The sequence below is a fragment of the Cucurbita pepo genome, chromosome 14 (assembly GCF_057944985.1).
Source record: "Cucurbita pepo subsp. pepo isolate OVF chromosome 14, ASM5794498v1, whole genome shotgun sequence".
Lineage (NCBI taxonomy): Eukaryota > Viridiplantae > Streptophyta > Magnoliopsida > Cucurbitales > Cucurbitaceae > Cucurbita > Cucurbita pepo.
Genome location: NC_141811.1, coordinates 1,949,445 through 2,072,017, shown reverse-complemented (window position 1 = coordinate 2,072,017; position 122,573 = coordinate 1,949,445). Strand labels below are relative to the sequence as shown.

Sequence of the window (122,573 nt, the reverse complement as noted above, 5' to 3'; positions counted from 1 at the left end):
GTTTTTCTAAAATAAATGGGAAACCATAAAATTGAAAGCTGTGGTAGAGGAAAGATAGTGTATGAGAAATAAAATTGAGTATGTGGGGTTTAATAAAACTTGGGGACAACACAATGATGAGTTAGGAGTGCACATGTTTGTTATTGGGATTTGTTTATTACCAAACTGCCAAACATTATCATTTCCTCTTCACATATTCTACTCATTTCCAATGTTTTAACACAAATTATTCAATTTTATAATACATTACTAAACTAAATATATATATATATATATATATATATATAAAAAATACATTAAAGTAGGAAGATAAGTTTAAAAAAATGAATGAAAATTGCATATAATCTGTAAAAGTATTGTGTATTTGGGAGTGGAGATATAGTAACTGGGTGTATTGTTCAAAACAAATTTAGTGTGGAAGTCTAAATCTGTTGTTAATGAATATTAGTAGGTAATTTAAGCAAAGGTGGGGATGATTAATTTAATTAACAAAAGAAGGGGTAAGGAGTTTTTGGAGAGGAAGAAGTTCCAATGGGAATGCAAAGGTAAAAGCGCAAAAGGGTTGGGGTGAGTGAGTGTCAGGCAATAGGCATAGGCTTCAGTCGAGTCCAGTGGAGTCCAGTCCAGTGTTGCTGAAAATGGTTAAGCAGAAAAAGAAAGAGGGGTTGGTTCTCATCTGCAGTTGCCGGTGGTAGACTCACATTCTGTGGACCACTCCCATTATATCACAATTTCCAGTCCTGGAAAAAGATTCCACCTTCCCCCACTTCATTATTATTTCTCTTCATATTTAATATCAACGATCCCAACCAAGCAAGGACAATGGGAGGTTTGAATCCAGACCACAAACCACAAACCACAAACCTCCTGCTTCTCTTTTATATTCTCCTCTTTACTTTCTTTTCTTTTCTTTTCTTTTCTTTTCTTTTCCAACATAATCTTTACATATTCCCCGTTTTTGTACCCCAAATCAACGTCTTCCTTTTGGGCCCAACACATTTGCGTTGGTCCAGTGAAGCCCAAGTGAGATGAAGCCGGTTCGGTAACCCTAATTCCCCGTTCCATAATATATGGCCATACTTCCAGCTATGGTGATCGATCACTCTACACGCATTTCCCTCCAAATGCTATCCTGGTATGCTCTGTTCTACTCTGCTCCTCCAACTTCTGCGTTTCACAATCTTCAATTCTCTCTCTTCTCCATCGTTTTCTGCCCCGTCTGACTTTTCATTCTTTAAAATTCCTAGGTCCTCATTGCATGCCAGACGCTACTCTAACCATGTCTAGTAGTGAGCTTGCCTGCGCCTACGCCGCCCTAGCTCTTTACGACGATGGGATTGCAATCACTGTACGAATGATTCTCTTTCTGTGTTTTTTTTTTTTTTTTTTCCTTTTTTGTATTGGTTGATGCGTGATTAATCTGAGTGTTGGGTCTAGGCGGATAAGATTGCTGCTGTAGTAGCAGCTGCGGGGCTCTGTGTGGAATCATACTGGCCCAGCCTGTTTGCAAAATTGGCAGAGAAGAGGGATATTGGGGACCTTCTTCTGAATGTTGGCTGTGGAGGTGGCGCTGCGGCTCCCGTGTCTGTTGCTGCTTCTGCCGGTGGTGCTTCCGCCTCTGCTGCTGCTCCTGCTGTTGAGGAAAAGAAGGTATGTTGGTGATTTTTTTTAATGTCTGGGCTTTATCATAGTTTAGCGGTGGTTTTGATAGAATTGTTTCATCATGGTGCTCTGCCTCTGCTAGCTCTCATCATCTGTTTACTGTCGATATTCATTTAAGGGTCACCTTCATAATTCACATATACCCACATAACCCACATTTAATATTGATGAGCGTAGTTTGTACTTAGAATCGATCATATTGTTCCCATTTAGTTTCCTTAGCCTATCTTCCCCCCTTTTATTGTTCATTTAATCAATCCCAATGTGCAGGAGGAGCCGAAGGAAGAGAGCGATGACGACATGGGTTTCAGTTTATTCGATTAGGAAGCTCTTTTATCCTACTATTCAATTGCATTAGAGAATGTTTGGGTTCATCTTCATTTTTCTCCGCTCAATTGTCTCTAGTGTTTTTCTTTTTTCTTTTACTAGTAGGGTATTTATAGTTGTTTATTTGCCCTTCATGTACGATGGAAAATTTATTTGATGTACTTAACATTGCAGTAAGATTAAACCGTATGAGAGGAAATCTTTGAGGGTTAAACCCTGGAACAGCGTATTCTTTCTTTTTGATTTTAGATCATTTGATAGCAAAAGGAGAGGACACGTCTTTTCACTTCGGTTTGATTTTGAGATTTTCACTAACTCAATTTTGGTATTCTTATAAAGTTAAGTGGAGCTTGAACAAAGCAAGGAAGCCCAGAAGGGGAAAATGATGGAATCATGTTAACAATATTGCCATATAATTTGTGGAAAATGTAAAAGCCCAATGCCCGACACCGTGGGCTTAAGCGTGGTGCGGCCTAGTTGCACCTTGTGGCTCATCCAACCAACTACTTTTAAGGTAATCAAATTCAATTTCAGAACTGAAAAAGAAAAAAAGTGAAATAAAAGAATGATCCGAAATTTGTGATAAATTCAGTAATTTACTCTCTAAGCGATAGGGGAGAAGCTTCGATAGGCGTAAGCGATAGGGGAGAAGCTTCGATAGGCGTAAGCGATAGGGGAGAAGCTTCGATAGGCGTGTACGACTCTATCATGGAGAATCGAGAGGACTCGAGAATTGGGCAGCACGACACGTAAATCCAATGTATTCCGACACCTAATCCACGTAACTCCAACCATAGTTGTTCTTATCCAGTCCACCCTGGAGGCTAAATCCGGGCCGTGTGTCCAGAATCGATTGAGTGATTGAACGTTTGATGCAGTGGAGTCAAAGTGAAGGGGTCGTCCAAGTCCAAGCTTCTAGACGTCGCCCTCCCTAGAAGCTTCTACCTCCTCCTCTACTTATAAGAGCTTCTCCTCTTCCCCGGTCCTCCATCAAGTGTTAAACATCGTACAGCTTTCTTGTGCCTCTGTTTCTGATCATTGTTTTATTTTATTGTCTGATTCATAAAGGAGTAAGGATGAGGAAGATCATCTCTTTCTTCGGCTCCGGCAGTGGATCCTATGGACAGCCCACGAAGCTGGCGGAGGGCGCCGCTGAGACCGTGAGCTCCAATAAAGATAACCAAATACGCACAATTAAGGAGCAGCCCCATAGGAAAAGGAGTGCCCAACCCAGGTTCGCGCCGGAGTTGGATGGAGTCCACTGCTTTGAGACCATTCTCCCTTCCTGATGCCGATGGCGATGGCGATGGCGATGGCGATGCTTGGAGTGTTTCCCTCTTTTCCATTTTCTTCCTTTGTTACTACCCTTCCCTGGATGCCTGCGTGTCTTCACTGTACATTTCAAATTTCATTCATCAATATATATCACACCTCTGCCGGATTAAATTTTTATTAAGGACGCGTTGAAAAATGTAATTTTTATAATGTCAAAGCCCCATTAATAAATATGACCATTGTCTTGGCAATCAGAACTTTAGAAGCAATCAGATAAAGCCGCGTGGCATCTTTCTCTCTCTATCTCATCTCTCGCTGTGTCTTCCTCCTTCCACTGTGTCCTGGTCTCGTATCCATTATACTGTACAGATAATTAATTGCTTTTGGTTTTCTCCAGCAATCTGAAACCCTCGGTTGCTTTCCCCTCTCCCCCTTCTTCTACTTTTCACCTGTAATTCCCGATGCTTTGTTCGGTACGGGCCGGGAAGGCTGCTCCCAATTGGCTGGACCGCCTGCGTTCCAACAAGGGTTTCCCGATCGCCGACAATCTTGACCTCGATCACTTCCTCACTAACCAAAACCTGGACAATCCCTCCCCCTCTTCGCTTCCTCATTCTAGCCCCCATTCCGCTCTGCCCGACCCCCACTCTGACTCTCATCCCAATTCCCACCGCCGGGACAATTCCTCCTCCTCCAACTCTCCCATTGAAAATGGGAACCCATCCTCATACGGTATCATTACCGGCATCCTCTCTGACCTCTTCAACATGACGGGTGCCTCTCGGAGTTCCAAATGTTCCGGCAAAAAGCTCCCCAGGAAACAGTCGAACCCCAAGATTTGTTCCGTTCCCTCTCTTACTAATGCTGACTACGCGGATGACAAGAATCTGTGTTGCGCCCAGAAAGAAGACAACATCCTCTCATCAAATTCTGATAATAGCTCGAAAGGCGGCGCCAATGCTGGTTCGGATAAAGCTCAGAATGCGCGCAGTATGGTTGAAGAGGAAGAGGTGGAGGATGAGAAGGGAGAGAAGGAACTTCAAGGATACTCGAAGAGCGAGGTTACGGTCATAGATACTAGCAGCGACGTGTGGAAGTCCGACAAACTGATTTTCAGAAGGAAGAATGTATGGAAGGTCAAGGACAAGAAGGGTAAGTTGAGGAGCTATGGGAGGAAGAAGAGGAAGCAGTGTTCTGAAATGAATGGCCTTTCCGATATGACTGCTTCCGCAAGTAAGAAAACCAAATTCTGGGGGTCAGAAGAACGCTTCCATTTCAATGCACCACAAATCCGTGGAAAGGAAGCTCTAAAACAATTGAACAAAGTAAGATGAATTATTTTCATACTTGTTGATTGGAGTTGTGCAGTTTCCATGTACAGACATAGCTAGTTTTTTGTTTTTAATCATGAAATGATGGCTGTTGGTTCTTACATAGATGTAATCCATTCTGTTTCTATTTTGTGCTTATAGTCAGCTTGTTTATTTAGATTTAAATGTCGAGATGAAGACTTTGAAGTTTCAGTTTCATACATAGACGGTGATAGACTATCATGTCGAAAGATGGAAAAATCAAGAAACTCCTAGTGATTGCTCGTAGGAGTTAAAAGTATTCCATGTTTGTTGTAGAAGTTGCAAGTTATTATTAGTATTCCTTTTTTCATATTGGTAATGTATTTGTTGTCATTTTTATTGTGCATGTGGTTCCCTTCTATCAATGTTGATTGATATTTTATGTCTTAACCATAGTATGAAAAAGAACTTTGGTATGTAATGTGCCGCTTCCGTTGGGAATGAAGCAATGAGTCCCTAATCGTCATTTTATCTTCGCGCAGTTGTTGTGGTCTTACTTAGTCTTATGATTGTTATCTATGTATACGACGAGTATCAGGGTGACGCTTAATCAACAGCATAATCGTGTATCTCTTAGTCTTGGAGCTGAATATCTTCGTACTCATCATTGATATCATCTTTTAACTGAGTTGTCTCCATGATGATATGATGTTCCTAAGTCCCATATTTTAAATGCTAGCCTACTTGTCTGAACACATAATGGGAATGAATCTAATTCTATACCCACTGCTTTTGCCAGTTTTGATGAGCAGAACTTCTGGAATACACACACACACACACTAAGGTCTGGGAATGACCAATTTCTGACATTTATCACAAAGGTGTAAAATGTGTGAACTAGTTGAGGTATGCCCATCTTGGATGTTTGAAGAAAACGCTTTGTGCTGTGTTTTGCTTTCTGTTTAATTCTCTATAGTCCTTTTTAAAAATTTTATTAAAAGAGAATCCAATTAAGAAACAAATGGTTTTCCAGTAAACACACGTATTTCTTTCTTTTATTTTTATTTTTCAAACATGAAAATTATTTTCCTTAGCGTTCTAGATTTTGCATTTCTTGCAGGGATATAATTCTCAGCATTGTTCTGGCCCAGAAATTAGTGTTAGTGCACCGGATAGCAGTAATGACAAAAAGGAGAATGTTTACTCCCTCTCCCAGGAAAATGGCAGCTATGATCACTAAAGGAAGTGGTAAGTTTAGTTGGGATTTGGTGTTTTTCAGTTATACAGACTTCGATGTCTCTAGCAAAGCTAACTTATATGGATTTTCTCTTCCAATTTTCCCATTCAGATCCATCCAAGGGCTTAGTTAGAGAAGGATTTTAATGAAAACGCACAGAACACTTGACCATGGTTCTGGAAAGCTGGGACATTCGGTGGATGGATTGGCTGCTTAAGACTCTTCCTACTATTCTAATTTCTTAATTATTGGGACGACCCATTTTACAGTTACTGCAATTGCATGAGTGGACTCTTGTCCGACTCGCGAACTAAACTTGATGATGGTAGATGAAAATTGGGTGTAACTAGTCTATACAAGACGTGGTATTTGTTTCAAATGATTTCAAGTGTAATTCCGTCCTTGTGCTGAATGCGCTCTATTCTTTTTGGATCAGATTTTCCTTTGATTAATGCAATCTATTACAAAGTGAGATGAAAGATCGATTCTTGTTCATGAAGGTGTTGTGAAACTTAGAGACTCTTAAAAATCCATTTTCCAAGACTCTGCTTGTAATTCATTATGTCTGAGGACTGGATGATGAAGGTATGAATAATGATCTGTCTCAAGTCCGGTGCCCAAAAAGCTGTCTAATTTATGTGTCGTCCATTGACAAAGAAGTACAGCAGTGTTCTCTTTTATCTCCCATTCATATTCATGTTTTGCTGCTTCGGTCTCCCAAACGAGAGCATTGCCCATAAACAGATTATAAAAATGGCGACCAAAGGAGAAGAGAATGAATAGAAAAACCAGAGGCCAAAAAGCAAGTGGGGGAAAATGTCATTATTATGAAGGAGAATTGTTAGAAAGTGGGGGTATAGGTCATAGACCTGGGTGTGCAAGTGTAATAGGGTGGGTAAAGGGGAATGAGTCTCATTTATTTGACAGTGCAATCGATAACGGAGTTGAACAGAGAAACATCCATTACAATTGATTCCGAGGCTTCCTTGAAGGACACAGTCTTTGTGTCAAAACGTTGAGAAAGGAGGAGTACGCAGGCACAGAGGCAGTACTACAGCGGCTTGCCATTCTCCCCACTAAACAAGTGTGGTTGCTATTTTATTTGTTTATTTCACCAATGGGATAAAAAGTGATTTGACTAAGCTGAGAGGCAACTGTTCATTCTCCAATCCCTTTTGCTTTGGGATATAAAATGGGTAATGCGGCAACGCCAGGTTTATCTGCAAGCAGCAGCTCTCCAAAATGGGTTCGTTTGCACATGGAAAGAGCAGCAGCACTACTATCTTCTTGGTTTGTATTTCCGTTTTCACAGCTCTCGATCATCTGTGTACATTACACATTCGTGTGGCTGCCAAAAGCAACGTTAGTTTTCGATTCTCATCATCCGATCACTTTTTGTTTCTCTCTCGTCGGATCTTTTAGCTTAATTGTTCTCTGCTCAACAGGTGTACATCGTTTATATGGGCCAAAAACCACATGATAATGAAGAACTGCTGGTAAAGGCCCATCATGGAGTTCTTGCCTCTGTCCTTGGGAGGTAGAACATGAATATAACCTATGAACAATATATTTACTTAGTAAATATCAAGATTATATTTTAGAACATACTCCAGCAGAACTAATCTTTGCCTACTTCCGTAGCCAAGAAGGATCTGTAGATTCCCTGGTATATAGCTACAAATATGGATTTTCTGGTTTTGCAGCAAAGCTTACCATGGCTCAAGCACAAATGATCTCAGGTATTTTCTGTTGCTGATGCATTAAATATTTGTTGTGCATAGTTTTTCATCCGCGACCTACGTACAATTGGGTGAGAAACATTCCATAATCGTAACATAATAGAGAACTGAGACTAGAATTCCTGGCAACATATGTTGCTCATCACGCGACTACCTCATACTTGCCCTGCACTCAACTGTTTGGTTGTCTCTTGTTAACGAGACCCTTCACTGACTTCGGAGTTACGGATGAATGACAGAAGGGAGGAAATTGAACTGCATATTGTGAATTGAGTACAACATAACATCCCAGTCGAGAGGCTTTTAGATCTCCACTCTTATCCTTGTATGGTACACCTTAAGTTGAAAGTGTTCCATAGCAAAGCAATTCTTACATTTTTTTTTTTTTTTTTTTTGAATTGCAGAGTTGCCTACAGTGGTTGAAGTCATACCCAATCGTCTTCACAAGATGCAAACAACTAGGAGCTGGGACTACCTTCAACTGTCTCCACGATTTCCAAACTCTCTTCTACGGAAATCAAGAATGGGGAGTGGGGCCATCATTGGTGTCCTTGATACAGGTTAGACTTCTGTTTTTCCTCTGATTCAATCCTTCTTCCTTTTATAGTCTGAGGTCCCGAGCTAACTCTCAGATACCACGGGCAGGAATCTGGCCCGAGTCTGAAGTTTTCTGTGATGAGGGTCTGGGGCCTGTGCCCTCTAGGTGGAAGGGTATATGCGAGTCAGGAGAGCTCTTCAGTCCAGCCAAGGCTTGTAGCAGAAAGCTAATTGGAGCCCGATATTTCGTCAAGGGGCTGGAAGCTGCATATGGACATCCCTTAAATAATAGTAAGTTCCAAGATTACTGGTCTCCAAGAGATAGATCAGGACATGGCACACATGTCTCTTCCGTCGCTAGTGGCTTCTTTGTGCCCAATGTTAGTTACCATGGGCTAGCTGTTGGAACGGTAAGGGGTGGCGCGCCCCACTCTCGGATTGCTATGTATAAAGTCTGTTGGAAAGTGAATGGAGGAGTCTGCGCAGACATAGACATTCTCAAGGCCATCGATCAAGCGATATATGATGGTGTAGATGTACTATCTCTGTCCCTCGGTCCTTCTTTTCCTTCATACTCTGATGTTGACATGCGCAATGGGATTGCAATTGGCGCATTTCATGCTGTGGCGAAGGGAATAGTTGTTGTTGGTGCAGCAGGAAATTCTGGTCCAGCAGCTTACTCTGTCTCTAATATAGAACCATGGTTATTGACAGTCGCTGCAAGTTCTGTCGATCGTTCATTCTTAGTAGCGATTACATTAGGAAACAACTGGACTACCATGGTAATTCTTATCAAACCTCATTATGATAACAGCAATTAGTTCTGGTTAGCTATTTTTATTGACCATCAATGTTGTAGGGACAAGGGATGTTCAGCGGAAAATTGACGAAGTTCCACAATTTAGTGTATCCTGAGGTCTCTGATCTGGATGACGAACGGTTAGTGTATCATTTCCTGGTATCCTATGCTTCGTCATTACTTTCTACTAAATTGTTGTTAACGAGATGGTGAGACCATAACAGTGCTTGCGAATCTCTATCCTTGAATGATACATGGGCAGCTGGAAATGTGGTTCTGTGTTTTGCATCAGATGATTTTAATGACGACACACACAATACTTCCTCGTCCGTCAAAAAAGTTGGTGGGTTGGGGCTCATTGTTGCCAAGAATCCTACCAAGGCGGTCGAACCGTTCATAAACAACTTCCCATGCGTTCAAATAAGCCTTGATATTGGAATGCAGATACTCAACTATATCCGCTCCACCAGGTAATTCGCCTTTCACTATATCCTGATTGCTCATGCCGCCTACAATCTCACTGTTATTTGCTACTTACCCCATAGAAATCCCCAAGTCAAGATTGGTGCTTCAACGACACGTGTTGGTCAGCCATTGTCCACCACTGTGGCCTACTTCTCATCTCGAGGACCTAATTCAGTTGCTCCAGCAATACTGAAGGTAACAATTCCATTTCAGTCTCCTGGTATTAGAAAGACAATTTGTTGAATGAGCCTGCAATTAGTACAGCCAGATATTGCGGCTCCAGGCGTTGCTATTTTAGCTGCTGTTCCTCCGTCTGATCCAAAGGACAGAAATTCTTATGCTTTCATTTCTGGTACATCCATGGCAACTCCTCATGTATCAGCCATTGTTGCCCTTCTCAAAACATTGCACCCTCATTGGTCCCCTGCCGCAATCAAGTCAGCCATTGTTACAACAGGTAGCTGAACTTCACCATTTAGCGCCTCTACTTTTAAATGTTATGACGTATTTAACATATCACGCCTTCAACTGACGTTATAAACTATAATATGCAGCCTGGAGTTCGGATCCATATGGCGCAGTAATATTCGCGGAGGGACAACCAATGATGTCTGCCCGTCCTTTCGATTTTGGAGGTGGAATAGTGAACCCCAATAAAGCAGTGGACCCTGGTCTTGTATACGACATGGGAATGGCAGATTATATTCAGTATTTCTGTGCGAAGGGCTATAACAACTCCGCCATCTCGGGGATTACCAAGAGGTCCATATCTTGCCCCAAAAGACGACCATCTATTTTGGATATAAACGTGCCATCCATAACAATTCCCAGCCTTACTCACCCGGTAAGTCTCACCAGAACCGTCACAAATGTGGGTGCGATCAATTCCTCATACAAGGCTGCCATTGAGGCCCCGCCCGGCATCACCATAGCCGTAAAGCCTCGTATACTAAAATTCAACCACAAGATGAAGAGCATCCCCTTCACCGTTACTATCTCTTCTAATCACAGAGTAACAACCGGATACTGTTTTGGAAGCTTGACTTGGCTGGATGGAGTTCATTCCGTTAGGATCCCAGTTTCTGTAAGAACTAACATTTGACGTTCACTTGATAATCAGTAATCAGTGGCCAGTCAAAAGACGTGTTTGTACGACCAATATCATGTAGTATATGAATAAAGTATAAATGTGGTGACTGAGACAGACTTTTAAGAAAGGAAGAGAGATGTATCAAGATTCAAGTACAAACAGTACAACCTAACCAGAACTGGCCATGCCAGGAGAAAAGAGATTCTGATTGAATCTTTCATTTATTATAATATTGTGCATCTCATTGTACCCAACACTTCAATAGATCTCATTTCTTGTCCAAAATTGTCTTCATCATCAAGTAGCCTCAAATTTAAATGTACATACTCCCTGCAAGCAAGGCCTTCAGATGCTCCAGTCAAAGTTGTGCAGTTTTAAGCAAATGTAATCTTGAACATGAAACTTCCTCCGTGAAGTCCAATCATTCCGCCAAGGAGGCTTCTCTGGCTACTTCAACCGTCACAGTTTCTATTTTCTCAGCATTGCCATCTTCTTTTGGGATGATAAGTCCATATCCTCCATCCTTTCTTTTATATAAGATGTTAATCTCACCTGAGCCAAAGATGAAACAAGCCACGATATAAACAGCACAGAATCCCAACAAAGCAAGTTTTTCTTTAATAATCAAATCAACGCACCAGTTTCTTCATTCCGGAAACCATAGAAATCATGGTCAATATTCTTTAGCTGTTCGATTGCTTCTTCAACTGTCAAAGGCGGCATATCGAAGTATTTTGTCCGAACAATCTGAAATCAAGATAAACATGAAAAAGGAAAAACAACATTTTAACCATTTCGATATATTATTCACAAGCTTCCAATATATGATGCATGATTTAGTCATCTAAAAATGATACATGCAACTGCTTCTTCCAGGCAGACTTGAATGTCAACAAAATAGGCAAATGAATCAAAAGCTATAACGATCAAGTACGTTGGAAGGGGCCATAAAACACTCGTTAAGAGCAAAGGATCTATACAAGCTTTGAAGGATGTCTCAATTGCTGTGATGAACCAACTTGGTAACTCTAAGCAGGTTAAAGGGATAAAGTTGAAAGGAAATTCTAATGTAACAGTCCCTTGTAGACAATGAAGGACTGTCCGACAGTTAGAAGCTAATCAATAACAGTTTAGCACAATGTTGGCTCCGCAAGAAATAACAAATATTAGGCTTCTACAACTATGGAGGCCCTCTATCTTAGATCTACAAGATCCAACTTCCGATGCTTTCATGTTCACCAAAAATAGCATGTTGCGAAAGAAAAGACCCGACTGATTAACCTTATAATGTAAATGTAACAGGCCAAGCTCACTGCGCAGATATTGTTATTCTTGGACTTTTTCTTTTGGGTTTTCCCTCAAGGTTATTAAAACATGTTTGCTAGGATATTGTTCTTTTTGGACTTTTTCTTTTGGGGTTTCCCTCAAGGTTATTAAAACATGTTTGCTAGGATATTGTTCTTTGTTTCCTTCCCAATCAAGAATGAGAATGCACTGCTTTCCATTCTTCCCCCCTACACAAGGAGTAACTTATTGCACATGGTTCAACTGATGCTGAGTTCTGCATCTAGCATTTCCTCAGACCAACCACTAGATAGGAAAAAGAAAATCAACTACGAAATCGATGATTGTTTTTCCCTATAAGAAACTAGAGAAAAACAACAATTTCTAACTAAGCAATAACAGTTGTGGTTTAGTAACTCTGGCACTCATATTAGCTTCAACATGTGGAAAATAGTAAATATGGAATCCATGAGTTTGTACAAGCTAATATCACCTTAGATGATTAATATATGCAGCAAAATGAACTCAAGGTAAAAAAAAAAACCCAAGGTTGAAGGAATAACCTCATCAATAGCTTCTCCACCATCTTCCTGAGAAACTTCCTCTTCCTCATCTTCAACTACTATTGGCGCAGGTTCTCTTATTTTCGATCTGTCAAATCCTTTCATGTGTCGGCCATGATCGGAATCTTTCTCTTTAATCTTTCTCAGCTTTCTCTGCATGATGGAAGATACCAAATCAATGCTTGCATACACGGTCTCGGCATCTTCCTCTGCTCGTACAACTCCATGCTTCTTCGTGAATAAAGTAACCTACACAAACACAAATGTTTTTAGAAAAGAAAAAGAATCAATTCATATGGATAAATTTAAAATAAAGGAACAATACAATACCTCGCATCTTCTAATTCTTGGGCCCTTCCCAAACTCACCACCTCTAACTGATAGTCTGACATCTACTTCTCTCACTAAGTGACTGTGCTTCTGGACTGCCTTGCCAACCTTCTCTTCCACGTGCTTCTTAACTGCCTCAGTCAACTAGTATTTTGCACAGTAAAAAAAATAAATCCACTCAAGGTCCGACATTTGAAACATTGAGATATGATAAATTGGGTAATTGAAATTCCGATAGCTAGTTGGTGGTCTTGTCATTTTCATTGGAGTTTCTACCAACAAGGTAATTTTTTTACACGTGTTAGTAGTGCTGTAAAGGGCTGAATAATAATTTGCCGATCAGAGTAGTGCTATTGTAACACCGGGATTTTAAGAAAACAAATAAAAAAAGAAGCAGAATGGCACGAACGCAAGTTGGAGAAGATGACCTACAGTCAATGGTTAGTTTCTAAACCTTCTCTTCAAAGAATTTGAAGCCAGCCCTTTTGATTTGACTCTACAGATATTATCTTTAAACTACTTTCATATCGATTTTGAATGCAAATTTTAAATTCTTTGTCTCCTATTTTAGGAAAGAAAGTGCAAGGTATTTCCATCTTGGAAGAGTCCAATAATGGCGGTGAATAAGTTCATGCTCAAAGTTATACCTTAACCTATAGTATCTACGGGTGAAGATATTGTGCAGCTTTAGCATTGAAGACATGGATAGCTGAGTTGAAGGGCTTAATGAAACTTCAACATAGCTAGAGCTTAGCTTAAGTCTCTTCCAAATTTATGCAATGTTTACTTCGTGATGGACAACGGAAATCAATGGCGTGAAAGGAGCTAGAGAGTTTCACATATGCTTCAAAGAGTACACTCTAAAGTGTGGACTTGTCAAACTTGTTTTGATCAGTAGGAAAGGCCATATGCCCCTATGTACTGATTGAAAAGAGTTTCACATGCGTTCAACAATTTTTGAGTTCAAATAGCATTCAACAACTGACGGTTGCATAAACACGACAACTAAATGTAGTTGTATAAAAGAATGATATGACCACCAATTTGGAGATTCGCATGCTTTAAAAACATAATCTTAATGACTACTACTATGCTTAAAGAACGCCCAAATTTCTTCTGGCCAGAACCAGCAAATTAGGCTGTTCACAGTGGTGCTGTTCTTAATAGATAGAGAAGAATTGGGAAGTGAACAGTTTTATTCAATCACTTGTCACTATAAATACAAATTCCAAATGTTAAAAATAGCCTAGTTAACTCCATAAAATCAGCAACAAACTACACTTACCCAACTCTAGCCGGTATCTCCAAGTATAGCAACTTAAGCTAACTGACTAAAAATATCATTAACAACTTTCCTAGAAACCAGTACTAATTCAAAGAAATAGACTTGCAGACTTGCAGACTTGCAGGATGAATTAACCAACGAGCGGAAACCTACCTTTTGACAAGGCTAACATTGGGGAAGAGAAAGCAGTAGTGCAAATGGCTTGATTTTTGCATGATATACCAATCAGAATGGAGGGATGACACGTACATAATTGATATAATCACTACATAGTGAGGAGTGGGTCAACTTGATGCAAGAGAAAAAGAAAAATGATTTGAGGTGGCATTGTCCATGGAGAACCACCCCAAAGCCAAGTCACTATGGGATCTCGCGGGTATGGCTTTAGCTAAGCTTTACCAGCATGGGAGGTTTACTAAGCATGGGAGGTTTACTAATCAATGAACCAGTGTAACCTACTTTCTTTTCTGACAAAATCAACTAAGCTTAACCAGTTCTTTCACCTCAACAAAATCAACCAAGCTTAAGCTTAACCAGTTCTTCACCTTGACAAAATCAACCAAGCTTAAGCTTAATCAGTTCTTCACCTTGGCCTCGCAAGCATTAAGTTTAAGCCTGGAAATAAAGATCATTATTCAATCCAGTCGAAGGAAAAGCTTTTGCATGTAGTCAAGCTATTACTTTCACATCTCTCTCCATCTCTAGATATCTAGAGAGATAGAGATCCGGGTTGGCATGTAGTCAAGCTATTACTTTCACATCTCTCTCCATCTCTAGATATCTAGAGAGAGATAGAGATCCGATCAACCCGCGTGATCAACCCGACTGTGCCTTTTTTTTCTTTTGTTTCTTTTGATTTGGAAGAAGTTTTCAGTATGTCTCCAGATAGGACCCACTAAAATAAGAACTCCAAATGGGAGTGGAGTTGGCCTGTTGAGTACTTAACTGCTTTTGGATGTGTGAATCATGCTGAAGAACTAAGCAGGATGATAAAGCTCGAGTTGTGCGGCTTGGTTTAGTGAAAAGCCAAGGGCCTATAGATTTCGTGATCCAATTTTACAAAGGAATCCCTCAAGCAGATATGTTGTATCTGAAGAAGAAAACAATTGAAATTGGGAAATACGAAGCTGCCATTGCGTGTTACCCCAAATGAAATAATCATGAAAGGGAAATGGTTGTGTTTGATGAGAAGAAAATTTGGTTTAGATGCTGATATAGAAGAAAATGAATGCACCCTGATTCTTTGACCAAAAAAACCATCTCCTAGCGGCAATAAACGAAGATATAAAAGACTAGCAATTTGGATGAAGGTTAGGAAATAGGGTGAGGACCCTTTTTAGAAAAAAAAAAAAAAAAAAAATTGTAGTGGATTCCTGATGCCATGCTTACTATTGTTGATACTGATCATTTCAGAGAGGCTGTGTAGAGTAAAAAATGGAGAAGGGACATGAGTTTTGATATGGAAAACGCATGAGAAATGACGCATAGAAATAGCAGTTTTAGCTGGAGCAAATAAAAGTAATGGAGAAGGCTTTGAGTAAAGGGAGAAACTCTGTGGAATAGGTTTCTAATTAGTGTTTGAAATGTTCAGTTGGAGGGGAGAAATTATTAGGTTTGTAATTAGTGGATAGTTTTGGCATCACGCTTCAATTATTAAGGGTAGTGAGTTAGCAGGTCGATTAAGGAACACGAATAAGGAGCACGAGATTTCTCTCTAGATCTTACTCCCAACAAGGAGCACGATCCGATTAAGGAACCAAATCATTAGAAAACGACTAGTCGAGACACTCACTAGTACAGAAGTCCTGGACAGAGCTAAGACTCGAACAATTCAGCGCAGTAGGAAACACATGAAAAAATGAAAATGAAAACAAGAATTCGAATAGAAGCTTGCATTGCCTGAGAAACAACAGCGAAGATGAAGCTAAAATACCTCCAAATTTTTGCCTTGAACAATTAATTTGACGGAAGAGAGAGGGCCGTCCCAGGACATCCGAATAGTGAAAGATCTTGTGGCATGACGTTTGCGAGGTGCTATCACAATGGTCCGAAAGCAGTGGTTGCAGGAGTTGAAGAAAGCAGAAGCATGGGAAGAGAGAGCGTGAATTTTGAGAACAGCGGAGTTGGTAGAGGTGGGAAGAGAGAAGGAGGTGGGAAAAGTAGAAACTGTAGAAGAAGAAGAAGAAGAAGGCGTTAAGGAATGGGCGGAGAGGAGATTCGTTTGCATAGAAGAGGTGAGAACGGCCATGGGAATGGGAACAGGAATTTGAAAACTGAAGAAACAAGGAGAGAGATGGGGAGAGAAGGGAAACAGATGGATAAAGAAAGCGAGGCCTTTTTGTGGACGCAGGACGAATCCCGTGCCACTGCAGCAGCATCAATCTTCTTAAATAGATGTAATTTAACTTCAATTTTGTAGAGGTTAGAAGAGCAGGCTTAACAAAATGGGATCTGGTGGGTTGTGTGCGTTATCCGAAATCCTAAGGAAACTGTCTCCCAATGCAACATTTGGATAATTTGAAGGTCTCCATCTCAGCTGATGGACCACTTGGATATTACTCCATTAGGTGTCCCATTTTCTTTCATTACTCTCACTCTGCCATGCAACAGGACAGTCTGGATAGATATTCAGTACCAACTTTTACCCATATCAGACGAGCTTGAGCTCATAAAGACGTATTGGTGCATCAAGCGAGTGCGTTAAAGATGGATGCAACCAGGGATGAAGGGTTCTCTGTTGGACTCCACAACTTTTGTTCATGATGAAGGGTTCTCAATTTAAAAAAAAAATGATCCCAAGTCCGCATCATGAACATTAAAAGAAAAAAACATATTTTTGTTGTGAATTTCAGCCCCACATCATGAACGATTTTTTTGTATAAGCTGTGGCTGCCATTGAATCTTCAGAATCTGAATGAATAACTACATTATTATTGCAACTTGGGTTATGTATCAACTCTAGCCAATCCAATCATATCTCACCTCATAAGCTGAGATTATAAACTAGAAGTGCCTTCTGTCTTCATCTTCTTAACACTCAATAGAAGTCATGACATGCATTTGGCAAGCCCAAGAACCCAGAACCTAGGCAAATGACACCCTTCCACTTGTCAACTTATAGTAGAACGAACCATCGGAAATTCAAATCAACATTCAAACTGAAACACAGCTTCCACCATCGGAAATTCAAATCAACATTTCAAGAGAACAAGTAGATTCTCCCATTGTCAACAACCCTTGATCCAAACTGGCGTATATGTTGGAAGCAAGGATCAGCAGTGTGTGAAGGTAGCTGTTCTTCCTTGGTTTCCAACAGAGTTGAGGGATACATAGCATTAGAACTCAAAACAACAAAGCCTCCTCCTATTGCCTAATGTAATGCAAATAAAATAAACAGATAAAACTTTGAAGGGATAAGAAAGTGGGTAGCTTAGGTTTGATTAAATATAAGGAATTCAAGCGAGGTAACTTAAATTGCGCATCAACATTTATACCATCCGAGTAGCAATAACATCTTGGCACTGAAACTAAAACTACGCCTATAGCAATATATGTGGCTTATAGAACAGGGGAAAACGAAGGGGATAATATATATAGCAGTAGTAGATACACAATAGATACACAGTGGAAAACGTTCTCAGACCTCAAACTTTCAAAAGCTGCATCTTGTTAGAAAATGCCAGAGCAATCCAATCAGGCTGGGCGGCGGACCACTGCAACTGGTTAATTTCATGTGCAGCAGAATACATGGACATTGGATCAATGCCATTCGGGCCTGCAACCATTGGCAACTCCCAAATAAGCGCCTGTTTGTCATCCCCAGCGGAGCAAATATGTCTGCAGCTCCGTGGAGCCCAGGCAATGGCATTGACACTGGAATGATGCCTCTCCAGCTCAGCAACCGGCACACTTGGCGAGCGAATGTCCAAAATAACAACTTTGTTGCTATCCATCAAAATTGTGGCCATGTACCGCAGGTCCTGCTTGTTCCAAGCCAGTCTAAGCAAAGGGGTATCGGGCTGGGGGCTTTCGTATATAATGGTGGAGTGCTCTTTATCTCTCAAGTCGAAAATCCTGACCGACCCATCAGCGGAAACGGAGGCAAAAACCCGGGCTTCCCCCCACGCAATGTCATAAACCTCTTTGTCGTGAGCTATGAACTGGGTTTCAACCACGCTCTTCTCAATATCCCAAATAGTACAAGTGGTATCAATGCTGGAGGTTCCAATTCTCTTGGGCTCGACTTCATTCCAGTCGAAGGAAGTTAAGGGGGCGCAGAATTCACTGGTTTTGCTGTTGTTGAGGACAGAGAGGGGTTCGATAGAAGAATCTCCAACTTGCCAGAGGCGGAGATAGTCGCCGGAGGAGGCCAGGATGTCGGAGGAGTTGCGGAGAGAGGAGAGGGCATTGGGATTGAACATGAGCTTGGTGGGTGGGTAGGGGTGGTCGAAGGAGAGAGAAGGATGCGTTTGAATGGAGAGGGAATCTGGATCAAAAGACACAATGTCGACACGGTTGGTGCACTGTTCGATGAAGCTACCAAGGGCTATGCGATTGGGGAAATTGCGAGAGTGGGTGTGGGCGGAAGAGATGGCCATGGCATAGAGAGGGTGCGGGGAATCGTAGGTGGCCATGAATTCGGATCTTGGGGCGGCGTTTTCCATGATTGAGTTCAGAGGAGGAGGAGGAGGCGGACGCAGACAGAAAGGCAAAGGAGTGGTTGGGTTAAAAGAAGAGAGAAAAGTCATATTTGGGCTGCTGCTCAAGAAACCGGTCAAGCATTGCGTATGGATCGCTTGGGTGGGTGTTGGTGTTGATTCCTTCCAACTTCCAGGGTCCACGCGCTATCTATCATCTCATCTCATCTGCTACACAATGGGCTAAGCCTCAAATTCAAAAAAAAAAACATTCCGGTCCGCCTCAGCCCAACTACTGCAGGTCCATGGGCCTTGCCAAAAAGTGGGTTCTCCACCAACTGCAGATTGGCGGCTTGGTTGGGAATACCGACTCGTTTACAGTGTAGGAACACAAGTGGGAATTCAATTTTGAGACTTTATATGGTGGGAATTCAATTTTTTTTTTATCTTTTTTCTTTTCTTTTTGTCAACAACAACTGAAAACTATGGGCAAAACAAAAGAGAGAGTGTGTGTGTGTGTGTGTGTAATATCCCAAATTATAGAGATGCTGCTACTGCCTCATTTTTCATGCATTCTTTTTCTTTGTTCTTCCTTCTGAAAACCATAATAAAACAAAATGAAGCTATATTCTTTCTTATCAAAACAACTAAATAAATAAATAAATAAATAAATAAAAGAAAAAGAAGGTTATTGAACTCAATTTGGAAACGACTTCTACGGGTGACTTCTTGAGGTTGGAAGGGTTCAATTAATTTAACATTTAGTACCAAATGACGACAAAGTGTCATACACCCACGTCACTTGAACGACGTCATCTTCATTCCATATTATTTAATTCTTCCACCTCCCTAAATCTTACAGTTTTATACCAAAAAAGTATGTGCATATAGACACAAATGCCCTCTCCCTCATAACCTTTCAAACCTCAAAAATCCATGGAGTGTGTTGAAATGGTCAACAAATTATTTAAACAACCTGTGGCTCCTAATAATTATTAAAATATAAATTCTTATATTATTTTCACATCAACGTAGTAAAATTGAGACATGATTGGTGACGAGATTGGTGGGGAAGCTGCATTTTTTTCCACGCGTATTTGTTAAGTGTGTGGGTTCCTTGTGTTCGATAAGGGAACATCAGCGTATGGTTTGGATACTTCAAAAATGACTTTTCAAATACCCTTCTTTTTTCCTTTTTTTTTTTTTTTTTTTTTTCTCCATTAAAAGTCTCCCATTCAAGTCTTCGTTTCATCCTATTGTCCAATTTACACGTTTCGAATATTTAGTGAACATGTAACACAATAAGATATTGATATGTCAATATGGACATAATTAAAGGTTTAAATTCTTATCTTCAAATTTATTGAGTTTATTAAAAATACACTGATAAATGAGTTATGCGATCCAAGTCATGAAAGATTAGGCATGTTTTGAGTATATCATATTATATGGTTGTATAGATAAATTAAAGTATGGATCAAATTTTATCATATCCCTTAAATTTGTCTTTTTTCAAAAATTATGTGTCATCATGAATGTGACAAAATTTTTTGGGACTTGACTCAATCCACTAAAAACTAAAGGATATTTTATGACCGTATAAATATATGCCGTGCTTCAATGGTCGGATTACACGTAGATGAGGACTAGTTTAGGCCACGTCAGCTAGTATAATTATTCAATTTTAAAAATTTTATATCTAAATGAAAACTAGAGTAGATTTTGTAAATTTGAATTCTCAATATTCTATCTACCGCTGCATTCTTAAAACAGAACAATAATAAATAAATGAATATGAATTTGAATGTTATCATATATATATATTATCAATATCAATAATTCTTTAAAAGGTTGGCTTTTTAAAAAGGCCTCCCTTTAATAATGAAATTAACCTTTTCCCCTCTAACATTTTTTAAAAGTTGAAAGCATTTTTAAGGTTTGTATATAGTGATGAATGCGTATATTTAATATGAAGAAGCACTTTTCACTCTTTTCAAATAAATAATGTATTAATAAGCAAGTTTTCACATTTTTGAAAATACAATAATGTAATAAAATAAATATAGTAATTTATTTTGATGCATTGGTTGAATTTGTGTGTAGCTATCTTGAAGTTGGCATAGAGATGGTAATTGAATATTAATGGAAAGTTTGGACACAGCCACATATTTTGACTCGTTCATCAAAATAATCAAATTGCTATTTAATGTCAAGAACAATGGAGTGAATTAATTGGACCGTCTTTGAAAACTTTCTTTCTTTCTTTTTTTCTTTTTTTTTTTTTCTTTTTTTTTCTTTTTTTCATTTTAGCGATTAAGTTAAATGAATTGATTTTTGTATTTTGAGTGTAGAAACAAAATAATTTAATGATTGAACTTGATATTTAAAATGTTAAAATGAAAATAGAACAAATTATGTAAGTTATTAATGTATAAAGCGCGGAATTGGAGAAGAATTAACGGTGGCAAACATGGTGGGGCATGTGATAGAGAGTGGGTAGGTCATGGGGTTTCCTCAACTCCCTCTCTAAAATAGGGATTTTGTGGGCTGTTAAGGTGTGATATCCTCAACAACAAAATGGAGATCCAACTTTTGTCTTCGGGGACGCGCCACGAGAGCTTGCCGGAAAAGTATGAAAGGCCGGAGTCGGACAGGCCGAGGTTGTCGGAAGTGTGCTGTTTGGAGAACGTCCCAGTCATCGACTTGGGATGCGAGGACAGGGCCTGGATGGTGGAACAAGTGGGGGAGGCCTGCAAGTGTTACGGCTTTTTCCAGGTATATTTGTTTAAATGGGGGTTTAGATTTTGTTGTTGAAATTGAAAAGACTAAAATTTGAAGTTGAAACGCAGGTGAGGAACCATGGAGTGAGTAAGGAATTGGTGGAGAGAACGATAGGAGTTGGGAATGCCTTCTTTGGGCTGCCGCTGGAGGAGAAGCTCAAACTTTACTCCGACGACCCTTCCAAGACCGTCAGGCTGTCCACAAGTTTCAACGTCCGGAAGGAGGAATTTCACAACTGGAGGGATTATCTCAGACTCCATTGCTATCCTCTCTCCAAATACTTGCCCCATTGGCCCACCAACCCTCCTCTCTTCAGGTTCCTCCCTCTCTCCCTTTTACTTCCTTCATATCCTTTTCTTCCCATTACTCTCTAATTTCCATTTTTATAAATTCTTTTATCACTAAAATATTCTCAATTTCTAATTTTTTTTTCTTTTCTACTTTTAAATATAAATCCACCCCACCCACCAGTGTCTTTTATTTTAAGTTGTATTAAATCCTTTATTCCTGGTCAAGTCTGTCTCAACATGTCATGTTTTTTTATTGAAATAATACAAACATATGATATATTTTTATTCAAATAAAATTCGTGCGGAATAGATTTGTAACGGAAAAAACTACCATGATATTTAAAAGATGGAATCCAAGATTTTCCTTTTTCCTTTTCCCTTTTATCTTTATCTTTTTCTTTTTTATAAAAAAAGAAAAAAAAAAAAGAAAAAAAGGAAAAGTAAATGGATATTCGGTGAGAATATGTATTGCTCTATGGGAAAGACATTGCAAAGAATGAAATAAATGAAAGAGCCGAGTACCAATTTGTTTCCATGAAAAACAATGAAATGGGGATTTGATTTTAAGAGGAATTAATGGTTTCATCTGACGTGGATATCACTCATTGGTTCTTTTGGTTTTATTTATGAAGAAAAAAAAAAAAACAAAATTATAAGTGAAAATGGAAGGAAATTAAAAAGAAAAGAAAAGAAAAGAAAAGAAAAGAAAAATCTTAGATATTTGGATGGGGGTTGAAAATGGAAAAGGCAAAGAGAAATTGTGATGAGGAAGAAAGGGGAGAGAGGAAGTGGGGTCCACTTGGATGAAAGTAGAATGAAAGTAGAAGGTGTAGTAGTAGTAGTAGTAGTGTGGCTCCTTCCATGTGCACCCATGTTCAGAATTTCTAATCTCTAAACCAAACGTGAACCTGGGGCACCCCTCTGGGTTTTCTCCTCTCTCTCTAAACCAAACATGTTTTTGTCTTATTTTAACACCTCATCCTTCACGTCATCCTCCCAACCGCGTTGACGTCACCACCCCTCTTATCCAACGCCCAACAACGCAACACGCAACACGCCTTTCTATTTTAAATAATCTTTTCTTGCTTCCCTCAACATATTGATGATTCTCGAATGTTACGTCAACTGTATTTTAATGCACCGTACCTTTCACTTTACCCCATTACACTAGAATATGAATATCAATCTTTTATTTATTTAAAAAAAAAATAATATCAATCAGAGATCTCAATAATATTTTAATCTTCCATTCAATTAAAACACCTAACATAAAGAAATGGATGGGCGGAGATTTGGGGTTTCTGTATTAATGGTGGGTGCCTAAAAATACAAATTCACTGTGCTTCTGATTTATTTGTAGCTATACACTTTTTACTGATACATTAAATAGTATGGACCAAAACTAAATAAAGTATGGACCTGGAATGTTGAACCTGACAGGGAAGTTGTGAGTGAGTATTGCGTGCAAGTACGGGAACTTGGGTATACAATTCAGGAGCTCATATCGGAGAGCTTGGGCCTTCACAAGGACTACATTAGGGAGGTGCTGGGGGAACAGGGGCAGCACATGGCTGTCAATTATTACCCGCCCTGTCCCCAGCCAGAGCTCACCTACGGACTCCCTGCCCATACCGATCCCAACGCTCTCACGATCCTCCTTCAAGACCAGCACGTCGCAGGCCTCCAAGTCCTCAAAGACGGTAAGTGGCTCGCTGTCAGCCCCGAGCCCGATGCCTTTGTCGTCAACATTGGCGACCAGTTGCAGGTGCGTACATAATCTCTCACCCTCCACCTTTCGTGAACTATTATCTCAACATGAACTTTTTATAGTTTTAACTTCGAAATTCATAAATGGTGGTGGCGTTGCTTTTGGTTGCCACAGGCATTGAGCAATGGGGTTTACAAGAGCGTCTGGCACCGTGCGGTTGTGAATGTGGACAAGCCCAGGCTGTCCGTTGCCTCTTTCCTCTGCCCATGCGATGACGCCCTCATTAGCCCTGCACCGCCCCTCACCCGAAATGGGCCTCCCGCCATTTACCGAGGCTTCACCTACGCAGAGTACTACAGTAAGTTTTGGAGCAGAAACTTGGATGAACGACACTGCTTGGAACTATTTAAAAACCACTCCCCTCCTTAACGACTTCCTCTCTCTGGTTTTTTACAAATTTTAATTACGTCCCTAAATTTTTTATTTTGATTTTAATAAACCCTTACCACCCTTGCTTCCACATGTTACACTAATTTGATCCACAAAGGATGATTTGACACCCTCTCACATAATAATAAGAAGAAGAATAAGAAAAAATAGTAAGGTAGAGCCAATTTTTAAAACAAAGGCGGGTGTGCCCGAGCTTTTTTGTGAGACTAAGAATAATGTTTAAAACTTTTTTGTGGCCTTATGCGTGTCAAATCATCCTTATCGATCTAATTAGCTTGTCACATTAATATTAATATTTGAATAAATAGGGTGTTAATGGGTTGTTTGCAAAATCAAAATTAAAAGTTTAGAGGCGTACTTAAAATATCATAAAAGATAAGAGAGCAAGTGGGGGAAGAAATAAAGCATTATATTTATGTATCTTACAATATTTCTGAGTTTAGATGGCAACTAGAAATCCCCTGTTTTATTGTGCTTTTGGTTCCTTTATATTTTATATTATATGTTAGAAGAAGAGAATCTGAGTCTTTATATTTTATTCCAAGTATTCAATTTGCAATAGCAAATGTTCCTTTATTTAGCTAATTTCTCATTAGCGTTCAAGATTTTGATGTAACGACTTACCAAATTCTTGCTCACTTTGAAGCCACACTTGGAATCTTGGGATATCATTTGTTACTAATGTTGATTGGGAAAGAAGTAAAGCAAATTGAAAGTTCACCTGTAAAACCAAGAAACAAAACGCAGTGAGCAGTAAGTAATGTGTGAAACTGGAATTAATTTTATTAAGGTATGGGGATAAAATAATGTGGTTGAAGAATTAAAGGTATTTATTTCAGAAGACACCCCTATATAGGAAGTTTAGGATGAGGGGATGTATGGTTGGAGGGAATTGAGCGTTGGAATAAAGAGAAGGTCTGGAATAAAAGAGCACCAAAAAGATGCGAAAATGGTAGGGCCCCATCGCTAGGGACGCCGGCCTTTGTGTCTTATTTTACATAGCTTACTCTTTCCATCGGTGGTTGGGTGTGGGGTTGGTTTGGTATATGGGATTTGGGGTAAGGCTTTGTTAAGTTAAGAGGCCCATATGGAAATTTGGGCTAACGCTTTGGATGGAACAGGCGGCGGAGTCCAGACAGGATCAGCCAGAATTTAAATTTAAAATTGACCCACACGACCTGCCTACAAATGTAATACGACCAGGTTGAGATGGAAGGAGAAAGATGAAGGGAGCGAAGAAGCGAAGACGTTTGAATTCAAAGAGCAAGAGAAAGCAAAAAGAAGAAGACGATGAGCCCCTCCGACCCATTTTGTGCGTCAAAAGCATAAACAAATTGGATTTGAAGCGTTTCGACGCGATGGAGGAGTGTTACCTCTTGGACTTCAACCCATTCCATCCCCTCAATCAAACGCTCCCTCACACTGACTCTGACTCTGACTCTGACGTCTCGCTGGTGGCTGAAAAGGGTCAGGTAAGCCCACCAAAACCCCTCCTCCCATGTCCGATCACCACCATTGCTCTCATAACACATATCCTATCCTTCATTTGGACTGTGATGGCAGGTGGCCTGTAGAGACTATCCGCACGCCAGGTATTTGTGTCTCAAATTTCCCTTCCCCACAACGCCCCATCAGACTTACTGTGAGATGGTAATTTCCATTCCTTCTGTTAAACTGGGATTGGAATGGGCGCTTTTGTAAATTTGAAATTGATAAGGTAGCTGCATGATTCTGTGCAGTGCTACTGTTACGTCTGCGATGCCATAGCTCCATGCGACCACTGGACGTCACACTGTCATGCCGATCAATTTTGGAAACGGGAAAGGCGATCCAACTCAAACAACAACCACACGCCTCCTCCGCTTCTGTAGCTTTAGCGTTTCTTCTTCTACATTTTCATCAACAATATTTTGTCGTACCACCAATCCCTCATTTCGAGGGGGTTTTTTTCTAACTTATTTTTATCATTATCACTGATCCCCTTCACAACTTCTATGACACCAAATGTACAAATTTCCTATATTTATTCATGAATCAGTTTTCCAATGCACTATCTCAACTTTGTAATCTACAAACTGGCACATGATTTCCATGCTAATTGATCCAACCTTTCATTCCATAATGATCTCAATTCCAGCTCCCAATATTGTCTTTGTGGAATCATCTCTCTAGTAAGATCAGAATGAACCCCCAATTTATATTTCTAAAAAGATATAACGTAGTGATAGCCGGTTGTTGCTCCAAATATTTACAAAAATATATCTATTATGATCAACTGTGGTTGACAATCTCCGAGAATCTCGGTTAAACAGTTTCACCTGAACTTCATTCGACAAAAATCAAACGTATGATAGCATCGACAGAGAGTTGATTACAACAAGTCTATTCACCAGAGAACATGTTCCCATTCAGATGAGGACCCATCAGAACAACCAGCAGGAAGCTTGCCTTCACCATAGTTTCTACCTTCCTTCCCACCTTCAAACCGCAAGAAAGGTTCCATTTCAACTCCCAAACCTCCTTTTTTTACAGTTACTCTCTCCTGTAACTGTTCTCTCGCAGGGGTCAAGGTCAAGCTTATGTGGTTTCCACGACTCCTCGGGGCATCTAGTCTGCCCGGTGCTGAAGCATCTAAATCATCAACTTCACTTTTATTATCTGCAAAGCGATGATGTATAGTTGAGATACCCACGCTATGCACAGTATTACCTTTAGGTGCCAACATGTCGACCTCACTGCAACAGGAGCTTCTAATTTTCTGCACCTTTCCCACATTCAAAGAACTTATGCGCTCATCTCGAGATTTTAGAATTTGAAATCTAGACATGACATCTTCTGTATGGCTGTTCCTTGTCAAGGTAGGGGAAATTGATGGAAGAGCAGGCCTAGTGTCATCCCCATCGACCTTCGAGGTGGTGAAGGAAGAATCCATGTCATTGATACAAGGGACTGCAGTTTGTTCCTGGTCGAGTGCTGATTTTTCAACCATGTCTTGTCCGGAATATCCAGCATGCCTATCCTTTGCTTCATCCTCTCGGCATTTGAGAATATGGAATCTAGTAATCACATCATCTACAGCATGACTACTGACACTCACGGCAGGGGAAGTCTGGACGGGAACAAATGAAGTTGAACCAACTTTAGTCTTAGGTGCCAATTTCCCAACGGTGCTTGAACCAGGAGATACACCAGAAACGAGTAGTTCGTCCCAATTTTCGGCACGTTCTAAGGCATAAAAATTATCCCATAAATAAATATATCTGAGTAACGAGAACAGACCATTGACACTACATGCCGAAGTGAATACAATATGGGGGGAAAGTTCTAACATCAAAACTTACCTCTCACTATTGGTAGTTCATGTTTCTCCATTTCTGACTTTGCTATACTAAAACGAGCTATTAATTTGGAAGCACATAATGCAGCTTCTGCTTCAAGCCATAGATTCTTGTACAAAAGAGATTGAGGATGTTCTTTGTCATCATGAAAATTCTCTCTCAGAACCTTCTTAAGAGCCTAAAAATATGATAACGATATAAGCTGATATCATCCTTTATATATAGCCAGTACACAATATACCTTAGCATGCCTTCCACACAACAGATGAAAAAATATCACTTCCTATCCTTAATAGATACCTTGGTCATGCTGTCTTCTTTCATCGAGTCAATCCCATTCCTAAGATAAAGAGAGTCCGCAGCTTCTTTGTCTTTCTTGATAGACAATATGTATTGATTCGTTTCCTCAACACCATTGCCATCATTTGATAAACACTCCAAATTTTTTCCTTCAATCTTTGTCATCTGGGATTGGGACTTGAGCACTCTCACATCCTGGAAATCCTGATGAACAAGTACATTACACAATCACAGCAATTATAATTTGATTCCCACACAATGCAGAGAAAAATTTTAAGCATTGTCAAATGTGACATACAAACTCAAACAGAGTAGCTCTCTGAATAAATAAGAGATGAAACTAGGAGGGAAGGGTAGATCCCTGGATTGAAGTCTGTTTCATATTTAGTTTTCGACGTCCACTTTTATGGGTCTATTTCTATGCCTACCCTTAAAATATTCATTCATTTTTCTCAGTGAAAGATTGGTTTCTCATAGAAAAATAATAACTATAACATATACGCGGATGTTAAATTGTACAAGTGTTCTGCAAAATATCTTCATTTTTCTTCAACAGAAAAAGGGAAAATTTGCTCCAGAGAAAATCTTCATCTATGTGTGCGTGTGTACAATGATCGTATGGTACTTAAACTTTCATCAGGGGTTTTCAAAATATCACTTTCTGAACTTAACGAAGAAGAAACTAGACAGTAGACATAACATACCGAATGAAGTTGATGAAACGGCTCAAGATTTTGTGAAGTTCGTCGCTCAGGTGAGAGAGAATCTTGTGATCCAAAGCTATTTATACAAACATCAAGGTTATTCATCACAGTCTTGAGAGACTTGACGTCTTTCCGGTGTAATGCAGCTGAACCATTTGAACAATATGCAAGGAGCAATTCTGATAGACCGTGCAAGTTATCAACCAGAATCTGGATATCCATTTTTGAGACTGATTCTTTGTGAAATGCCTTCACAAGCTCAGAAGGAAAATTCTGGATATGTTTTGCAGCATCATATGACAAATGATTCATACCATTTTCAGAAGAGTTGTCACTATTTAATCTTGCATCCGCATGCATCTTCATGTAACTTGTAGTTGCAATACTTTTTCCAGTCATTAAATTATGCTTATATTTACTTAGTGGTATGGAACAGGAAGAATAGGAGACACCACTATCTTCTACAGGGTCATGGATGCTACCGGTAGCTGGATGGAAGCAGCCCATTTTAGAACAAAATTCTCCTGCTTTCACAGAAGTGCTAGTTTTCTGTGCTGCAGGCAAGGAGGGACCAGCAACTGAAGGCATCTTTGGAGAAGATGTTGCACCCTTCTCCAGAATGCCGCCTATGGAGCTTTCATTTGGTTCATGAACAGTATCCTTGGCAGTAGAAGGGGGTACTTGAGACAATGAGAGATTCACACTGTTGCAAACTTCTTCGGTCTTCATACGAGTCGGAGTGACAATTTCAAAAGCTTGAAATGGAGATGTACGACAAATTCGAGCTCCTTTCCAGCAAGGAGAGTCTACCGCTGCAAGGTTGTACTGATCAAAACTTTCAGAGGAACTCTCAATTGTTGTGGCGGTTTCAATTGGGTTAAGGTGCGAACTAAAGTTGGGACTGGCATCAGGAATATAAAGTCCCATTCCGGCCTTCAATGTACAGTCTGGTGAATCCTTATCAGAATGTATATTGCTTCGTAAGTCATGAATTTTGGTTGAGGAGAACTCAGTAACTATAGGATCATTTTTATCTATACATGTGCCATGGTTCTCTGTGCCGAAGAATTCCTTGCTATCAGAATGAACTGGAAGAAACTCCTTTAGATTTGAAAGGTCGTTGCCACCCTGTTTTCCTTCAAAGGAATCATGGTCATAATCTGAAATATGACATGGACTGATATTCCTGAGAAAAGAATCAGTAGTGACAACAGGTGGTCTGAGGGAAAAAGTAGCCACACTCAGTCTAGCATCTTGCTCTCTTAAGATTTCTTGATATGGAGCCTTTTTCAGAAATTGATAGTTCTGAGAACTTGACGCTGGATTTGAAGGCGGTGTCCTAGCCTTGGGGTGGCATCCAGGAAATGCAGAATGAGCATCCATGTGAAGGTTCTGCTCCAATAACAATTCCTCGTCTGGATATTCTCTCACAAACTCGTTGCATTTATTCAGATCAGGTATATCAATAGAATGTGAAGCCTCTTCAACTGATCTCTCAGAGCCTGCAGATCCCCAAGAGAGGTCCGCGCACGGGGGCACATCGAATGTAGCAACATGCGAGTGCAATGGCCAATTATAACTTGGTTGATCAACAAGGACCATAGGGCCACCTTTGTTACATGAAGTTGAGGCGTAGGAAGGATAGTAGGGTTTTGCTTTACCAATACTAGTTGTTAGTCCGTCAGAGGAATGACCGTATAAGGAGCGGTCAGTTGTAGACATTGTAAGACGGCCCAAAAGAGGTCCATGGTTATCAGAAGGCTCCATCATAGGCTGCGACCTGGGGTATGTTGACCCAGAAGAGAAGGGGAACCAATCAAATTCAGAGGTGGAACTGGAGACGAAGTCGAGGCCTGAGGTTTTGGAGGTGGAAGGGAGCCAATTGTGCAGGGAAGAGTTGAGGGGAACCCCAGCCCCAGCCCCAGCCCCAGCCGCAGCCCCAACCCCAGCCCCAGCCCCAGCCCCAACCCCAGCCCCAACCCCAACCCCAACCCCAAATGAAGGTTCGGTCATATCAAGTGGCGGGCTCGGAAAAGGTTTAGTAACGGAACGATCAAGAGTGAAGGGCGGCGCCAAAGGTGACAAATTGGAAAAAGACGACGGAGATCCCCCATTTCCAACACCAAGAGAGGCAAAACCCATGCTCATATTGTAGGAGAGGACCGAGGTAATGGATGAATTGGAGGAGTTTTAGGAGGAAATCAATGGAAAGGGGATAGAATAACAGCATAAATCCATAAGGGAGACATTCAAGATTCGTGCATATGCAGAATTAGAGAGGACGATGAAGATCGCAAACGTAGAGGATTTTTACAGAAAAAAAGAAAGAAAGAAAGAAAGAAAGAAAGAAAGAAAGGAAATACATGAAGAAGAACGTAAATGGAGAGAAGGAAAGAAGAAGAAGAAGAAGAAGAAGAAGAAGAAGAAGAAAACCAGAATAGTGAAGCGGAGCGGAGAGGAGCAGGAGATGGTGGCACAGTCGTCTCCTCTTCCACCATATGAGTGAGTTGTTATGGAAGGAAACTAGAAAAGCATTTCCAGTTTGATGATCGTCATCACTCTCTTCTCCCATTTCCCATCTAAAGTCTCCGCTCATGGTTTTTCACTTTTTTCATTATTTCGTTTTTACCCTCCCTTTTAAAATATTCCTATTTACTTTTCTACATAATTTGGGCCTAATTTTCCAATTTTACCCTAAATCTTATGTCTTACTCTTCTCTAATTTAAAGTTTGGGTTTGGGTATAAATAAATAAATAGATAAATAAATAAATAGATAAATAAATAAATAAAGAAGAAGAAGAAGAAGAAGAAGAACAGAGGATAGTTGGAATATAATTCATTTACAAAAGAAGAGCAGAGCAGAGGAATAAGTGAAGAGCAAAGAAAGGAGAGATGGAGGGGAGCTAGAAATAGAGGATTAGAAGGGTAGAAGAAGGAGAATGGGAGCCGGTGAGGCCATGCACTGCCAGATTCCATCGTGGTAGCCCCAAGCGGTGCGTGAGTCTGGTAAGAGTAGACACGTACACTCCCAAAATCTCCGCCATTATCGCCACCTTTATCATCCTATATCTATTTTCTCAACAACAATACCCAAATGCACACTTTGGTTTCCCTCTTATTATATTGCTTACCTTGCTTTGGTCGCCTCAATGTGATGCCAAATTTCTAACCCCAATCACTACCTCTCTCATTGCAGACTTTGGATATTGGATATCAAACCAGAGCTGCACATATAATGAGTATGAACTCAGGTGGGCTTCTAATTCTTATGATTACAGGGTGGGGGCGGGTGTTGTGGTGTCAAGTCATCGAGTGACGTCGTTTTAAGCAGATGCTGATTCTGTTGATCCACCCCCTTACCCTTAATTACTGGTTTTTTGGTTTTTGTACCCTTAATTACTGGTTTTTGAATGGTGGAATGGTTTGTGGCCACAAACCTCAGCCCCTCCACCCCTCCAATCCACCCCTCTTCTCTTCCTTTGTTGGCTATCTTTTCTTTTCCTCTTAATCATGTAGCCTCTAGCCTTTCTTTCCTTTAAGAAATTCATCTTTCAAGCTTGGAAACCGAGCATGTGCTGCTTGGACACAACTAATAATTAAGTAACAGTGGGATGATGCCCCATACTGGGATGTGTGTGGATGAGATTAACCCAAAATGAAAGCTTCACTTTCAAATTTCAAACCAAACCTTATACATATATCATATAACAGCAATAGAAAGGGGAGATGAAGATGATCCAAGTCCTTCCCTCGCTTCTGCTTGTGGTTCTGGATTGTAATCCACATTAACTGAATACATCCCTGCCACAACCACTCATATCAATCCAAAGTATTACTCCTTCCTTCCTTCCTGCCCTGCCCTGCCCTGCCCTGCCCTGCCCACCGCTTAGGGGACACCCCCCTCCCAAACCCATCACATTATATTATTCACAAAAGAATCCCAAGTAATTAAATAATACTGCCAAACTCAAAATTTAATGGGAAGGGAATGGTATCAGAGGGATAGGACCGCACCTTTGAGATGCTTGCTTTTTATGTATAGCCCATATTGGGTGGGAAAGACCACTGCCAGGCTTCTGCTTATGGATATGAACCAGCAAAACCCCTTCGTCTGCACTGCATGCCTTACATATCTCTCTTCAAACAATCTGGGAAGATCATACGATTGATGTATTTGCATTACATATATAGTATTCATAAAAACACCATCACCATCGTGGACTGAAATGACTGGTGCTTCAGAAAAGGGACCCATCCACGTGAACACCAAGGCCATCGCCCCAATCAATGGAATAATCTCCCAATCTCCTTTTTAGTTTTCTTTTCTCGATAAAAGAATGCAAAGATAAAACTGTTGAGGAAGCGGTCAGAAGAGAGGAGAGGGTGGATTAGATTGGATGAACACATGTGGCCGCCATTTACTTTCCCGCCCTCTGCCTCAGTTCTGGGTGTTCCTCTTTTACGCCCACAATCTCCACCCTTTTGATCAAATTCTTCAATTGTTATATTGCATGTAAATAAAATTAATTTCATCAATTTTGTACTATACTGTTATATAACATATTTGAGTTTATATTAGTATAAAGTGAGTGCTGAAACGTTGGCAGCAACAAAAAGGGACCGAGTCAGATCCTTCTTAGCTAAGTCTAATATTGGTTTAGTACCTAACTTCAGGATTTGTATTTTGAATGGAATATTCAAAGTTCAATTTCCCAGAAAAAAAGAAAAAATCATAATCTCGAGGCAGCATAATGGGGCGTCACATGCTACGCCTGTTAAATTATGTAATGTAAAAGGAGAAGTAATTAAATATGAAGGAGAGAATTATTGATATAAAGATGGAATTGATTATAATACAGAAGAGATACAGGAGGATAGGAATATGGATGAAGTATAGGAACCGATGCATGCAATAATTTGATCGGATGAGTGGGAATTTGAAGGTTTCTTTTCTGTGGGACTCTACTAATTGGTGAGAAGCAGAGCAGTAAAGTAATGGATTTGAAAAGGGTTTAAATTTATAGAACGCAACACGCATTGGGATTCTCATCGCTGAACAGCTGAGGCGGTGGAATTCGTTCCATAACGTAAAGTGGCTGATATTGATAATATTGGTACATCATCCTCTTCATGCTTTCATGATCATCCTCACCCATCATCTCATCTCCAGCCTCCGCCGCCTTCGCTTCCTCCACCTCCACATTTGGTTTTGTCTCGGCCGTCGCTTCCTCCACCGGCCCCCCACCCTCTTCCGCCGCTTTTGGTTGTACCTCTTCCTTGTTATTGTTGTTCGTGTCTGTTCCTTGGGCTTGGGGTGCAGCAGCGTCTTCTGTCTTAATCTCCTCTGGTGGTGGTGGTGGTGGTGGTGCCGCCTGCTCTTCTTTGCTTTGTTCGGGTTTTAATGGCTCTTGTTCTGGTGGCGTGGCTGTGGGTTGGGGCTGTGGAACTATTCTGGCTTGTTTTTTGGTGCGTCTGTACACGTAGTCCACGAGCTTATCCCCATCCATGGTTCCTGTTACCACTACCTTGCCTGTGCTCAATTCTGTGGATGCTGTTTGGACTCCTGAAACTTAAACAAACCCCACTTTAATTGATTTCCATCATCATTATTAATAATTCATTTATAATGTCTGAGGTAGAGTTTAATGGAAGCCCACCTCTCATTTTGAGTATCTTCTTCTTGAGCTGGTGAGCACAGGCGTCGCAGTGCATGTTGACGTTCAATTCCACCACCTTCAACTTCACCTCCCAACTTGAGTTAATTCATTTTCAAAGAAATTGGAGAATAACATTTTGGTAGCGGATAGAGTTGATTTGGATACCTGGGAGTTAACAATTAGGTGGGGGCTGGGTTCACCCTCAGGCAGCGGCGGCGATGGGGACAACACTTTGGCTACCCTCTTGGTCTTGGTGGTGATTTTGGCGCTAACCGCATCTGGGTCTACTATTCCTTTTATGGTTACTTCATTTTTCGCCATGTCAATGCTCACCCCTTCCACTCCTGCATCAACCGTTCATTCACTGGGGATCAGCTTCTGAACATCAAACTACCTACTTTATTCAAATAGTTACATAAAAGAGCACCTCTGATTCTCATAATACACTTTTCTATTTTCTTTGCACACCCACTGCAATGAAGATCCACCAACAATACGATCGGAGGACAAGGACAGGGCTTGGCTTCCTCCAATTTCATCTCCTCTACCTTTGCTTCTTCCTGCTGCTGCTGCTGCAGAGCTCATAGCATTAGGTACAATCAAACAAAAGAAAACAAAATTCTTATGAGAGATGATACTCACCATCTGAACAGCTTCTTCGCCCATCTTGGAAATGTGGGATCAGCGGTGAGTAATTAGTTGAGCGTTGAGGAATTTATAAAAACAAAGAAGTGAAGAGAAGTAATGCAAATTGTAAAGGAGAAGTGGGGGAAGGGCAGAGAAGAAGGGGCGTTGGATTTATAGGACACAGCCCACAAAGGAGCGACTGAAAACAGGGGAGATGAAGCAGTCCATCACATTTTGAAGCAGCCCATCCAACTTCCAATACCTTAATCACCATGCTTGCCACGTATTCCAACGCTAATATACATAACCCAATTCCTGCTTTTGAAAACCTTTTGCCCTTTACTTCCATGAAAAGATTTTTAGTTAAGTGGGATTCCATAGTTTTCACAACTTTACTTTACATCAGTTGGGGATGCTGGATCCGACTCTGTTTTCTTTTCTAAACATCTTTTTTTTCTTTTTTTTTTTTCTTTTTTTTTTTTTAATCTCAAAAGTGGATCTCACATGCCTTGCTGGCTCGCCTCTCTCTCTCTCTCTCTCTCTCTCTCTCTCTCTCTCTGGAGCAGAGCCCTGGCCTCTTCGCTCACCCAGAGTTTAATGATGGATTAGTTAGTGTTACGTATATACTTCACCATTAACTGCACACTGTGACTCAACATAACATTCTGCACTCAAAGCTAACAAGTGCTCTTCAATGCCATCCTACCATTATTCAATCAAAATCAAGACTAACGAAAAATAAAAGTGTAATCTTTAACCGGAAAAGGTGAGCGCAACCCTTTACTTATTAAGGAGGGTAACACGTGGAAGTGAGTCAGCGTGGGGCATTTTTCATAAAGCCGCTCTGCACCACCATGGATTTCAGCCGTCCCATCTCTTACTCCAACCACTGGCGGTGAGCTTACTTGCCAACCATCCAACTAAGGAATGGGAATCAAAAGTGTAACTCTCTTCCTTCTTCATTTTTCAAACGTATAGAATCATTTTCTTTACTTTATAGTTTCTAATTGTTCAAACTTTGATTAGGCAGCTATCTATCTTCTTGTTTCACCTCTCTCTCACTACTTATGTTAGCTTGGAAGGAAGAATATTGCTGCACACACTCTGTTTGTTTGTTTGGCCCAGCCCATGAACAAATCTCCTTCTCTCCCTTCATTATATAAAGTTTCTTTCTACTCGATTATTGCTTCACAGATGCTACTACACACTATCCTACTGGGGAATATACATGTTTAGAGTTGCAGAAGGCCTTGCTCCTGTTCCTTTTCTTAAACAACCATTTTTTTAAAAGCAATTATCGTCTGCAGGTTAAAGGTACATTTAAAGTTTTGAACATGTGTACAAAATACCTTCAGAAAAAAGGTGGTGAACAGTGGAATCGTTTCGTACGGAAACATGGGACTCCCGAGTCTAAGGGACGTACATACATAAGGCTCAAACCAAGTATCGTACACACATGCCTCACAATCCTACGCTGTTATTTCTACAATCCTATTTCTATATCCCCCATGAAGGGCATAAAAAAACCTAACGGAGGCTAACAGAAGGGAGAGACAAGGTACCCACGCTGCTCACGGTTACGGCACTTCCAAATGCTAATAAAAATTATGGACAATGCTACAACTACAAGCCTAACTACAGAAACGTATGAAAGGATTGAAGGTAGCAGTGCCGTCACCAATCTTCTTTTGCCCGTTAAGAAGTCAATCGTTGGGCTATCGCTTGCCACCAACTTTGCACTCACTTCCTGGGAAGCTTTACTACTGCCCACACCTGAATCTGCATCGGGCATCGCCTGGGGTTGTTTCACAACATCAACCGTGGCAGCCACAGAACCACCATCGCCTCCAGTAGTCTTGTTTTCTGAAGCCTTTTTAACCTGCGAGTCATGTTGATGGCCATTTATAGTATCGCAGCAGTCTGATATAGTTAGTATAGGTTCCATAATTACATTTCACTTCATCAACTACTTTACCTTGCTTGATATTGATGGGGGGTCATCATCCTGCCATCGACTACTCTCACTACACGTATTGCTAGAGCATGAAGATGGTGCTACAAGTTTTCTTTGCAGTCGTAGCCTTCTTGGCGCAATCCCCTGAAATGTAGAAAATTCATTTGGTTGCTGCACACTTCTTGGACGGCGACTCATTCTCTGAATTCCAGTTGAAGCATCCGTGTTTCCTACTACAGACAAGTGATTGTATGATTCCTGAAGGCTACCTGATGGATTATAAAGTAGACCTGCCAAAGACATTTAATTTGCATGATAATTTTAACAAGATATGCCATGGACTCGTCGACATTATTGTGAGAAGAGAGAGGCAGCAGCACCTTGTTCTGGCGCTGCAGTTCCCAGATGATCAATAATAGGAGTCTTCCTGTCAATATCCTCCAGACAAATTGAGCTTTCAAAGTCTGGCATAGCCTGCTTTGAGACAAGAAATTCGCAAGTACAACGAAACTAATTCAAAGCAGAAACAGAAACCATAATGTAAAAAAAGTAAGATTATCCTTTAAAAAGAAAAGGCCGCAAGAAAGGTCTCACTAACCAATGCTTTGCCATTGTCAGCCTCCACTTTGCCGAAAGCTCTGTTGTCCAAGCTAGCCATTGAATTGTTAGGAAACTCACTTAGGGACATGGATTCTTGCTGGTCTTCAAGTGCATAATCATCCGAATTATAGACAAACGAGTCTAGCATCTGATGGATAAAATCGAAATCCTCTGCCCCAATCTGTAATTGCTCTGCATTAGGATTAGCTCCATAGTTCAAGTAATTGCTATCAGAATAGTATATGCCAGATGATCCTAGCTCAGCTTGCAGCTGCGAATGCAATGGGGAATATAGTTTACTATCAAGTGGTTGGTTCTCGGGACCAGAGAACTTCCTCTCTTCGTCTGGATGAGGATCCATCTGCAACGAGAACTAGACTTAGATCCAATTGATTATGTACAATTTCTTAATATAAAAAAGGAAAGTAAAAGAAAAGAAAGCCTCTCACTTCTACATTATATGAATCAAAACCATGAATGTCAACTGAACCATCAGTATGTTCTACAGTTTCAGATAGCACTCCATCAGAAATTTCAGCCTGCCTTTGCAATGAAGGAGAATCTAAAGGAAGTATTGGTTCTGAATGGAAATCTCCAGGTCCCGGAGATGATTCAGTTGTAGTAGGGGATGAAATAGCAGCTTCAGCTTCATCGCCATTTGACCCCTCGATACTCTCATCCTGTTTCTTAAATAGGCGACAGAGAACGAAGGCATTCTGAAACCAACAACCAAAATAGTATCTTAATTATGAAACAAGGACAATAAAAAATTCGAGAAATAGATTCTACCTCAAAACTGAACACTTAGAATTATAAGGTGTAAAGAAAAAAAACTTGGTTTTGCAGAACAAGTATCTCCCACTTGGGATTTTCAACATAAATACAGGATGAAGCAGAGAGTGAGGTGGAAGAAAATCATAATGTTGCGGTAGAGGGAAGTTAACATACTATTAACTAGCATTTCAGAAGCCCTTTAACTAAAAGAAACCATCCATCACAGTTCTGAATGCAGAAAATAGAAAGAGAAATCATTGCCAAGCAACTGTGTTGGATCCTAAACATCGGCATAAAGGAGTGGTCAAATAAGAAAGAACGGTAGTAATGAATTCATCCTGCTAGCCAAATGGAGAAATTAGAAGAAAATCAAACCTGCCCAGGGTTGGTGCCATCAAGTTCTTTAAGAGTGGTACGATACTCATGGACTACCCAATTGGTTCTCTTTCCCTTAGGAGCACGACCTTTGTAGAATACCAATGTCTTCTTCATTCCAATCAATTTCGTGCCAGACTTGATTTTGCGATCCTTACCCGTTGCCTTCCAGAAGCCAGCAACAGTAGCTCTCTTCAAGCGATGCCCGTTAGGATACTTCCTGTCCTGGGGACAAAAGAAGAACCACTCCCGATCCTTCGTCTTTAATATCGATAGATCTGCACCCGACAAAATAGGATGATAAAAGGTGATTGGGTAGAGTAAATCATGGGGTCAACTGAAGGGATAAGCAGATGAAATTGGATTCAATAAACTAAGAATAAGTAGAAAATAAAAAGGGAAGATGCAGCGAGAAGCGAAAATGGAATAAAATCAAACGATATTCGAGATTTTGGCTGTAAAGAGTAAGGAAATAAGAAGAGGGAGGAAGGAAGGTGAGAGAGATAGAGAGCGTACCAGGAAGGTCCCAGGGCTCCCATTTACAGACATCAACTTCGCGTATAACGCAGACATCTTGGTGATTTCCATTGATTTTGGAGCGGAGGTAGTAGTCGATGAGCTCCTGGTCGGTGGGTCTAAATCGGAAGCCCAGGGGGAGGGAATTGAGGGTTAAGACGGCCATCGAAGGAGAAAAGAGGGGGGATGGATTGGCAAAGATAAAGAAGAAAAGGGGGAAGGAAGTAACCGGCCGTCCGGAAAGATTCTTTGTTTTGATAAAGAGTGAGTAACTCAGAGGTGAAAGGGAGTGCGATTTAGTTTTCAGAGAAAATGAAGAAGAAAACTGTAACTAAGAGGGAATTCGATTTTTTATTTTGTTCCTGTAATTTACCAAGATGAAAAACGCGTCTGGCCTGCTGTTTATGTTTGTTCATCGGAATAACAACTCTGCCATTGTGTGGACGCGGGAGGGGCGATGGGGAAACCGGGGGTGAAATATCGGAGGCGGACAAATCAAAGTTCGCCACGTTAATCGTCCCCTCCCCATCCACGCGCGTCTTTCCCGTCCTTCTTTTTTTCTTTTTCTTTTTTTCTTTTTTTCTTTTTTTCTTTCTCAAACAATTAAAATATTCGCTTCATCCTTTCTTTTATCATTTTCTTCATCCAACTACATAAAATAGCTTACACAGCTCTACACCCATCACACTCTTACTCAATCATACAAACTGAATTATGATTCTATCTTCTTCTTTTTTTTTTTTTTTTTTTTTTTTTTTTTTTTTTTTTTTAATGAACGTGTATACTACCGTGGTTTACCCACCCACCACCATACCAGAAGCGTCTCATCGTCTAGTTACATTTTTGGGGGGTGCTTTGAGACTTTTCTTCACTCGACCCACTAGAATTCTAAACCAGTAATACACCACAACAAGTTACCAACGAAGCAGCGAGTGTTTTTGACTCCCTCAATATGGTATTAAAAACAAACGCTCGTTCATTTATTGGAAGTTTTGGGGCTATTTGGAGGCACAACTTTTTGCTTGTTCATTAAGGAAGACTGTTTGTGCTTGTTCTATTCCCCCTTTGTTGTGTGTTTTTCAAGAAGCAAAAAAGAGAAGAAAAAAAGTCACTTTTATCAATCACTTTAAAACAAACACATTCATTTGGTTCTTTACAGTGATGACCCTATCTCGTCCTCCATTCGCGACCTAATGAACTGTTTCTATACCAAATACCAAAAGTACTATGAAGCTGTACATATGTTATACGTCCCGTAAAAAGTACATAAGCAAGGGCCAATTATTTCTGTAACCAATAGCTGTCTCTGTCTGTAGTATGTATCTGTACACATTATGGGCTCTATCCTTCCTTTCACTTGTTCGACAATTGACTGTAGTAGTGTGTAGATGCAGGGATTAAGAGGGGTCGGAGTCTGCTCCCCAAAAATGGATGCGAGCTTGTGGTTGCAGATGTGTTCCTTCCTCCAAGTCCAGATTCGAAAATGAAAATGGTATTGGACGTAAATCAATCTGAGTTGTGTGCGTGCCCAGAAAACTCTCGACGTTTCATCCCTCGGGAGCGAGCATTGCAATTGTGAATTGTGGTTTCCACTTCTTCTTTTTGTATACAGTAACAATTGTATGCTATCAGGATATCAACTGAGAACAGGGCATTCTTATGGGTGCGAACACCACAGTGAGTCGTGCATGATCTGAAAGGGAGTAGTCTTCAGGCCACCTTCCTTTCTCCACTTCAGCAGGAAACAGGACTGCATTCTCAACACTGAAACCAATTGTTTGCTCCTGATTTTCCTTTGATTCAACCTCATTGCTTTTCTCATCCCTCTCCTCGGTCCCAGTAGAATTCCAAATTCTCTGCTGTGTCATGGGATGGTTATACCACAAAACACACCCACCATTACTATCAATATCAATATCCATGCCTGTTTAACTCCTCTGTCTACTCTAGTTTTTTTAAGTAAAGAAGTTGAACACACTTGAACTGGAAAAGCTTACCTGAAATTCATTATGATCGAGAATGCCATTTCCATCACTGTCTGCCTGTACCCACAAGTCCTTTATCTCTCCAACGCTAAGGCCATGAGGATGACCAGTTAAATTGAGCTGCAGAAAATGATTTAACCATTCATAAATAAGTTTTTCAATTCAAACCAATGAGGATAGTTTTCCCGAGGGAAGGCCCCAAAACAAATTCAACATACAGTTTTCAAAACTTAAATCAGCAAGCCTCAGCATCTACCTGTCGAAGTGCCTCACAGAAACCAGAGTAGGTTATATAGTCACCATCATTGTCCGCCTTCAGAAAGGCAAATGCATCATCCTCTGTCAGCGAAGCTCTTCGAAGCAGATACTGAAAATAATAAGATGGTATTAGAATTGGAGAAAGAAAACAACTTGGTACTCACACCAATGTTTAAGTACTCGAGTGTTGTTCTATATACACTCATGAATTAAGCAAAAAGCTAGCATGAACATAATTCAAATCTTCATCTCTCACATTCGTTGTATTGAAAAAGGAAGCAGAAAAATGTCCATGGTTGAGCATACAACAACCTAACAGATGGCGACGAATTCAAAAATCATACATGGAAATGGAATGAAAGATAAGCAGGAAACTATCGCCCAAGACAGATGAGTTGCAAATATTGTTATAAATTGAAAGTCACAGCAATTAGTTTGGGAGAAGAAGAATTTTTTACCTTGAACATGCCACAAACAGCTTCACTCCAGCTTGTTTTTAGCAATTTTCTGTAACCGTTCGGATTTAAAAGCCATATGAAGTCAACCCCGCAAATGTTTCCCCGATGATTCCGGTGACTCACCCACTGGTTTACACACAAGAAAGAGAGGCACGACCCAAGTTAGAAAAATAGTCAACGTTGACTATTTATTTTTTTATATGAGGAACGTAGTTGAAGATGCTAACCTTGCGTGCATCTGCATCTGCGTATTGGTGAGCCGTGTCATATGACGATACAAACCCCTGCGACCTAAGAAACTTGTACACATGTCCACGTTTGCTTCCATTCCAGTCACTGAACAAAAAAACAAGCATTCAGAAAGACCCTCTTAAAATTACCATGTTGTTCTAGTCGAAGCACATAGCAAGAGATTGACTGTCTGGAAGGGAACAAAATTACAACAAAGAATTAAGAAGGAAGGGAACGAAACTTACCCGCAAAGTATGATGGGCATGGGATTGAGTTTGTTTTCCTTCTGATAAGATTCAACGTATTGCAGGATTTTGTATACCTGAAGGACATGGAAGAATAAGGTTGAAATCTTTAGGAATTGGAATTGGAATTGGAAGCAGTGAAAAGTTGCACAAATGCAAAGAGAAGAGCACCTACTTGATTCAACCGGACAAGACAGAGACTAGAATCATGAGGAAATAACAAGTGAGTGTTGACGATGAGAATTTCCTGTCGAATATCATTGTTTCGGCACTGTGAAAACGGAACTGCTAATTCAACATGTAATAGCTGCGCAACACGGTCTCCGCAATCGTGAAATAGCAGCTCTCGGTAGTTTACCACTCTAAAATAATCCTTATGCACCGCAGTCAACAAACCTGAAGATTCAGATCCAATCAACCTCAATTTGAAAAGAATTAACAGGCAGAATTCCGAAGAAACATAATACGAACAATAATATTCACGAAATCCTCTTACAAAAACAAACTCATTGCCTAGTCTTGAAAAACCTTGATGCACAATCTAATATTCACGAAATCCTATCCTCTTAAAAAACCTTGATGCGGATACGTCTGAATGATGAGTGTTGAGTAAAAGAGGGAAAACGTACCATCGCCACGGTTATTGGTCCGAGCAAGCTTGAAACTGATATAACCGGCATTGCGGAGTCTGTTTTCGTATATATTTACAAGTTCTTCGTTTCCAACCCAGAATTCCTGCCCAAGGCCAGAGTTGAAAAGAAAATAGGACGCACACATCAACGGCCTCGTTCGTGAAACGATAAAATCAGAAAGAAACGTGAATGCTTGCGGCACGATCTAGAAAAAAAAAGAAATCCAAACCTGAAGGCAGATAATGGAAGATTTCTCATACAAGAGCCAATCGAGAATTCTCTGGTTTCTGGCTAGCCAGTATGTCCTGTAATCGCTTTCGCGGCAACTGGGATCCTGTTTTGCATCCATCCATCCATGGATCCGTTAGAATCCGAATAATCGAAGGGAGATGAAAAATTGAAAAAGAAAAAGAGAGGAGGAATCGAACCTGTTGACTGAGACGCTTGTAAATGGGAGCGAGTATATTAAAGGTAGTGCAGGTAATGGAAGGGCGCTGATGGTGGTGGTCTTTGATGGAAGATGCAATGGCGTAACTCCCAATCATCGAAATCCTTCCTTTCATCTTCTTATCTCGTCGTCTCTCCTTTCTCATTCTTGACTCCTCGCCCTCCAGCGTTGGATCCAATTATATTAACAAAAAACCACCCGCGTACAAATATTTGTCTTTTTCCCTTTCTTTTTGTTTTGTAAACAAATGCGGTTGATAGGAAGTGGAAGAATGACGGAATAGAAAGAAGAAGAAGAAAAAGGGAGTTTTGCCGGAGCGTTATCGCCAAGCGAGAGGGGGATGAACGAATGAATGAAGGAAGGAAGGAAGGAAGGAAGGAACGAAGGAAGAACAGGGGAGAGAGGGAGGGAGGGAGGGAGGGAGGGAGGGAGGTTATTGACTCTTATTTCATCATCGTGCCCAAATAATAATGTAAATAAGAAAAGTGGGAAAAAGATATAAACCCTAAGAGAAAATGGCGTATGCCTATTTATAATCCCTCCCAACTCCTCATATTTCTCTACTCCTCCTGCCGCAGTTTTGCAATTTATCGTTTTTCATGCACTACAATCGATATAAATAAATACACCTTTATTTCATTTCACTGCGTTTAATTAATTTGTTGGATTCGGTTACAGCGCCGAAAGTGAGTAGAAGTCAGAAGTATATTATTCTTTTCCATTTTTTTATATTATGTCTATATGCTATGCTATGATATCAATATGCTGTGATGTGATAAAAGAAGAAGATGCAATAATATCATGTCTCTCCCCCCAAAATCTTTGTGAAGCTAGCTTCGAGTAGGAGCGAGGGAGCAGTGCGTGGTGGAGTTTGGTGGTTGGATTTGGTAACGCAGAATCTAAGGCTCACAGGAAACCGGGAATTCCAACCCCTACCGCTGCTTTAGGGGATCCTATTACCCTATATTTGCCTCAAATTCGTTATTTTTTTCAATTCTTTTATTTTTTTCAATTCTTTTGTGTGGCCATAATTATTGGCCGCTTTGTAAGACCGAATAAGATAATACAACCATTCGTGCATACGCATCCACGTAAGGATACCTGCCTCTTCTTTACCATTTATTTATTTTCTTCTTTCTCTGGTTTACTTTGCACGCAGGGATGAAATCTTTGAGTTGTGAAACAAGAGATTAAATAAAAGGTGGGTGAGAATTTCAAATTGGGCATATAAATTAGGGTGCGGTCTTATCAACGAAATAAGGTCAAAGAGGAGAGAGGACGTGGAGTGGAAGATGCCCTACGCACCAATCTGCCCAGAATAATTCAGACACTAAATTTGGGACGTTAATTTAGCATTTAGTGAGAGGGAATAAAGAAGAGAACAAATAGTAAATACAACAACAGGGCAGTGTAGTCGGGACTCGGGAGTTTCCACAGAAAACAACAAAAACTGGGCGGTGTCAAGAGCCAAGTTGAGTACTGAATTACTCGCAACGTTGATGGTTTTGGGCCTCAAATCCGACAATGCCTCTGTTTTCTCCCAACCCCACCGACAAATCCAACAAAGCTCCTTTTTTTTTCTTCTTTTTGTAAACCATATCCCTTCTTCCCTTGCCCCACACTTCTCTCCTCCACCCACTTTCGGCATACTCTCTTATTCAAGTGCTTAATAACCAATTCAATCTCCACTAATATTTCAATTTATGGTTTCTTCATTTAATCCCATTAAAACACACATTTGGTTCATTTTTGCCATTTATGTCCTGATCCTCAAAAGAACACATTTCTCCTCTGCATAATTCAGATAACGGCTTTCAATTATTATTAATTAGGGTTTCCATTTCAACCACTGTTAATCCATTTTTAAAAATATTATGACACAATTTGGACTCAAACGTGATATAGCCCACACCCCAAATAGGCCTTGAGCAAAACAGGCCTCAAACTAGAAACCATGTGGACCAGTGATCCGGTTCAACTCATAACATCCTAATTTGGATAATCTGGGGGGCAACATTTTGGCCTCTTCTCCAAATTACAAATTTAATGTTATAAATTTTGTATATCGATTATTTTAACTACGTCAAATCATTTTAAACTTATTTTAAACAGTAAATATGATGGAGAACAGGAAAAAGAAACGGTTGAGTCAGGTTCAAAACGGTATTAATTAATTAGAGGGAAAAGAACAAATTTTTGGTTGAAACGACCGCAATAATAAGACGTTATGAGAAATGTATTTGCCCCTATATATCATCAATAAATGCAATAATAAAAGGATTATATATATTGGGAGCGACTTCTGATGTGGGTTGAAAGGTAATAAGTTGGTGAATTCAGAAAATGGATGGTTAACAACACAAGTGTTCATATCTTGATGTTGAAAGATTAAAATGTAAATGAAGTTGGTAAGTTTCAAGGGTTTGTTCTGTTGCAGCCTTGTTCTGCATCAGAAGCAGCAATTGGAGTATTATTATTGGGAGTGGGTGAAGCGGTTGGCACTACAGCTGCTGATGGCAGAGGCGCAGGTTCTGAAGTTGCTGTTGCTGCTTCAATTGCGAGTGCAGCTGCTGTTGCTCTTGGGAGATGCGCTGATTTCTTCATCTCCTTTGTCTTTCCCCACAGGAAACAGTAGAGCCCCGCTACCATCACACCCGTCCCCAACATGCTGCAATGCATCAATTTATGATTCATTTTCTTCCAATTCCATTCCCAAACACTACTACTAACTAACTCTAAATTAATTTTGAATATATGTCCTACCTCCCCACTTTAATCTCCTCCCCAAGTATGATGCCTTCTGAGATTCCCACAAAAATTAGAGTCAGGGGGTTGAACATGGGTGGGAAAGTGGGGCCTTGCATTGAAATTGCCCATGTCATCAAGCAAAACGTAGCTGCTGTCGCCAGTGCTCCCTGCAGTACACAGGGTTAAAATGTGTATGTGTATGATATGATCTGACCATGTATAAATAGACATACGTATCACACACATATATATATACATGCATGAAGATGAAGAAAAGTGGAATTTATTAGTTTAGTTTGGTTAATTAATGAGGCAATGCAATGCAATGAAGAAAATTGATACCGAGTATAAAATGGTGAGAAGCTGAAGATCCCAACCCAACTTCCAAGAGGCGTTGTTGGTGTCGAGGCACAACCCAAGCAGTGTTGACTGAATGCATGCTATGACACATGTTAGCATGGTGGCCAAATACTTCGAGGGAAACAGCTTGAGCAACTTCACCTGTTTGTGGCAACATTATTATTAAATTGGAATTGAATGATCTGAGATGGAGCAGTGCAGAGATGAGTAAGACATACTTGGACAACAAACCATGTAGAATAGGAGAAGCAGCTGCCAAGAAGCAGGAGGGTGCCTCGCCCCCAGTGGCGACCACCCTCATTACTTGCGTTATTATTTGTATTATCATTGACGTGGGCGTCATGATGACCAATGTGGAATCCTTTCCCTCTGTAAACACTCGTAATTACTACTCCCCCAACGCACAAAATTGCCCCCACTACCGTTATTCGCCCTGCCCTTCTCTTCAAGCTCACTTTTTCGATCCTACAATACACAATTAATTGCTGTCGAATTTAATACATAACATCCAACGCCCCATCGCCATCATAATTATACACACACACACACACATATGCTACTACTACTACAGCCGGTGTGGGCCATACCTGAGCATGGAGGAGATTACAAATGTCACCACGGGAATCAAGTTCAGGAAGTTGGTAGCATAAGTAGCTGTCGTGTCTCGCAGACCATAGTAGTACAGTCCCATTGCCGCTGTTATCCTGCATGCTTTCATCGCCCACATTATTATTATTATTATTTTCAATTTCTTCAACTTCCCATATGCGTACATAGAATAGCAAGGGTAGAAGTGGGATTTGGAGATGGAATCAAGTTGGGTTGTGGTGTGAACGACAAGTGATATAGGAAAAGAAAAAAAAGAAAAAAGAAAAATGCATAATCATATAAATAAATAATAATGTAGTTCGAGGGATGTGATGGAATGAGACAAGCAAGAGGGAGGGAGAGGAGTATCGTACCCGGTGAAGGCACTCAGAAAAAGCCAAAACAAAACCTGCCAGCTCAACTTGTTTGCGTTTCTTCTGCAACCATCGTAAAGCAGGGCACGACAAAATGGAGTAGAGTCAGAGTCAGCATCATTCGATCAATCTAATTAATTAATTAATTAATTAATTAATTAATATGATGGGTTTAATTATATGAAGATAAGACAAGAAAAGTACATTGGATCAACTGTACCTTTCGAAGAAGAAGGCAAAGGGTGCAACGCAGAGAGCGGCGACGAGGTGACGGTAGGCCATGAGTGCGAAAACGAAGGTGCCATGGTTGAGAATAACTTTGCTAAGAAGTTGCATTCCAGTTGCAAATATTTGGACGGGCAACATGGCCAGAATGGGGCGTGAGGCCTTCAACAGTTTCTGCATTTGATTCACGCCCATCACCCCGGACCCGGAGAGGGTAGCTTGGTTGAATAATGGAATAGGTTGGATGGATGAGTCCAGAGGGAGCCCGGGAAGAAGCCTGCCCTTACACACTCACTCCCTCGCTTGCTTATTGCTCGCACATACCTATGCACTACACGCTCTTTGGATGACCCCCTTCCTCGCCCTCGCCTCATTACCTGCAACAACACAACACAACACAACAACTATATATATATGTCCTTTTTTTTTTTTTTTTTTTTTTTTTTTTCTCTCTCTCTTTTCTTAACGCAGACAAAACAAATAAATGGAAAATTGTTCCTCTTGCACTCTGTGACCGTCTCTCTCTTTCTCTCTTTTCCTGATCAAAACACTTGTGTACCAAAAACTGAACTTTTCATTAACAACTTTAATGAGTTGCATGATTTGAATTAGTTGAAGAGCCAAGCTTGACAGGATTTCAATTATGATGTATGGATTATGTGGTGGGATTTGGGAGTCTAAAAATGGGGGAGAATGTGAGAAGGGGATGGGTTGAGGGTGGGGGTGGGGGGGCCTGCGCGACTCATTGGGTAAGCAGGCCAGTTTGAGCCACTAAATCAAAATCACCTATGTTCCCCCTGCTTGATGCTTAGCTTAGGGATTGGGAATATTATTGGAGCTTTTCAGATTTTATATTTGTGGGCGATACGAATCAAGGGCTTTACCTTTTATTTCATGCCCCCCAACCCACAGAGTAGGACATCCGTGACACATTTTTTATTTCCATCATCACTTCAATAAAAACCTCCATGTTGTGTTCTAAAACTAATCAAAATTGAATGTCGGTTTTTATTACTCAATGATTTACACTTTTTAGCTCGCCAGTATATTAAGTCCTAATTAATTTATTTCATTCAATCCAACCAATAATTTAATCATAAAAATAAATAATTATTTTCCCCTCTTTCGTCTATAACCGTTTGTGAAGACCCAGGCCTTGTTCCTACGTTTCCGCCGGGTAGCCCAATAGAATATCACCTAAACCAGCCCACATCCCATCATTGAGCCCACTTTACCAGGTAAATGCAACCCGTCCCCAAGCCCATCACTTCTTCCCTTGACGTTAGGGTTCTTTTTCCCTTCAATTTTCTGATTTCCTTCGGCAGCCGCAGCATAACAAGTTTTCAGTATATAAATCCTCTCACAGAGTTCTTACGTCTTCTGCCGCCGCTTCCGCGAGTGTCTCTCCATCTTCAGAGTAAAAATGAAGACCATTCTTTCATCCGAGACCATGGATATCCCAGATGGGGTTAAAATCAAGGTGAATGCCAAGATCATCGAGGTTGAAGGACCTCGTGGTAAGCTTGTTCGTAACTTCAAGCATCTTAATCTTGACTTTCAACTCATCACTGACGAGGCCACCGGCAAGAAGAAGCTCCGGATCGAAGCATGGTTTGGGTCCAGGAAGACATCCGCCGCTATTCGTACCGCTCTCAGCCATGTTGAGAACCTTATCACAGGTGTTACCAAGGGCTATCGTTACAAGATGCGTTTCGTCTATGCTCACTTTCCCATCAATGCTAGCATCACAAATAGCAGCAAGTCTATTGAGATTCGCAACTTCCTTGGAGAAAAGAAGGTACTCTTCATTTTTAATCGTAATCTGTTTGGTGCTTCGATCTTGTTGCTTAATCAGTGTTTTGTTTGGAAATATATATTCTCAGTAACTTCAGTTTATTAAGAATGACCTTCCTTTTGTTATGTCGGGTTTCTCAAACTTGCCCCACTTCCAAATATTGATTTCTATTGTTTCCATTAGTACGTACACTCATGTAAACCTGTGCTGTCACTTGCTTAATCACTTTTGTTATGTCACTTGTTTGTAAACTCTCTGTGGTCTGATTTTACTTATTTTATCACTCGTAATCTGCTTAGTGCTAAGATTTTACATGACAAAGTAGGTGGAATTCTGTGTTGTCAGTTTTTTTTCCCATTTCTTTACTTGCATCGTTTTCAATTCTAGTTCGATGTTTGAGCTTTGAATTGCCATTTTTTTTTTAATTTGATACTCCCTCATCACATGATTTCGTCTTCATGTTCACATGGTTTTGGACCAATAGTTCAATTGTTTTGAACTTAAGTTTAGTGCGAACAACAGCCCCTTGAATCTCATCCCCAGTTCACTTAGTAATTCATACATGCAAAGAAGCCTAAGCCAACGCCAAATCTACATCATCCTTATATTTTAAATCCAGATTAGAAATTGATTTGGACTTGATATCTGAAAGGTCATCTATCAAAGGTGGGCAAGTTAGTTCGGATGCTCATGAATATACATAAAAAATGGTCGTATATCATTCATATGCTGCTCTTGGTGGCAGAGTTTTGTATGGTTTATGTAATTACGACGGTTGTTTCAATTCTCTTATTCTCGCCAACTTTCTAATTATAATTGAACAGCTTGTTTCTTATAGGGAGAAAATCAAGTTGGAATTTGAGTTATTAATATTTTTTAATTCCTTTTTAGGACGGCTTTCCTTTGATTTCGTTGTTTGCTCAAATTTGACTGAGTTGCTTGAACAAGATAGGATATGGACTATATGTTTTTGTGAATGTATTATGAACCATGCCCATAATCGTTGCTTCAGGTGAGAAAGGTGGATATGCTTGATGGAGTTTCCATTACCCGATCTGAGAAAGTCAAAGACGAGTTAGTCTTGGATGGAAATGATATTGAGCTTGTTTCACGGTCTTGTGCCCTTATAAACCAGGTTTGCTTTTATGAAACTCATATGTGCAGGCGCTTTTGCTTCATATAAAAGAAAAATAGTAAATGGTTCATTCCTTTTTCTTGGCTTCTTTTGCAGAAATGTCATGTGAAGAACAAGGATATACGGAAGTTCCTTGATGGTATCTATGTCAGCGAGAAGGGTACCATTGTTGGAGAAGAAGAGGGATGAATAGAATTGTAGGTTATATCTGCTCTTAGTTTCAAGAGTAGTTTATCTTCTTTGGGAATTGTGTTTTTCATTACTAATTGCGTAATTTTGTGATGTTTCATGGAAGCCCATTAAAACTCTGTTACAGTTTTGTTTTATGGATGTTTTCTATTTTAGGCACAAAGCTTGCTCAGTTACCCCTTCCACCATCTTTTCTTTGTTTATTTATTTTTCATGGACGTTTTCGGTTGTAGACACAAAGCTTGCTCTGTTACCCTTCTAGGATCGTGTGTTTTGTTTGTTTCGTGTTTAAAACGGATACTATGTTTGTGCAGAGTTGTTTTTTGTTTTCGAAATATATGCAGACTGCAGTGTGTTGAAGACGGATAATGAACATGATATAACATTGCAAGATGGAAGTAGGAAATAGAGTAGATATCTATTTTCTTCCATCCTTGGTTCTGTTTTCGTGTTCTGCCTGGATCAGATGCAATTGCATTTTACCCATACAAAAGACTGAGGGTGTTTAGAGATAGCTTCAAGAATGTCTAATTCCGACACTTTTAGTTGTAAAAAATAGTATACAAAATGTTTGTCTCATGTTAATAAATACGCTCGTAAATTAGAAAATATACATAAAATGGAACAACTATACCGTTTAAGAAAACGATATGGCGATTTGGATGCATGGTTTGAAAGTCTTTGGATGCTCCCTCATCTTGAGAGACCCTCTGCTCTTGTAATTCCTCTCTATATGGCGATGATTAACCTTGCAACCAGTAGCATCTTGGCGCTTGACTTCAAATGTGATGGTTGCTTATTAAAAATGAACCCAGTGAGGTAAATCGGAAAACCCACCCCCCACCCCTACGATAGGCTTCGACGAGGCTTCTTATTTCTAAAGGGAAATAATATTTTATAAGACTTCTTAATTTGATTTTCTTAGAAATTACCATAAGGTGACATTTGTCTTGTTCTTAACCAAAAAAAAAAAAAAAAAAAAAAACGAAAGAAAAACCTAGAATTTGAGTTAAATTTCTCCTTTCCCCTTTGCGTGCGTATGTTGTATAATTATAGATTGTTTTGTGGAAGCGCGGAAGCGGATCTCTTCGTCTTCTTCAGGCTCTGGGGGTGCAAGAATCAAAAACCGCAGCAGCTGGGGTGGGTCTACTTCTAAAAACCTGGAGGTTTTACTAGGGCTTTATTATTGATCTCCGCCCTCTTTCTACACCTGTTTCAGTTTCAGCTTCAGCTTCAGCTTCAGCCAGTGCCTGCAACGCCACCTAATTTCGCTCCCGAAACGATGAATTGTTTCAAGCCCAATGCTTCTTCCACCCTTAGATTTCTCCAGTTCGTTGCACATTCCAGACATCTCTCCACCCTCTCCCCATTCTCTCCAGCGCGCTCTTCCTTTCTCTTCTCCAATAACCCTATTTCTCCTCCACCTTCTTCTCTCCTCTCACCTCCTCTCTTCTCTGCCACCTCCATCCGCTATCTTCGTATTGGTCGAGATCCCAACATCAGGTGACTTCTCCTCTTCATCCTCTCTACTCTCCCTACTTACCTTCTGTTGTCTCCGTTATTTATATATATTTTTCAATTTTACAACTAACCGGTCTTCTGTTAGCTATGAGATTACTCCTCCTGTAAATTGGGGTATTCGAATTGTCCCGGAGAAGAAGGCTTATGTGATCGAACGATTTGGAAAGTATGTGAAGACACTTCCCTCGGGAATTCATTTTTTGATTCCATTTGTCGATCGCATAGCTTATGTGCATTCCTTGAAGGAGGAAGCTATTCCTATTCCGGACCAGTCTGCTATCACAAAGGACAATGTCAGCATTTTGATAGATGGGGTGCTTTATGTTAAGGTATTAGGTGAAGCCTCTAGTGGACTTGTGCTTTCTTGTTTGCTTGGTTCGACCTGTTCGAAGTCCATCTCGTTTTGTTTCTCTTACAAACGAAATGCAAAAGTTTTCTCACTCTGTGTTACTGTGCAGATAGTGGACCCCAAGCTGGCATCTTATGGAGTTGAGAGTCCCATATATGCTGTTATTCAGCTTGCTCAGACTACAATGCGTAGTGAGCTTGGGAAGATTACTCTTGACAAAACATTTGAGGAAAGAGATACGCTGAATGAGAAGATAGTGGTAATTATTTTACGTTCCCCTCTTTTGATGCTCCATATAGTTTTTCTAACCTGTTCCCCGACTATGTCTTTCGACCTTGAGAATTTTGGTTGTTTTTGTTTTCTGTGGAATAAAATTTGCATTTGAAAACACGTTATTTCTTCTTCTTTTTATAGTTTTATACTGCATTCTACATTGGTTTCCTGAATGACAATAAATGAATGGTTTAACTGATTAGTAATCTTTTAAATGGACTATTCTGTAGGAGTCTATCAATGTAGCTGCAAGGGACTGGGGACTGCAGTGCCTTCGATATGAAATAAGTTTGTTCTATATTACTCAGAACGATAGGTCCACCATGTCTTGAGTTAAATTTTAAAGCAGCTTTATGATTTTTTTCTCTTCCAGGGGATATTTCTCCCCCTCGTGGGGTGAGAGCGGCTATGGAGATGCAAGCTGAAGCAGAACGCAAAAAGAGAGCTCAAGTTCTTGAGTCTGAAGGTCATGAGCGGTTAAAATCATCTTACTTGAATTTGATAGAATGTTGTAATTTTTCATTGGTCAAATAAATTCAGTAGATCAAAATCTCATACTAGATTGTTCGACTGGTGAGTTAACCTTAGTGGTTTTGAGGTAATAGGTTTAAGTTATGGCTACCAACCTGAAATTAGTCTCTTTCTTTTGGTACTATTAGGTTCTGATATTCATTCATTGATATTGATGCCCTTCAATTTTTAACAGGAGAAAGGCAGGCCAACATCAATATTGCTGATGGAAAGAAGAATGCAGTTATATTAGAATCTGAAGCTGCAAAAATGGATCAAGTTAACAGAGCGCTAGGTCAGTCTCTATTACTATTCAATTAGTGCTGTGAAAATGTACATCTGCTTTCCTTGATTGATTTAGTGTGATGGTACTAATTACTCGAAGGCACACTCAATTAAGTATAAAGTATTTCACATGATTCTAACAAAAGTAGGTTTAAAGAAGGGGTAGATGGTTTCGAGGCACCCCTCTCTATGCGAGAATACAAAGCCTTTTTCCTGTAAAAATTACATTTGACACTTATTTATTTTCCTCTTCTTCACCGTTGTTCAACTATCTCATCCGAGTACGCTGAAAGTTTTCTAGGTGTAAACTGTGAAAATTATCAGCCAGTTTATCTTTTCCATGGTTGAGTGATATGGCCAAGATAAAAGGGGTCCAATGCACAGCCCCAAACACTGCAAGTCAAGGTTTGGGATAAGATAGGATAGCAATTGTTCTATGTCATCACAGTACGAAAGTGATTATCCCCCTTTTTTCATTTGTTTATTTGTTGTCTCAATACCAAGAGAGGATAACAACCTTTATGCTATCATCTTGGTCTCAAATTTCTTTTTTTGATTCTTGATTGGCCTTAATCTAGTTTGAAATTCTGATGTCACTGAAGTTTCTACCAAGATGATCCCATGCTCATCTCAGTTGCAAGAGACTTTTTTTTTCTTTTTTCCGCTATCATTTCAGCCTTCTTGGTTAAAATTCTTGATGACACTTTAGGTTTCTATCAAGATGCAGTTTTGCCCACGTTGTTGTCAAAATATTTACTTCTTTTGCACGAATGTGAGAGAGAGGTAACCCAACAAAACTTGAAAAGCCTATTATTGTTTAGCATCACCTACTATTCTTTTCTTCTTCTTCTTTGTTTTTTTTTTTTTTTTTTTTTTTGGTGTGTCTGGTGGCAGTGGTGGAAAATTTTGGTTGAAATTTTAACCTTTCTTTTCAATTGCCAAATTTACAACTTATACGACTTGCCTCATTCCAGTCTCCTGTTCCTTTGATTAAAGTGGCATTTGAATACCTGGGTGGATGAGTATTGCTTTTTATGTCATTATTCTTCTATTTTCATCCTTGGACATTGCCCCGACTTCACCAGGTGAAGCTGAGGCCATCCTCGTAAAAGCCCAAGCAACAGCCAAAGGACTCGCTCTTGTGTCACAGGCCCTCAAAGAAAGTGGAGGTGTCGAGGTGAGATCCTTATCCTCATACTTTAGCTTTTAATACATTGGCGCTTAGGATTCTCAGTTGGTGCCTAAATCAAAACCAACACGATCAAACTATATCATATTTTGAACTTCAATGGACAATCACAATTAATTTGAATGTTGAAACATCCGGAGATGAAGATATATATGTTTTCTATTACCATGGTATTGGGTTGAACCCCACAAAACCAAGGGAAAACTTGCCAGCAATGGGAAAACACTAAGAGTTTTCTTTTATTTAGCTTGCCATCTTGAAGATTGAACCTTGGGCTAAGACCTGGAGTCTAAACCTAATCAACCCCCAAAGACCACGACCATGAGGCCACCCCTTGGGGGCTAGTGAAAAGTGAAAGCTACCTTTAATTTCCCCTGATCCCAATTCTCGTACAATCGAACCTTTGAGCTCTGATTTCAAAATTATCATCCATAATTTTTATTAATTTGAATCACTGAACTTATTATTTACATATATATTGAAAATAGATATGTGTCGTACACTAATTCTCCTCTTTTTGATTAATAAGTATTTAGTTTAGGAGACGGCCTTGATTCTCTTGTAATGTTGAACTATTTCAGTCTAACACGAACAAGGGGAGGGGTTTAAACCTATGACGTCTAAAAGAGAATTAAAATGACCAAACTATGTGAGAAAGACTTATTTGAAAGTTTACAGAGGTAATTTTTTTATATTTGGAACATCAATTAAAATCTTAAGAAAACACCCTCCACCGCCCCCCCCCCCCCCCCCCCCCCCCCCCCCAAAAAAAAAAGGAAATAAAAGAGCTGTCCTGATGTCTTTTTCCATTTTCCTACCGTGGAAGATGTAATAATAACAATGTTGCTGTAGTTAGTTTGAATAATTGCTTCACCAATCCTTCACAGTTTTCCCCGACATAGTTTTTTTTGTTCTTTTCTTTGCTTAGAATATTAATAATAGAATGCTTGATGTAATAAATTTGAATTTCTTACAATGATATGAAGTGGCTAAATATTTATTCCCTTTCAAATATTCAAGTTTTCTATTTTTTAAGGTTGCGCTAACATTCAGTTGGTAACTGTAAAATACTCTTCCATGTAAAACTGCCCAGTTTTTTTTTTTTTTTTTTTTTTTTTTTCTTTTCTGGTTGTAGTACTTAATTCTTTCCTTTTTGTTATTAAGTTTAATAAACAACGAGTGATTTGAACCTCGGACCTTAAAAGGGAGTTAAGTAATGTATTGAGCATTACTCAAAGTCATTTTTTCATCTTTGTACTGTCTATGACACATGCAGTGACCGTTCATTACGAAGATTAAATCATTGACTGCCTATGGCATGCATAACTAAAGTATCTCTGGGTTATTGACAGGCTGCTAGTTTGAGAATCGCTGAGCAGTATGTACAAGCCTTCAGTAATATTGCCAAAGAGGTAAAGTTTGAGCTTGTAATGATTTAGTTGACTAGGACCTTGATTCTAGGGTTTTAATCATCCTTATCTTGAACTTCCTCTCCAGGGCACCACAATGTTGCTTCCGAGTTCAGCGGCAAATCCAGCTAACATGATGGCTCAAGCCCTTACTATATATAAGAGCCTCATTGGCAATGTCTCTGGCGGTGAAGCCAGAACTAGTGGATTAAATGAAGGCATACAGGAGGGCAATCTGGCAGCAGAAATCGGGGGAGATAACAACCAAACTGTTAGAGTTAGTGACGAAGTTGAAAATGGGAGCCCAGGATTTTCTCTACAGAGCCCCAAGAATGCGGCATAGTAAATTGATTTAACCAACCTAGTGAAGGGTTTCCTTTCTTATGGCTGTAGGTTTCTTTTTCTTCTTTTGGGTGAGAGGACACTGTACCTGTACCAGTACAGAGGCCACTCGAAATTCATTCTCTATCCAATATTGTTTCTTACGAGTCTTATCTTATGCTGGGGCTGCGGGATTGCTTCAGATTCATTGGCGCAAAAGCATTTCTTATTTCATCAAGAATGTCTGTCTATCTTGACAAATTCATATAAGCTCACTGTTTCGACAATAAATATTTTAATTTCTATTCATTTCAACTCACATTTTACACAACAACATCTTCCTCTTTTTTTTTTTTTTTTTTTTTTTTTTTTTTTTTTTTTAATTTTATTGAAGTTTACATGCAAGTCTGGAGGGAGCTTATCAGGGAATCAACCCACCTTACCTTAACATAGCTTCCACACTCCTTCCAGACGACATAAATTCATGTGAACGATGAAGGTTCTTCAGGAACAACGGAAATTCTCAGAGAAAGGGGAATCAAATTGTCGAACAATTGACACAAGCTCAAAACCCCTCCAGGAGCCCCGACCCAAACAAAAGACGATCTCATTTAATTTCATGAGTAGGCTGATCAGAATCTCAGTTTTAATTTCAAGGCTTAAATTTTCTTTCCAAGAGTAGCAGCACTAAGAGAACTCAAAAAAAAAAAAAAAAAAAACATAGTAGCATTAGTTAGCCCTTTGATGATTGGAAGTTTGTGAATACAATCGAAAGAAGAGCAATTCACAACGGTTTGTCTACCACAGAACAAATTTTGCAGACATATTAGCTAGGGCACAGAATGAGAAGCATAATACTCGTTCGTAGACAAAAGAATTGTATGAAATTGGTATCCATCCTGTCAAAAGAATGTTCTAAGTAAAACAATATTGGGTTGGGAGGGGAAAAAAAAATTAAGAAGAAGAATGTAAAGGGAAAGAAAGAGATTCATACAATAAGCCAGATAACCCCGTGGTAGCCAAAGGAATGTAAGTGCCGAAAGATTCAGAAGAGTCCAAACAAGACGGAAACTCCAAGGATGATCAACCACAAAATATGCACGAGGAGGAGGGCCTGGCCAGGAATAGGAGCAGAACCGCCGTTGCCGACCTCACAAAATCCCATCTTGGCGACCTTGACACCTGAACACAGAGCATCGGCGCAACCACACCAGTAGGTAAGGCCATCAACGCCGCAGACTGGGTCCGTCCTAAAGCATTTCACAGGGCAAGAAGACGGCAGGGACACAGGGCAGAGATCTAGATCGCGGTCGTTATTGGTGGCTTCCGAAGGCAAGCGGATGGCGGAGGAAACATGCTGCGATCGGACTTCAAAAACGAAGATAAGAAGGGAAAAGAAGAGAAGGATGGAAATCGGGGGTTTGGAGAAGGGGACCATGTTGAGCAAGCTTGGAGAGGTGGCGTTATTGGTGAATGAGAGCTAGATTTAGGGCAGGAAGGAAGAGGGGTGTGTGGAATCGAGTTTTCTTGACGGTTGGGGAAGGAACAAGGGAACGGTAGAGGACAAGTGGCCCAACTCACCAAACAACAAAGCCTTCATCTTTTCTTCGTCTGGACGCGTCTTTTTGTTTGACACCAGGGTCATTCTCTTTCTTCGACGGCTTTAGTGTTATATATATATATATATATTTATTAATGACACAATAGATGAGGGCCTAAAAATTGTCCTAAAAATTCTAAGAATTTGGGCAGATGAATAATGGGTGGCATTCGAGACCAGCGAAATGTCCTTAAAAAATGAGGGCCTTCCTTCTTCCACTATAAACCCCTCCCCCCTCCATCTTCCCATTCCTCGCATCAATGTCCTCAGCCCTTCTGAGTTGGTTTGTACCTCCACCAACGAACAAGCCCCAGGCTGAGACCATTTCCCATCTAAATTCTTCTCTTTCATTCATTCATTCATTACAACACATTTCATTCATCTCATTTCTCTGTTGCCCTCTTATTGTACCTTCCATGTGTTCATTTTTTAAGTAAAATAACCCAGCACAATGCCTAGGATGTCCACAGAAAATATATTAAGGAACCCATATCCAACAAATTCATAAAAAAAACAGTTTGAATCAGCTCCATTTTGATACAACATTTTTATCCTTTTCAGCTCTACGCTAACCCATTTCGGGATAACAGTGCATTTTATTAGCCTTTCAAAATTAGTAACCATTTATCTGTTTATATTTTTGCTGCAATCATTCCTCCTTTGACTCATCCCGACATAATGTAATAAGAATAGTGTCACACGGTCTTGCTGCTTCGCTCTCTTTCCCTTACTCCACCTCTATTTACTACGGACTAAGGTACGTTAAAATACCACTAAATGAATCACTACCAAGGATTGTTTGTTTTGGGTTAGTAAGCATAACATTCTAGGTGAAGTCCTAATATTATAACTGTATTTTTAAAATTAGAGGGCAAAGTTGAGTATTACTTTTTGTAATTTAGCCCAAATGGACTGAAGGGTTGGCAATAGAGATTATTGCTGAATTAGCAAAATATGTGGAATTGGCTAAGAGCGCAACACATCCAAGGCAGATCAAGATGTTCTTAGAAGACCCCGCCCCATTTAGAGTAATGTTTAGTAGAAAACAAAAACTTTCCTCCTCAACTCTGACGTATCTTAAATTACTAGAATCCACTTTCTTGACTTTGGAATAACGCTTGCAAACATTATTGAGCTGACTCATATACAACATCAACTTTGGAGGACAGCAAGGAGTATTGCATTTTTCAGGAAAGGCTAATAATAGAAGCGTCTGAGCTGTGCGACATTGCATTTTTCAGCAACATGTGCTTAACATTACACCAAGAAGATGTGGACAAAATCTAACTTACACAACTATGGAAACCTAAAGCTGTGTCAAGGTTGATGGAGGAGTAACCTCCTTCGGAGTTTCGTCAGCAGGCTTCGTGTCATCCTTCACGCCCAAGAAGACCAGAATTGCCAGCAGAGGATAACTCAGTGTTGTGAGCGACCAATTCACAGCCAACTGGGACATGAAGGAGACGTGGTGGGTGTCAACTTGCCAAGCAACTGCAGCACCAGCACTCTGCACCCCTTTATAAAATCCACTATACCTGTTTGATGTCGTCTAATGTGAGTCAACAGATTACATGATAATATATAATGGTAACAAGTTTTGAAAAAGAACAAAAGAACAGTATTACAAGTTTGAGGGTGATACCTGCTCAAGGTCTCTGAATCATCAGCCAAGGCCCCAATCACCCAGTACACCATGCTCTGGAACATGGCATCCAACAACCCGAAACAGAAGTATAAGAAGAAAGGGCCAACAAAATCAGAACCTGAATCCTTGAAATCCAACTTGTCTAGCAAGTTTTGGCGGGAGTATCTGAGCTGGTTGGCCAGGCCACCTGCCCATATTCCAGTACCCAAGAGCGCAACCACGCCAATTCCAAACAAACCCCTGGCCCTCCTACTCTTAAAACTGAAATCCAATATGTATCCTATCCCAACCGAGCCCACCATCTGTGCTCCCCAGTAGAACACGTTGTTGAACCCTCTTGTCCTCAAGTTAAATAACACCCCATTAACGTTATTGAACTGGTAGGTGTAGAAAAAGTTACTGGACCAAGCAGCAGGGACAATCAACAGCATCTTCCAATTTAGGAACAACTTGAGAATCGCAACAACCTCGGTTGAAACGTTGGAGTACTTGATGTTGGTGCATCGTGAACCATCATCACGAACCACGCGGCTCGGCGGCAAAATCGCCAGAGAAATGAGCGCGCCAATGGACATGAAGCACATGAAGCCGATGTAGGTACCATCGTTGACGGAAGAAGCACTGGTGCGGTGATAGTTTAGGATAAAGGGTATTAGACCCCCGACAACGCCCCCCATGTTGAATATACTCCAGAAGATGGAAATATAAGTGCCCTTGCGGTCGGGCGGCGGATACGAGGTCATGATGGCGCCCTCACCCGCCCAAAGGAAACCCGCACCTACACCCAGGATTGCCCCAGCAATGATTGCGAAGGTCTGCTCCTTGTAGTGGTTGTAGTAGAGGAAGGATCCAGCGTAGAGGACATAAGTAGAGCAACCGGCAAAAAGGGTGAGACGGGGGCCAAGGATGTTGTACACGCCACCACCGATGATGCCGAATATCGCAAAAGTGGTGTACAGGGCGGTGGAAGCATTATCGGCCACCGTCGTATCCACCTGGCCCCCACCCCCCATGCCACTCAGCGCATTGAACATACCCGGACAGAAAAAACAAACCAACCCAATTAACGAAACCTGAACCAGCGGCGAGTTATATCTGAATAGGGTTTTTCTTGGAATTTGGGGTGCGGATTCTTCATCTCCCTGGAAACCCATGAGCCCCAAAAGAATGAAAGATGGATCGAAGGTGGATTCGTCGAGGCGCAGTTAGTTAATATACCAGGGTTCGCGAATCAGAACACGTGGGAAGAGTGGGTAGAGTGGCAACCCCAATTCTTAACAAACCCCTGATTTCTCTGCGACTGGAATTTTCAAAATTTTCTTTCTATCCCCCCTCCAATTCTTAACAAACCAGATCCTTCAATTCACACAGTACACACATCTCATGGGCCACAATACGGCTGGCTTATCCATGTATATATATATATAGTACACCACCTGGCTCATCCACCGTTTGTGAGTAACAAGAATCTTGTTTTGCCGGCCTGATCTGTTCTGGATCTTACTTATTCGGCCTGCATCATTGCCTCGTCTATGATGAAGCTTTAATTTTTTAAAAAGTTAAAAGAGAGTTGACTATGATTAAAGAGACGAAATCCACATGGTTAATAATATAGTGACACGTGTCAAGCTTTCTTTGTTTCATTTTTTTGAACGTATCAATTTCAAACCTCTCTTGAACACGTCACTGGAACGGACCAGCCGGCCGCCGATTAGGACTTCTCATATGATACATAAATATATTTTGGAATTTGTTGGCGTTATTATGAAAATAATATGATAAATAGCTTATCAAAACTGGGTAAAATATTTATTTTATCATATTTTAACGTCACGTTCGTATAGAGTATAATTTAATTGATAATAATATTTGACTAAAAAACTGAAATAAAAGAACCTTTATATTATACTGCTCTTGTTCTTCAATTTATTAAAGATTATAAAATATTAGAAATAACTTCCCCAACTTAAAATTTTAAAGAGAATATTATATTATTACAAAATATAATCCACCATTAGATTCTTCACCTCTTGAGTTGTTAAACTAAAAAACTCAGCAAAAATCCAAACATTAGAAATAACAGCATACACAGTCTTGAAATTATATTTTAACATTACCCAAATTTAATTTTGATAAGATTATGAATTTTAGTGAAAAAAAAATAAAATTTTGAATTTTTTAAAATTATTTTTAATACAAAATAATGATGATTAAATAGGGCGTAAAGATTACAATATTTAAGTGAAACTTTTTAGTGGAAAAGTTTTGGGATAAAGATTGGAAAATGTCGTAAAATATAAATTAATATTATTTTGCGGGAAAAGGCAAAATACCATCCATTGGAATGTAGATAGCATGAGCAAAGGTAGCTATTAGCGGGAGTAGCAGCTTGTTCTTAGGACAAAACTCTCTCGTCCCTCGTCGGTGGCAGCCAGGCTAAAACGATGCTTTCTGCAGCTGTTTTTGGCCACCACCTCACCTGGATCAACTCTGCTACACTGCCGGTTATCAATGTCAGTTCGTTCAGATTCCAGAATCGAGCTGTACCCGTACACTTCTCCCTCTCCGCAAACCTTTCCGTCGGCAATGACATTAGAGGTGACAGAAACAGACATTCAATCCACCTTGATAGCCTCAGAGCGCTGGAATGGGATAAACTCTGTGATTCCGTTGCTTCCTTCGCCCGCACTTCACTGGGCCGTCAAGCTATCAAGGTTTGTATCACAGCTAAATTCTCATATTCCTGTCCATGTTTCTGTTTTTTTCCTATGAAGAGTACTGCTTCAATTTTTGATTTATAGACTTGGATGCATATTACTGGGTTAGGCCAAACTAATTCCTGAAAGTTGGATAGCATCATAACCAACCGATTGATAAAATGTAAGTCTAAATATATCATCTGCTAAAAGATTTCATGCAAACAATTGCTCTATAATACACCCTCAAATTGGAGCTTGGATGGTGAATTTAATTTTGTATTCGAGAAGAAATCTAAGAGGAAGTTCTTTATTAGAGTTTATTTATTTAACAGCCAAACCCTCCTGCTAGCATATATTGTCTACTTTGGCCCGTTACATATCGTCGTCAGCTTCACAGTTTTAAATTGCATCTACTATGGAGAGGGTCTTTCCCTTCAAGGGCTTCCCTAACGTTATTGTTGGATGATGGAAGTCCCACATCGACTAATTTAGGGAATGATCATGGGTTTATAAGTGAGGAATACTAACTCCATTGGTATGAGGCCTTTTGGGGAAACCCAAAGCAAAGCCATGAGAGCTTATGCTCAAAGTGGACAATATCATACCATTGTGGAGAGTCGTGTTCGTCTAACATGGTATCAGAGCCATGCCCTAAACTTAGTCGTGCCAATAAATTGGTAAATCCTCAAATATCGAACAAAGAACTCCTAAAGAAAAGGAGCCAAGCCCCTCCTCGAAGGCAGTCAAAAATGACTAAGACTCCAAAGGAGTCGAGCCTCGATTAAGAGGAGGCGCACTTTGTTCGAGGGGAGGTGTTGGATGATGGAAGTCCCACATCGACTAATTTAGGGAATGATCATGGGTTTATAAGTGAGGAATACTAACTCCATTGGTATGAGGCCTTTTGGGGAAACCCAAAGCAAAGCCATGAGAGCTTATGCTCAAAGTGGACAATATCATACCATTGTGGAGAGTCGTGTTCGTCTAACATGGTATCAGAGCCATGCCCTAAACTTAGTCATGCCAATAGATTGATAAATCCTCAAATCCTCAAATATCGAACAAAGAACTCCTAAAGAAAAGGAGCCAAGCCCCTCCTCGAAGGCAGTCAAAAATGACTAAGACTCCAAAGGAGTCGAGCCTCGATTAAGGGGAGGCGCACTTTGTTCGAGGGGAGGTGTTGGATGATGGAAGTCCCACATCGACTAATTTAGGGAATGATCATGGGTTTATAAGTGAGGAATACTAACTCCATTGGTATGAGGCCTTTTGGGGAAACCCAAAGCAAAGCCATGAGAGCTTATGCTCAAAGTGGGCAATATCATACCATTGTGGAGAGTCGTGTTCGTCTAACAGTTATAAATGGTATCAGAGCCAGACACGGGGCTTTGTGCTAGCAAGGACGCTGGCCCTCAAGGAGGGTGGATTGTGAGATCTCACATGAAGGGGGGAATGAAACATTCCTACCTCTCCCTAGTAGACGCATTTTAAAAACCGTGAGGCTGACGACGATACGTAACAGGCCAAAGTGGTCAATATTTGCCCGCGGTGGGCTTGGGCTGTTACAAATGATATCATAGCCAAACATCGGGCGGTGTGACAGCAAGACGTTGGGTCCCCAAGGGGGTAGATTGTGAGATCTCACATCGATTGAAGAAGAAAACAAAACTTTCCTTTTAAGGGTGTGGAAACCTCTCCCTAACATACGCGTTTTAAAATTCGTGAGGCTGACGACCGTACACAACATATCAAAACGGACAATATCGGCTAGCGGTGGGCTTGGGCTTGGACTGTTATAATTTTATTAAATGTGGAGAAGAGTTATTCATAAATCGGATCTTTTAGAAGTTTTTATTTTTTTTCTTTAAAAATCTACATCCTCTTGATACCTCAGAGCTTTCGAACTCAAGTCTTGAATTAATTCATAGTTGTTCAAGCTATACAAAGGTCTACTTGTTACGTTGGAGGGGATAAGTGAAGACAAGTAATGTAGCATTGGTTATCGAGAGATCACAACATAGTGGGAAATGAATTGAGGGAGCTCACTCACAGAAAACGCAACATAACTCGGAAAACTTTGTGGGAAAAGTTGCTACTGGTCAGGTTTAACTTTTGTTGCCTGTACGGGGCCTCATCATTTTTTGTCTATGAAATTTACTTGTCTAAACTTTTGACGTTTAATATGTGTGATTAAATAAGTACAAACAAGTGCATTATTTGTATAAATTAAAGTAAATTTCACAATAATATTTCATTAAATAAGGAAGCTAAAAAATAGTAAAGACCAGTATTGCTCAATACTCGCTAGGATGTGTCAGAGCTATCCCAAAATGAAATTCAATAGAAGAAGAATTCAGTTTGGGAGAAGTTGCTATTGGTTTAACATTTAGTAAAATGAGTTCAAGCAAGAAGACCAATGGAATATTGTTGCTGAGAAAGTAGACTGTGGTACCTGTTGGAATAACATGCACCAGGAAGATAGGGCAGGAAACCAAGATCCTATAAAGGGAGAGAAACAATCTACTAAAACATCAACAATTTCATTCACCAAAGAATTATTGTTCTCGTTATTTTCCAATTACCAACATCAATATGTTGGTAAAGCAGATGTCCATTTCGGTAAAAAACAAACAGCATGATATCAGCAGGAGACTCTTACAACCACAATGTAGGAGAATATTGTGAAGTTCTTGATGCCATGCTCGAGGTTTCTCGAGACCATAAATGGCTTTGGAAATATGTACACACAGGAGGGGTTACCCTGATCAATAAAACCTCATCATTTAGCTGTCGAGATGTATCTATGCAAAATTGACATCAAAGTTGGAAAACCGACCTTGACTAAGTTAGGTTCAAGACAAGACTAATTTTAATTTATTGTATGTTCAACTATAGAATTGAAAGTTTACTAGTACTGTTGAAGGATTAGCCTTAAGAGATAATTGTGTAATCTTAAATTAAAGAAGTAGTTGATCTCCCTATTTTGTCCCTGTTGTTATCTAGTATCTAGGCCCTAATTTAACTCTTGTTACCTTATATCTAAGGATTTATTTATTTAGATTTATTGTTACCTAGTACCTAGAGATTTATTTGGATTTATTGTTATTTACTATCTAATGATTTTGTTAGCATGTACATGTACTTCTCTGAGAATTAATTAAAAAAAATAGCGGTCTAACTTAGACTTGCAACATAGTATCATATCGTTTATAGTCGATTACACCTAAAGTCCATCCTTATCGGTGAAGCCTTCAAAGCAAAAATAGCAGTCTAATTTAGACTTGCAACATAGCATAGTTAGACTTGCAACATAGTATCAGATCATTTATAGTCGATTACACCTAAAGTCCACCCTTATCAGTGGAGCCTTCATAGCTGCCGATCATTTACTGTGGCCAAGGCCCTCATTTCCTCTTGTTTATTCCACCATCATGTTAGAGAAGTTTCAAGTCGTTCCTCCAATTGTCATCACAGTATCAAATTCTGAGATTCAGATTTGAAGTATTCAATAATGGAGGGAACCAAAGGGGGTCGAAGGAAGAAAAGGAGGCAACACAACTAAGCTCCAAATCTGTCAAAACTAAACTCCAATTCTTGGAAGAACTGGACAGTACCTAAAGAAAGGCTCCTATGCAAAGTGCGTAGATGCTCCGGTCTACCTAGCTGTCATCCTCAAATAACTTGCCACTGAAGTTTTGGAATTGATGAGGAATGCAGCACGCGACAACAACAACAAAAAAAAAAGGATAAACCCTAAGCATGTTCTTTAGCTGTGAGGAATGATGAAGAGCTTAGAAGATTGCTTCAAGGAGTCACCATTGCAAGTGATGTAGTTCTTCTGAACATCAATTGGTTCTCCTTGATAAGTGAGCACAAGAAAGGCAAGCAATGTGAGTACAAGAGAGGCAAATAACGCTTGCAAAGTGCTCCAAGAGGAGTGAGTACAAGAGAGGCAAACAACGCTTGCGAAGTGCTCTAAAAGGAGTGAGCACGAGAGTGGCAAGAAACGCCTATGGAAGTGCTCCAAGGGGATAGTATTCACGAGTTAGTATCCAAGTTGAGATAAATGATATCTATTACTCAAGTTGAGGAGAGTGTTGAAGGATTAACATTAAGTAGATATTAATGTAATCCCATTAAATAAGAGAAGTAATTGACCTCCTTAATTAATCTCTATTGTTATTTAGTATGTAGGCCCTAATTTATCTCTTGTTTAGAGATTTATTTATTTAGATTTATTGTGGAATTTGTTTGGATTTATTGTTACTGGAATTTAGTTAGCCAGATTATAAAAGGTACATGTACCTCTTTGAAAATTAATAAGAAAAAACAGCAATTTAGACTTGCAACACATACTCGATTTTTTTTTTTTTTTTTTTTGTTGGTAAAACAACCTAGAAAGAGTAGACTGGAGCACTTGAACCGTTTCCTGGCCGTGGTTTCTCTGTGTTTAGTGTAAGAGGTCTCTCTCCTTTTGGTGAAAGAGGCGGTCAAAGTCTGCTTTTCTCTATGGTGTTCCCTTTGAAGTTTGTTTTTGTTTCTGTTCCCTAAAGCTTGGTAATGTGTGGATTCTGCTTCAAGCCTGCATTGGTTCAGTCTATGCGGAGTTTTGTTTGATAAGGCTTCACAGAATCTTTGAAAGCATGTTTCTCAATGGGCTAGTCTGCTTGAGTCTCTTTCTCAGGATTCCACCTGGGGTCTTTTCTTCTCAGATATTTTTTATTTTATTTTTTGGGCTGTTTTTATTTTTGTTCTTTTTCATTTTAACTCGGATGTAGTTTTTATTCTTGAGCATTAGTCACTTTTCATTCTTTCAATGGAAATTTTTGTTTTGTGTTCAAAAGAATCAGACTGGAGAGAAACAGAAAATAAGAGGAAGACAGAAAATAAACAAAGAACAAAGAGATTAAGAACAAACCACTACAAGAAAACCTCCCCATCGTTTACTAATATCTTGAAATGAATACCCAACGAAGCCGGTGAAAGACAACACCAATAATTGGCACCAGTATCTTCAGCATCACCTGATGCTCTAATTGCCAAACTTTGAAGAAACTAGTGATACTTTGAGATCCATGAGAGTTTTGAGACGACTTTTACTATGATGCATTTTTTACATGATGTAGCATAAATGCGTAATTGATGGTTGAAGCTATGTATGAAACTAATTTTTTCGTGTATATCATTGAGTAGGAAGAGTAAGATTTATACAAGAGGGATCCCAATTATAGCTCCTAAAATTGAACAATTAGTACAGGCCTATAAGGAAAGAAATAATTACTTACAAATTGACATCCAAGGAATTAAATAATATCCAATATTTTATAGCTTGATATTCTACACTCCATATCAAATTGGATTGTATGTTCTGGTCATGCCTAACTTAGAAATCAAGCCACCAAGGGTGGTCCGATGTAGTGCTTTGATCAATATATTTGCAACTTGCTATTAAAAGGGTCATGTCTCCAGTTGATTGTGTTTGTCTCAATCTTTCTACTGGGTACATGGGGACCTATCTCAAGACATTTCATTCGATCATGATGTATAAGATGTTTACGATTGCTACAGTTGATTAACATCAGTTCTATAACACCTTCTATTTTGACTTAAGCTTCGTGAGAATGCATTTTAACCAAATTCCTTCATAAATCTCATGGGCTAACGATCAGAACTCAGCTTCAACACTGGGTCAATCTAGTCATGTTATTTCTTGATATGCCAGATCACTAAGTTTCGCTACACATAGGACAATACCTTGAAGTTGACTTATGGTCAAAAGGATAGCCAACCCAACTTGCATCGGTGTAATCTTCAATAGATCAATTCATAGTCTTTTTGGACATGAGACCTTTGCTTGGTCCATGCTTGAGACATCTCAATCCGCATGCTTCTTAGACAGTTTGTTTAGAAATTGACCTATTGATGTCTGGTCGGCTGTGAGTTAACTAAATTAGTTATCCAACTAGTGTTGGTTCCTGCCCTGATCAGTTGTTTCATCTTCAAGCTTAGATCCCAATTTTGGGGTTGCATTTATAGGTGTCTCAACTGGTTTGCCACCAATCCTTGTAGTCTCCTTTACGAGATCTGAAGTGTATTTTTTTTTTTAGTGACAAAAACGTCTTTGCTAATTGCTAGATCTAGCTACTTCCATACCTAAGAAGTACCTTAAATGTTCCAAGTGTTTGATTTTAAATTCCGTTGACATAAGTTAGACTATTTCTTCAAAAGAAATTCACGTGTGGCTTATATCATCGACATAAACTATTAATACAACAATCTTTCCTGGTGGGGAGTGCGTCAAAGCAGTGGTAAAATTTTCAAACCAAGCTCAAGGTGATTGCTTAGCCCATAACAAGATTTCTTGAGTTTACATATCTTTCCTTCGGTGTATGTGCCCAATATCTTGTAGGTATGTTTATATACACTTCTTTTATTAGGTCGCCATTCAAGAATACATTTTTTCACATCAAGTTGAAACAATGTTCAATCTCAATTTGTTTCCACAGATATAAGTACTCATATGGTATTTAGCTTGGCGACTAGAGCGAAGGTCTTTTGATAGTCAATCCCATAAGCTTCGATGAATCTTTTAGCCACTAGACAAGTCCTGAAACGCTCTATACTACCATTCCCATTGTGTTTGGTTGAAAAAATTCATCTACATCCCACAGCGTGCTTGTTTACGACTAGAATTGCACAGGGTCCATCATGGTGCTATAAGAAAAATGATTCCCTAGCCCGAAGTCATTGCTGGTAGACTTTTTTTCAATGTCTAATGTTCAGTGGGTGTTTTTTGATTCATTCAAGGAGAACCTTCTTCATTTGATGGTTGGTCCTCCATTGGTGCCAAAATCTGGTTCAAAAGGAATTAGAGGATTTTTCACAAGTCTCTTCCTTGGGTTGATCGCTTTGGTTCAACTCACCTCAAAGCCTCTACATGGTGTTCTCCTTCCAAATTCTTTGCAGATTATTCTATTAACGATATATGTTTAAATTGGAACGCCTTTATATATTCCTTGTACTTTCTTTTGTATTGTTGCCCTGGGTAGTTTGTAATTTTGAGCATTAGTCTCTTTACATTATTTCAATGAAATTTTTTGTTTCCTTCCAAAAAAAAAAAAAAAAAAAAAAAAAAAAGTAGTTGATATTAACTACCTTAGGAAATTTCTTTTATGTTACATTTAAACTTGTTTTGAATCACTTTATTTCTCAAGAACAGGCCCAACTTTGGTCTTTGAACCGGACCTATGAAGAAAGCTTGAGACTTTTGGATGAGACTAATGCGGCAGTAGAAATGCACAAGCATGGTGGCTGCAGCTTGGATTTAAGTGGCGTCGACCTTCGGCTGGTTAGTGCATTGTCACTTATTTTCCCTTTTTTTACCATGGTGAAATCATCTGAAATTTGGGAAGATGGAAGGTCAGAGACTTTTTTCCTTTTATAAAATTTTGAATAAGCTTCAATAAATCGGTCTTTAACTTTTAACGGTCAACAGTCCAATCGAGAGACACCAACAGTCGAACTCTGTCCTGACTTAAATGTGGGCACTTTTTATCCTTTTCAACATAGGGAAGTGAAGAAGACTCTATTACCGAATATTCAACCGAAGAATTTATATTTAATTCCTTTCGCACACCAACTGTAGTAGTGAAGTGCTCAACATGCAAGGCAACTGAATTATTTCCTATCTCCAAACCGACCTTATTATTTAAAAGTTCACCATGCATGATAATTGGAGAAGTATCAATTTCGAAAGCCTTGAGTGAAAAGCCCTTGCAACCAACAGCTTCCTCAATTAGTTCTGAATTAAGAGAACAACAGAAAGCCATCTAAATCTTTCCCTTCCAATTTATTGCTAAAATTAACCATAAAAGGATGAATAGGAGACCGTTCATCTTCCTTTTACTTCCCAAGTCCTCAAACGATCCAAAGGATTGCTAAACCAATCGAAATCCATGATATTCGAAATTTCGACTCTAGATGAAGCACGCTCAACTGAAGAAGAAATTTGCACAACATCACCATGGGTTGAATCATGAATAACCACATTGGCATGGATAGAAGTATATTATTCTTCTTCACTTCAATATAAGCCTCAAATCAATTCAACATGTTTATGGTTTTTCAACGAAATACTAATGAATCCACTGCATTTTTGTCCAATAGCCTCAAAATTTTGGAATAGGTAAACTTTTAAATTGGATCATTCGTCCAAAACTCTCCGCCCATTCAAATTTTCCATGATCTTGCCAAGAACCAACGATTCCTTTAACTTCTGAACCCTCACAAATGTCCATTTTAATTAGACTTTATCAGCAGAAAATGGGTTGAGCATGCAACTTCCAGAAATTAACTAACAATCCTCAAAAGTGTGAAGCCTTGTAATTACAAAAAGCAACTGAAAATCCAAAGTCACTGCATCCTTTTCTTTTTTATCCAAAAATCCTTAATTGGAACCGCAATATCATTTGAGGAAGTCCTCGTACCATCCCAAACTAAAGACCCATGCACTTCATAACCAATTTGATCTTCTTGAGAAGAATCAATCTTTATAGAACCAGATAAAAACTCGTCCAACAATTCCTTTGTTGGAGAGTATTGAGAGGAGTAGTCTCATATTGGCTAATTAGGAGGAAGATCATGAGTTTATAAGTAAGGAACATTATCTCTATTAGTATGAGACCTTTTGGGAAACCAAAAGCAAAGCCATGAGAGCTTATGCACAAAATCGACAATATCATACCATTTTGGACGTTCATGATTCCTAACATGGTATCGGAGTCATGCCCTTAACTTAGCCATGCCAATAGAATTCCCAAGTGTCGAACAAAGAAGTTGTGAGTCTCGATTAAGAGGAGGTTGTTCGAGAGCTTTAGAGAAGGAGGCTCAGGAGAGACTTTATAGCGTACTTTGTTCGAGGGGAGGATTGTTGAGGATTATTGAGAGGAGTAGTCTCATATTGGCTAATTAGGAGGAAGATCATGAGTGTATAAGTAAGGAACACTATCTCCATTGGTATGAGGCCTTTTGGGGAAACCAAAAGCAAAGTTATGAGAGCTTATGCTCAAAGTGGACAATATCATACCATTGTGGAAGTTCGTGATGCCTAACATCTTGGAATACCATCAATCCTCTTTTGTTTGCCCCAGCCGGAACTAAAATGCAATTCCTTTGAAGTTTTTGCAATTCCTTTGAACTAAAATGCAATTCTTTTGTTTGCCCCAGCCATAACCCATAACCCATAACCCATCCGCTCAAGTTTTTGGGTTGTTGCTGATTTGACAGTTTGTACCAACAAGCCATTGAGAAAGAACATCCAAAAAGTAGGTGACTAAGAGATTCCCCTTCCGCATGGCAAAGACAGCAAATAGGAGGCAAAAGACATGAAGTAGGAAGCTTCCTTTGAAGCAAATCAGCTGTATTCAGATAACTATTAAACAAAATCCAAGAAAGAATGCTGATTTTTTTTGGGCATTTTGATTTCCACAAAGCTTTAAACAGATCTTTTGACATAGGAGAAGAATCTGCCTGCTATCGATTGTGTTTTTATTCCATTGTACTTCAAAGTGCTTTGTCTTGTTGTTAAAGGTGAAATCTGCAATGGAACATGCTCAAAGGAGTCTTCCAATGGATGGAAATGAAGCAGTTGCTATTGCAGCTCTTCTACAGTTTGCTGATATGTTGCAATTTAATTTGAAAACTGCAATCAAAGAAGATGCGGATTGGTCTACACGTTTTATGCCCCTAACAAAAGTGGTAAATGAAGCATCTGGGTATGACCTTAAAACGCTGCTCTATTCTATAATATTATGTGACTTTTTGTTTAAACCTTGATTGTAGATAATGGGAATGGTTGTAAATCAATCATTGATTAAACTGATACTGAATGTTGTAGATGAAGATGGCTCAGTCAAAGATTCTGCGGTTTGCTTTTTATAAACTTGCTGGTTTTGATTTTGTTACTAATATATGTTTCTTTACATTTAGAACCCTAATAATTTTGTTTTACAAAGCTCATCTTCATGTTTTTATTCCATTTGGATATTTATGTCATTTCCCTCACGTTTCTTTATGTTGAAAATATTTTAACATTTGAAATATTTAAATTTGAGAGCTTCTGTTATTTATTTATTGTATTTTTTTCTTAATTTACCATGGTCCATAATCTCTCTCTCTCTTCTCTTCATCAGAGTTCTGCCTTAAGGCAATCTCGAGATCAAGTTCGAAAGCTTGAAAAAAAGGTGAAGTCTATTTTTCCTTTATTGAAGTTTTAAGGAAGCTTTGCTGTTCAGGGAGTTGTTAATCTTTTTGTCATAAGGTTTAGTTATATTTGATGATTGACGAGGAGGTAAATCTTGGGCTACATTTAAGTGATTTAGTGCACCATATGCCTGATCTTGTTTGGATTGGAAGCATGGGTTAACCATTCCACTCACAGGCATAGTAGTTCTTGTAATCCGTTTTCCTATTCTTGTAGGGAAGAATGTATTTCTATCTTATCTCTTTCCTCGCGAGGAAGTATTTATGAAAATCTCTAGGGAGTGTCTATAGCTATCTTTTCCTCGACATCATAATATACTTTTAGTAGAAGGTTCCAAAAGCTATAATTATTTTTTTAAAACTTTTAAATTTGTTCTCGCATGCAATGCCCATCTTCTGGAGATCTTAATGTGAGAAAAATCCACACGCTCTAGAACATTGAGATATGTTTCTATTGCGTGCTTTAGTGCGGTTTGAGCTTTACAAAACATTGGAGTAGGACTTATTCTTTAATCTTTAGATTGGTACTTTCAGCTAACACATTTAGATAGGTTTTCATACCTTATACTCATCCTTACATTCCTTTTTCTTGTACTTGTATAAGGAATGAAATTACCTAAAGTTTTGAAATACTCTAGATATTTTTTTATTTGTACCGCTCTTGTACATGTAATAGCATTAGCTACCTTTATTTCCATTTATAAGTTTCCGGGAAATGAGATTCATATTATCATGCTGCTGCCTTTGATTCAAATTATAGAAAAAAAGTTATGAGCTCGATGCTTTAAGTCCCCTTCTTTATACTAAATTCAACATCATTTATTTATGTACAGCTATGTCAGTTAATGGACAGCCTAGTTAGGAACGCAAAGAGTGGAACATCCTTTATGGTAAGAAGTATCAGATTGGACTTGTATGAAGCATTAACTAATTTGTTTCTTTTCTAATAAATGTTTATTTATAATGATAAGAGACATGTAGATTAGTGGACTGATTTTTTTTTTTTAATAATCTTTGTAATGATACTACTATAATTTTGGCTTAGGAAGTAGGAATTGTTGATGGAAGGTGGTGTATAAAGTCAGAGGGTGTTCAATTGATGGATGTTAAGGGTCTCCTGTTGTCCAGGTTCATCCATTTTTAACCTATAGCATTCATGTTTGTTACATCAACTTATGGAAATATGCTTTATGGCCATCATTCTCATGCTAAATTTAACGCTGGTAATGAAGATATCGTTGTTTATCAAATGCAGCTGTGCTTTAGTGTAGTATATTTTTATTAAAGAAATAATAAACCTGCAAATGTATTAACAAAGCTCTAGTACAAAGGAGGACGATGTGACATCTCCCAAGTTGCAATAAAGCTTACAAAAAAGTGGCTCAGTTAGCAATATTAAAAAGTATTCTCCTTTTATTACAAAAAAGCGCTCTCTTTTGACATTTTTTTAAACCAAATTTTCATTAACAAAAAAAAAAAAAAAAAAAAAAAAAAAAAAAAAAAAAAAAAAAAAACAGAATACAAGAACATCCAAAAAAAAAAACCAAACCCAAAGAGAGCCCCTAAAGATAGTGAATCAAGCCAACTAAGACCTAATGAATAATGACAAAAAGAATTCGTTACCGATGCCCAAAGAAAAGTATAGAACATAACAAGGGACCAAACATCACTAGGAACACTCTCTATTCCTCTAAAGATTCTATTGTTCCTCTCTCTCAGAAGATCCCACAACAATAAGGCACACACTTCAACTTGTCACAAGAAGCTCATTTTCTCCCAAAACAGAGGATGGAGAAGTAACTCCTCGATCATCTCCACTGTAGACTTTGTGTCGAGATCACTAAAATTCAAACACCTCAAAAAAAAAAAAAAAAAACTATATAGATCGTGCAAAGTCGCAACTCTAAAGAATATGAACCAGGTCTTTTTCTGTCCCCCGACAAAGAATTCAATAAAAAGGCCCTACTAAAGAAGGCAGTTGTCTAAAGTTGATCAAGAGTATTAATTACTTTGTGAATAACCTGCCAGACAAAGAACTTAACCTTGTTTGAGATTTGAGATTTGCACCTTCCATAGAGCAGAAAAAACACTCCCTAGAGGGGGGTAGGGTCCAGCAAGTAGCGAAAGAAAGAGCTATAGGAGAAGCCCTCAAAAGGGTTTGGGCTCCAAGAACAAACATTCCTTCTCCTTGATATAAACTCAAATTCCTCAATAAAAAAGAAGTAAGAGAGTCATGACATCCACTATGTCTCTATTGGACAATAGACGATGGAAACTGAACGAAAGAGAGGGATAGCTCCCATAATGAACCAAGACATCAACCACACAATGATTTCTCATAGAGAAAACAGATATGATCGAGGAAACATTGTGTAGAGGTTTATCCTCCACCCACTTATCCTTCTAGAACTACGTTTCCTTCACATCACCCATAACACATTAAACCAAGTAAGAAAAAGAAGAGAGCACACTAATATTTTTTTTCCATAGAATTTTGTAAGTGTCTTTGACCGTACCTGACAACCACTTACAAAGATGAGACTCCTACTTGCTCACTGTAATATCCGTACCACAGGGTATTGGGAACATAGGAGAAACGCTACATCCATCTAGCCAACAACGCTGTGTTACAAGCTGTTAAATTCCCTTTTTGACTTCTCCATGATGCAAAATCCCTTTTGTTCGATTATACTAAATAAAATATACTGTGTCTAGTCATCAAACCATTGCAAGTTAAGAAGGCTATATTAAAATCCTAGAACAAGGAGACTATTGAGAGTTTATGCAAGGATAAAAAGTGGAGACATTTGGGAAAGTGCTATCTCAAGTTTGAAACGTGGAATGTGAAAGAAAATGGAAAAAATGGAGAAGATTGGTTGTTAAGGAGGATAAATAAAAGAAAGAAAATTTTAACTTTACTGCTTTGGAAGAAAGATGTTCACGTGGCTCTTGGAGAAAAATGTGGGGGATTTGAAGGATCTAAATACCTTGAAGCCGTAGCTTTATAAGGCGCTTATTAAAAGATACTGCATTCTAGTCCGGAAACATTTTTAGTAAGATTCTGTGATTGCTCACTTGAAGATGCACATTACTATCTTGAATATAGCTGCTCTCTCACATTAGTAATGCTGGCTTGTAATAGTGATGTGGATGATTTATACTTTGTTATGCTGGAGATTTGAGAAAACAAATAATGAAAATAAACTATTTATAAAAAATAAAATGGATTGAGTTTTATTTCTAATAAGGCAACTTAATTAAAACTATAGCACTTTCTGGGAATTTGTACATCATGTACTGGTGAAAATCTGAAAAGTAATTGAATTTGAAGATTTTTATTATTATCATATTTTATTTTATTACTATTATTATTATTTCTTTGTATTTCCCCCAACTTTTTTCACATGATAGGAGATTAGCCCCCAAATGTTTCACATCTGAGAAGAATGTATTGTTGTAGTGCTGCAGGGATTGGTACCATCCTAGAGCCACTCTCTGCTGTTCCTTTAAATGATGAGTTGCAACAAGCAAGGGCAGCAGTGGCAAAAGCTGAGGAAGATGTTCTCTTTATGCTAACTGAAAAAGTATGGGTGAGATGATTAAAAAATAATAGATGATCTTTAAAAATGTCAAAAGTTAGCATATCGGTGTTAATTTTGTAAAACTTAAAACGCAATCATTATACTTCTGGTGATTTTAAAGATTAAACTCTTCCTTCCAACATGAAGCGAAATTATAATGTTTAAATATATTTATTTAGAGTATCTTAGTTTATGATATGATGTTATAATCCTATTTATGTTCCGTGACAGGTGAAAATGGATTTTGAAGATATTAATAAACTCATTCGCTGTATAATTGAATTGGATGTGGTGAGTAATTATCACTGCACCCTCAATACCCCTCTCCCTAGCTTAACTATTCTGGCGAATCATGTTTATCATATTATTTATGAGCTCTCATGTTCCCCTTGCCTTCTCATTCCGTTCTTTGGCCAATTCAGATGTGATGGTTGACGTTGTTGTTAACATATATCATCTGAGTGACAATCCCTCATGTAAGGCTCCATCCACTGAGTGCCAATACCGAACCTTATTAAGTCTTGCTTCAAGTCAACGGACAATAATCAAACAGAAAGGGATAGAGATACTAATATTATCTAGAAGCTTCTTGGAGTATCTACATGAATAATCTAAACCTATCTATTAGTCATCTCTAGATTTATCTTGAAGATCGTAAATAAGTATCTAAAAAGAAAGGTTCTAGAAATATCCTAGCATTTCTTTAGGCTCCAAGAAATTCTAGAGAATTTGTTTAGAGAAGGATAAACTTCTTGGTAATATCTAGGACATTTTAGATCCAAGAAAGGCCTAGAAAACTACTTTTACCTAGGTCCAAGGATTTCGTACGTATAAATAAGGAGTTTGTTTCCATAAGTAAGCCAAGTAATGAAAAGCTAGAAAGTGTGAGTGAGTGCGAGAGTGTCTCTTAAAAGTGTCCATCTTTGTACTTTCTTAATAAAAGATTCTTTCATTCAAGAATTTCCCTTCCTCGCTGTGCTAATTTCTTCAACAGTTCTCAATTATACTTACTCTTATTTGTGGATGACTACAATCAGAAGCAAACAGACAGGCCAATTAGAAGGTTTTTGAATCCCAGTTGTAGGAAAAGAACAATGAACTCGAGGCCTTTGGAAAAATGTAAACTTCAATCTAGGTGATGGTAAGAAATTTGGATTTTGGGAGGATGCTTGGATCTCCTCTTGTCATTTAAAAATTTACCCCTCTATATTCTATGGTAAACTCCAAAGCCTCAACTATACAGGAGTGCGGGTTGGACACAAATAAAACCTGGGACTTCAAGCCAAGAACAGGACTTTTAGACAGGGAATTGGAAGAATGGACCAGCTCCACTTCAATCCTCCACGATTCTCCTCCAGATCATCTATGGATCATATGTGGTGGAATCCAGACTCATCAGGCAAATTTACTTCGAGCTTTGTTGCTAAAAGGTTACACGATAATACTGATTACTTAGATTAGATCTCTGTCTCAACAAGTTGTTTTGGAAGAGCACTGCCCAAAGAAGGCGAAGAGGAATTCTAATATTTCCTTATCCTCGAACATGTGCCTTACATGTAATGAAAATGAAGAGACCTTCAGTCACCTCTTTCTTCATTGTCTGTTTGCAAAGAAGGTTTGGAATTTCATCTTTAATTATTTTGATTTTGTCCGTTGTCCGCCTAAATAAGTGGAGACGGATTTGTCAAAATTGCTTTCTGGTTGGTAGCTTAAACAGAAGGCAAGGATTATATGATCATAAATTATGTACCCTCCTATTTGAACTATCCTTGTGCAAATTGCAAAAAACGACCACGCTCATATAGTAGATTTATTACTTGACTTGTAATTCATGTTTTTCCTTGATGGACAGGTCAATGCGCGAGCATCTTATGGTCTTTCATTTGGGGGGGCATGTCCCAATTTAATCTTACCAGGTGGGTGCAACTCTTCTATTGCTAATGTCTACTTATCAGGGGACCAAATATCTGAGGCATCACACCCAAAGGAGAACAAATGGGTCCTCTATTTACCCAATGCCCATCACCCTTTACTAACTCAGCAATATAGAGAAAGTTTGGAAAATGCCAAGAGGGATGTTCGAAATGCTGTTACTGTAAGCTATTCTGAGTCTGATACTGCAGAAAGAAGTTATTTAGTAAATTGAAGCTACTCTGAGTCATCATCTTTCTTGTAGGAGATAGGGAGAAAACTTCCTGGGGGTAATATGTCATGGAAAGAAAAAGAAGTTGCCGATATTTCATTATTAAAAATGAAGGTAATTTGTTATTGTGATTTTGTGTCCGTTGATAAACTCTTCTCGCACCATTATTTAATACATTCAAATAAAAAGTGCTTCTTATTAGGTTGAACAATTGGAGCAAGCTCGTCCTGTTTCGGTTGATTTTGCAATATCTCACAGAATTCGAGTTTTAGTTATAACTGGCCCTAATACTGGGGGCAAGACAGTTTGTTTGAAGACCATTGGATTGGCAGCCATGATGGCGAAATCAGGTATGTTTTAAGAATGATTATTTTTTTGGTACGCGATGATTTCGGTTTCCATTTACAAAACGAATTCAAGTCGAGCTTGGTTGTTCAGTCTTGTGACCCAAGTGGGGCCGTTAATGTGGTGGAATGAGGTTTAATTTATGTAACCCATTCAAATCTAGTTTGTTATGAGGAATGATAAATTATTATCCCAAGAAATGCGGAGTAGTTTACTATATAATGAGTGGAAAATGTGGGATATCGAATTGCTATACTTGCATCAATTTTGTTGCTTGTGATATAGGCTTTTTACATTGGAATATTTAAGTGACCTTGCGGTTCTTTTGTTCACTTCATAGGGCTTCATGTTTTAGCTTCAGAGTCTGTACAAATCCCTTGGTTTGATTCTGTTCTTGCTGATATCGGTGATGAACAGTCCCTAACCCAATCTTTGTCCACCTTTTCTGGCCATTTGAGGAAAATAAGTGTAAGTAAATTTGGATCCTTCATCTCGTTTCTTCAAATTGTTTTTATCTCAATATATAAGCAAGACGGTTGGACGGTTATCAGTTTTTTATGATTTCCTTACCATGCATGCATCTCTGTACGTGCCATAATCATCAGAGGTATTCATGTTTCTTAATCATAGCGAACCTTTTGTGAGTTGGTTAAGTTGTGAAAGTTTTTAGCTACTCATGTTTTGTGGGGGGGGGGGGACCTTTTTTTTTTTTTTTAACAAGAAACGAACTTTTCATTAATAGATGAGAGTAATATAAAAGTAAAAGGATACAATTACTCAAAGGGAGTGAAAAAGAAGGGTGGGGGGAGTACCATTGATTCCTGAACAAAACCAGCAAAAAGGAAAAAAGAAAACAAAAAAAACCAATAACAAACCCCAGCCTGCAAATATCAGCCTAAAACAAGATTCAAATGGAAAGCCTGCCTGCAAACATCATCAACACTCGAGTAGAGCAACATGAGAACCCTGTGAACCCACAAAATAGCTCCTCCATAATTACACTAATCCTTAAACCTAATTTCATAGAGAATGATTCAAAATTCTTCAAAGTAACGCTGAGGATCTCCTTTCTCTGAGGCAATAGAGGGAGGAGAAAGAAGTTCACTACCTTTAAGATGAACCTTAGATTACCAAACTCAATGTGTTCAAAACGGGATTGCTCATTATTAAAAGGGCGACATCAACCACCTCCAAAAGACTCTTCATCAACTCTCAAGCTTGAATCATCATCATACAAACGAGTTCAGAAGCAAAATTATGAACACCACCATCATCCTCTTCAAAAATCTCATCAGCACCCTTATCCAAAGGTTTTTGAATGGAGTTATCATATATGAAAGCTGAAGATCAAGAAAGTAAAACTTTTTTTTTTTTTTTTGGTAGACATGGGGCTTTTATTGAAAAAAAGAAAAGAAAAAAAAAACGAAGGCATAAAAAGCAAGCTCACAAAAATGGAGTCCAAACACTAACTACAGAAAAAGAGCTCAAATCCCAAGAGTATCATATCAAGTTCATAAGTACAGAATGGTTGGATAACGGACACTCATAAGGACACATTAAACGTAGCTACCTCCCAAACCTCCTTCCAGAATCTCTCAACCTCCCAAAAAGTTATGCTATTTCTCTCGAACCAAAAACCTCACTGCACAACAAAGAAACATTTCAGCCACAAAATTTACCCTTATTCCTAAACAGGGGATTGAGGAGCACCACCACGATGCTATCACTGCAACCTATGCCTTGAATCAAACATAAACCAAACGATCGCAAGTATTTGCCCCCATGGGAAATAAGCTAACTGGCACCCCATAACAAGTGGTCTAAATAATCGTCTGCCTCCTCCTGCAAGTACTTGCACCACTGCAAACCAAGCACAAAAGAAGATGATCTCTTACATGGTCCAATGTATTAATTCTTCCAAGTAAAATTTACCACAGAAAATTTGACTTTCTTAGAACTTCTAATCTTCCAAATAGAGTAGATGAGAAGGCTGAGACAAGTTCAAATAAAACCCTCATTTTTGCTAGAGTTCCTAATAGGTGACCTATGTGGATGACATTTATATTTTTCTCAATCAACAAATTTATTGATCAAACGAATAGTGAATTAGGCTTTTGACTTTGCTTGGAATCTTCCATGTGATTGTTGTATATTATTGTAACAAGAAATGAAAAGAGACTAGCGTTCCAGAAATGCCAACAAAAGATTCTCTGATACTAATTAGAGGAAAAAGGGAAGTTGAATGTATCGAAAGAGAGTAATTTTCATTCTCAGTCAAATATCCAAAATTATAGGAAGAACGGAAGTTCTATGGATTAATGATGTCCATAAAAATTGTTGAAGTATTGATATATGTACTTTTACTCCTTTTCTGAATTATTTTATCTTTATTTAGTTTAGATACAATGTATTTTTTCCATTGTATTATATCTTCTTGTAATTTGGGTTAATTGGTGACTTAACATGGCTTTTGGTTTGATCAGTGATGTAACATAGTATTAAAGCAGGAGATCTTGTGTTCAAACTCTTGTAATGTCATTTTCTTCTCAATTAATATTGAATTCCACTTGTTCGGCGTTTTACCAATTTCTAAGCCCACAAGTGTAAGGAAGTCTTGAAGTATTTATATAACTAAATCGACTTGTAGAGTTTTCTACAAATTTTCAAATCCACAAGTGTGGGAGAGTGTTGATGTATTTACGTAATTAAATTTACCTTAACTCACTAGCTTAAACTTTTGGATTAATTGTTGATTATTAAAAAACATGACAGAAGACTTGGAAGAAGAGGGGCTGAAGAGTTTTTTTTTTTGGTTTGAAAAAATGAGTCCCATAATAGATTATTTTGAGATAAACTGCATGTCAGGACCTTTTTATGGTCTACATCATAGAGGAACTTTCAAACTTTTGAGTCTATTAGAATTTTTTTTGTCAGCAAGGCATTAAATATATTCTATCCTCTATAATGGAAATTGTTTTATACTCATGTATTCAGATTGTCTGATACTTTTTCTTCATATGATTACTTTTCATACATATGACAGGAGATACAGTCAGTTTCAACTAGTCAGTCGTTGGTACTACTGGATGAAGTGAGTATATTACTTGGTTCGGGAACAGAGAAAAACCATCATCAATTTAAAGGAAAAGAAAAGAAAAGAAAAAACAATTAGCGATCGATTTTAGTCTAGTTGTTTTGCATGGTAGGTTGGTGCAGGGACCAATCCTCTGGAGGGAGCCGCACTTGGGATGTCACTGCTGGAATCTTTTGCTAAATGTGGAGCTGCATTGACAATCGCAACTACACATCATGGAGAACTTAAAACCCTAAAATATAGGTACAGTAAGCAAATTATAGATAAGATTTGAAAACAATGACAGGTTCTTTCTTTTCTGGTCTGTTCTTTCTTTGAATTCAATAATGACAGGTTTGGGTTGCTCGACTTTTTGAACTTTATAATATGAACCTTGTTTAGAAAATAATAGTAATAAATCAAAGATTCTTTTGAATATATATGCTTTTTTAATCTTTTTATTTTTTTTTTTTATTTTTTATTTTTATGTTAATCATCGAATAAAGAGCCTTAGAAAGTCTATTTTTTTCTTGCTCAAAGATCTTTGATTCATGGCTATGAGGCTTTTCTCTACAGCAATGAGGTCTTTGAAAACGCGTGTATGGAATTTGATGAGGTGAACCTAAAGCCAACCTACAAGATTCTCTGGGGAGTACCAGGTTCTCACTATCGAAACATGATTACCATTTAGTCCCTTCACATTTCATCCATTTCCAAATTGTTAGTTACTTTTATTATTCCGTTTTGGATAAGAGAAACATTAATTTTCATTTATTATTCAGTAATCTCTAGGGACATTTAGTATGCAAAGATGAGAATGTGATGCCTAAGAACATGACAATTGTGCTCGGTAAATGGAAATGAGATCTGTAAAATGTGATGTAGATTTTTATTTTTTACTTTATAAAAGTCTAATATTATTTATTAGAAGTGAATTGATTGTATTAAATTTCAATAAAGAATTCCAAAGGAGTTACTAGCATTCTTTTTATATGCTTGTTAAATTAAATTTATTTATAATGTTTTGTTTGATAAACTACTTAATCATATATTAACAAACTATTTTAACTTACAAAGAATTCTTAAAATTATAGAAATTTAAAGAAAGTAATTAATTCTTAAGTTAATTATGTTTGGTATGTTTAGGATGTCAATGTCTAATTGTAGAGAAGAGAGGTCCGTTGGAGAAAAGGGGAAATTTTGGCTAGACCCTTTCGATCTTGCAAAATTCAGGGCCTCTCAATGATAACCGAGTTTGAAGATTTGTTTCTCCTCGCTTGATTACTCAATGGAATGTCCCTTATAACATATTGTAACCCATATAATTTTTATTGCTGATGTGTCTCTCTTCTCTTCCTAGGTTTATTAAAAGTGTAAATGGAAGTATATGAGATAATGAGATGCCAAAAACGTTGGTCTCGAGATGGTTGGTTATTGGACTGTATTGTTTGGCCTCCTTCTGGAGGTAGAAAGATTAGCAGTTTCTGAACAGTTACCTCATTCATTTTGGGAAATAAAAGAAAAGAGAGTGGTGAAAGGAGATCGGAATTCTGGTAATGTCTAGGCTGTTTGTTCATGATGATTGGATGGATATCAAGAAGAATATAGAGGATCTCTGTGAGCTTCTTTGCTGATAATTCATTTATGGGTGATAAAGCCTTATTAAAGATGCAAAATGGGAGTAGTGATATTGGAAAATTTTGGTTCTTTTCATGGGATATGGTGGTTGGGTGGAGACTTTGGACTTACCTTTGAATTATTGGACTCGTGGTTGCTTTGAACCCATTGGATGTCATTTTGGAGGCCTTGTCAGTGTATCTTTTTCATCCTTAAATAGACTGAATTGCGGCTCAGCCAAAATTCGGTTTAAAATGCATTTGTTGTTTTGTTTCAGCCGTCATTGAAATTGAAGACAGATTGTTAGTGAGGGTTTGTTTATAGCTTCATCCACATTCTAATCGTTTTGCATCCACATTCTAACCCGTAAATTTCCATTTGGGTGCTATTAGTGTAATGGTCGCAATAGCATTGACACCTTATGGAAAATAATGGAAAATGGAGGACTATAGCTAGTATTTATGATAGCGTGGAAGTTTGAAAGCAAATGGTTTTCTTCTTCTTTGAAGTGTTTTCTTAGTTTGCTGTTGGTGGCTTATAAGCTAATTGGCAAGGAACAAACCAAATCTCCCCACTTACCCCAGTAAACCATCAGATGATTTGGTGGGATTAAAATCAAGATGATAGACAAGGGTGTAAAGGATAAACAAGAAACATGTCCAGTTATTCACTCAATAGATCATTCTCATTTGAGCAGTGGAATTAATCATTAGTTTATGTTTAATCTTTTTCTCTCTTTTTTTCTTTTTTTCAATTAGAAACTGAGGAGAAGATATCATTTAAGGAAAAAGAAATCAAAAGACTGGAGTTTTAAGAATATCTTCAGCCGGTTTGTAACATAAAAAACGAACAGTTACCAAAAAAGAAATAGAAAAACTTTGGTCTAGGAGCCAAAAAGACAAAAAGAACCCAATATCATCCCACAAATAATCCTACGATACTTTTTTTTTCTTTTGGGGGGGGGGGGGGGGGGGGGTCTTGGAAGGCTCTCCTATCCTATTCCTTTCTATCCACTCAAAATAGCTGCACATGAATTGAGCCATAGAATCTTCCATGTTATTTGCAGTTTTGACCAAAAAAAACACCTGAAAGACCATTAACTGAGGTATTATATTCTGAACCCAGCTTAAACAAAAGGCGTCCAGAAACCTGGACCATAGGGAGGAGGCCATAGGACAAAGAAAAGAATAAGCGATTCACGCCCTTCAAGCGTTTCCTGCTCATAGGGTACCAGCTGGGGGCTAAGGGCTACAAGGGGACCCTAAATCTCCAAAGGATTTTGGTAAACTGGCTAGGAAAGCACGGGCATGCGTTTGAAAAGGACGGTGAAGTGGGTTTCACAGAAAATCGCCCGCTCTTTTCAAGGTTCCACACTCCCCGGTCTACCAAATTATAAAGGTAGATAGAGTTTAACATGGCCATGAACTCAAGCCACTCATTAACTTCTCTGTCAAGAACATGTATTCTAGGACAAAATAACATAAATTATACAGTTCAAGATCAAAGTCTTCATGCACGGGAAAAATGATTTTCAAGTTTCAGTTATGGTGCCTACTTTTTGAGTAAACCAATTGCTTCTTGTGCCTTAGATTCTGCAATTCTTTTTTCTCTCAGCAAACCTAATACCAAAGGAGGCGAAATTATGTTTGCAGGACGTTCAAATGCTATTAATATAGCTGAAAGGTTAGGGGTGCCTAGTTCTGTTGTAGATGATGCTCGGGAACATTATGGTGCGGCAAGTGCACAGATAGATGAGGTAGAATGCACCATATTTGCAAATTTGTACCTTGCCTTTTAATTTATTGAAGCATCATGTGAAGAAAAGTTCATGGGTTTTATCATTGTCAATATTTTGTTGCATGTACCAATTTAATACTTTCTTATTTTTTTATTCAATGTTATTCTTTCCTTAATTTTGTTTTCTTTTTTCTTAAAAAAAAAAAAGAAAGAAAGAAAGAAAAAAGCTGAAAGATAGTGCTCGCTTCTCCAGTTAGCAATAGCAGTAGCAAATTTTGATTCCTTAGTCCATTGCTTCTCAAGCATATGTTATGCTACATTATTTACAATTTTATGTTACATTATCTTGCAGGTCATACTCGATATGGAATGTACAAAGAAAAAGTATGGGGACCTCTTACAAGAAGCTCAAAATAATTTGACGTGAGTCTCTTAGTAAAAGCAATTTTATGGAAGCAATCTCAGTCCGACCTAGTATGTTCTAGTAATATTATAGGCCTTGTTCACGTCTTTTTTGCTCATTAAGTTGTGATATTTTTTAATTCGTATAGTTGCTGAAATTGTGGTCTCAATTTTCTTTATCATGGCTATTATTAACCGTATAAAGCAATTTAACAAAGAAAAGAAAAGTGTAATGTTGTCCCATTTTAATGTGAAGGGGAAGATATTTGGAGAAGGGGTTGAAATTTTTCTCATTGTGAATTGGTTTTGAGATGGAACACCATGCTTATTTAATTATGTTTTTCTCGTTTTCAATAGAGGGTGCCCTTCAGCTTGTGCATTCATTCATCTTTTAATCCATCCGTATTTGTGTTCATAGGGACTCGAAGAATCTTTACGAAAAGTTGCTGCTTGCTAGAAGAAACATTATTGAACATGGCAGACAACAGAGGCTTAGAAAAGTGCAAGAGGTATCCCGGGCAGCAGCAACGGCTCGTTCTAACCTTCACAGAAAAGTACGAGAACTGCGTGCGTCCGCAATTGAATTCTCCCCGCCCTCTGCCATTGATAGTAGGCAACGTGCAGTAAAAAACCCTAATACGCTAGATACAACAGGACAAAAGAATTCGATGGCATTGGATACGCATCTCTCTTCAACCGGCGACATCAATCAGCCACGATCAGGTTTGTGGAAGACTCAAATTTTCTTCCTAGTAGAAGCTTCTATGTTGTTGTAAGTTTTGATATTGATCTTCCGTCAAGGGAGTTTTTCGTTACCATATCTCTTGAGTTTTGTCCGTATCATTACAGAGGAGCCTGAGTTTCCCACTGTTGGTGATACTGTGTACGTTTCTTCCTTTGGAAAGAAAGCGACAGTTTTAGGTGTAGAGCCATCAAAAGACGAAGTAACCGTTCGAGTTGGTAGCATAAAGTTGAAGCTGAAGTTCACCGACATAATGAGATAATCAGTCCGACCTAGCATACGTTAATTCTGTAAAATTAACCAACTTATTATCTCTTTTCTCTTTGCTATTGATGACAGGAGTTATCTTACTGCAAGATTCATGGGGGAAGCTAAGGAAAATGTATGAATTAAAACCCACAGTGTTGAACTGGCCTACACAAGTTACTGGTACACTATGCAAATTACGAACAATGTGAAAACTTAAAAAGTGAGTGATCATTGTCGAAGAGTGTTTGCTTATAAAAGCTTCTCCTGGTTCTTCCATGTGGCGCCATGCCGGAAGTGGTCTCCAGAAGAATGTGAAACGCTTAGTTTCTCCTGATGAACCCAATTCCAAAAGACTACACTGTTTTGTTCCTATTTTTTCAAACAAAATAAAAAATTTTAAGAGACCTTGAACACATAAAGTTGCATGGTGGGTTACAAGTGCAGGTGAGTGGATTTGGCACCTCAAAGATATTTCAACAAATAAATTAAACAGCGACAGACGTCCTCCACGCCTCTCTTATGGAATGCGGTGGAACATCTGTTAGGAAAAACAAACTCAGAATTGAATGCGTGCTTGACACCCTCTAGAAAAAGACAAGAGTCAGTTTCATTGGAAAAGAAAAAGAAATTATTTCCCAATTTCCTCCTCCTCGTCCCTTTGAGGGACGTAATCCAAATTCCCATCAGCCCAACAGAATTCAAAGGCGACATCAAGAAAATAAAGCATAAAAACAAGGAGAAAGGAAGATGAGAACATAGGAATAGGTCCAAAGATCCACAAAAGTAGAGGAAATGAGAAGTAGAAGGCACGCAATCCTAAGGACCAGAAATAGCTGCCTCTATTCACTGTGGTGGCGACGTATTCAGCCGTGAGGCGTCGATGGTGAGCGTGGGTTGAAATGTTTTTGAAGGGCGTATTGATAAGAATGCTTGCATGACTGTAATACCTGATGGACTGAACGTTAAACAAAAACGCCACCAAAAAGCACACCAAAATGGCGAAGAACTTGATAGAGAAACCGAACACGCTTTTGTCACCAAGTACCACTAATGGGGACTCACTGTGGCCGCCACTCGTCACTAAGACGGCCATGAGAGAGCAGAGCATTATAGCCGTCGATGCCAAAAGGGTGGACGCCATTATATTGTTCCTCAGCGTTTGGACGGCAAGGACGCCATTCTTTGACGCATCCTGATACCACTTCGAATTTTAGTTTCAGCGTATGAAGGCGAAAAGAAAAAATAAAAATAAAAAGAATGGTAGTCTGAATCGGACCTCCATCATAGCACGAACCCACAAACGACGATTGATGGCGTTGATGCCAATTACAGTCTTGTTGGGATGTCTGACGATCCGATAGAAAAGCCATACGTGATAGGCAACCATGACACCGAGCCCAGATGACACCAATATGTAGTCGCTAATCTTTTTCTCCATTTCCTTCTCCCAATCCAATGATACAACTGCTAGGCCTGCACGCCTTTTCCTTGGAGATCAAGTGTGGCGTTTTATAAGCACAGTCCCCTCAAAAAATGTGAAATTTGTAATATGAAATAATTGTTTGTATTGTGTATTAAATGAAAGAAAGAGTTTCCTGTATTGGTTCTCTTTTTTTTTTTTTTAGTAATTTTAAAAAATTAATAGAAACATTTTTTAGTAATTTTAAAAAAATTAATAGAAACAAAAAAAAAAAAAAAAAAAAAGAGAGAGAGATTAAAAACAAAAACAGAAAAGAATCAGCTCTTTTTTACTGTTTATTTGATTTTGAAGTGTCGGTTAGCTCGGAGGCAAGTCAGCCACCACCGAGTCGCCATCCAAAACTTTCCATTCCTGCTTTTGGTTAATTAAACACGGAGTTAGCAACAAGTGGTAAACAAGCGATGCCTGCTTTTTGTAGTGGGGAAGCACAGGAAGGCATAGGAAGCCCACGAATCAGTGGGTTATAAAATTACAAAACAGAAAGAGCATAATGAATGATAGAAGAAAATTTTTGTAATATTTGTTTGGGATGTGGCAATTGCATGAACCAACAAAACGTCACAAAAATGGACAACAATACACAGGAAGGGAGGACACTCCGGGTAACAATCCTAGAAGCATCATTTTTGGAGATTCTTTGGTGGAAAGTATAGCCTCCTGGAAGAAAAGTTTTAGTTTTCCGAGGGACAAAGACTAACCCACGTGATGTCTGTCCTTAGTGGCGTCCATGTGTTCTTTTTGCCTCCTTTTCAGATCCCAGTGAGGCTCTGTTGGGCAAACGGTTGCATGGTTCCTGGAGAATTTGAAAGGATATGTAGCTCCAACCAAGGAGCACACGGTGTGAAAGTTCAATAAGAGCTTGTATGAAGTGAAACAAGTATCGAGTCAGTGGTATAAGAAGTTTCACTCTTTTATGTGTTAGAGTGGTTTTTGCAGGAGTGTATTGTTACTTTAACAAATGCATTGATTCTAATGTGTCTCTACCCTTGTATGTGAATGGTATATTGATTACCGGATCTAGTCCAAGAGAGATAAACCATCTGAAAACAAGCATGTCTTCGGTATCTAAATCCAAGATGAACGATGTTAAACTTAAGACTGACACTTTGGCAAATTGTCTTAAATTGTCAAAAAGACGATCTTCTAAGACAGTTGAGGATCGTGAGCACATGACATTAAATTCCATATGTTTCTACAGTTGGAAGCTTGATGCATGTTATGGTGTGCACTAAACTTGATATAAAATATATAGTGGAAAGTTTTAGCAGTTACCTGGTAAACTCCGGAAAAGAGTATTGGGAAGCTGTAAAGTAACGAACATTGGGAAGCTGTAAAGTAACTTTTGAGATATATAAGAGGTACATCCAGTATTTTACTTTGAATGGCAATGACAAAATAGTTATGCTAGGTTTTGTGGATGTTGATCTTAGTAGAGATGTAGACTCTAGCAATTGCATATCCAAATATATCTACACTATAGATAGAACAACAATGAATTGGATTTTCAGGCTTCAAAACTGTGTTACTATTTTGATGAAAAACTCGGTCTATAATTCAAAGACAAAACACATTAGAAGACAATATCATTTCACTAACAAGTCAGTGGAAGAATGTGATGTGTATTTAGAGAAGATAAAGGGCGCAAAAAATCTTACAGACATATTGACAAAGTGTGTTGATATTGGAAAATTGAAGTTGTGCAAAGTTTTAGTGAAGATATTGATGATGAAGAGAATCTCTGGAGAATAAAATTTTTGGTCGACTTGATCAGTTTCGAGAATTGTTAGGTCATGGAACTTGAGGTTTACTTGTGGCTTAGTTAATGATCATATAAATAGTTATGTAGATTATCTATATTCTCCCTAAATGTATGCACTTGAAGTTATCAATATAAACTTCTGGTCATCGTGAAGTTTACCATCTCGATGTTACATATATATTCTTCTTTGTGTTCTTCATATAGATCGAGTGCCTCAGTTGTGTGATTCTAACAATGAATACCATATTTGAAGCCACCAAGAAGACTATGAGAAAAGCCTTCAAGATGAACATCATACTCAATTAACTCGATCAATAATCGACTGCAATCTTTTTCTGACTCAAAATTCATAAAAATGGTGAGTTGGTTGTGGCATAAGAGAAGCATTAGATTGGTACTTCCTAGCTATGGTGTCTGTAGGGTGAAAAGATGCATCCATTCAAATATGAAAAGACACCGATTGAAGAGACATGGTAAATCTAAAAAGTTAGATTCATTCTCCTACCTACTTATTTTATGAATTTGCATTTATGAAGGTTGATGCATGGATTTGAAAGGTTGTTGGCTGAATTTAGACTACATTATCAAGGGTTGTGGGCTTTCATGAATTTAGACTAGCACTCTTTGCTTTTTTAGTTGGAGATGGAAAGCCAATCTCATTCTTTTAGGAGTTGATTTTTTTTATTTTTATTTTTATTTTAATTTTTAATTTTTGCTATAAAATAAAATTTCATTTAAAAAAATTAAGTCTTTCCTACTCCAGCGACTAACGACGTCAACCCCATCATCAGGGACTACGAACTCTCCTCTCTCCTCTCTCCTCTCTATAAATACGCTTACCCCTTCCCACGTATCTCTCCTTCTATTACATTTTTTGTTCTGTTACCAAATCGGAGGGATAGGGAGAAGAGGGAGTGCGGGAGTTGATTCAGAGGGCCCTTTCTCCATTCTTTTTCCCATACTTGGCTTGGCCTCTCGGATCAAGTGAGTTATTTCTGTTCCTTTTCTTTTTTTAAATACATTTTCGAGCACCTCATAGTCTGTTACCCTTTTTGGGATCTTTATCTAAACATTCATATATTTTCTGTTACACTTTATTTTTCTATATATATATAATGTATATTTTGTAAGCGTTTTTGCTGTACTAAATATTTTTGTTCTTTTCCCCTAATCCGCACATGGGCTTCTTAGATCTGGTCTGAAATCGCCACGGTGTTTACGATATGTTGAATTAAGGATTGATGTTGTGGTCTCCGGGGTTGGGATAATGTCAATTATTGTGCTCGCCATCTGTAGAACAATCTGGCGGATTCCTGTGTTTGACAGTTTTGTATTTTGTGTTGGGATGTCCAGAAATTTTGGGGCAACACCGAATAATGGAGTTAAATGGGAAATCCATGGTGTCAGAGGCTGCAAATGTTATTTATCTTTCAACTATTGTGGGTGGAGATGGGGAAGTAGTTGGTCACAAATGTGATTGGAAATGTGAGAATGAGCATGTGTGTGGTAATATGTATCGCTGCAAACTGACAGGAGTGACTCACATTTGTGACAAAAACTGTGACCAACGAATTGTGTATGATAACCATACCTCACTCTGCCGTGCAAGTGGGCAGGTTTTCCCGCTTACACTCACAGAGGAACAAGCAATCAGAGGCATTCGCAGGAAGCTTGATGCTGACAATTCCTCCGTTGATTACTTTGGTTTCAAGCGTAGGCGGGATGCCCAGTTTCATCCTTCTCCTTTTGAGAGATCTTTCTCTGCTGCCCTCCCATTTTGTAGTCGAGTTGGAGACGGCATGGATATGAACTAGATTTACATTTGAATAATTTCCTTGCTGTTTGTAGGAACACTTATATGTTTCTAATCTTGTTTAATGCACTATGTAGCTGACATTAGATTGACTGTAACAGATGGGATGGTGATCTTTACATTTCTATTTACTACTTCCTTACCCTGCATCTCTTTCTACAAAGTTGATATGCAGCCAGGTTTTTGTTTGCATTCACACCGTTGCCTCCTACAGTTTGTGAACCAACTATACCTTGTGCCAATGTGCATTACAAGTGCGCCTAGCTTTACAATCTACTTTTAAATCAACTTCCACAAACTTGTGATCCATAACTCTGTTCCTAATTTGTAGATAAATGATAGTTCTTGGTATAGGGGTGCTTACTGTAATATTTGTGTGCTACAGGGACCATGGACACGCAGATCGTTTATAAAATGCATTACTGAGTCGTGAGTTTATGCAAGGCTAGGATGCAGATTGAACTCGTATTTGATATAATACACTAGCGTTGATTCCATATACGGTCCTTCATCCATGCAATCCGAATTATTGTCTTCGTTCACTAATACAAATGATTTTCTCTTCCATTGCCGAAAACTTGTTATTTAGAGTTCACCATTTATTCTCGTTTTCTTACTTCAATCCACCTACTTAACATTTTTTTAAAGTTATATTTTAAAAAATATTTATATTATTTTTGTGTATACATATTAGTAACTTTTCAAAATTTTGTGTCATGAACGTGTTTGGTTTGATGAAATTCCTATGTTATGTATGTGGTGACGTGTTGAAGATCACTAAAATCAATGATATACCTGAAGAGATAAGGAGAGTCTGACTGCTAAATTAAGAACCTCATAAATAACTTACCTAAGATTCAAGCATATTTAGGAAACCAATTAATAGATTAGGATTAAAAAAAAAAAAAAATTAACCTGGGTTGATAAATAACACATCTAATTGAGTTTTCCCACATCCCAACCTCAAAATTTAGACAAATAGAGCGAGGAAAATGAAAATGAGCTAAGATAGGGTAAAAATGAAGATAAAGAGTTTGGCATTGCAAGCTCTTCTTATAGCCGGCTTGTTGATGGCGTCCCGATTTACACTCACCGCCTCCATCCAACCGTTTCTCATAAGAACGTACTCGCTCTCCGTTTCCTCTCCAAGCCGTTTACCAAAATCACTTCCCTGCCCCCTCTGGTCATCTTCCTTCTCCTTCTGCCTTCACAACCTTCACAACTCTGTTACCTCCTCTTCCATCCCTCACTTCTCTTCCTGTTCTTCGATTTCTGTTCCGTCAATGGCTGCTTCTGCCGCCCTGGATGAAATTCCGCAATCGAATCCTCTCCTCCAAAATTTTTATTTTCCGCCTTTCGATGCCGTGGAAGCTAAGCATGTTCGTCCAGGAATTCTTTCGCTTTTGAAGACGCTCGTATGCCCCTTTCCCTGTTCTTAGTTTCCCTCCCGTCGTGCTTTATTTTATTTTATTATTTTTTTCTTGGCTTTATTTGTTTACCTTTTGGTCTCTGATTAATCTTTTGAGTTTGACTTGCCTTTTCCCTTTCCTTCTTTAATTGGGTAACGCCTTCGGGTCGATTGTATGCATGCGGGAATTTCAGGAGGGTGATTTGGAGGAATTGGAGCGAACGGTGGAGCCATCTTGGTCAAAACTGGTTGAGCCATTAGAGAAGATTACGGACCGGTTGAATGTGGTTTGGGGTATTGTCAACCACCTCAAGTCTGTTAAGGATACTGCTGATCTTCGGATCGCTATCGAAGAAGTCCAGGTATATTCACCATTTTTGGAGGAGCGTTTACGTTGTTTATATTGGAGGTATCAGTTGAGTGGGGAGATCTAAGAAATCATCAGCATAATTTCGAGTGTTTTTAGTTTAAAAATTGTTCGTGCTACGTTTTGAGAACGATAATAGAAATTCTTCAGCCCTCCCTAACTGATTATTGCCCATAAAATTAGGACAAAGTTGGAGCAAACCTTGGAAAATTATTCGTCATTCAGTTGACCAAGAAAGAAATAAATAAACCAGCACTAGAAGTTACTGTGGCAAAATGTCCATTATGGCTTGTTGGGACTTCCCGACTTTACTAATTAAATCTGCTTTTGGTCACGAGACTTGAGTTATCTTACTCATTTCTTCTACAATACTAATGTTACTTATTGTGGCTGCAGCCGGAGAAAGTAAAATTTCAGCTTAGGTTGGGGCAAAGCAAACCCATTTACAATGCTTTTAAAGCTATTCGTGAATCTCCCGAGTGGAACACATTCAATGATGCTCGGAAACGCATAGTGGAATGTCAGTATTATTTATTTATTTTTGTATCTTGTCAATTAAAAGGATTATGATGTTCGTAGTTATTTTTTTTTTGTTAACACTGCATCACTGCTACTTCAAAGAGTTTGGTTTCTCGTAAAAAAATTGTGACACTTCAACACGAGTTAGAAAATTCATGTATTTTATTATTACTTTTTTAACACTTTCCTGGACTTTACTTGACCTCGAGCAGCTCAAATAAAAGAGGCTCTTCTTCATGGTGTTACTCTTGAAGATGATAAAAGGGATAATTTCAACAAAATTCAGCAGGTGAGTTTTCACTTCAAGTTGTTAAGGGAAACGATGCAAAAGTTGGGAACCATCTTTCTAACACTTTGCATTCAAATAACTGTCTACTAATTCAACTATACGTATGGCATTTTGTGTCCCCTATCCAAAGGAGAAATGGAAGATGAGATAATACTTATTTCTGTCGATTGGGTGATTGCAGTAGCTATTGTAACTTTGATAGTGCATCTTGTGGAGTGAACTGTCCCGTTGAACAAAAGAAAACAAATGAAGCTTCTATCTGTCTAAAGTTGAAAATGGGTTGAGGTAATTGTGTAAAAAGATTGGGCTTGCTTGGTTTATTGTTGGACCGGGTTGGCTTAAGGAAAATAAATTAAGAGAGGTAAAGCTGGGTAAGGCTCTGTGGGTCATGGGCCCAAAATGAAGGGAGCTGATTACGAGTCGGTTTGTGTGGAGTTTGGGAAAAAAGACTCACCATGTGGGTTGGATTGAGGCTTCCAATGTCTTCATTCTCAACTTCTTTGTCTTTGCACACAACAACACAGTTTCATCATTTTTGCATGGGAACCCTTAAAATCCTTGGTTTGGGTTGCATGGATAATGGGTTGAAAAGAATCACCCAACTTTTATCTTTGAATGTGTCCTCATCCTCCTTGTTGCACATGATAACCCAAAAGGTTTTGTCAATTGATTCTTCTCCCTTCTTGACATCAACAACTTTGTTTAGCTATAGGTCCGATTCATCTTTGTCTTTGGTCGCATCACATTCTTTTTGTTCTTGCACATTTCTTTTCGGTGTCTTTCTTTTCTCTTCTCCTTCATCATGTGAATTTTTCAGAATCAATCTTTAGAATCTTTATTAGGAATCAAATTGTGAAGAATACATGAGAGAGCTCTCTATTTATAGGGAATTCGAGACCAAACTAAAAATTCAAAATTACCAAGGATATTAAAAGAGGATTAATCAAGAATTACCCTAATTAACCTTATTCTCCTACATCAATTCTATCCACCACCCACCCCCCCCCCCCCCCCCCCCCAAAAAAAAAAAAAAAAAGAGAACCTGGTCTCGAGTTTCATAAGGAAAAAATGAGGGTAGGTGGAAAGGAGTAAACAATCCTCCTCCAGAAATGGGATATTGTACTTCAGCCAATGGTTGCCAAAAACACCAATTGATCTACCTTCAATTTCAACAAGACGCCAAAAAAGAATACCACTTCAAGCCTAGGTGTTCTCAATCTCATAGAACAAATTAGATTGAGATTCTTGTTGCATTGTACTAATCTTCCAAAATTTCCAAATTCAACAATATTTTCTGCATTAGAAACCTGCCACTATTGACCCCAAGCAATACAACAATATTCTCCTCCACGTCAACTTCATGGTTCTATGGTTGTAGCTGGAGTATTTCCAAATTGAAATTTTCTTCCACAATAGTAAAGAGTTTCCCATACATAATAAAATTTCATTATCGTCGTCAAATAATTTGAAAAATGCAAAAGAAATTCAATGAATACATCATTTGAAGTTATATGATTGATGTTCTCCTTCGCACAGATTTTCTTCAGTGCATAGGTTCTTTTGGTTTGTGATTTCGCTGGAGGTTCTGTACACATTTTTGGTTGTGATTTCTTGGACACTTTTTGTACTGTAGATGGGGAATAGTGTTCTTCAAATCCTTTGCTTCGGATTGGTATATTTTCAAATTCGTTCCAGTGCCTCAATCCATCACCATTCTACTGCTCATAAGCTATTTTCGTCCTTTTACTCTCCTTCCTGACTTTTCTCTCTTTTTTGTTGAATTTCTTGTGCTTCCTTTGAAAGCGTTGTTGTCGGCCATAATTTCCATCATACTTACAAAAGATGGTCATTAGTTACGGACTCTTTCTTGGTAGACGTCTGATTGTTAATCTGTCCCGAACTGCTATACAGTATTTGTTGGAATATTGGTAGAATCAAAACTTCAATGTGAATCTTGATAGTTTCTTTGATAAAATTGAGCATGAGCGACGCTATGACATTGAAATTCCTCTTTTGAATCACTTAAATCAGAATTCCAGCACCGTTTTGGAAGTATTTTTGACTTTCTTGCCTATACCAATGACTGTAATATTTCAAGAAAACAATTCTCGAGAGAATTGGAAAGACAACTAATCCTAATCTTAAATAATCATGGATTTGGCTAAGATACCCCAATTTACCATGATCCTACTACATCACAGGAGCTGGAAAGGTTATCTCATAAATTTGATGAAAATGTTTTGGATGCAACAAAGAAGTTCGAGAAGTTAATTGTTGATAAGCACGAAGTTGATGGATTGCCTTCTACTGCGCTAGGAATGGCAGCTCAAACAGCAGTTTCCAAGGTAATTCACTGTCAGTGATGTGCTTTGATTAAGTTATCTTTAAAATGGTTCAGAGTTTTACAGCATCAATTTGATGTTTGAGTCTTGCCAATTAATCTTTGATGTCTTTATTCTCATCAGGGTCACGAAAATGCTACTTCAGAAAATGGTCCATGGATAATTACGCTAGATGCTCCGTGTTATCTTTCTGTCATGCAACATGCTAAAAATCGATCCTTGCGGGAGGAAGTTTACTATGCTTATATAACCCGAGCCTCTAGTGGAGAAATGGACAATACATCAATAATTGACCAAATTTTGAAGCTTAGGTTTGAGAAGGCTAAGATTCTCAATTTCAATAACTATGCCGAGGTATGTTACGTATGGATATATTGTTTTTTTCCCAACTTATTTTTGCTTAGATGAGTTGTAATTTGTTAGGTTAGCATGGAGACAAAAATGGCTACTGTTGAGAAAGCAGAAGAGCTTCTTGAAAAACTTCGTAGTGCTTCCTGGAATGCTGCAGTTCAAGGTAGGTCATTTTTGTTTTTGTACTCCTGTCTATGTTTTGCTTCTGGATCATATTTTTTTTCTGGATGTTTATGTTCACGTGTTGATGTTAAATTAGCCTTTGATGGCTAACCTTTGGTTTCTCCGGTTTGAGGGGAACTGGAGGGTGTTCAAAGGTGACAATTTCTTGCTCAAGGTACTGTGGGACTCAATTAGACGTTTTGTATCTATCAAGTGTTCTCTCTCTTGGCTCTCTAGTAATTATGATCTTTTACATATGATGAACAAGTTGAGTTCTTTTTATAATCCCGTGGTCTTGTGGGATATCTCATTTGCCCTCTTTGTATAAGTTTTTTTAGCATTTCTAATTGTCCTATAAAAAAAGAAAAGATGTTAACTAATTATTATATAATGTCATACTATAACAAAAAATCTTTGTATTTTTCACAAATATAAATAGTTCTGAGATCATTGTAATCATTTCTATATATTTAGTCATAGCCGAAGGTGCATATAACCATTGAAATTCTAACTACACTGTAATTTTTTCCTTTTCATTTCAGGAGTAGCCTATTAAGATATTCTAGCGCTTACATCTAAAACTAGTTGTTTAACCTGAAGGGAAGCACATTCTTTGGAATGAGTAGTCTTGTTTATCCCTTACTTTGGAATGAATATTTTTTGTTTTTATTAAAAAAACATTATTTTTCAAACTGACAAAACATTAGAAGTCAATTTGTTAATACTGAATGTTCCTGCTGGACAAGAATCTGAGGTTCTTTTTATTTGTGATGCCTATAGATTTGGAAGATCTGAAGGATTTTTCCAAAAAACAAGGTGCGGTAGAAGCTAATGATTTGAACCATTGGGACATCAGCTTTTGGAGTGAGAGGCTCCGGGAGTCAAAGTTTGATATCAACGAGGTTGGATCATTGTTTGTCTCTATTCCTATATAACCTGCTGCAATATCTATCATTTTAATCTGTCCAAAATTGATGTTACTATTTTTCAAAGTCGTTTTGCTTGCATGCATATATTTTTGTTGCGCTGTCAGGAAACAAATTTATTGATAAAATCAAGAAAGGTACAAATGGAGATGATGCAGAAGTTTCTTGAAAGTGAAGGAGTTCACAGAAAAGCATCCTAGTTGGCTTGAATTAATGACTACTGTAATTACAAAAAGAATCTGGATAGAGTTTACTAGTTGCCAGCTTTTGGTAGGGCTAATTCCTAATTATCCTATTTGAAAAGTTGTAGGGCTTTCCATAGATATCTCCTACATTAAACCATATAATTTTTGCCTTACCCCTAAAGTACTAGTTTGCAAGAGACTTCAGGAGCCGGTCTACTTGTCTATGAGAAACATATTTTCATTTTGGTTTAAACTCTGCAGTAACTTTGATCAAATCTGACAAACTCTGCAGTACCTCTTGATTATTCTTGGTTTTCAACTAGGGTTTTCTGCATGCAGCCTTTTGTTGTTGAGATTGGTCTTTCAAACTCTTGTGGAAGTTTTATATTAACATAGTTTCCTTTTGTTTTGTTATTTTCTGGTTGTGGAAGTTTTTCTTGGTTCTCTTTAGTGGTTCTTCTTGTGTTGGTTCTATTTCAATTTTCACTCCCTTGTGGAGTTATTTTATTTTATTTTTATATATTTTTTCCTTTAAGCATGATGAGTCCCTTCATTTATTCAATACAAAGTTTTATCCCTAATTCAAGGAACTTTTTGATGGGAGACCTGGTAATGAAAAGCAACATAGAAGGAACTACTTGGGGTAGAGGGAGAAGATTGCCGTGCCTAAGAGAGGCAATGCAATTTTTTTAAGCATGGTTAATAATACCATCACCATGCTTTTTAAAGAATTTTGTTTGGAGAACTTTGATGTTCATGATTTCTTTTCCTTGGATGTGTTATGTTATCCCCACCCCTACTCCTAATTTTTTTAAAATTATTTTAATAGATGAAAAGATACCAAATCCATGAAACAACCTCCCAAAAGGGAAAAAAAGAAAAGACAGCAGCTAAATAAAAATGGGCTAAAACAACGGGGAACTCTAAAAATTGCTTTCGTCACCTTAGCCTTTAGCCCTTTGCCTGATCATCACCTCCCAAATGGCTTGCAGCTGTTTGACTACCATCACTCTTGGCCAAGTTTAGGGTGAGAAACGACGTTGGGATGTAATTGCAAAAGAACTGACCCCACACCACCACTGTCTATCCGCCTCCACATCTTCTCCCCGAAACCACATTGCAGCCTCCTTTATTGAAGATCAACATTGCTGCCTCCTTTATTGAAGATCAACATTGCTGCTACCTCCTCCGTTGAGCAAAACGCTGCTTCCAAAACCCTTCATCACCAGTATTCTACCCGTCGTGGATCTTAGAGTCGTGTCGTTGCCACCTCCTCTGTCGAACACCACATTGTTGCTGAAACCCTTCATCATTGGTTTTCTACCATCACAAGCCTCAGAAAGTGTTGTTTGGGGCTTATGAGTTGGATTTTAGATAAACAAAACGACCTAATCGTGAGAAGTATGAGTAGCTTTGAAACTTCCCGTGGGTTTTCTTCCATGAAACATCCTCACAACCGGTGAGCCCTAAACCCTAAACTTCCTTAGGGTTTTCTTCCATGACGCATCTTTACGATTGGTGAGCCCTTTCGACAAGCTCCTCCGACGAACAGATCACCGGTGACGATGGTTCTTGTGTGAAAAAGCCATGCGAATATTTCGACCTTCACAAATAGATTACTGGCAAGCCCTTTTTGTCTGCCACGATTAAAATGCATGATTACCTCCATCACTATTGAAGAGAGAAAGCAGCCCTTTCCCATGATTAAATGGCTACTGAACGGTAGTACCAACAATATTTTGGATTGATTTTGAGAGCCCACAACCCCATCGAAACTAAATCCGAGCACCTACGAAATGACACCTCCAGTTCTATGAGATCGAACTAAATTGAACACCAATCAGCAAGGATTTTGAATCGTTTTGGCCAGAAATCATTGACCGCACCACATCAAATACTTCAGAAATTCAAAACCATCATTAACAAAAGAGCTAAGCAATCAAGCTAGACGACATATATAGTGGAACAAGAATAAAGCTATCAAAGATCACTCGAGAGAATGCTTTTTTCCTATCATTGAATTGAGACTTTTTTCAATGGCTAACAACTTCATATTAGGTACTATTGGCTCCATTGAGCCAAAATTTTTTCAAGGAGAAACATTTCTCGGAACTGATAATTTGGATAGAAAAACTCATCCACAAGGGCACTATGACTGAAATCTCTTTGCTTCATGGAAACGATGGTCTTAATAAGTTTTTTATTCAAGTGGGCGAAGAACGAAAAGGTTCAATAACTTTCTTCAACCTCATTGAAAACTACTCCTCGCTGCCCACCAAAAAACCTGACCATCAACCAAGTTCAAGACCCCAGAATAGAAGGAAGAGCACAAACATCTTTCTGACCAACACTAATGCGCTTTCGTAGAAAGCACTAAATCCATTTGGTGGGGAGAGCCTCATTCCACCGCCTTAGATTACTGATACCAAGTTTACCCAAGATATGAGGAAGCTTACCCAAGATATGAGGAAGCTGAGTTATCTTCCAATTCATGTTATCTATGTCACCATCCTCCTGTGTAGCTTCCAAAAAGGGTCTCTAAGAAAGTTTATCTAATGCGTGAGCTACCTTGATGGAAGATGAAACAAAGGTAGGTAATAGATAGACATATTAGATAAGAGTGCTGTGAATTAGAGCGTGCCTTCCATCTGTGGAGTAAAAGATTATTTCTAGCTATGCAATTTGCTGAGTTTTCTAAATAACATGCTGGCAAAAGAGAGGACTTGGTGGATTACCACTCGAAGGAAGATGAAAGTAAGTAGAGGGTAAGAGAAGATCCTGCTTTGCAACCAAACTTTGATGTTTCAGAAACTAAATCCTCAACAGAATATTAATTCCCAACTACTCACTCGTGCTGAAATTAACTTTAATCCCGAGGCTATTCAAAGGCTTTGATCAGGCTGAAAGATTGTCTAATGCAGTAGAATCCAATGCAGAGAACAATAGAGTATCTATCTGCAAATTGGGAGTGATTATAAGACTAATTGCTAATTCAAATAAAACATTAAGAACTTAGTACATCACTGGGAGATCTTTGGACTTCTATCCAGATAAATCATTCCCGGTTTGCTATAGCATATTTATTTGGAGAGAGAGAATTCAAACTAACTTTCCATTTATCTGAATGTTCGCTCTTCTGGTGGAACACAATCTCTTCAAATAATTCGTAGTTTGTTCCAGAAAGGTAAAATTCTTTCATAGACTTCGTCTACTGTCTCCTCATTAGTGTCTACAGCACATTCAACTTCTTTAATGGGATCATCATGTATTTGGGTACATATGATATTCATTCATCATTTTTATTTCCACTTTTCACTGAAGTTTATCAGACCATATTACTTATTCGGTAGTTTTCATTATTTGACTATTGTGTTTGGAAGAACTTGTAATCTATGCAGTTTGTTTTAATTCTTATCTTTCCCTGAATCCTTTCAATAAATGAATTGTTCAATGTAATTTTAATCCTCGAAGTTCATTATATTATACTACTTTCTGGTTGTTTTCATTAATTGACTATTTAATTATATTGGATTCCACACAATAAGGCTTTAGTTTTATTGGATTTTGCATGCTTCATTTAGTTCTGTAGTTAACACCGCATGTCTTTTAAACAACTTATTTACAGGAAGAACTACGACCATTTTTCTCCTTGCCAAAGGTTATGGATGGCCTTTTCAGTCTTGCAAAGACACTTTTTGATATTGATATCGAATCAGCTGATGGTCTTGCTGCGGTATTTATCCCATTTATTTCATCTTATATACCCTACTTTGTATCCGCTTACTTGGCCACTTCTCTGTAGGTTTGGGATAAAGACGTAAAATTTTACCGTGTGAACAACTCTTCTGGAAGTCCCATTGCTTACTTCTATTTTGATCCATATACACGTCCATCAGAGAAAAGAGGAGGTGCATGGATGGATGAGGTTGTTTCACGAAGCTGTGTGTTAGCACAAGATGGTGCCCCAGCAAGGTTGCCCATTGCTCATATGGTGTGCAATCAAACACCACCGGTTGGAGAAAAGCCTAGTTTAATGACTTTTCGTGAGGTAAGGCTATTGATTTACTAATAATTGCATGTGTCTTAGGGATTGAGGTTGAAGTACATTTTATGTGCTTTCAAGTAGTCAACACCTTGCTAAAGGACATTTGATCACAGTATGTCCTCTCTTGCTCTCCCCCCTCCTCAATTTCCTTTAACCCCACACCTAGTCCATGTGCTACTAACTTTGCTCATGGCGTTACTCATCTATAACATGCTTAGTTTTGTTGGAATTTATGTGTTAAAATTTCATAATTAATTATTTAATTTTTAATAACAATTTTTATTATTTTATTTGCAATTTAATGTTATCTATCGTATGAAAATCGAAGGTTATTAATGTAATCTTGAGTTAACATACAAGAGAAACATGTTCAAGTAATAACCTAAATGATCTATAGTATATGGATAAGGTAGGTGCTTTATCCTGGTAACACTATTGGTACTGCCTACTTTATAATTGTTACAAATGATTTGGTCCAAATCTGGAGACATATGAGTAGGGGTACCCTATGCAATGAGTTTGTATAAGATTGGACCACGAAATATTTAATCTTTCTTTTTAAATTCGTTAATTGAGAAGATTAATATTTCACATGATTAGTATTTCAAATATTTCATAGAAGATTTGTGTTTGTTGATTACAGGAGTTCTCCAATATTTGGTTACACCAGATATATATTCTTCAATGAATCTAATTGTTTGGAAGTCATTTCTTATATAAAAGGATCTAAATTGTTATTAAGCAACCTTTGTCATTCCTTCTGAAGTGCTTGACATCTTTTACAGGTAGAGACAGTATTCCACGAATTTGGTCATGCACTTCAGCATATGTTGACAAAACAAGATGAAGGTTTAGTTGCTGGTATTCGTGGGATAGAATGGGATGCTGTTGAATTGCCATCTCAGTTCATGGAAAACTGGTGTTATCATAGGTAATTTTGTTAGTTCTATGTATCATAATTCTTTTTGAGGAAAATGGTTCGACTTAGGTTGCATTTTTGTCCTTAGCGTGGTGTAATTCAAATGGGAGGAAGTTTTTTTTTTCAAAAATTAAACAAATCTATCCTTGGTTAAGAGAAGAATACAAAGAAAAAAAAACATACTACAATGAGTTGAGTAGACTGGTAAGAGACAAGTAAAAAGTAGAAAATGCACGAGATAAAGAAGAATGACTTGTGAAGGGAATGCACGAGATAAATGCACGAGACAAGTAAAAACTCAGGAAGGGAATGGGAAAAAGAAGAAGAAACATAATATGATTTTGAAGCTTATACAATCAAATGTGAAGGACCAAGAAACAAAAAAAAAAATCCAACGAGAGCTCAATTTCAAAGAAACCTTAAAAAACAACCACAAGAACCGATGACTTGAACCAAAAATAGAAAACGTTGGCCAAAATCCTTAGGCTAAGCTGATGACTTATAATAAATTTAATTATGTTGATACTTTAATATAGAGCTTCTTTTTTACCTTTTTTTTTTTTTTTTGCTATAGGTTATTTATTTATTATGTGGTGTAAATGTTTTTTTTTGCTTTTCCATCACTATAGCCTCTTCTTCTCTTCTACCTAATTGGCAAGTTTTCTTTTTTTTTTTTTTTTTTTTTATTCCTTTTTGTAATTCCTTATAAATTGTATTTTATCAACTTCTCTTTTGTGACTTCATATCGTGAATATCCTGAATGATATTGTTTCTAGTTAAAAAATAAAAAGCACTAACGTTCTCAATAGCTTAAATTTTTGCCATTCCAATATAGTGTGATCTTTCTATTTCTCTTTGGCTGATTAACTGATCCATTGTTATGAATCTTGTAACTTCTGTAGAGAGACTTTGATGAGCATTGCGAAGCACTATGAAACAGGGGAAAGCCTCCCTGAAGAAGTTTACTTCAAACTTCTTACAGCTAGGACATTTCGTGCAGGTTCCTTGAGTCTTCGTCAGGTCAGTAATGTTTTAGGTATTGTATCATTATTTTATGGCCCTTGCTTTTGTCTTGTATATTTTCGGTTTTATTACATGGACAACATAGTTTGCTTGTTTTTTTTAGTCATATGTTTAGTTCATTTCATTGTGTTCTTTCCTGCTCAAGTTTTCATTTTTACCATGTTACCACTATTTTGCATGTGCAACTTCGCTCATGTATTCATTTTTATGCGATCGTCTTCCCTTTCGATCATCCTTTTTCTGAACTAAGGCTTCGGCTACGACTTCCCATCGTCTATTATATGGTTTTTGTATGCCATCTTCGTGTCCTTTTCCACCTTCCTTGCATCTGTGCTTGCTTCTATATTTTTCTTTGTTGTTTTTGCTGGCTTCCACATCTTTGCTCATGATTCCATGGATTAGCATGCAGGGTCTAACTAAGTATCTGTATGGGTTTTTTTTTTTTGCTTAATTTCACTTTTCTGGGTGAATTCTTGATTTTATTGAATTTTATTCGCATGATATACCATTTGACAAACTAATTTTTTCAACACACGTTTGTCGTCTTTCATCCCCCCATTCTATCATCTATCTTCCAATCAATTGCCTGCATCGGTTCAAAGTTTTTGACCTTGAGAATTCTAAGCGTCTCCAAATGGAGAACGCATCATCATTGATGGTAAAAGAAATCCAGACTTCTTGTGGTTAATTATGCTTTATGTTTCTTCAACAAGATTGGTAGGATTGAATAGATTGTCTGGGTTGTGTTTGTGTTTACCCAGGGAGGGTGAGAGGAGGGGAGGATGGTATCATCGAATTGTAGATGAATTATAGATGAGTTAGGAACATGTAAGTTGTAAGGATTCCTCTAGATAACAACGCAAGACAACAGTTGGCTGGCCACTATTCTGTTTATTTAATTATTTTTATTTTTATAATAAAAATGAAAAACTGTTTCATTGAGAAGAAAGAAACGAATACAACGACATACAAAAGGAATGCCTACAAAAGGGCTCTAGTCAAGTAAAATGAAACTAAGAGTGTAATTACAAAAAGGCTTGGTCACCAAACCCTGAGAGGAACATAGAATATAAAAAAGGACCATACATTGTGTGAAACCTTTCTCAAACCCGAAATATCCTATCATTTCTTTCATCCTATAGATTCTACAAAATAGCGATCACCCTAGCCTGCCACAAAAGGAGCCCTTACTTACAGAGAGGAAAATGGAGAAGAAGATCCTCGATAGTCTCCCTGCAACTCTGAAAGTTGGTAAAACAAAAATTGAACCCTTCAAAGAAGCTACTCCAAATGACAGTCTGGCAAAATCATTACTCCAAAAAAAGATGATCAAGTCCTTTGTCGTCCTCCTATACAAAATACATTCAAATCACTCAAAACGCCGTGGACTCCTAGTCAATATTCTATCGAAGGTGTTGACTCTTCAATGTAAAACCACACATATGATGTTTCTTTGACCACGAATATGAAAAGGAAACGGATCAGTGTGTATTTTTGTCGAAGGACCCTAAGTTGCTAAAAACCTTAATTTGTTGTTTATAATGATGAAAAATTGGTGTTGGAGATGCATGCCCAATTCATGGAAGCTGATGTTGTCCGTAAAGAAGTTTCAAGATTTTTCTAAAGAAGTTAGTAGCAAATCCATCTGGGTTTAGGGGACTTATCTGTACCAAGTTCGTTGACAGAATGCCAAAGCTTCTCCAGTTAAATTTATGCAACGTTAGGATGGAAGAAACTAATATTTCATCACCCTTATTCAGCCTTTTGTGCATGCGTTTCTGCTGTCATAATGCTTCTTCCTCAGCTAATTGGGAGGGACAGAAGCGGCTCTTTGATAGAAGTTTGGAGCTGTTTGTGACTTGGCTATAAAGGGCCGGCATCCTCTAAGAGTCAATCCTGCAGACTTCTTGGCACCTTTTGAGTTTCAGGTTTTCCACGTAATGTTAAAACAGATATTAATACGCTTCTTTGTGGTTTGCGTTTGAAAGCTTGAACCCTTTGGAGGTTTGTGGGTTGTGCTTTATTCTGAGAAGTTGGAGGTACGTGGTTTGTGTTTTATTTTGAGAAGTTGGGTTGGTAAGAAACAAGAGACTCTTTCAAACAGACAAAACAGAACAAGAAATTTGGAATTTTGTAGTTTTTGCATCTCTTTCTTGAATATTCTTCTCAATACTCCTTGTGTGTGGTGTCTTATTAGCATCATGACCAATATCACAAGGGATCTCTTTTTTAGAGAGTTGCACGAGTTTCTTTTCACTATTCCTTTGTTAGTTTCTCCCCTCTTCTTTTGACCCTAAGCTAAGTCTTATTTTTTTGTTTTTTGTTTTTGCCTATTGGGGCCCTCTTTCTTTAAACTCCATAGACAATGTAGAGGGAGTTTTTTTTTTTTTTTTTTGCACACTTATGTGATTTTTTTTAATGAAGCGTAGAATTTCTTTACAACCCTGCCTTTCTTGGTGGGGGAGGTACACTTTTTTATTTGTTATTATTTTTTTTTAATATTCTCCTTAACGACATGCATCTTATCATAAAAGGAAAAGATACAGGTTTGATGATTGCAAGCTCACGTGAATGTGCCAACAAAACAATAAACAATTTTGATTCTCCTGCTGGCTATTGTAATTTGCAGCTTAGGTTTGCAAGTGTTGATTTGGAGCTTCACACTAAATATGTTCCTGGCGAGCCTGAGTTGATCTATGCGGTTGACCAAAGAGTGTGCAAACAAACACAAGTGCTACCTCCTTTAGCAGATGATAAATTCCTGTGTAGTTTCAGCCATATTTTTGCAGGTTCGTCTTTGAACGTTTATCAAATATTTGGTATAAAAGCTCCTCCATTCCATTTGATTCCTATATTATAAAGTAGTCATGAACTTCTGTTCTTGTTCTTCTTTCCTTTAGGTGGATATGCCGCAGGATATTACAGTTATAAGGTATGCCTTTTTCACAAGCCGTATCTTTCATTTTTGACTTGATTGTGTTGCAAAGCAGCATTCTGGATTGACTATTTGTTTTGCAGGATATTTATATCAATTTATGATGGAGGAAGTTAACTATTAATATTGATTATTTTGCAACTATGCATAAATGTTTTGAGAACAACTTTCATAGTAGTTAATCCAAAAATATTTTAACTGTTTATTATTGTTGAAAATTGGAACTTCTAAACAGCTCCCTTATTTATAATGGTAGTCAATTACATATATACATACTCTTGAAAGTTTTAGTCTTGTGGAAGAATATGAGAATCTTGTACCGCCTTTTCCATATTGTCTGAAATGCTTCATGGAGGGCCATTTTTTGTCCTTGCATATAATTACTTGTTTTATCCTCCTGTCCTAACACTTTAAGCTAGCAATGGAGCTATTGCTTAGGACTTCTGTATGGGTGTTCTGTGGAGCTAACTGTCCCAAAAAGTTGAACTCCTTATTTGGTCACTCGTTTGGGTGGGATCAATATATGACATTCCTCCCGTCAGCCTCTCTCTCTTTTTTTAATTTTATTTTTAATCTAATACTAAGGATAAAACGTTCCAGACAAATCTTCAAAAGAAGTAAGGAAGGAAAAATGCCAAAGGAAAACAAAGAAGCCTAGGAAGAGTGAATAAAAGCCCCCCAAGCAATACAAATATCACATTGGGAATAATTTTCAAAAAACAATGCTTTTATGTTTTCTCATTGCTTCTATTTTTTCTCTTGTGGAGGGCTATGCCTCTGAAAGTACTGTACTATAGAGGATACTACTGGTCGTCATCCGTTCTACCTTAAAGTTTTATTCTTGCAAAGCCATTGTTTATCAAAATGTTTCTCAATGTTCAAAATATTTTCTTTGACCACGTTTTTTTAACCATTTGTTAGACACGTGGGTGAAGGTTGTGAGATAGGGCCATTGTGTCATAGACGATCTTAGTTTAAGTTGGCTGTCTTGCTTGTGGGCAAGTGCAAGTGTTGCACCACTGCTTCGTAAATCACGTTTAGCAAGTGCACTTCATAAGTTTATATTTATTACTTTTTATTACAATGAGAAATTTTACAATCTATTCTAATCTTGCTGTGAAGTGTTCGAATGACTGGGACTCTTTTCCAATCTAATGTTTTCTCCCTTTAAATCCTACTCGTAACAATTGATGTGTTGCAGTGGGCGGAGGTTTTGTCGGCAGATGCCTTTTCTGCATTTGAGGATGCTGGTTTGAATGATAGCAAGGTATGTTGGAATGTGTTTGTTATTATTGTTGACCTTGTTCTTGAATTTTACGTTTACTTATCAAGTATCCTATCTACGTTGGGCTTGCCTTCATGGAGATTGGTTTAATGTGGGCTTGCCTTCATGGAGATTGGTTTAATGTGGGCTTGCCTTCATGGAGATTGGTTTAATGTGGGCTTGTCTTCATGGAGATTGGTTAAATGCTTTACTTCAACATCTACTATAGTCTTAGAGCTTGAGGTTTGCCCGTTACATGAATGGACACTATTGCGCAGCATGCCTGATTAAACAAGCAAAATGAGTCAACCTCAAGTGGGCCCATGCCTAATTAGCTTTTTTGGGGCATAATGCTTGTGCCTCGATTAATTTTTCTTTTTGTTTGCATTTCTGATTCTCTATTTTCTTTCTCCATTTTTTTTTTCTCTCATCTATAGGCTGTAAAGGAAACTGGTCATAGATTCCGAGAAACCATTCTTGCCCTTGGAGGGGGAAGAGCTCCATTGGAGGTGAGATAGTTAAATTTAATTTCTGTTGGAAGTAATCATTATTGAAGTTTGTCAGAATTGATGTTTTTATATGTTAGAAACAAACTAATCCTAGTTCGATCTAATATCTTCTAGCAAATTCATATTAATTTGGCCTATGAAGTTGTGCTATTCAAACTAACCACAAAATTTCCCTTTCTCAATATACATTTTGATCTTTAAGATGTGGTGAATGTTGACTAACTGAACGGTTTCTATTATTTAGGTTTTTGTTGAATTTCGAGGGCGGGAACCTTCACCAGAACCACTGCTCCGGCACAGTGGCCTTTTGCCTGGCTCAGCGGCTGCATGATTTTCACTTGATTAGATATGTTTGATGGTGAGACTGCTTTCCATTGAATACCGTTATATAAATAGTTGGTGCTTTCATTTCTGTTTGGGCAATTCTTGTTTTATTCTGAGATGAAAAAAACTGGTTATACCCTTTCTCCTATTGCGATGATAGAGTTGAAATAGGCAGGTGGTTTAGACAAGAATGTGAACTTTCGTGTTGAAGTTTGATAAGCGCGGAATTGAATTATTTCAAACCATCAAATGCTAACCTCTTCGAATTTGTTAATTACGTTATTTTCACTTATTATTCCTTCAGTTGAAGTTGATCAAAGCCCATACATCTAACATGAAAATAACACAATAAAAGAAAGTGGGGAGGAGGATGTTATGAGCATGACGCGTGCTTTTGTTAGCTACTACATCTCTCAGGGTTTAACATCATGCAGAGAGCTTTCGAGCTTTCAAACAATGCAATTAGTCGTGAAACAGAAAAACCATACTCTAGCAAACACTACTTTCAAGCCTAAACGAAAGAAAGAACGGCAGCAAAAAGAGAATAGTTTGTATTGGTACTTTCAAGCCTAAGAAGCACAAGTCCTCATTATTATATCTCAAATAAATGGTTTTGTACGGGAAGTGGTTGAGTTATGGTTTTCTATGTGTTTGTTATTGATCTTTGACCTCTCACTTGATGAGTTTAGACATTATTTTGAATTTAATAATTCAATACAACACTGGGGTTTGGGTTTGAGTTTAGGGTTGGGTGTTTGGGGGTTCAGTTTGTTTGGTGTTTGGTGTTTAGGGGTTAGGGTTTTTAGGCCATAGGTTTTTAGGGTGTAGGGTGTAGGGTTGAACTAATTTTCTTGAACGACCTAATAGGTTTTAGGGTTTAGGGTTGAATCAATTTTCTTGAACAACTAGTGAATTTAGTAGGAGACTAAAATTGAGAACTTTTCTGAACACGATGACCCTCGTTTCAAAAAGGAAAAAAATTGCTAATGGCACACTTAAGGAAAAGCATTTGAAAAAGGAAAAGCATTTGACCCTCGTTTCAAATTTGAACGTTTCATACTTAGGGTTTAGGGTTTAGGGTTTAGGGTTTTAGGGTTTAGGGTTTTAGGGTTTAGGGTTTTAGGGTTTAGGGTTTAGGGTTTAGGGTTTAGGGCCTCCACTAGGGTCTTTTCATAAGGGTTGAGGTTGTGAAGTCTTGTCGACACGAGTAAATGTTTTTTTTCTTCCATATTTTAAGCTTAGGACAATCTTTAGTGGATATGGTATGATACTAAAACGAGAAAACAACTTTTCAGATCGAGTTAACCACCCTATCTCAAAGGGGAAAAAACCTATGGAATTTGAGTGCAAAATGGCCCGGAAGCAAAAGTGAAAAAAATTTGTATTTTAACCATTTATATGTGTAAGATTCTTAAACTTGAGTGTTTCCTTACAGATTCGTCGAAAAACATCGACAGAAACAAAGGTTTTTCAGATAGTGATTCGGGTGCCTCCACGAGGGTCTTTTCATAAGGGTTGAGGTTGTGCAGTCTTGTCGACACGAGTAAATGTTTTTTTTCTTCCATATTTTAAGCTTAGGACAATCTTTAGTGGATATGGTATGATACTAAAACGAGAAAATAACTTTTCAGATCGAGTTAACGATCCTCTCTCAAAGGGGAAAAAAGTTTCTATGTTAACACCTATGGAATTTGAGTGCAAAATGGCCCGGAAGCGAAAGTGAAAAAAATTCGTATTTTAACCATTTATATGTGTAAGATTTTTAAACTTGAGCGTTTCCTTACAGATTCGTCGAAAAACATCGAAAGAACCAAAGGTTTTTCAGATAGTGATTCGGGTGCCTCCACGAGGGTCTTTTCATAAGGGTTGAGGTTGTGAAGTCTTGTCGACACGAGTAAATGTTTTTTTTATTCCATATTTTAAACTTAGGACAATCTTTCGTGGTTATGGTATGATACTAAAACGAGAAAACAACTTTTTAGATCGAGTTAACGACCCTGCCTCAAAGGGGAAAAAAGTTCCTATGTTAACACCTATGGAATTTGAGTGCAAAATGGCCCGGAAGCGAAAGTGAAAAAAATTCGTATTTTAACCATTTATATGTGTAAGATTCTTAAACTTGAGCGTTTCCTTACAGATTCGTCGAAAAATATCGAAAGAAACAAAGGTTTTTCAGATAGTGATTCGGGTGCCTCCACGAGGGTCTTTTCATAAGGGTTGAGGTTGTGAAGTCTTGTCGACACGAGTAAATGTTTTTTTTCTTCCATATTTTAAGCTTAGGACAATCTTTAGTGGATAGGGTATGATACTAAAACGAGAAAACAACTTTTCAGATCGAGTTAACGACCCTGCCGCAAAGGGGAAAAAAGTTCCTATGTTAACACCTATGGAATTTGAGTGCAAAATGGCCCGGAAGCGAAAGTGAAAAAAATTCGTATTTTAACCATTTATATGTGTAAGATTTTTAAACTTGAGCGTTTCCTTACAGATTCGTCGAAAAACATCGAAAGAACCAAAGGTTTTTCAGATAGTGATTCGGGTGCCTCCACGAGGGTCTTTTCATAAGGGTTGAGGTTGTGAAGTCTTGTCGACACGAGTAAATGTTTTTTTTATTCCATATTTTAAACTTAGGACAATCTTTCGTGGTTATGGTATGATACTAAAACGAGAAAACAACTTTTTAGATCGAGTTAACGACCCTGTCTCAAAGGGGAAAAAAGTTCCTATGTTAACACCTATGGAATTTGAGTGCAAAATGGCCCGGAAGCGAAAGTGAAAAAAATTCGTATTTTAACCATTTATATGTGTAAGATTTTTAAACTTGAGCGTTTCCTTACAGATTCGTCGAAAAACATCGAAAGAACCAAAGGTTTTTCAGATAGTGATTCGGGTGCCTCCACGAGGGTCTTTTCATAAGGGTTGAGGTTGTGAAGTCTTGTCGACACGAGTAAATGTTTTTTTTATTCCATATTTTAAACTTAGGACAATCTTTCGTGGTTATGGTATGATACTAAAACGAGAAAACAACTTTTTAGATCGAGTTAACGACCCTGCCTCAAAGGGGAAAAAAGTTCCTATGTTAACACCTATGGAATTTGAGTGCAAAATGGCCCGGAAGCGAAAGTGAAAAAAATTTGTATTTTAACCATTTACATGTGTAAGATTTTTAAACTTGAGCGTTTCCTTACAGATTCGTAGATAAACATCGAAAGAAACAAAGGTTTTTCAGATAGTGATTCGGGTGCCTCCACGAGGGTCTTTTCGTAAGGGTTGAGGTTGTGAAGTCTTGTCGACACGAGTAAATGTTTTTTTCTCCCACATTTTAAGCTTAGGACAATCTTTAGTGGATATGGTATGATACTAAAATGAGAAAATAACTTTTCAGATCGAGTTAACGACCCTGCCTCAAAGGGGAAAAAAGTTTCTATGTTAACACCTATGGAATTTGAGTGCAAAATGGCCCGGAAGTGAAAGTGAAAAAAATTCGTATTTTAACCATTTATATGTGTAAGATTTTTAAACTTGAGCGTTTCCTTACAGATTCGTCGAAAAACATCGACAGAATCAAACGTTTTTCAGATAGTGATTCGGGTGCCTCCACGAGGGTCTTTTCGTAAGGGTTGAGGTTGTGAAGTCTTGTCGACACGAGTAAATGTTTTTTTTCTCCCACATTTTAAGCTTCGGACAATCTTTAGTGGATATGGTATGATACTAAAACGAGAAAACAACTTTTCAGATCGAGTTAACGACCCTGCCTCAAAGGGGAAAAAAGTTCCTATGTTAACACCTATGGAATTTGAGTGCAAAATGGCCCGGAAGCGAAAGTGAAAAAAATTCGTATTTTAACCATTTATATGTGTAAGATTCTTAAACTTGAGCGTTTCCTTACAGATTCGTCGAAAAATATCGAAAGAAACAAAGGTTTTTCAGATAGTGATTCGGGTGCCTCCACGAGGGTCTTTTCATAAGGGTTGAGGTTGTGAAGTCTTGTCGACACGAGTAAATGTTTTTTTTCTTCCATATTTTAAGCTTAGGACAATCTTTAGTGGATAGGGTATGATACTAAAACGAGAAAACAACTTTTCAGATCGAGTTAACGACCCTGCCGCAAAGGGGAAAAAAGTAACTATGTTAACACCTATGGAATTTGAGTGCAAAATGGCCCGGAAGCGAAAGTGAAAAAAATTCGTATTTTAACCATTTATATGTGTAAGATTTTTAAACTTGAGCATTTCCTCACAGATTCGTCGAAAAACATCGAAAGAACCAAAGGTTTTTCAGATAGTGATTCGGGTGCCTCCACGAGGGTCTTTTCATAAGGGTTGAGGTTGTGAAGTCTTGTTGACACGAGTAAATGTTTTTTTTATTCCATATTTTAAACTTAGGACAATCTTTCGTGGTTATGGTATGATACTAAAATGAGAAAACAACTTTTTAGATCGAGTTAACGACCCTGCCTCAAAGGGGAAAAAAGTTCCTATGTTAACACCTATGGAATTTGAGTGCAAAATGGCCCGGAAGCGAAAGTGAAAAAAATTTGTATTTTAACCATTTACATGTGTAAGATTTTTAAACTTGAGCGTTTCCTTACAGATTCGTAGATAAACATCGAAAGAAACAAAGGTTTTTCAGATAGTGATTCGGGTGCCTCCACGAGGGTCTTTTCGTAAGGGTTGAGGTTGTGAAGTCTTGTCGACACGAGTAAATGTTTTTTTCTCCCACATTTTAAGCTTAGGACAATCTTTAGTGGATATGGTATGATACTAAAATGAGAAAATAACTTTTCAGATCGAGTTAACGACCCTGCCTCAAAGGGGAAAAAAGTTTCTATGTTAACACCTATGGAATTTGAGTGCAAAATGGCCCGGAAGTGAAAGTGAAAAAAATTCGTATTTTAACAATTTATATGTGTAAGATTTTTAAACTTGAGCGTTTCCTTACAGATTCGTCGAAAAACATCGACAGAATCAAACGTTTTTCAGATAGTGATTAGGGTGCCTCCACGAGGGTCTTTTCGTAAGGGTTGAGGTTGTGAAGTCTTGTCGACACGAGTAAATGTTTTTTTTCTCCCACATTTTAAGCTTCGGACAATCTTTAGTGGATATGGTATGATACTAAAACGAGAAAACAACTTTTCAGATCGAGTTAACGACCCTGCCTCAAAGGGGAAAAAAGTTCCTATGTTAACACCTATGGAATTTGAGTGCAAAATGGCCCGGAAGCGAAAGTGAAAAAAATTCGTATTTTAACCATTTATATGTGTAAGATTCTTAAACTTGAGCGTTTCCTTACAGATTCGTCGAAAAATATCGAAAGAAACAAAGGTTTTTCAGATAGTGATTCGGGTGCCTCCACGAGGGTCTTTTCATAAGGGTTGAGGTTGTGAAGTCTTGTCGACACGAGTAAATGTTTTTTTTCTTCCATATTTTAAGCTTAGGACAATCTTTAGTGGATAGGGTATGATACTAAAACGAGAAAACAACTTTTCAGATCGAGTTAACGACCCAGCCGCAAAGGGGAAAAAAGTTCCAATGTTAACACCTATGGAATTTGAGTGCAAAATGGCCCGGAAGCGAAAGTGAAAAAAATTCGTATTTTAACCATTTATATGTGTAAGATTCTTAAACTTGAGCGTTTCCTTACAGATTCGTCGAAAAACATCGACAGAATCAAACGTTTTTCAGATAGTGATTCGGGTGCCTCCACGAGGGTTTTTCATAAGGGTTGAGGTTGTGAAGTCTTGTCGACACGAGTAAATGTTTTTTTTCTTCCATATTTTAAGCTTAGGACAATCTTTCGTGGTTATGGTATGATACTAAAACGAGAAAACAACTTTTTAGATCGAGTTAACGACCCTGCCTCAAAGGGGAAAAAAGTTCCTATGTTAACACCTATGGAATTTGAGTGCAAAATGGCCCGGAAGCGAAAGTGAAAAAAATTTGTATTTTAACCATTTATATGTGTAAGATTTTTAAACTTGAGCGTTTCCTTACAGATTCGTAGATAAACATCGAAAGAAACAAAGGTTTTTCAGATAGTGATTCGGGTGCCTCCACGAGGGTCTTTTCGTAAGGGTTGAGGTTGTGAAGTCTTGTCGACACGAGTAAATGTTTTTTTCTCCCACATTTTAAGCTTAGGACAATCTTTAGTGGATATGGTATGATACTAAAATGAGAAAACAACTTTTCAGATCGAGTTAACGACCCTGCCTCAAAGGGGAAAAAAGTTCCTATGTTAACACCTATGGAATTTGAGTGCAAAATGGCCCGGAAGCGAAAGTGAAAAAAATTTGTATTTTAACCATTTACATGTGTAAGATTTTTAAACTTGAGCGTTTCCTTACAGATTCGTAGATAAACATCGAAAGAAACAAAGGTTTTTCAGATAGTGATTCGGGTGCCTCCACGAGGGTCTTTTCGTAAGGGTTGAGGTTGTGAAGTCTTGTCGACACGAGTAAATGTTTTTTTCTCCCACATTTTAAGCTTAGGACAATCTTTAGTGGATATGGTATGATACTAAAATGAGAAAACAACTTTTCAGATCGAGTTAACGACCCTGCCTCAAAGGGGAAAAAAGTTCCTATGTTAACACCTATGGAATTTGAGTGCAAAATGGCCCGGAAGCGAAAGTGAAAAAAATTCGTATTTTAACCATTTATATGTGTAAGATTCTTAAACTTGAGCGTTTCCTTACAGATTCGTCGAAAAATATCGAAAGAAACAAAGGTTTTTCAGATAGTGATTCGGGTGCCTCCACGAGGGTCTTTTCATAAGGGTTGAGGTTGTGAAGTCTTGTCGACACGAGTAAATGTTTTTTTTCTTCCATATTTTAAGCTTAGGACAATCTTTAGTGGATAGGGTAAGATACTAAAACGAGAAAACAACTTTTCAGATCGAGTTAACGACCCTGCCGCAAAGGGGAAAAAAGTTCCTATGTTAACACCTATGGAATTTGAGTGCAAAATGGCCCGGAAGCGAAAGTGAAAAAAATTCGTATTTTAACCATTTATATGTGTAAGATTTTTAAACTTGAGCGTTTCCTTACAGATTCGTCGAAAAATATCGAAAGAAACAAAGGTTTTTCAGATAGTGATTCGGGTGCCTCCACGAGGGTCTTTTCATAAGGGTTGAGGTTGTGAAGTCTTGTCGACACGAGTAAATGTTTTTTTTCTTCCATATTTTAAGCTTAGGACAATCTTTAGTGGATAGGGTAAGATACTAAAACGAGAAAATAACTTTTCAGATCGAGTTAACGACCCTGCCTCAAAGGGGAAAAAAGTTCCTATATTAACACCTATGGAATTTGAGTGCAAAATGGCCCGGAAGCGAAAGTGAAAAAAATTTGTATTTTAACCATTTACATGTGTAAGATTCTTAAACTTGAGCGTTTCCTTACAGATTCGTCGAAAAACATCGACAGAAACAAACGTTTTTCAGATAGTGATTTGGGTGCCTCCACGAGGGTTTTTCATAAGGGTTGAGGTTGTGAAGTCTTGTCGACACGAGTAAATGTTTTTTTTCTTCCATATTTTAAGCTTAGGACAATCTTTAGTAGATAGGGTATGATACTAAAACGAGAAAACAACTTTTCAGATCGAGTTAACGACCCTGTCTCAAAGGGGAAAAAAGTTCCTATATTAGTGCAAAATGGACCGGAAGCGAAAGTGAAAAAAATTCGTATTTTAACCATTTATATGTGTAAGATTCTTAAACTTGAGCGTTTCCTTACAGATTCGTCGAAAAACATCGACAGAATCAAACATTTTTCAGATAGTAATTCGGGTGCCTCCACGAGGGTCTTTTCATAAGGGTTGAGGTTGTGAAGTCTTGTCGACCCGAGTAAATGTTTTTTTTATTCCATATTTTAAGCTTAGGACAATCTTTAGTGGATATGGTATGATACTAAAACGAGAAAACAACTTTTCAGATCGAGTTAACGACCCTGTCTCAAAGGGGAAAAATGTTCCTATGTTAACACCTATGGAATTTGAGTGCAAAATGGCCCGGAAGCGATAGTGAAAAAAATTCGTATTTTAACCATTTATATGTGTAAGATTCTTAAACTTGAGCGTTTCCTTACAGATTCGTCGAAAAACATCGACAGAATCAAACGTTTTTTAGATAGTGATTCGGGTACCTCCACGAGGGTCTTTTCGTAAGGGTTGAGGTTGTGAAGTCTTGTCGACACGAGTAAATGTTTTTTTTCTTCCATATTTTAAGCTTAGGAAAATCTTTAGTGGATATGGTATGATACTAAAACGAGAAAACAACTTTTCAGATCGAGTTAACGACCCTGTCTCAAAGGAAAAAAAAGTAACTATGTTAACACCTATGGAATTTGAGTGCAAAATGGCCCGGAAGCGAAAGTGAAAAAAATTCGTATTTTAACTATTTATATGTGTAAGATTCTTAAACTTGAGCGTTTCCTTACAGATTCGTCGAAAAACATCGAAAGAATCAAAGGTTTTTCAGATAGTGTTTCGGGTGCCTCCACGAGGGTCTTTTCATAAGGGTTGAGGTTGTGAAGTCTTGTCGACACGAGTAAATGTTTTTTTCCTTCCATATTTTAAGCTTAGGACAATCTTTAGTGGATATGGTATGATACTAAAACGAAAAAACAACTTTTCAGATCGAGTTAACGACCCTGCCTCAAAGGGGAAAAAAGTTCCTATGTTAACACCTATGGAATTTGAGTGCAAAATGGCCCAGAAGCGAAAGTGAAAAAAATTCGTATTTTAACTATTTATATGTGTAAGATTCTTAAACTTGAGCGTTTCCTTACAGATTCCACGAAAAACATCGAAAGAATCAAAGGTTTTTCAGATAGTGATTCGGGTGCCTCCATGAGGGTCTTTTCAAAAGGGTTGAGGTTGTGAAGTCTTGTCGACACGAGTAAATGTTTTTTTTCTTCCATATTTTAAGCTAAGCACAATCTTTAGTGGATATGGTCTGATACTAAAACGAGAAAACAACTTTTCAAATCGAGTTAACGACCCTGTCTCAAAGGGGAAAAAAGTTTCTATGTTAACACCTATGGAATTTGAGTGCAAAATGGCCCGGAAGCGAAAGTGAAAAAAATTCGTATTTTAACCATTTATATGTGTAAGATTTTTAAACTTGAGCGTTTCCTTACAGATTCGTCGAAAAACATCGAAAGAAACAAAGGTTTTTCAGATAGTGATTCGGGTGCCTCCACGAGGGTCTTTTCATAAGGGTTGAGGTTGTGAAGTCTTGTCGACACGAGTAAATGTTTTTTTCCTTCCATATTTTAAGCTTAGGACAATCTTTCGTCGTTATGGTATGATACTAAAACGAGAAAACAACTTTTTAGATCGAGTTAACGACCCTGCCTCAAAGGGGAAAAAAGTTCCTATGTTAACACCTATGGAATTTGAGTGCAAAATGGCCCGGAAGCGAAAGTGAAAAAAATTTGTATTTTAACCATTTACATGTGTAAGATTTTTAAACTTGAGCGTTTCCTTACAGATTCGTAGATAAACATCGAAAGAAACAAAGGTTTTTCAGATAGTGATTCGGGTGCCTCCACGAGGGTCTTTTCGTAAGGGTTGAGGTTGTGAAGTCTTGTCGACACGAGTAAATATTTTTTTCTCCCACATTTTAAGCTTAGGACAATCTTTAGTGGATATGGTATGATACTAAAATGAGAAAACAACTTTTCAGATCGAGTTAACGACCCTGCCTCAAAGGGGAAAAAAGTTCCTATGTTAACACCTATGGAATTTGAGTGCAAAATGGCCCGGAAGCGAAAGTGAAAAAAATTCGTATTTTAACCATTTATATGTGTAAGATTCTTAAACTTGAGCGTTTCCTTACAGATTCGTCGAAAAATATCGAAAGAAACAAAGGTTTTTCAGATAGTGATTCGGGTGCCTCCACGAGGGTCTTTTCATAAGGGTTGAGGTTGTGAAGTCTTGTCGACACGAGTAAATGTTTTTTTTCTTCCATATTTTAAGCTTAGGACAATCTTTAGTGGATAGGGTAAGATACTAAAACGAGAAAACAACTTTTCAGATCGAGTTAACGACCCTGCCTCAAAGGGGAAAAAAGTTCCTATATTAACACCTATGGAATTTGAGTGCAAAATGGCCCGGAAGCGAAAGTGAAAAAAATTTGTATTTTAACCATTTACATGTGTAAGATTCTTAAACTTGAGCGTTTCCTTACAGATTCGTCGAAAAACATCGACAGAAACAAACGTTTTTCAGATAGTGATTTGGGTGCCTCCACGAGGGTTTTTCATAAGGGTTGAGGTTGTGAAGTCTTGTCGACATGAGTAAATGTTTTTTTTCTTCCATATTTTAAGCTTAGGACAATCTTTAGTAGATAGGGTATGATACTAAAATGAGAAAACAACTTTTCAGATCGAGTTAACGACCCTGTCTCAAAGGGGAAAAAAGTTCCTATATTAACACCTATGGAATTGGAGTGCAAAATGGACCGGAAGCGAAAGTGAAAAAAATTCGTATTTTAACCATTTATATGTGTAAGATTCTTAAACTTGAGCGTTTCCTTACAGATTCGTCGAAAAACATCGACAGAATCAAACATTTTTCAGATAGTAATTCGGGTGCCTCCACGAGGGTCTTTTCATAAGGGTTGAGGTTGTGAAGTCTTGTCGACCCGAGTAAATGTTTTTTTTATTCCATATTTTAAGCTTAGGACAATCTTTAGTAGATATGGTATGATACTAAAACGAGAAAACAACTTTTCAGATCGAGTTAACGACCCTGTCTCAAAGGGGAAAAATGTTCCTATGTTAACACCTATGGAATTTGAGTGCAAAATGGCCCGGAAGCGATAGTGAAAAAAATTCGTATTTTAACCATTTATATGTGTAAGATTCTTAAACTTGAGCGTTTCCTTACAGATTCGTCGAAAAACATCGACAGAATCAAACGTTTTTTAGATAGTGATTCGGGTACCTCCACGAGGGTCTTTTCGTAAGGGTTGAGGTTGTGAAGTCTTGTCGACACGAGTAAATGTTTTTTTTCTTCCATATTTTAAGCTTAGGACAATCTTTAGTGGATATGGTATGATACTAAAACGAGAAAACAACTTTTCAGATCGAGTTAACGACCCTGTCTCAAAGGAAAAAAAAGTAACTATGTTAACACCTATGGAATTTGAGTGCAAAATGGCCCGGAAGCGAAAGTGAAAAAAATTCGTATTTTAACTATTTATATGTGTAAGATTCTTAAACTTGAGCGTTTCCTTACAGATTCGTCGAAAAACATCGAAAGAATCAAAGGTTTTTCAGATAGTGTTTCGGGTGCCTCCACGAGGGTCTTTTCATAAGGGTTGAGGTTGTGAAGTCTTGTCGACACGAGTAAATGTTTTTTTCCTTCCATATTTTAAGCTTAGGACAATCTTTAGTGGATATGGTATGATACTAAAACGAAAAAACAACTTTTCAGATCGAGTTAACGACCCTGCCTCAAAGGGGAAAAAAGTTCCTAAGTTAACACCTATGGAATTTGAGTGCAAAATGGCCCGGAAGCGAAAGTGAAAAAAATTCGTATTTTAACTATTTATATGTGTAAGATTCTTAAACTTGAGCGTTTCCTTACAGATTCCACGAAAAACATCGAAAGAATCAAAGGTTTTTCAGATAGTGATTCGGGTGCCTCCACGAGGGTCTTTTCAAAAGGGTTGAGGTTGTGAAGTCTTGTCGACACGAGTAAATGTTTTTTTTCTTCCATATTTTAAGCTAAGGACAATCTTTAGTGGATATGGTCTGATACTAAAACGAGAAAACAACTTTTCAAATCGAGTTAACGACCCTGTCTCAAAGGGGAAAAAAGTTCCTATGTTAACACCTATGGAATTTGAGTGCAAAATGGCCCGGAAGCGAAAGTGAAAAAAATTCGTATTTTAACCATTTATATGTGTAAGATTTTTAAACTTGAGCGTTTCCTTACAGATTCGTCGAAAAACATCGAAAGAAACAAAGGTTTTTCAGATAGTGATTCGGGTGCCTCCACGAGGGTCTTTTCATAAGGGTTGAGGTTGTGAAGTCTTGTCGACACGAGTAAATGTTTTTTTCCTTCCATATTTTAAGCTTAGGACAATCTTTCGTCGTTATGGTATGATACTAAAACGAGAAAACAACTTTTTAGATCGAGTTAACGACCCTGCCTCAAAGGGGAAAAAAGTTCCTATGTTAACACCTATGGAATTTGAGTGCAAAATGGCCCGGAAGCGAAAGTGAAAAAAATTTGTATTTTAACCATTTACATGTGTAAGATTTTTAAACTTGAGCGTTTCCTTACAGATTCGTAGATAAACATCGAAAGAAACAAAGGTTTTTCAGATAGTGATTCGGGTGCCTCCACGAGGGTCTTTTCGTAAGGGTTGAGGTTGTGAAGTCTTGTCGACACGAGTAAATGTTTTTTTCTCCCACATTTTAAGCTTAGGACAATCTTTAGTGGATATGGTATGATACTAAAATGAGAAAACAACTTTTCAGATCGAGTTAACGACCCTGCCTCAAAGGGGAAAAAAGTTCCTATGTTAACACCTATGGAATTTGAGTGCAAAATGGCCCGGAAGCGAAAGTGAAAAAAATTCGTATTTTAACCATTTATATGTGTAAGATTCTTAAACTTGAGCGTTTCCTTACAGATTCGTCGAAAAATATCGAAAGAAACAAAGGTTTTTCAGATAGTGATTCGGGTGCCTCCACGAGGGTCTTTTCATAAGGGTTGAGGTTGTGAAGTCTTGTCGACACGAGTAAATGTTTTTTTCCTTCCATATTTTAAGCTTAGGACAATCTTTAGTGGATATGGTATGATACTAAAACGAGAAAACAACTTTTCAGATCGAGTTAACGACCCTGTCTCAAAGGGGAAAAAAGTTCCTATGTTAACACCTATGGAATTTGAGTGCAAAATGGCCCGGAAGCGAAAGTGAAAAAAATTCGTATTTTAACTATTTATATGTGTAAGATTCTTAAACTTGAGCGTTTCCTTACAGATTCCACGAAAAACATCGAAAGAATCAAAGGTTTTTCAGATAGTGATTCGGGTGCCTCCACGAGGGTCTTTTCATAAGGGTTGAGGTTGTGAAGTCTTGTCGACACGAGTAAATATTTTTTTTCTTCCATATTTTAAGCTAAGGACAATCTTTAGTGGATATGGTATGATACTAAAACGAGAAAACAACTTTTCAAATCGAGTTAACGACCCTGTCTCAAAGGGGAAAAAAGTTCCTATGTTAACACCTATGGAATTGGAGTGCAAAATGGCCCGGAAGCGAAAGTGAAAAAAATTCGTATTTTAACCATTTATATGTGTAAGATTCTTAAACTTGAGCGTTTCCTCACAGATACGTCGAAAAACATCGACAGAAACAAAGGTTTTTCAGATAGTGATTCGGGTGCCTCCACAAGGGTCTTTTCATAAGGGTTGAGGTTGTGAAGTCTTGTCGACACGAGTAAATGTTTTTTTTATTCCATATTTTAAGCTTAGGACAATCTTTAATAGATATGGTATGATACTAAAATGAGAAAACAACTTTTCAGATCGAGTTAACGACCCTGTCTCAAAGGGGAAAAAAGTTCCTATGTTAACACCTATGGAATTTGAGTGCAAAATGGCCCGGAAGTGAAAGTGAAAAAAATTCGTATTTTAACCATTTATATGTGTAAGATTCTTAAACTTGAGCATTTCCTTACAGATTCGTCGAAAAATATCGAAAGAAACAAAGGTTTTTCAGAT

The 122,573-nt window shown here is 38.3% G+C and overlaps 20 protein-coding genes across 40 annotated transcripts; 10 read left to right on the top strand and 10 right to left on the bottom strand.

Moving 5' to 3' along the window:
- Nucleotides 1-888: 888 nt before the first annotated feature.
- Nucleotides 889-3,031, top strand: LOC111809608 (60S acidic ribosomal protein family). Of its 2 annotated transcripts, XR_015411727.1 has the most exons (5): nucleotides 889-1,135; nucleotides 1,248-1,348; nucleotides 1,438-1,650; nucleotides 2,329-2,620; nucleotides 2,681-3,031. XR_015411727.1 is itself a non-coding variant. In XM_023695950.2 (4 exons), exons 2-4 carry the CDS (start codon nucleotides 1,259-1,261, stop codon nucleotides 1,984-1,986), a joined length of 357 nt encoding a protein of 118 aa, XP_023551718.2. In that variant the 5' UTR covers nucleotides 941-1,135; nucleotides 1,248-1,258; the 3' UTR covers nucleotides 1,987-2,211. The 2 variants fall into 2 exon arrangements, 1 of the variants encoding a protein (XP_023551718.2); XM_023695950.2 differs by lacking the exons at nucleotides 2,329-2,620; nucleotides 2,681-3,031 and adding an exon at nucleotides 1,933-2,211 and having other exon boundaries at nucleotides 941-1,135.
- A 249-nt stretch (nucleotides 3,032-3,280) lies between these two features.
- Nucleotides 3,281-6,205, top strand: LOC111809606 (fantom protein). Of its 4 annotated transcripts, none has more exons than XR_015411726.1 (3): nucleotides 3,281-4,589; nucleotides 5,356-5,462; nucleotides 5,677-5,738. XR_015411726.1 is itself a non-coding variant. In XM_087117533.1 (3 exons), the coding sequence occupies exons 1-2, from the start codon at nucleotides 3,726-3,728 to the stop codon at nucleotides 5,794-5,796; spliced, it is 984 nt and encodes a 327-aa protein (XP_086973659.1). In that variant the 5' UTR covers nucleotides 3,281-3,725; the 3' UTR covers nucleotides 5,797-5,801; nucleotides 5,905-6,205. The 4 variants fall into 4 exon arrangements, 3 of the variants coding, with proteins under 3 accessions (XP_086973659.1, XP_086973658.1, XP_023551715.1); XM_087117533.1 differs by lacking the exon at nucleotides 5,356-5,462 and adding an exon at nucleotides 5,905-6,205 and having other exon boundaries at nucleotides 5,677-5,801; XM_087117532.1 differs by lacking the exon at nucleotides 5,356-5,462 and adding an exon at nucleotides 5,905-6,205 and having other exon boundaries at nucleotides 5,677-5,804.
- A 214-nt stretch (nucleotides 6,206-6,419) lies between these two features.
- Nucleotides 6,420-10,677, top strand: LOC111809605 (subtilisin-like protease SBT3.9). The gene is made up of 10 exons (XM_023695944.2): nucleotides 6,420-7,155; nucleotides 7,239-7,330; nucleotides 7,435-7,532; nucleotides 7,937-8,092; nucleotides 8,178-8,851; nucleotides 8,929-9,008; nucleotides 9,093-9,338; nucleotides 9,414-9,528; nucleotides 9,598-9,790; nucleotides 9,888-10,677. Exons 1-10 carry the CDS (start codon nucleotides 7,036-7,038, stop codon nucleotides 10,433-10,435), a joined length of 2,322 nt encoding a protein of 773 aa, XP_023551712.2. The 5' UTR covers nucleotides 6,420-7,035; the 3' UTR covers nucleotides 10,436-10,677.
- Nucleotides 10,593-16,266, bottom strand: LOC111809607 (30S ribosomal protein). Its single transcript, XM_023695949.2, has 5 exons — nucleotides 15,819-16,266; nucleotides 12,601-12,744; nucleotides 12,271-12,519; nucleotides 11,062-11,170; nucleotides 10,593-10,975 (listed from the first exon to the last, which is right to left on the bottom strand). The coding sequence occupies exons 1-5, from the start codon at nucleotides 16,131-16,133 to the stop codon at nucleotides 10,845-10,847; spliced, it is 948 nt and encodes a 315-aa protein (XP_023551717.2). The 5' UTR covers nucleotides 16,134-16,266; the 3' UTR covers nucleotides 10,593-10,844.
- Nucleotides 16,267-17,350: 1,084 nt separating this feature from the next.
- TTG1 (Transducin/WD40 repeat-like superfamily protein) lies at nucleotides 17,351-18,926 on the bottom strand. The gene has a single exon (XM_023696058.2). The coding sequence runs from the start codon at nucleotides 18,631-18,633 to the stop codon at nucleotides 17,530-17,532; it is 1,104 nt and encodes a 367-aa protein (XP_023551826.2). The 5' UTR covers nucleotides 18,634-18,926; the 3' UTR covers nucleotides 17,351-17,529.
- A 2,016-nt stretch (nucleotides 18,927-20,942) lies between these two features.
- Nucleotides 20,943-23,821, top strand: DMR6 (2-oxoglutarate (2OG) and Fe(II)-dependent oxygenase superfamily protein). The gene is made up of 4 exons (XM_023696381.2): nucleotides 20,943-21,297; nucleotides 21,372-21,619; nucleotides 23,034-23,358; nucleotides 23,476-23,821. The coding sequence occupies exons 1-4, from the start codon at nucleotides 21,100-21,102 to the stop codon at nucleotides 23,728-23,730; spliced, it is 1,026 nt and encodes a 341-aa protein (XP_023552149.2). The 5' UTR covers nucleotides 20,943-21,099; the 3' UTR covers nucleotides 23,731-23,821.
- A 375-nt stretch (nucleotides 23,822-24,196) lies between these two features.
- On the top strand, nucleotides 24,197-25,797 carry LOC111809913 (RPM1 interacting protein 13-like). 2 transcript variants are annotated; one of them, XM_087117475.1, is made up of 3 exons: nucleotides 24,197-25,223; nucleotides 25,315-25,343; nucleotides 25,491-25,797. In XM_087117475.1, the coding sequence occupies exons 1-3, from the start codon at nucleotides 24,975-24,977 to the stop codon at nucleotides 25,516-25,518; spliced, it is 306 nt and encodes a 101-aa protein (XP_086973601.1). In that variant the 5' UTR covers nucleotides 24,197-24,974; the 3' UTR covers nucleotides 25,519-25,797. The 2 variants fall into 2 exon arrangements, with proteins under 2 accessions (XP_086973601.1, XP_023552151.2); XM_023696383.2 differs by having other exon boundaries at nucleotides 25,315-25,401.
- Nucleotides 25,798-25,998: 201 nt separating this feature from the next.
- Nucleotides 25,999-30,666, bottom strand: LOC111809911 (uncharacterized). The gene is made up of 4 exons (XM_023696380.2): nucleotides 28,094-30,666; nucleotides 27,390-27,593; nucleotides 27,093-27,267; nucleotides 25,999-26,976 (listed from the first exon to the last, which is right to left on the bottom strand). Exons 1-4 carry the CDS (start codon nucleotides 30,239-30,241, stop codon nucleotides 26,138-26,140), a joined length of 3,366 nt encoding a protein of 1,121 aa, XP_023552148.2. The 5' UTR covers nucleotides 30,242-30,666; the 3' UTR covers nucleotides 25,999-26,137.
- A 2,233-nt stretch (nucleotides 30,667-32,899) lies between these two features.
- LOC111809704 (Heavy metal transport/detoxification superfamily protein) lies at nucleotides 32,900-34,803 on the bottom strand. 4 transcript variants are annotated; one of them, XM_023696090.2, is made up of 5 exons: nucleotides 34,394-34,803; nucleotides 34,179-34,320; nucleotides 33,917-34,095; nucleotides 33,752-33,833; nucleotides 32,900-33,663 (listed from the first exon to the last, which is right to left on the bottom strand). In XM_023696090.2, the coding sequence occupies exons 1-5, from the start codon at nucleotides 34,415-34,417 to the stop codon at nucleotides 33,113-33,115; spliced, it is 978 nt and encodes a 325-aa protein (XP_023551858.2). In that variant the 5' UTR covers nucleotides 34,418-34,803; the 3' UTR covers nucleotides 32,900-33,112. The 4 variants fall into 4 exon arrangements, with proteins under 4 accessions (XP_023551858.2, XP_086973599.1, XP_023551856.2 ...); XM_087117473.1 differs by having other exon boundaries at nucleotides 34,179-34,328; nucleotides 34,396-34,803; XM_023696088.2 differs by having other exon boundaries at nucleotides 34,179-34,323; nucleotides 34,394-34,800.
- Nucleotides 34,804-35,680: 877 nt separating this feature from the next.
- Nucleotides 35,681-39,085, bottom strand: TIP (TCV-interacting protein). Of its 4 annotated transcripts, none has more exons than XM_023696794.2 (7): nucleotides 38,598-39,085; nucleotides 38,082-38,359; nucleotides 37,382-37,648; nucleotides 36,931-37,305; nucleotides 36,713-36,809; nucleotides 36,354-36,622; nucleotides 35,681-36,257 (listed from the first exon to the last, which is right to left on the bottom strand). In XM_023696794.2, exons 1-7 carry the CDS (start codon nucleotides 38,761-38,763, stop codon nucleotides 35,916-35,918), a joined length of 1,794 nt encoding a protein of 597 aa, XP_023552562.2. In that variant the 5' UTR covers nucleotides 38,764-39,085; the 3' UTR covers nucleotides 35,681-35,915. The 4 variants fall into 4 exon arrangements, with proteins under 4 accessions (XP_023552562.2, XP_023552563.2, XP_023552564.2 ...); XM_023696795.2 differs by having other exon boundaries at nucleotides 36,713-36,806; nucleotides 38,598-39,078; XM_023696796.2 differs by having other exon boundaries at nucleotides 36,931-37,293; nucleotides 38,598-39,071.
- Nucleotides 39,086-39,691: 606 nt separating this feature from the next.
- Nucleotides 39,692-43,429, bottom strand: LOC111810897 (Calcium-binding endonuclease/exonuclease/phosphatase family). 2 transcript variants are annotated; one of them, XM_023697731.2, is made up of 10 exons: nucleotides 42,835-43,429; nucleotides 42,636-42,740; nucleotides 42,404-42,509; nucleotides 41,950-42,170; nucleotides 41,775-41,851; nucleotides 41,526-41,634; nucleotides 41,299-41,424; nucleotides 40,839-40,949; nucleotides 40,595-40,702; nucleotides 39,692-40,456 (listed from the first exon to the last, which is right to left on the bottom strand). In XM_023697731.2, exons 1-10 carry the CDS (start codon nucleotides 42,997-42,999, stop codon nucleotides 40,226-40,228), a joined length of 1,359 nt encoding a protein of 452 aa, XP_023553499.2. In that variant the 5' UTR covers nucleotides 43,000-43,429; the 3' UTR covers nucleotides 39,692-40,225. The 2 variants fall into 2 exon arrangements, with proteins under 2 accessions (XP_023553499.2, XP_023553500.2); XM_023697732.2 differs by having other exon boundaries at nucleotides 39,692-40,453; nucleotides 42,835-43,285.
- A 1,689-nt stretch (nucleotides 43,430-45,118) lies between these two features.
- LOC111810617 (WAT1-related protein At5g64700) lies at nucleotides 45,119-48,005 on the bottom strand. The gene is made up of 7 exons (XM_023697348.2): nucleotides 47,145-48,005; nucleotides 46,925-46,987; nucleotides 46,550-46,666; nucleotides 46,181-46,427; nucleotides 45,945-46,103; nucleotides 45,618-45,769; nucleotides 45,119-45,522 (listed from the first exon to the last, which is right to left on the bottom strand). Exons 1-7 carry the CDS (start codon nucleotides 47,342-47,344, stop codon nucleotides 45,270-45,272), a joined length of 1,191 nt encoding a protein of 396 aa, XP_023553116.1. The 5' UTR covers nucleotides 47,345-48,005; the 3' UTR covers nucleotides 45,119-45,269.
- Nucleotides 48,006-48,458: 453 nt separating this feature from the next.
- On the top strand, nucleotides 48,459-50,440 carry LOC111810645 (large ribosomal subunit protein uL6). The gene is made up of 3 exons (XM_023697386.2): nucleotides 48,459-48,947; nucleotides 49,957-50,079; nucleotides 50,176-50,440. The coding sequence occupies exons 1-3, from the start codon at nucleotides 48,573-48,575 to the stop codon at nucleotides 50,266-50,268; spliced, it is 591 nt and encodes a 196-aa protein (XP_023553154.1). The 5' UTR covers nucleotides 48,459-48,572; the 3' UTR covers nucleotides 50,269-50,440.
- Nucleotides 50,441-51,311: 871 nt separating this feature from the next.
- Nucleotides 51,312-56,440, top strand: LOC111810140 (uncharacterized). Its single transcript, XM_023696726.2, has 9 exons — nucleotides 51,312-51,771; nucleotides 51,875-52,118; nucleotides 52,248-52,397; nucleotides 52,642-52,699; nucleotides 52,785-52,877; nucleotides 53,118-53,216; nucleotides 54,292-54,383; nucleotides 55,748-55,807; nucleotides 55,893-56,440. Exons 1-9 carry the CDS (start codon nucleotides 51,551-51,553, stop codon nucleotides 56,145-56,147), a joined length of 1,272 nt encoding a protein of 423 aa, XP_023552494.2. The 5' UTR covers nucleotides 51,312-51,550; the 3' UTR covers nucleotides 56,148-56,440.
- Nucleotides 56,441-56,732: 292 nt separating this feature from the next.
- Nucleotides 56,733-57,776, bottom strand: LOC111810142 (serine protease inhibitor, Kazal-type family protein). Its single transcript, XM_023696729.2, has 2 exons — nucleotides 57,120-57,776; nucleotides 56,733-57,024 (listed from the first exon to the last, which is right to left on the bottom strand). The coding sequence occupies exon 1, from the start codon at nucleotides 57,561-57,563 to the stop codon at nucleotides 57,171-57,173; it is 393 nt and encodes a 130-aa protein (XP_023552497.1). The 5' UTR covers nucleotides 57,564-57,776; the 3' UTR covers nucleotides 56,733-57,024; nucleotides 57,120-57,170.
- Nucleotides 57,777-58,786: 1,010 nt separating this feature from the next.
- LOC111810139 (UNC93-like protein 1) lies at nucleotides 58,787-60,909 on the bottom strand. Its single transcript, XM_087117307.1, has 2 exons — nucleotides 59,368-60,909; nucleotides 58,787-59,260 (listed from the first exon to the last, which is right to left on the bottom strand). The coding sequence occupies exons 1-2, from the start codon at nucleotides 60,522-60,524 to the stop codon at nucleotides 59,032-59,034; spliced, it is 1,386 nt and encodes a 461-aa protein (XP_086973433.1). The 5' UTR covers nucleotides 60,525-60,909; the 3' UTR covers nucleotides 58,787-59,031.
- Nucleotides 60,910-61,694: 785 nt separating this feature from the next.
- On the top strand, nucleotides 61,695-86,457 carry LOC111810138 (DNA mismatch repair protein MutS, type 2). Of its 8 annotated transcripts, none has more exons than XM_087117300.1 (20): nucleotides 61,698-62,084; nucleotides 69,289-69,417; nucleotides 71,658-71,825; nucleotides 71,910-71,993; nucleotides 72,260-72,310; nucleotides 73,163-73,219; nucleotides 73,375-73,457; nucleotides 75,790-75,919; nucleotides 76,142-76,201; nucleotides 77,763-78,005; nucleotides 78,087-78,167; nucleotides 78,256-78,403; nucleotides 78,739-78,866; nucleotides 81,442-81,489; nucleotides 81,605-81,735; nucleotides 82,012-82,130; nucleotides 84,741-84,844; nucleotides 85,178-85,248; nucleotides 85,646-85,950; nucleotides 86,077-86,457. In XM_087117300.1, exons 1-20 carry the CDS (start codon nucleotides 61,815-61,817, stop codon nucleotides 86,229-86,231), a joined length of 2,565 nt encoding a protein of 854 aa, XP_086973426.1. In that variant the 5' UTR covers nucleotides 61,698-61,814; the 3' UTR covers nucleotides 86,232-86,457. The 8 variants fall into 8 exon arrangements, with proteins under 8 accessions (XP_086973432.1, XP_086973426.1, XP_086973431.1 ...); XM_023696723.2 differs by having other exon boundaries at nucleotides 61,699-62,084; nucleotides 75,790-75,913; nucleotides 82,048-82,130; XM_087117301.1 differs by having other exon boundaries at nucleotides 61,699-62,084; nucleotides 75,790-75,913.
- A 232-nt stretch (nucleotides 86,458-86,689) lies between these two features.
- On the bottom strand, nucleotides 86,690-87,782 carry LOC111810141 (TRP-like ion channel protein (Protein of unknown function, DUF599)). The gene is made up of 2 exons (XM_023696727.2): nucleotides 87,495-87,782; nucleotides 86,690-87,410 (listed from the first exon to the last, which is right to left on the bottom strand). Exons 1-2 carry the CDS (start codon nucleotides 87,654-87,656, stop codon nucleotides 86,847-86,849), a joined length of 726 nt encoding a protein of 241 aa, XP_023552495.2. The 5' UTR covers nucleotides 87,657-87,782; the 3' UTR covers nucleotides 86,690-86,846.
- A 2,488-nt stretch (nucleotides 87,783-90,270) lies between these two features.
- Nucleotides 90,271-91,433, top strand: LOC111810424 (uncharacterized). 2 transcript variants are annotated; one of them, XM_023697130.2, is made up of 2 exons: nucleotides 90,271-90,441; nucleotides 90,649-91,433. In XM_023697130.2, exon 2 carries the CDS (start codon nucleotides 90,834-90,836, stop codon nucleotides 91,269-91,271), a length of 438 nt encoding a protein of 145 aa, XP_023552898.2. In that variant the 5' UTR covers nucleotides 90,271-90,441; nucleotides 90,649-90,833; the 3' UTR covers nucleotides 91,272-91,433. The 2 variants fall into 2 exon arrangements, with proteins under 2 accessions (XP_023552898.2, XP_023552897.2); XM_023697129.2 differs by having other exon boundaries at nucleotides 90,280-90,441; nucleotides 90,811-91,433.
- Nucleotides 91,434-92,289: 856 nt separating this feature from the next.
- Nucleotides 92,290-109,112, top strand: LOC111809923 (putative cytosolic oligopeptidase A). The gene is made up of 17 exons (XM_087117396.1): nucleotides 92,290-92,685; nucleotides 92,873-93,040; nucleotides 93,442-93,565; nucleotides 93,777-93,853; nucleotides 96,055-96,198; nucleotides 96,319-96,549; nucleotides 96,619-96,709; nucleotides 97,489-97,610; nucleotides 101,445-101,552; nucleotides 101,622-101,867; nucleotides 102,650-102,795; nucleotides 103,686-103,803; nucleotides 106,436-106,595; nucleotides 106,707-106,738; nucleotides 107,943-108,008; nucleotides 108,443-108,514; nucleotides 108,759-109,112. Exons 1-17 carry the CDS (start codon nucleotides 92,290-92,292, stop codon nucleotides 108,843-108,845), a joined length of 2,388 nt encoding a protein of 795 aa, XP_086973522.1. The 3' UTR covers nucleotides 108,846-109,112.
- Nucleotides 109,113-122,573: the final 13,461 nt, after the last annotated feature.

Excerpts from the sequence above, each read along its gene's own strand:
- LOC111810141 (XM_023696727.2), bottom strand. The coding sequence starts at position 87,656 with ATGGAGAAAAAGATTAGCGACTACATATTGGTGTCATCTGGGCTCGGT. Across the intron at positions 87,411-87,494 it reads GGGTTCGTGCTATGATGGAG|GATGCGTCAAAGAATGGCGT; the intron begins GTCCGATTCAGA and ends AAGTGGTATCAG.
- LOC111810142 (XM_023696729.2), bottom strand. The coding sequence starts at position 57,563 with ATGGTCCCCTTCTCCAAACCCCCGATTTCCATCCTTCTCTTCTTTTCC.
- LOC111809606 (XM_087117533.1), top strand. The coding sequence starts at position 3,726 with ATGCTTTGTTCGGTACGGGCCGGGAAGGCTGCTCCCAATTGGCTGGAC. Across the intron at positions 4,590-5,676 it reads CTCTAAAACAATTGAACAAA|GGATATAATTCTCAGCATTG; the intron begins GTAAGATGAATT and ends CATTTCTTGCAG.
- LOC111809913 (XM_023696383.2), top strand. The coding sequence starts at position 24,975 with ATGAAGGGAGCGAAGAAGCGAAGACGTTTGAATTCAAAGAGCAAGAGA. Across the intron at positions 25,224-25,314 it reads TGGTGGCTGAAAAGGGTCAG|GTGGCCTGTAGAGACTATCC; the intron begins GTAAGCCCACCA and ends CTGTGATGGCAG. Across the intron at positions 25,402-25,490 it reads ATCAGACTTACTGTGAGATG|TGCTACTGTTACGTCTGCGA; the intron begins GTAATTTCCATT and ends GATTCTGTGCAG.
- LOC111810138 (XM_087117300.1), top strand. The coding sequence starts at position 61,815 with ATGCTTTCTGCAGCTGTTTTTGGCCACCACCTCACCTGGATCAACTCT. Across the intron at positions 71,826-71,909 it reads TTATGCCCCTAACAAAAGTG|ATAATGGGAATGGTTGTAAA; the intron begins GTAAATGAAGCA and ends CCTTGATTGTAG. Across the intron at positions 75,920-76,141 it reads TGCTAACTGAAAAAGTATGG|GTGAAAATGGATTTTGAAGA; the intron begins GTGAGATGATTA and ends GTTCCGTGACAG.
- LOC111810140 (XM_023696726.2), top strand. The coding sequence starts at position 51,551 with ATGAATTGTTTCAAGCCCAATGCTTCTTCCACCCTTAGATTTCTCCAG. Across the intron at positions 52,119-52,247 it reads ATGGGGTGCTTTATGTTAAG|ATAGTGGACCCCAAGCTGGC; the intron begins GTATTAGGTGAA and ends GTTACTGTGCAG. Across the intron at positions 52,398-52,641 it reads CGCTGAATGAGAAGATAGTG|GAGTCTATCAATGTAGCTGC; the intron begins GTAATTATTTTA and ends ACTATTCTGTAG.
- LOC111809605 (XM_023695944.2), top strand. The coding sequence starts at position 7,036 with ATGGGTTCGTTTGCACATGGAAAGAGCAGCAGCACTACTATCTTCTTG. Across the intron at positions 7,156-7,238 it reads GTGTGGCTGCCAAAAGCAAC|GTGTACATCGTTTATATGGG; the intron begins GTTAGTTTTCGA and ends TCTGCTCAACAG. Across the intron at positions 8,852-8,928 it reads GAAACAACTGGACTACCATG|GGACAAGGGATGTTCAGCGG; the intron begins GTAATTCTTATC and ends TCAATGTTGTAG.
- TTG1 (XM_023696058.2), bottom strand. The coding sequence starts at position 18,633 with ATGACTTTTCTCTCTTCTTTTAACCCAACCACTCCTTTGCCTTTCTGT.
- LOC111809607 (XM_023695949.2), bottom strand. The coding sequence starts at position 16,133 with ATGGCCGTTCTCACCTCTTCTATGCAAACGAATCTCCTCTCCGCCCAT. Across the intron at positions 12,745-15,818 it reads TTCAAGGCAAAAATTTGGAG|TTGACTGAGGCAGTTAAGAA; the intron begins GTATTTTAGCTT and ends GCAAAATACTAG. Across the intron at positions 11,171-12,270 it reads GTGGAGAAGCTATTGATGAG|ATTGTTCGGACAAAATACTT; the intron begins GTTATTCCTTCA and ends TCTTGATTTCAG.
- LOC111810617 (XM_023697348.2), bottom strand. The coding sequence starts at position 47,344 with ATGGGCGTGAATCAAATGCAGAAACTGTTGAAGGCCTCACGCCCCATT. Across the intron at positions 46,428-46,549 it reads GTAATCTCCTCCATGCTCAG|GATCGAAAAAGTGAGCTTGA; the intron begins GTATGGCCCACA and ends TGTGTATTGTAG. Across the intron at positions 45,523-45,617 it reads GAGGAGATTAAAGTGGGGAG|CATGTTGGGGACGGGTGTGA; the intron begins GTAGGACATATA and ends GATGCATTGCAG.
- LOC111809608 (XM_023695950.2), top strand. The coding sequence starts at position 1,259 with ATGCCAGACGCTACTCTAACCATGTCTAGTAGTGAGCTTGCCTGCGCC. Across the intron at positions 1,349-1,437 it reads ACGATGGGATTGCAATCACT|GCGGATAAGATTGCTGCTGT; the intron begins GTACGAATGATT and ends TGTTGGGTCTAG. Across the intron at positions 1,651-1,932 it reads CTGCTGTTGAGGAAAAGAAG|GAGGAGCCGAAGGAAGAGAG; the intron begins GTATGTTGGTGA and ends CCCAATGTGCAG.
- LOC111809911 (XM_023696380.2), bottom strand. The coding sequence starts at position 30,241 with ATGAGCATGGGTTTTGCCTCTCTTGGTGTTGGAAATGGGGGATCTCCG. Across the intron at positions 27,594-28,093 it reads CGTTTCATCAACTTCATTCG|GATTTCCAGGATGTGAGAGT; the intron begins GTATGTTATGTC and ends CTTGTTCATCAG. Across the intron at positions 27,268-27,389 it reads AAGAAGACAGCATGACCAAG|GCTCTTAAGAAGGTTCTGAG; the intron begins GTATCTATTAAG and ends TCATATTTTTAG.
- LOC111810897 (XM_023697731.2), bottom strand. The coding sequence starts at position 42,999 with ATGAGAAAGGAGAGACGACGAGATAAGAAGATGAAAGGAAGGATTTCG. Across the intron at positions 41,425-41,525 it reads CAGATGCAGATGCACGCAAG|TGGGTGAGTCACCGGAATCA; the intron begins GTTAGCATCTTC and ends TGTGTAAACCAG. Across the intron at positions 40,703-40,838 it reads TCTGTGAGGCACTTCGACAG|CTCAATTTAACTGGTCATCC; the intron begins GTAGATGCTGAG and ends CATTTTCTGCAG.
- LOC111810645 (XM_023697386.2), top strand. The coding sequence starts at position 48,573 with ATGAAGACCATTCTTTCATCCGAGACCATGGATATCCCAGATGGGGTT. Across the intron at positions 48,948-49,956 it reads ACTTCCTTGGAGAAAAGAAG|GTGAGAAAGGTGGATATGCT; the intron begins GTACTCTTCATT and ends TCGTTGCTTCAG. Across the intron at positions 50,080-50,175 it reads CTTGTGCCCTTATAAACCAG|AAATGTCATGTGAAGAACAA; the intron begins GTTTGCTTTTAT and ends CTTCTTTTGCAG.
- TIP (XM_023696794.2), bottom strand. The coding sequence starts at position 38,763 with ATGGCCGTCTTAACCCTCAATTCCCTCCCCCTGGGCTTCCGATTTAGA. Across the intron at positions 38,360-38,597 it reads GGAGCCCTGGGACCTTCCTG|ATCTATCGATATTAAAGACG; the intron begins GTACGCTCTCTA and ends TGTCGGGTGCAG. Across the intron at positions 36,810-36,930 it reads CTGACAATGGCAAAGCATTG|CAGGCTATGCCAGACTTTGA; the intron begins GTTAGTGAGACC and ends CTTGTCTCAAAG.
- DMR6 (XM_023696381.2), top strand. The coding sequence starts at position 21,100 with ATGGAGATCCAACTTTTGTCTTCGGGGACGCGCCACGAGAGCTTGCCG. Across the intron at positions 21,298-21,371 it reads AGTGTTACGGCTTTTTCCAG|GTGAGGAACCATGGAGTGAG; the intron begins GTATATTTGTTT and ends GTTGAAACGCAG. Across the intron at positions 23,359-23,475 it reads ACATTGGCGACCAGTTGCAG|GCATTGAGCAATGGGGTTTA; the intron begins GTGCGTACATAA and ends TGGTTGCCACAG.
- LOC111809704 (XM_087117473.1), bottom strand. The coding sequence starts at position 34,417 with ATGGGCGAAGAAGCTGTTCAGA. Across the intron at positions 34,329-34,395 it reads GGGCGAAGAAGCTGTTCAGA|TGCAGCAGCAGCAGCAGGAA; the intron begins TGGTGAGTATCA and ends TGCTATGAGCTC. Across the intron at positions 33,834-33,916 it reads ACCTAATTGTTAACTCCCAG|TTGAAGGTGGTGGAATTGAA; the intron begins GTATCCAAATCA and ends TGGGAGGTGAAG.
- LOC111810139 (XM_087117307.1), bottom strand. The coding sequence starts at position 60,524 with ATGGGTTTCCAGGGAGATGAAGAATCCGCACCCCAAATTCCAAGAAAA. Across the intron at positions 59,261-59,367 it reads GATTCAGAGACCTTGAGCAG|GTATAGTGGATTTTATAAAG; the intron begins GTATCACCCTCA and ends GACATCAAACAG.
- LOC111810424 (XM_023697130.2), top strand. The coding sequence starts at position 90,834 with ATGGAGTTAAATGGGAAATCCATGGTGTCAGAGGCTGCAAATGTTATT.
- LOC111809923 (XM_087117396.1), top strand. The coding sequence starts at position 92,290 with ATGAAGATAAAGAGTTTGGCATTGCAAGCTCTTCTTATAGCCGGCTTG. Across the intron at positions 92,686-92,872 it reads TTTCGCTTTTGAAGACGCTC|GAGGGTGATTTGGAGGAATT; the intron begins GTATGCCCCTTT and ends CGGGAATTTCAG. Across the intron at positions 101,553-101,621 it reads CAGCTGATGGTCTTGCTGCG|GTTTGGGATAAAGACGTAAA; the intron begins GTATTTATCCCA and ends ACTTCTCTGTAG.